Raw genomic sequence first — 144,179 nt, forward strand, 5'->3', positions numbered from 1 at the left:
ACTCAGGCAGGCATATATAGGGAAAGGCGCGCCCTCAAGTATCGAGGTCCCAAGCCATTTAGGGCTTGAAAAAACATCATTACTGACACCTTGAATTCTGACTGGAAGCATATTGGCAGCCAGTGCAATTCCTTTAAGACCAGTGTTATGTGGACTCTGTAAGATATTTATTTATGTATTTATTTATTTATTACATTTTTATACTGGTCAGCAATCTAGCTGCTGCATTTTGTACTAGCTGCAACTTGAGAGTTGTTTTCAAGGGCATCCCCACAAAGAGTGCATTGCGGTAGTCTAATCTGGAAGTTACTAGTGCGTGCACTACTGTAGCTAGGTTATCCCTGTCCAGGAAAGTCCATCGCTGGTGGATTAGCTGAAGATGACCGCAAGTACTCCAGGCCACAGATTCCATGTGGGCCTCCAGTGACAAGAATGGATATAGGAATGCTCCAAAACTAAGGACCTGCTCCTTCATCGGGAGTTCTTCCAGTCTCTCCTCATAGGGCTTTGTTTCCAGATCCCTGATCATCCTCGTTGCCCTCCTCTGAACCCCTTCCAGCTTGTCTGCATCCTTCTTGAAGTGCGGTGCCCAGAACTGGACACAATACCCAAGATGTGGCCTAACCAGTGCCAAATAGAATGGATCCAGTACCTCACATGATTTAGAAGCTATACTTCTATTAATGCATCCCAAAATAACATTTGCTTTTTTTGCAACCACATTACACTATTGGCTCGTATTCAGCTGACAGAGGCTTTAAGCCAGGATTGATACATGCATTAGTGCCTTGGTGTTCCCATTTTCTAAAATGGTGGATGATTCATTGAAAAGGGCCCTTCTCACACAAAGAACCACTCTAATAGAAACTGTGCCCATGTGGACTGGGATAACCTTGCATGCCCTCAACATTTCACAGAGGAAAATAGGTTGTAAGTCTCTTATTCTCATACCATACATTCTCTTCCCTCCACTATTGCACACATTGAAGGCCCTCCATTGACTGGTTTTGGATGAGACAGTTAAGTAGGAGTCTTCTACAAACCACATCTTCATAGTACGTTTAGGGTGACCACACATCCTACTGCACAGAGGACAGTCCTCTACTTGAAAGACTGTCCAGTCCAAGTCCCATTTCACGGTTAAGAATCAGAAGGGACAGCAGGAACTCTGATGTTGCCCATCAACACTGAGCCCCTTGACAGCAGACTAAGCAAGCACCCACATCACCTGGTCACCGTTTCCCCCACTATGGTGTGATGCATTGCATGTCTATTTAAATTATAATAATTATTTACAAATTTGAATCAATACATCTAAATTAGAATATGCAAATATTATGAAGATCTTTTGATCTCTCATATGTGTGTGTGTGTGTTTCCTCTTTTCTGGTGATGGGCAAATGGCCACCCCAGTTAAGATGCGATGATAAGATAAAGCTTCTATAACATAGCATCCTATATTTATTATATATTTGGCAGATTACTCCTTTCTTATTTCTTTATTAAAACATTTATATCCCACTCTACATCACAAGGATCTCAGGGCAGCATACAGATAAAATCATACATATAAAATAGAACAATAAATGTACTAAATGTTCTAAATGTTCTAAAACAAATTATACCATTAATTAAAACCAATATGAAATTTTAAAACAGTAAAATCCAATTAAAACACAGAACAATGCCTGTTTACTACCTAACAGTACAATCCTATGCATGTCCACTCAAAAGTCACTTCCGCTGAATATAATTAAACCTAACCCCAGGTAACTGTGCAGGATTGTAGCATAAATTGTTGTTTGTAGAAAACAAACTTTGCATCTTTGATAAGACAGCTCGAATCTTGTTAATCAATTTGATCAGGTGTCATTATGCTATACTACTAATCATGTTTACTTGGAAGGAAGCTTTATTTAATATTACTGTCCTTAAACTTCAACCTTAGTGACTACCCTATTGACAGACAAGAGCTTTGCTAGACTCCAAGCCCAATGAATAACTTTCTTTCACTAAAAAGAACAGGATTAAAACCAGGCTCGTAATTTAAATTGGATTTTAATAGAGAAGAGTATAGAAACATTGTTGTTTTGACAGATAACAAACAATCTGAAGTTTACAAGTACATACCCTGATTACCAGAGACAGCATCAAAGTCTGATGTATATACACACAAATCAGTACATTTCAAAGCTACTTCAATGAGCAATTGGAAGTGAGAAGTAAAATTTATTTATTACATTTTTATACTGCCCAATAGCTGAAGCTCTCTGGGCGGTTCACAAAAATTAAAACCATAATAAAACAACCAACAGGTTAAAAGCACAAATACAAAATACAGTATAAAAAGCACAACCAGGATAAGAACCATGCAGCAAAATTGATATAAAATTAAAATACAGAGTTAAAACAGTAAAATTTAAATTTAAGTTAAAATTAAGTATTAAAATACTGAGAGAATAAAAAGGTCTTCAGCTGGTGATGAAAGGAGTACAGTGTAGGCACCAGGCGGACCTATCTGGGGAGCTCATTCCACAACCGGGGTGCCACAGCGGAGAAAGCCCTCCTCCTAGTAGCCAAATTAAACAAGATAATGCATTAGTTCACCACTCCCTATTGTTTTCTATACTGTGTGTCCTTTTTCCTAGCAGAATTGCTCTCCCAGAACCTTCATGGAAATGAAATTTGGATTCCTTCTGGAATCTTCCCCTGCATCTTGTTTCCCAGCTAAATTGGCAAAAAATTTTCTGTCAGCACAACTCTTTATGAATATGATAGTAAAGGGTGCTGGATATTTTCGAGTTGTAAAGAAGTTGCATTGTGAGAGGTATATGATATTTGATATATTTATTTAAAGAAACTCTTATGGCCATAACCCCAAACCAATACTGTTTTTCAATCTAGCCACATCTACATTTGGTATCTTTTGATACCATGTTTCAGGGCCAAACTAAATGTTTGTCAAATCATGCAGAGCAGAGCTATGTGTGGCTGAATTATTTACACACAACCCCAATTTGAATCAGAACCATGGTGCTCCAATAGGAGGAATTTAAGCTTTCTCCTCCCATTTTCATCCCAAAATTCCACCCACCAAGTGGGGATGGGATTTAAAAGAAAAAATATGTATCCACATACCAATTGAGACTTTTTTTAAAAAAAAACCTCGTGTGTATGTGTGTGTGTGTATAGTTTGGGGTGAAAATGAAGGGGGAAGTTGAAACATCTCCCTCCCAGTGCACCATGAGCCCAATCTGAATTGGGACTGTGTATGCTTCCATTAAACTAAAGTAGAAAATACAACAATTAGTTTGTCCCTCAGAAGCCAGAGCAAGGCCAGCTATTGCAAAGGCAAAGAATATATAGTATAGATCAGGTGGAGAAAAGTCTTCAGCAGTGGATTCTGGCTGGGGGAGGCTAGCCATTCAGGCAGTAATCCTTAGTCTGTGAGTAATGATGTTATATATACACAGGAGTGTTTCTATTTTCATCTGTAAAATCCTGGAGGATATGCTGTCGTAAATATCCCAAAGATTCCATTTTGCAGGCACCTCTGGAATCCACTGCAGCAAGTTGCCATGATGCAAACCGTCATTGGCCATGCTTGCTGGGGTTGATGGGAGCTGCTGTTACAGTCCAACACAAAAGTCCAATATCAACTGTCTCTCAGAGAATGTCAATAGATATGTAGACAGGGGTGATCCACTGGACATTGTTTACTTGGATTTCCAAAAGGCTTTTGATAAAGTCCCCCACCAAAGACTCCTGAATAAACTTAGTAGACATGGAATAAGAGAAGAGGTCTTCTTATGGATCAGTAACTGGTTAGAGAACAGAAAGCAGAGAGTAGGAATAAATGGTAAATTCTGCCAATGAGGGGAAGTAAGTAGTGGGGTCCCACAGGGATTGGTATTGGGACCCATTCTTTTCAACTCGTTCATAAATAATCTGGAATTAGGAGTGAGCAATGAAGTGGCCAAGTTTGCCGATGACATCAGATTATTTAAGGTGGTTAAAACACAAAGAGATTGTGAGGAGCTCCAAAGGGATCTCTCCAAGCTGGGAGAGTGGACATCCAAATGGCAGACACAGTTCAATGTAAGTGTAAGGTGATGCACCTTGGGACAAAAAAACCTCCCAACTTCTTGAATAACCTAATAGGATCTGCACTGGCAGTTACTGACCAAGAAAGAGATCTTGGGGTTGTGGTGAATAGCTCAATGAAAATATCAACCCAGTGTGTGCAACTACTGTAAAGAAGGCAAATTCCATGTTAGGCATTATTTAAAAAGGAATTCAGAAAAAAACTGCCAGTACCATACTGCCTTTATATAAATCATTAGTGCGACCACAGTTAGAATACTGCATATGATATTGCAGAGCTGGAAAAAGTGCAGAAAAAGGCAATTAAAACAATCAAGGAACTGGAGCATCTCCCCTATGAAGGAAGGTTATAACAGCTGGGATTGTTTACCTTGGAAGAAAGAAGATGTAATATAGGTGTACAAAATTATGCATGGTGTGGTGAATGTGGATAGGGAGACATTTTTCTCCCTCTCACATAATACTAGAACCCGGGGTCATCCCATGAAGCTGATTGCTGGGAGGTTCAGGACAGATAAAAGGAAGGATTTCTTCACACATTGCATTGTTAAACTATGGCATTCACTACCACAAGATATGGTGATAGCCACCAATTTGGATGGCTTTAAAAAGGGATTGGATACATTCCTGGAGGGGAAGGCTATTAATGGCTACCAGCCCTGATAACAGCTCTGGGGGCAGTTGAACCCCCACTCCCCACATGCTGGAATCCTGATAACCACCCCTCCCCCATTTATTAAAACATTCACTTGCATGTTAAATGCAAAGATGCATTTGACGTCCCCTCTGCCTCCGGTCAGGTCTCTTCAACTTGTGAAACATCAAGGCAAAAGCAGCCCACCTGCCAGATATGGAAGCCCACTAGGGGCTTGTTACATCTTCTGTTTTGCTGCTTCTAAGAGAAGCCAGGGTGCAGGGGAGGGGGAATGCTGTGTGGACCTGACCTGGGCCTTGAGAACCAAATGGGCCTGTATGACCTGAGTTCCCATATGAAGTGTTCTTTATTTATTTATTTATTACATTTTTATACCGCCCAATAGCCGAAGCTCTCTGGGCGGTTCACAAAAATTAAAACCACAATAAAACAACCAACAGGTTAAAAGCACAATTACAAAACACAGTATAAAAAGCACAACCAGGATAAAACCACGCAGCAAAATTGATATAATATTAAAATACAGAGTTAAAACAGTAAAATTTAAATTTAAGTTAAAATTAAGTGTTAAAATACTGAGAGAATAAAAAGGTCTTCAGCTGGCGACGAAAGGAGTACAGTGCAGGCGCCAGGCGGACCTCTCTGGGGAGCTCATTCCACAACCGGGGTGCCACAGCGGAGAAAGCCCTCCTCCTAGTAGCCCTCCTCCTAGTAGCCACCTGCCTCACTTCCTTTGGCAGGGGCTCACGGAGAAGGGCTCCTGTAGATGATCTTAAGGTCCGGGCAGGTACATGTGGGAGGAGGCGTTCCTTCAAATAACCTGGCCTCTCAGCTGTGTTCCTTCATAGCTGCAGAGCTTTGAATCAACAGGTTTCCCCCACACCAACCTTGCATGCTCATAAAGTGAAATGGAAGAGTTACTTCTGAGTAAACATGCAAACATCTACCCTTGAAACCCCATCTCTCCCTGCAGTGAGAGGGGTGCCCCTAAGTGCACAACCGCAGTACAGAGTGGAAAGGCAGCGACTGAGCCCACGTTCACAACAGCACAGTTTCAAAGCAGCAGGGCTGGCTCCTCACCCCACTCCTGTACTCAGCAAAGATCTAGGAGAGACCAAATGAATTATGAATACCTAATGAAGAGAGTTCTAACACAAATTTCAGAAAGACTGGTCAAGCTATTTCAATTTTATAAAATTTAGAACAGAACAGCCCCCTGATTACCATTTAACATTCTGGAATGTTTTGTTGTTTTACTAGCGTGTGTCCTTTAATAATAAAAAAACCTTCTCTTAACATCCTTTTACATATCCAAGATGTGATTTCTTTCAATAAAGGATGATAAATTCATTACCTTGGCTGTGCTTTTGGTACACGTGGTCCTTCACCATCTCCAGTAAAAGTACACTTATTGGAGAAAGACAGGAAGCCAATAATTTTTCTTTGGATGTTTTAACTGGCTTGCTGAAGGGAACTCTACCTCCTGTGTCTCTTTTATAGGATGGGCAGCAAAATATTGTTAAGATGTAGGAAATTCTTTTTGGAGGTGGAGAAGGGATCTAAAGTTTTATTCTGTTAATACTGTACAGGCAAAATAATGATTTTTCAAGCAGAAATGTGAAAAGATAATATAGTGTCTTCTGAAGGTAAAGGCAACGAAATGATGAATGAAATGAACTGCATGGAGTGGAATGGGTTGTGAGAAGGAAATTATTTTCCCCTGTCGTACATTCTGCGTTTTGCTTCTTTTTTCTTCATAATGGTAATGCTTTATTAACTGTAGAAAAGGAATGCCTTAAATCACTGCTTTATAGACATGCATAATCACTGTAAAACAACAATAAAGCACCTTTACACCACCACATGTGAAAAATGCAGGATTGTTTATGTAGGGTGACCATATGAAAAGGAGGACAGGGAATTTCAGCAGGTGTCATTTGTATATATGGAGAACCTGGTGAAATTTCCTCTTCATCACAACAGTTAAAGCTGCAGGTGCCCTCTTTTAAATCTGGGCACTCTAGTATAGCTCCTGCACTTTAACTGTTGTGATGAAGAGGGAATTTCACCAGGTTCCCCATATATACAAATGACACCTGCTGAAATTCCCTTTTCTATGCAACTGTTAAAGATTCAGGAGCCCTGTCCTCCTTTTCATATGGTCACCCTAGTTTATGTCACTGCTGGATAAACCAAACTCTACACAATCACACACTTACTAAGCAACAACTGTGTACAAAGCCCCCAGATCTATGTTAAGAGAAATCCTGCTTCTTCTACCTGTGCAAAAATGTAAAATAGAGCAATACAAAACAACGCCAGTGTATTGGTTTAGCTACCCATCTAGCTCTGAAATTCCTCTCATACTGACCTCCTGACATAGCTCATTTTTGTGGAGAAAATTTCCCTGAATTGAACGCTTCTTTACTTTCCCAAAGCCTAGTGGGTTTCCTCCCGCTCTCAACTGTCCAGTAATAAATACATTTAAGGATTTCTACATTTACAATGTGGTCTACCCTGTCTGAAGATTGCCCCCATTAATCTCAATTTGAAGTCCCATTTTAGGACACAACTTCAGACTAATTTATTGCCATATTTGGCTTTTTTACTTTCAGAGATGTACATTTTCTTCCTAGTGAAACAAAACATGGTTACATCATCCACCAAGCAGTTGATTCAAAAAGCAACTGTACCCTGTGGCTAGTTGTTAGAAAAACTCAGTGCAGTAAACATCCCATTTATTGGAGTGATAGGCCTATATTGCACAGTTTCATATCAGATGTCATCTGCCCAACAACAATCCAGGAGCAACTGATAAAAAACCCACATAATTTCTTCTTACTTTCTGGACATCACAAAGAACAGAGAAGTTTCAAGAGGAAAACTCTGTCAAGAAGGAGTTAGACAGAGAGTTCTCCACCTCTCTCTCTCTCTCTCTTTTTTAAAAAAGTCAGTGTTTAGTTTCTTAATGAGTTGAAGAGGACTAGGTAATCTTAGGGCAAGTGTAGAATGACTGGGTTTGGATGACATGACAACCAATGGTGGGTTAAACAATCAACAGTGGGTTAAATAGTCAATTGTTGGTTATTGTTTTATCTGTCAGGACTTTTTCAAACCAGTCAAATAACCAATGCAAATAACTAGCATTGTGCAGACTTGATTATTTGAACAACAGTTTGTTATTATGTCATGTGTTGGGTACTGTTGACTATTTTGTCGCACACAGTTCATTCTTTTTGGCGACTACGGAGTCCCCTGGCAAGAGCAACCAAAGCAGCAGCTGTTGCTCTAGTCTAGCCAGCAGAACTCGCAATGGCTGATGGGATACCAGTGAGATGGCTGGGTGGGGGACAAAGGGTGGGCGATGTGTCAATCAAACACATCATTGACTAATAATCCACTCGATGCAGGTTGTAATCCACACTATGGTTGATTATAATCATGTTGCGTGGGGATAAAAAGCCATGTTTTAACTTGGCGCTGAAATGGAGCCAGTGTCAATGCCAGTCGGGCCTCCAAGGGGAGGGTATTCCATAAGTGGGGTGCCACAACAGAGAAAGCTCTCTCCCATGTCCCAGCACAATGTATGTCTCAAGTTGGTGGGATGCAGAGGAGGGCTCCTCCGAGACATCTCAAATCTCAGCCAGGCATAGGGAAAGGCGCTCCCTCAAGGATTGAAGTCCCAACCTATCTAGGGCTTTAAACCAACACCTTGCCGAAATCAGTTTCTTCCAAGAACATCTGAAGCTGCCAAGCCACCACACACTCTTGCACCTTGCCGAAAAAGGGGATATTAGTGATGAGGCATTAGTTCGCACATACGTCTGGGTCCAGGGAGGTCCCCTTCAGGAGAGGGTGCCCTAAAGCCTCTTTCGAGGCAGCAGGCACCACACCCTGGCAGAGTGAGGCATTTACCACTCCCTGGACCCACCCAATCAATCCACCTCTGCTGGATCAAATTAGCCAAGATGGGCAAAGGTCAAACTTACATGTGGTGGGGTGGACTGATTCAAGCATCTTGTCCACATCACCAGGCTGCAACAACTGGAACTGATCCAAGGAAACATGACCAGATGGGGGCACCGGGCACCTCCCTAGGCTCTGCACGGAATCAAGTTTTGAGTGAATACAAGCAACTTTCTCCTCAAAGCGCCTTGCGAATTTATTGCAGCAGATGACCAAGGGTTCCAATCCTGGTTTCCCTGAACCCGAGCCTGGTCCAAGAGGCTCTTACCCACTCAGAATAATTCTGCTGGGTGACGTCTCGAGGATGAGATAACGGAGGCCAAGAAAGGGGTGGTTTTTTTTGCCTTCACTGATGCATAATAGGCATACTGAAGAGTTTTTGCTGATCTTTGATCATACTCATTCCGAGACCTGCACCACCTGCACTCTAGCCATTGTCCAGCCTGTTTCATTGCTCATAAATCTTCTGTAAACCAACGGGAATTACGGGCTCCACAGCACCAGAGTGGGCACTCTGGAAGGATTGTATCAGTGGCCTTTCCCATCTCACCATTCCATAGTGAGACCAAGGGAGCAGCAGTCCGCCAGGCAGAAGTCCAAGGTCGTAGCGGCAGCTGTAGTCAATCCCTCTCTCTACTGGATGATTGTTCTCTTTCCCTGCAGGTACTGGCTCTCCATTTCCATTTCCACCTCCCTCCCATCCTTCCTCCATTGCTATTTCTCTCCCCCACACCTCTTGACTAGTGAGGCCCTCATAGGGAGAATGAACTACTGAACTGCCGCCACTTACCCACCCCTGCTCTGCTCCCTGGGTGAGCTGCTTGATGGCCCACAGGTGCCCAGCTCCATTTTGCATTAAAATGGTCGCTTGCTGTTTTCTGTAAAAGATGTCTTATGCAAAATGGCAGTTTGCAGAGGAGTCGGGTGCCTACCGCTTGCCTGACAAGCCAAGTAGGGCAGGTAAGGAGTCTGGGAAACCAGGCAGGGTGTGTGTGTGTCAGACGCCACCCCCCTCTTGGACTCCCCTGACATCCCTAGGCCCTCATGGTAGCCAAGACATGACTACATCCACTGTAGGACCCGTTTTGTGGTGGTGCCCACAAAAGTTTCTGAAATTCCCAAATGTGTGTTTCCCTTTTCCCCTCTAGTCCCTGGGAAAACACTGGCACCACTTTGATGGTGGTAATGGCAGTGTTAGTGTTGGTGGGGAACTAGGGTGCCCATAGGCACCGGATTACTCCGGTAACCACCGGGGAAACAGCACGATCCGGAGGATCCGGAGTGGGCCGTTGAAACACCGCGGCGGGGGGGGGGGGGGGGACTCGGCCGCGGCCACCCTTACTTGTCTGCAGCCTTTTTTTCGGGTGCAGCGGCGGCCATCTTTAGAATCAAACAACAGGCCCTGCCCTGGCAAGGCAAGCAAGCGAGGCAGAGGCGGGCGTAGGCCGCCGCCAAGAACACACAAGTGGCCGTAGCGGCAAGGACAAGCAACGAGGCGGGCGGCGCGGCCCGGCGCAGCCCGTCCCGGCGCTGCGCGGCCTGGCGCTGCCCATCCTGGCGCAGCCGCGGCAAGGACAAGCGAGGCGGGCGGCGCGGCGCAGCCCGGCGTGGCGCGGCCTGGCACGGCCCATCCCGGCGCGGCCGCAGCCGCAGCAAGGACAAGCGAGGCGGGTGGCGCGGCGCGGCGCGGCGCGGCCTGGCGCTGCCCATCCTGGCGCAGCCGCGGCAAGGACAAGCGAGGCGGGCGGCGCGGCGCAGCCCGGCGTGGCGCGGCCTGGCACGGCCCATCCCGGCGCGGCCGCAGCCGCAGCAAGGACAAGCGAGGCGGGTGGCGCGGCCCGGCGCGGCGCGGCCTGGCGTGGCCCATCCCGGCGCGGCCGCAGCCGCGGCAAGGACAAGCAATGAGGCCGGCGGCGCGGCCCGGCACAGCCCGGCGCGGCGCGGCCTGGCGCGTCCCATCCCGGCGCGGCCGCAGCCGCGGCAAGGACAAGCAATGAGGTGGGCGGCGCGTCCCATCCCGTCCCGTCCCGGCGCGGAGCAAGTCAGTGGAACAAAGGGGAGAAAATAATAAGGTTACATACATACATACCCCCTTTGCATCATTTCAACCTTGCTTTGCACACCCTCTTGTTTGTTTGGGGGGGGGAGAGAGAAATGTGCCTCCGGCCGCCACCAAGACAAATGGCAAGGCAAGGGGGGGGCAGAACAAGCAGTGGGGGGGGGAAGCAGCGTGGTGGAAGCGGAAGGAAGACGGAGGACATCCACCAGCCACGCACCAGGCAGCAGCAGGACACGAGGTGAGGAGGGAGGAGGCAACTCTGCAACGACAACTTGGGAAAAGGTAGGACAAGGCAAGGCCACCATCCTCCCTAATTTGGCATGGGGGGGTGATAATAATAATAATAATATAATATAATAATAATAAAATATAATAATAATAATAATAATAATAATAATAATAATAATGGTGAGGTGGAGGGGGGAGAGGCTGGGACGCAGGGCTAGGGAAAGGCGGGGGGGGAGGCTAGAGCTTGAGAGAGGGGCTTCATTGCTTCAGCCACTTTAAAATGGCTATTTTACAAGTTTTGTCCCTGAAAAATGGATAATGGTGATGTAATGTTAAAAATGCTCCTTCTCTTCCATTTGTCCATATTTTTAAAGTGCTAAATACAATGAAGTATATTAAAGCTCCTCTGAGCGTACACAGAGTGTGTTTCCATTATTATTATTATTATTATTATTATTATTGCAGGACTTTTCCCCATGCTAGATGGCTGGGCTCCCATGCTGGATGTGTGGGGAAACAGGTACATTTGACCAAGGCTTGGGGTCCAGGGAAACTAGTTGCAAGACCATGCAAACTTATTTCCCAGTATCTACGTGTCCAGATAATGGGTGGTGATGCTAATAAAACTCTTGCTGGTGATGTGATAATGGGTGGTGATAATGTTAAAAATGCTCCTTACAATCATTAGATTGTAAGCCTATGCGGCAGAGTCTTGCTATTTACTGTTTACTCTGTACAGCACCATGTACATTGATGGTGCTATATAAATAAACAATAATAATAATAATAATAATCTTGCTGTTGATAATGGGTGGTGATGCTATAATAAGGCTCCGTCTCTTGCTGGTGTGTAATGCATGGTGATTTTAATATTAATAAGGCTCCGTCTCTTGCTGTTGATGCTGATAATATGATATTAATAATGCCAGTTATCCTTTACTTTTCCACGCCCTAATATAATTCCTTGTGCCATGGAGATAATAGATTAGCATTGAACCTGCAAAAACCATTATCTTTAATGGAAACTGCTCTGGGCCTTTAAACCCAGTAGCTATGCATTGCATTGCAAATGCAAGATCAAAGTTATAAAGGTGGCCATTCATGACTTTAGACATATTCTAAACCTTATCATTTTCTTGCCAGTAATTTTACATGTTGTCTGAAAGTGTTTTCATGTGATAGACATCTTGATATCTAACAACTGCCCTGCATCTTCATTGCTACTCACTGTTTCTACATAGCTCTCCAGACAAGGAAATAACTTTGGGCCATTTCACTTGCATGTGATGCAGTTCTGCAAAATTTCCTTAGCATGTGAAACAGTTGTGTAAAATGTACTTGAGCCTTGAATCTTACCTGCTTCTGAAAAATGGATGCTTTAAATCCATATACTTATGCTATACTGTGTAGTGGCACGGTTTTTAGGGTGAGCTGAAATAAGTGACGTGTTTGAGATTGCATTTAAAAGGAATTTGCCTGTGAATTGTAGCTAACTGCTTTGAAGGTGGTATTGCTGAGATTTTGTGATTATATGTTTCTACAATTGTATATTGTTTTTCAAATGCCAAGCCATGGTGGACCTCCTGGGTGGGTTACGCAGACCACCAATTGGGAACCACTATTCTAATGTGTTCTATGACTGTTGTGGTTGTTTATTAAGTTATAAAAATAAAGAAATAGTTTTATATAAGTGTTAATTGTTTTTTTAGTATTTAATACATTATTATAGTAGTTGTGTGCCTTTGGCACTCATTGGTTGCTATCATTTACTTTTTGTGAACCACCCAGAGAGCTTCGGCTATTGGGCAGTATAAAAATGTAATAAATAAATAAATGTGACCGAGGCCACACCCCCTTGGGGGCCGGACATGTTGAGTTGGCTCCGCCTTGGGGGTGGGCATGTTGGGGTGGCCACGCCTCCTGAGGGCGGCCATTTTGTCCTCCTTTTTGGTTTCCAAAATATGGTCACCCTATGGGGAACAGGTACTGTTTCTGGCCTGTAAGACAACACATGACAAATTCATTGGTAGACTGGAGAGCCCATTGAATGTTCTAGCTGTGTGGAAACCACTTACTCATGAGCAGATCCAATGTGACTGGATGCTGCTGCTTCTGTGACCCTCTTTTTCTGAGGCCTTCAGAGGTTAGGCAGGTAGCTATCAGAGATAGGGGTTTTCCCCCCACTGTGGTTCATGGCTCTGAAATTCCCATCCCAGTGGCTAAAGTTTTAATTACTTTCACTGTTTTGTTGTAACAATGCTTCAGTCTCTCCCCTGTATGCAGGGATGTGTGCATGCATCCGTGTGTATGCATGCACAGCTATACGTCTGCTTTGAACGTGCAAGGGAGACATTAGGAGATCAGGGTTGAAGCTAGTATGGGAATCTTCCTTTGGGCACAAGGAGATGAATCTTGAGAGGGCCAAGGTCATCCCAAACAATGCACTTTTCTGTTAGCTTCAGGGAGATTGTAATTTTCCCCATGATCGGTACAGTCACAAATATCATCCCAAGGTCTTTTAAAGCAAAGCATAGTTGGCAGGATCTACCCAAGAATAACAAGGGAAAAAATATAACATTCATACAACATAAGCAGGAGAGACAGGTGCTCGAGGTAGAGTGAGTGGGTTGACGGCTAAATGCACACAGAAAAAACAAGAACCCAGTTATACAAGTGTTGACATCCCAACATGTTTTGAGAGAATAATTACTCTATCAAGGGATTTCCTTCTGTTCTTTTTGGAAGACATCTTTGGGGCAGTCTTGTGTCTCAGCAAACCATGACCATCCTAGCTGTTAGGCATGTAGTGAGTGACGCAGGAGAGGGTCAGGTTTCGCTCCACTCCCCCAAACATTCTCTTCTTTGTAAAGAGTATACACACCCTTGCTTTATATGTGAGTGTGATGTCCTGCACATCTGTGCTATCTTGCCTTCACCCACAAGCTATCTGACAGGACTATCCACGCCACTAGCACTCTCAGGACTTACTTCAATCCCCCCTGTGCTGTTGACATGTGTGAGGGTTTAGGCCTACTGCTGCTGCTCCTGTCTCACCTTTATTCTTTAGGCCCCACAGCTCCACAGCGCAGCAACCTAGCTCTCAGTTTCCCATTCTACTCCCACCATTAACTGTTATCTCCTCAGTCACTCCTCCACAGACCACACCAGTTGTTTGAAAGTAATTAGAATTTATTAATGTAAGTAAGTGCGTGTCCATAAGCTTATTGGTTTCCTCAGTTGAAATTGCATATGGTTACAAGGTTTTAAGCGTATTGGTGTCTATCAGTTCTTTCTCAAAAGGTTCCAATATATAACACTACTGTCTATATACTCAACTATCTTTAGTCTCCACTTCTCTCATATATCACTGTTTTCCTCACAGAATCATATATACATTCCTTAATCACTCCTTCACTCTCTCTACCCCACTTCTACCCTTCACTTAACAGAATCATAACCCTCACACACTGGCTTCCTGACACAGCTCAGACTACATAAAGAGCTACACATTTCTCTAGATCTTCCCACTCGCACACAGCCGACCCAAGAACTCCCCTTCCACCATCCAATCAGCACTCAGGCATTCAACCCCTTTACAAACCTAACCTGTGACTACAAATTGTAAGTACATTGAGTTACTTCCTGGAACTTCATGCCTAATATGCCTAATAATGTGACAAATATTTACATTTAATGCACAATGGGCAGCTGAACATCACAGTGAGCATGTCATAAGAAAATAAGAAGAGACTTGCTGAATCAGACCAAAGGCCTAGCTAGTCCATCATTATTTCCCCCCATAGCAGCAAACCAGGTGCTTAAGGGAAGTCCACAGACAGGACATTAAGTGCAATAGCACCCTCCCACTTGAGTTTCCCAGTAATTGAATATTGATAATAAATGTTATTGTGTGTTTAGTTTGATTTTAAATTGTGTGTGTGCGTGAGTATATCCTATATATCATATCATATGATATTGCAGTGTCCCCTGTTCTCCCTGAGGCAGCCCAACATGTGGATGGGACTTTGTGTCCACATTTCTCAGATGAATATCTGGGGTGAAGCATGCAAAAGCTATTTACAACTGTCCAATCCAATATGGCGTAGGCAAAAATCTCTTGGTGGATTCATCTCTGACCTAAACTGTGGAGAAAACTCTGCTTAGGGCGTTCCTAGACGAGGCCTTAGCGCACCTTGAGACCCGGTTTCCCTGCTGTGCATCGAGATGACGCACAGGGGAATCCGAGCCCAGGCCGCACTGAGGCCTCCTCTAACGCGCCATAAGTGAAGTCGCTTATGGCGCGCCTTTTTCGCAGCCCCGGCCTCAGGCCGGGGCTGCGAAACATCTAGGAAGGTCCGTGGCTTTTTTGCGGCTACTCGCTTACTCGTGAGTAGCCGCGAAAAGCCACGGACCTGGCACAGCACTCATACGAGCGCTGTGCCTATCGGCCCAGGGGGGGGGAAGAGAGGGGCAGGGGGAAGGATGGCAAGGGGGGATGGCAAGGGGGGAGGGTGGGTGAGAGAGAGAGCGCCGGGCGCCGCCGCCTAAGCAAGCAGGTGATCGGCGCTGCCAGGGCAAGGCCTGGCATGGGGGAGCTTTGTTTTTTTAAAAAAAACGGACTTACCTGGTCCAGAGTCTTCGGGCCGCACGTGGCCCCTTTAAACTAAAAAATAAATAAAAAAAATGGTGGACGCTGCAGGGATCCCGAAGTCCCTTCGCGTCCCGTGTCTGGAAGCCGAGGCGGCGCGAGCTAACGTCAGCGCGCCATCGCCCCGCCTCCCTGCCGGCTTATCCCGGCAGGTCTAGCAAAGCCCTTAGTGTCTCATCTGTGAAAGAAGTGGGAACAAGAGAAGGACAGAAGTTTCTCTGCAGCTACAGACTTCCTTCTGAAAAAGCATACAGTACTTTTACATTTCCATAAGCAGCTTAAGGCATATCTGTCCTAGGCATTTGAAGGTTCAGGTTTTATATGGCCCATGATTTATGCACTATGCTGGCTGATGTAACTGTTCATTTTTATAGCTGGATTATTGCTTTTAAGATTGTAAACATTATAGTAGTGTTTTGGACTATTAGCCATTCTGAGGTTGGTAAGATATGATAACATACCAAATAAGCACATTATCTGCCCCATTTTAACATCCTGGTTGTCCTAATGCCTTTTCTCCTGCATCCACAGTAGAGTTTGGATCTTATAGTCCCCCCTTCTCCCCGCCTGTTAGGCATATGCTTCACAGCAATGAAAGCAAAATGTCTCAGACTTATTTATGGTGGCAGCATTTACAGCCCTACCTGCTTAGACCAAGCTCTACTATCAACATATTAGTTTTAGTCCTGTCATTGGTTCTGCCAGGTTTCTCAGCACCTGAAACTGACTTATCTGTATAAGTAGAAAATGGAGAGGATCAAGGGAACTGTGGTAAATCAAAAAGCTTCTCCCTTTTCTTATATGAGATGGTTTCTAAGAAGGGCCAGTATAAGTGAATGTAAAAATGTTTGCAGAGAAAGTGCATTTTAGACGTTTTCTGTCGCTGTTACGAAGCCATGTGTATTCTGGCTGAATGTCTTTGCTTTGTTACTTTTTCCCCCCTACTAGCCTTCTTTGGTTTCTCAGGACAGATGGCATTTTCTATTACTTGAGCTGCTGCTGGAAGTTTGTATGTTCTTATCGGTGTTAAGAGACACAATAGCAGTAAGAGTGATTTTATCTGGTACTTAAAACTACTATGAAGCAGGCTAAATCTAAAAGGGAGGCCTTTCTTTATCAGCACAATTTCAAGTTTTACCAGGTTACATTAATATCACTCTGATATTAAATCACTTAAGTCTGCATTATGAGTAACTTTGAATTGCTGGCAACGTGCCAAGGGACTCTGAGGAAAAACCCTGCATGTCAAATTGGAGTCTGAATAGAGACTGATAAGAGAGAGGGAGAAATGGGAAGTTGTTTGGGCCTAGGAGTCAGTGGGGAAGAACTGTGATAGACGCAAAAGCTGAATCTTAATATGATGGTGATCATTATTAACTATGTGTAAAATGCCTCACGTTTTTGAGGTGCTAAACAGAGATATTTTTTTAAAAAAGAGGCAGGCTCACAGTCTAATAGGCACAATATGTGAGGGTGGTTCAGAAAACACTGTTTGTGCATTCAGTGAACAGGTGAGGGTTTTTTTGCACTGTATGGGTTAGCCCTGCTCACCACTGGAGCCATGTGCCCCCTTTCCTGTCAAACACCACTAAGATGTTTGTAAGAAAGAGCTCTCTGCACCTACAGATGTATGCTCTTACATTCAAGGAGAGATACTCATGGGGCAGTGTCTCTCCTTGGGTGTAGGAGCTCTCTATGTATACATCTCTAAGTTCAGAGAGCTCTTTTTCACAAATATCCAACTGGTGTTTGTCAGGGGTGTAGGGCAGAGTGACCCTCTAGTTTAGCACCTGCAGCATTAACTGTTGTGATGAAGAGGGAATTTCATCAGGTACTGCATGCATACAAATGACCCCTGCTGAAATTCCCTTTTCTATGCAACTGATACTGGAGACCTGTCCTCCTTTTCAGATGGTCACCCTAGGGCAACTGCACACAGTTCCAGTAGTGGGCAGGCCCCCGCAAAGCCTTCCACATCATCACTGAATGCATGAGAGGTTCATGTGAATCTCCCCAAGAGGAAAAAAGAACAGGAGGGAAGAGGAAAGCAAACAAATCCAGGAATCAATTATTTAATTTACAGGTACTCAAGCCTTAATAGAATATTAAAACTGGACTGGGATAAAAGGGTTCCATTTTAGCCTGAGAGAGAAGCCCCCTATTCCAGAGGTTCTAACTCGGCACATGCTTTCAAGATCTGTGTTTATGATAACCTCTGTCACATCCCTGCTTGAGTCTTTGCTTGCGTCCTTGAAGTAATCTCTGAGACCCTGTCTTTCTCTCTCTATGCCACCTGTTGAAAGTTATAGTATGATTCAAGCATCCAAAGTGTTTGTAGTATTCAATCACTACAGCAGGGATGCAGTAAAATGGATAGTGTTATATCCAATGTTAGTCTAACTTATGTCCCATTCATTTCAATGGGTCTACTTTAAGTCAGGCTAACATTGCATACACCCATTAATTTTGTAAACTTGGTAGTTTTGGCACATAAAACTTCCTTTAATGTAGTTACCGTTGGCGTAATGGATTTCCCATTTACCCCTGTTATCCCCAAATCTGCTTTGGAGGGCTGGGAAGCCCTCTGGAGCAGATTTGGTGTGCACAATGTGGGCTGCATAGAGGAGAGGATGAGGAAATCCCATTGCATGGGCAGAAGATTAGATCCAGCCCGAAGTAATTTTTCTAGCCATCACTCTGGTGTGGTGGTGGTAGGGTTTTGGTGCCATATCTAGATTATCTAGAAGATGCTCTTAGTAAAATTGAAGATGAAACCCAAGACATTGAAGATGGCCTTATATTATGCTGATGAAGGCTGCTACACAAACTTATCTGGGGAAGTAGCTGTAAGGAAAAGGTGGCAACTTGGCAAATATATGTGGTATACCTCTGGATAGCCTGACATAGACAGTTGTGCCTCGGAATGGCCCCAGAATGCTCACATCCAAGAAAACTTGGATGAGCCTTGACTCTGCTGTGGTATGCTCTGGACTGCTTGTATTAAATGCCAGATCAATTATCTTAAAAAGCAACATTGTAAAGTTAATCATAGTGCTTCATTCCTCCATATCTATGAGGGGAAGAACAACTTGCATGCTATGGTAACACACATGTACCAGTGCTCTCCATCTCATGATTGTATTACTTCATGTGTATACCATTAGGCATCAGATTGTTTGGATGTGCTCCATTTTGAATGGCTGGGATCAACCACATCTCTGATGAAAACAGAAAAATCCCGTCTCAATTTCTGTTCAGTTTAGAGCCATACAGTAATGTTCTCCAGATGCTTTGGGGAAGGCAAGTGCACTGGGTCATTAAATGTGCTCCACCCAGTACTTGAATGAATTAAAGGAAATATCCCAATGGGAGTGAGCAAAAGTTAGCAGAATAACCTCTTGCAGTGCCATGAAGGCGGACTGTAGCTTTAAAAGGCGGGAGGTCAAAAGTGCTTTATGATGATAAGGAGTGCATGCTAATTGCCATCATGTGAGATTGATGCAAAGCAACTGGGTCCCATAGCTTGTTAATTGTCTGCCTATATACACTGAAGACCAATCTGAGAAAGACATTCTGTTGATAAGAAGATTTTTGTAGACATCTTCCTACAAGTAAGATATGATATATGTTCTCTTGAGAAAAAAATATTTTATATGTATGTATTGAAATATTAATATACAAAGTATTTTGTCCTTATGCAATGAATTAAAAAATGTTCCAAACAATTTATATATGTACATAGGCTCCTGTGGCAATATGTCAAGTTAATTTTACAATAATAATATATTTTTACTACTTGTTGTCCCTACCAATTTTTACAGTATGTATTTTAAATGTTTACAGCCCCCTGAAGAAGGCCTTGAAAAGTTATAGGCCGAAACGCTTTGGGCTCTTTAACCTACAAATAAAAAGTTCAGCATCCTGAGAATTTGCTTCTCCCCTTTTTTTCACCTTTCACAGGGATGCAGGCCTGTCAAAGCACCATCGTCAGACTTTTGTAATCATGATTTTAAAAAGAAGAAAAACTACAGCTCACTTCCTAGATTCTTGGGGTGTTTTTCTAGATTATTTTGATATCCCTTTCAGCAATTCTTCAGGGAAGGTCAGTATTAGTATTGCCTGATTACAAATTGGGAAGTGAAGTTACAGCCACCTAATGAATTCATGGCTCTGCTGAGGTTTCAACTGGAGCCTTCCAGCTCATTGCTGCTGCTCTTAACTGACTTGATATAACGTGAATGGTGATAAAGTGAATTGTGGGATGGAGCACATTCCTGAGTTCTCCCTTTGCTGCCACAGCTGGAGAAACAACCACTTGTCCCATGTAATGAACATTTGATGATTCCCATTCTGGAGACCATAGCTTGTTCATCACGTTCTCATTCTTTTCTCAGCCACCATCCCAATGAAAATCACCCCATCCATGTATTAGCCTTAGGAAAACTAGTCCAATTGGTGCCAATGAAAGCTGTTTTCTAAGACCAATAACAGGATGGGATCCTTATGAAAATCCTCATTTCCTCTTGCTGTGTATATGAGCGTGCATGTGTGTTTATTTCTAAGTGCCAGGCTTTCTAATGACATGTTTACATTACCTTCACATCTTCTTTGGCCTAAAGATGTGAAAGAAATCTGAATAAGCCCAGAAAAGGACTGTTCTAAACCTGATTACAGTTATTCGCAAAAACAAAAACAAAAAACAAGTACAAGTTTTCTTATGCATTCTTTTTTTTAAATGCCCACATGTAGCATATTACATAGAAGATGGAAAACATGCAGCATTTATTTACATTTTTAGATTTGGGTATAAACGGTTGGGCATTCAAAGAAAACAAATGATTTCTAAACAAAGCTGATGAGATTGTTTCCTTGCCATCATTTAAAAAAGGTTTTTTAACCCACCCACCACACACACACATTTTATTTGCAAGGAAGCAATCCTATGTCCCCCTGACAACTGAACATAGGATTGTTCAGTTCCTGGGCTCCAAAGTTGGAAACAGGGCTTCGACCTTGGAGCCAGTACAGTTCTCGCTTTGTCTCCACACTCAGAGATGGAGTGTGGCGATGGGGAAAGGGGGCATTCCTAGGGGCAGGGAGGAGAGGCGACTGGGTCATTGGCCGTGGCTGCCCCAGCCTTCTTCCTTCCCCCTCCAGAGCTCCACTGCTAGACGGGTGAAATTGCCTAGGTAGCAGAAATGCAGGGAGGCTCAGAGACCAGAGGCAAAGACTGCCTCCATGCTACAGCCACCCTGCATCGGATCCTCAGCAGCCCAAGTTTGGAGGCTGCTTAGTACCTTCATAGGATTGCCCCCTAAATGTCTAGCCTTGGAAAAAATGGCTTCAAGAAATGCACATGTATTTTGAGATACGGTTGTGCATAGGGATGTATTTATTTATTACATTTATATACCGCCCCACAGCCGAAGCTCTCTGGGCGGTTTACAACAGTTAGAAATAGTAAACATTAAAAAGTAAACAAGATTTTAAAAACCATCAGAAACATAAAAACAGTATAAAAACAACAGTATTCATTCAAAAACAACAATTCTGGGGTCCATTAAAAACAAACTTAATGTTGTTAAATGCTGTTAAAATGCGTGGGAGAAGAGAAAAGTCTTGACCTAGCTCCAAAAAGATAACAATGTTGGCGCCAGGCAAGCCTCTTCAGGGAGATCATTCCACAGTCAGGGGGCCACCACTGAGAAGGCCCTCCCCCTTGTTGCCATCCTCTGAGCTTCCCTCAGAGTAGGCACTCGGAGGAGGGCTTTAGATGTTGAACGCAGTGTACGGGTAGGTTCATGTCGGGAGAGGCGTTCCATCAGGTACTGCGGTCCCAAGCCATGTAGGGCTTTATAGGTTAAACCAGCACCTTGAATTGGGCTCAGAAACATATAGGCAGCCAATGCAAGCGGGCCAGAATCGGTGTGTTATGCTCAAACCTCCCTGTTTCAGCTATCAATCTGGAACAGGTTTTGTACAATCTGTTCCATCTGTGTATCGCAGATTGGTGCTTTTCCTTCTGTTGTCCAGTGACTGGTGGCATTGGATTTCTCCCCCTTTTGCAAAATTTGTGCAAATGCAAATTTGTGGAATTTCACACTTGCCAAAATGTGCAAACCACCCCAAAAGGTACATTTTATGCTTTATGCTATAGTGAAAATGCGCTTTTTTGGCTGGTGTTTCCTTTTTAAAATATATTTTTCTAGGACTTAATTTGCATCAAATTCCAAACAGTAAAAATAAACAATCTCACAAGTTCATGGAAGCCAGTCTGCCTTGGAATCTCTAAGCCAGATTCATAAAAATCTGAACTCATTTGATTTCACTGTGGATTTCGCTGACATTTCTTGTGGGTTCTGTTCCTCAGCAAGGAATGAGAGTGCAGCAGTACGATACATCTAGCGTTTCCAACCCTTTTAATAGCAGACAGGGCTATGGTCAGGATTGGTACTGCAGCATATGGGCGAGGTGTTTCCCAATGAGCCTGACAACCCCTCGCCCTGAAGCTGCTATTTTGCCTGTGGAAGACATGGTATCAATAGCAGTTCCAGTTGGGAACTGTTTGTTATGACCGTGGCTTGTGCATTGTCAAAAAAGAGGAAACCATGGCTCACCCCATTTAGCAGGATCTCCTGAATGCATAACATTTGCACAGGACTGGAGGAGCTGTTGTGGGAAGCAGTGGCTGGGGAAATACACTTCCACCAATGGAGTTGATTCAATTTAAATCCAGATCCAGTCCCAGGATTATTATTAGATGACGATGTTCTGTAATCTCCCCTCCCAATGTGAGTAAAATGTGGCATGGTGATGAGAATATAAACCTTACCTGGAATCAGCTGTCGGCTGTAAGAACACAAAACCCTTTTGGTGCATTTTAACATTTCTTCTTAGAAAAAGATTTGGAAATAGAGAAAATTACTTTCATTGAAGTAAATTAATGTGCTTTCATGCTTTAGTAACTACAGACACTTAAATGACATTGTAGGTTCCAACATGAACTGTTAAATGATTCTATGGGGTGAAGAATGCTGCTGGTGGCATCTTCCCTCAGATCACAGCCTTCTCCAAGCATTTCTTATGTGTGTAGAATAAACATGGGAGGAGGGAGAATGTTCTAGCATTACCCACCCACCCCTCCACATGCATTGCCATTGCCCTCAAGTTATGGAAGGTGACTGTCTGAGAACTCCTGCAACTGTGAAGGCTCTCCACACAATTCAGAACATGGAGTGCCTACAAGGATACAGGAGGTCTCCTCTTCAGAAAGTTGCCCTCCACAAGTGGAGGGTAACAGAAACGGGCAAGGAGTCAATGGGGCTGGCTTCTACACACTTAATGAATGCCCCAATAGTGCCAAAATTAAACATTGGCGCAGCCCAATCAAAGTTAAGCCCTTTTAAGGCTCACTGATTTCAATGAGAGAACTAAACGTGCTTAATTTTTCAACTGAAAACTATGAGGTCTTAAAGTGTTTAACTTTAGCAGGATCGTTATTTATTTTAGTAACTAAAGTTAGAATCCATACCAAGATTATGTGACAGATTTCCAACAAAGTAGCACACATGTAGAGATAGTAGCCAAATGTAAGCAATTGTATGCCCTCTTTTAATCAATTGGCAGATAGATGCTTAAATGCCCATTTTCATCAGTGATAGAGAGAAAATAACGTTTGCTCTTTGTTTGATATGTAGCCACTTTTAAAACCAATTCCTGTTGTCGATCAGGTCAGGAAACTGGTCAGGATTCCAATTTGAAATCAGTCCCCTCTATGGTTACAGAAAGCAGGGTTGTTGTCAAGGGTAGGTATGGTTGAGTACTTGCCAGGGGCCCAAATCCCCACTGACAAATGCTCCCTGCCTGGAATTGCTCCTCCTCTTTACCATTACAACCTGCTTATGTACCTGCCTCTCTCTCTGGTCCAGACAATGGTGATGCTGAGAATGAGTAGCAGTAGATGCCTCTACCTATATCAATGGCCCTCTTCCTGTCAAGCAAACAAGATGAGAAAGAGGATGAGGAGTAATAGCAGATGGTGGCAAAGGGAGTGAGATGGTAGAGTCTCTGAGGGAGGGGGCAACTGAGGGTGTCTTGCACAAGGGCTGTCAGAAACCTGGAGCCAGCACTGATGGGAAGAATACAGATGTTTTATGGGAGTTGGTTGCACATATAGTTCTCACTTTAACCATGGCCTGCCACCAAAACTTAAAAAAGAAGGCAAGAGAGACATGCATAGCATTGGGTTGCATGCATACTGAAAAGTGCCATGGAATGTAATGGTTCTTACTCAAGAGTAAGTGCAGATAAGATTACAGCCTTAATGACTTGTCACTGATGAATTAAATGGAAAACATATTTTCCCTCCCAAGTTAGAACATCAATGTTCTAATAATATTTTTTGTTCTTGGAATCCACTTTAGAGATGTGGTTTCAAGTTATGGGATATGGAAAAAATAGCCATGGAAAAACTTCACTTGTTAGAACAGTGCTGCCTTAAAGGAGCAACTCATACAGCAGACCTATGAAATAAAGTTTTGTGAGGGCAAAAGGGTAAAAAATTTTTTAAAAAAGGCAAACAATTTCATTCCAATCAATGAGTTGTATGGTCTGATTTGAAGCAGAGAGCAGGGAATGTTGTACTTCAAAATTTAAAGTGACTATTTTCCAATGGCAAGTTTATTTGGAAGTATTCATCGTTGCAAAATAAACTTTTGTTAAGTTTTTTAGGAGTACTTTTTATTTCTAGCTAAGTTGCTGTAGACTAGCAATTTTGCTTGGCAACAGATTAAATCAATTAATGTATAACTGCTTCTCTTGTTTTCTGCAAACTGTGGCTGATAAGTATCTAGCTTTAGTATAATGCCAAGAAAAAAAATGGAAATAATTAGCTTGAACTCAAAGAATCAGTGATCAGATTTGTACATTTGCATATTTTAATGTAATATCACCCACTATGCATAGCATGCAGCACATCTTGTAGAATCCCATCTACACAAGAACATCTTTTTAGTGGTTCGGTTGGCATCTTTGTCATGTCGTCAGCAATGATCACCTGTCAAATCTGCGTAACGTGTGATAAGTGACGGGCTCAAGTTACAGGAAGCCAGATTCCGGCTGGACATCTGGAAAAACTTCCTGACTGTTAGAGCAGTACGACAATGGAACCAGTTACCTAGGGAGATTGTGGGCTCTCCCGCACTAGAGGCATTCAAGAGGCAGCTGGACAACCATCTGTCAAGCATGCTTAGGGTGGATTCCTGCACTGAGCAGGGGGTTGGACTCGATGGCCTCACAGGCCCCTTCCAACTCTACTATTCTAGGATTCTATGTCAAGGAATTATTTATTATTTTTTTTGCAAAACTCTGATGAGGTACATGCACATGCAAATTCACCTTAAGGGAAAATAAAATTATACATAGATACAAAGCCATGTTGGAATGGAAGTTCTTGAGACAGGCACTTTTGAGAGATGTGTTCATGCCACTGATTCAGTAGAACTATCCTTAATATGAAGCTGCCATATTTTTGGTGAAACCATTGATCCATTTAGCACAGGTGTAAGGGTGCTTCCAGATGACTTTCATTGCCTTGGCCTGTACATATACCAGAGGAGGTTTGGCAAGACGTATTCTTTGTTGAGTTTTTAATTTTTAATTCATATTTTAATATATATCTAAGTACTAGCTTTTAATTTTTTTAAAAAAATCAAATACAATATTGCTTTTATATTCACAGATTTCACCATCGCAGTGTCTAATGTTAGTATTTGTGAGGAATCTATAGTATGCAATGTGTTTGCATACACATGTTTGTTCAATCTTTGACATACCCTTTATATACTAGACCATGTCCTTTGTACTAGCCCACTGAAGAAGACTGTATGTTGAAACACATTTGGTTCATTGGGTATTGGGTATTTTTTGGTATGGCTAGGTTGTTTCAGTACAATAGAATCATAGAATAGTAGAGTTGGAAGGGGCCTATAAGGCCATCGAGTCCAACCCCCTGCTTAATGCAGGAATCCACATTGTATTCTCTTCTATTGTTTAGATGTTTGCTTTTAAACTACGATCATAAAAATAATTATCATTAGATTTTGTCATATATATTTATTATCACCAGTAAGCCCAACCTAGTTGTCTCTCTGTTCTATTGCTTAGGGTTGTGGGGTACCTCCTGTTTTGCTTGGAAAGCTTTCATTGTGCCATTGTCCCACTTCATTCAAAGAATTTTTACAGGGGGTTCAGATGTCGTCATCTTCAACTCGTAACGCTTCATTTTTCCTTTTCTTCCTTAATCTTTTTTTTTAATTATTATTATTTTTACCACACAAATTACGTTAAAGAGAAAATGATGGAATAACTGCACAACGTCTTCTAGTTGGTTGCACTAGGAGCCCTCCATCTAGAAGCACCCTGACTCTAGATGTGGTTCTCTATGATCTTAAGAAGAGATTTTTCTTACCCTGCTTCTTGAAACTCTTTAACTGAACATGCCAAGGATAGAAGATTGTACCTTATGCAAGGAAAGCAGTTGCTATCATTAAACTATTTCCATAGCTTTCTATTAATACCAGGTGAGTTTATGCATATGGAATAGCTATTTTGCATGTGCAACAGACCACCCACTGCATAGACATTCCTAGACTGGGCAATTTTCTCTACCTCATCTTACAAAACCATTACCACCATTGGTGACCTCCAGATTAGGGTGACCATATTTGGGAAACCAAAAAAGAGGACACCTAGTGTGTGTGTGGGGAAGCAGCTTTCTGAGTCCTGCAAAAAGTACGTTATTCCCCCGCCACCTTAAAGAACCCGATTGGAGTGGAGGAGGGGAAAGGATTTCATTCTGCACCACCACCATCCACTCCAATTGGGGCCTTTTCTATAATGTCCACGAATGACCCACTTTCCCCTTTAAGACCTCAATTGGAGCTCGGGGTGGGGGAATGATGTGCCTCAAGAAAGCATGTCATTCCCTCCTGCCATGCTAATGGCAGCCTTAAAGGGGAAAGTGTGTCATTCCAGGACATTATTGAAAATTATAGAAAATCCCCCCTGACACCATGGAAAGAACAAAAACCAGGACAAATCCAGGGAAATCCTGACAGTTGGTCACCCTACTCCAGATGATCCCCTAAGGAGACACCACACATATGGTTGCATTTAATTTAAAACAATTTATATTTACAATATAGATTATAAATTTATAATCTACCATTTTTAAAAGGTTCTTAAAGTGGTTTACATGGTCAAAGGGGGCAATAATTAAAACATTAGGAAAGATCTGAATTCTAAAGTTTACACTAGTGTTTCATCTGCACTCTTCTTTGAGTCTAGCAGACTTCCCCAGGCAGAAAATATCAGCAGCTCCTCCTTGCTTTTGGAAGTTTCTTTGGGAGACTTTTGTTTGAAGTAAGGACAGATGAGAAATTAGTTTGATTTGCATTTCAATGCAAAGTTACTAAATTCACACTTCCTGAACCTAAAACACAAACCAAAATGCAGTTTGCTGTCAACATCTGAACATTTCAAAGATTGTGGTGCAGTTTGCCAAAAAACAAAACAACAAACCTTTAAAATGCACATTAAAAGGGGCACAAAATACATATAGTTTTAGATGCATCTATAAAACTGCTATATTCAATGAAAAAAGTACTTGAAGAAAATGCAAATATTTGAAAAGCCATGACTCAAAATGCATACAATTGGAAAAAAAGTTACACAATGCATAGTTTTTTAAAAATGTGCAGGGGGATATGCACACATTTTCATGTGGACTGAAATAAATTGCAGTCAAATGAGGAACTGGGGTGAACTGAACCTTGCACTGGAAAAATGAAATTGAACTCAAGAGATTTGTCCATCTGAAACTGGAAGTGTTGAGAGTATAGTGATGTAAGATGTTCTTCTCATCTCCAGCCGTTTTGGTGCTGTTGCCATCTGCCAGGCCCAGAATTCCCCTTGTCCCCTTGTAGAGTAGCAATACTTGAATGGCTTTAAAAGGGGGTTGGATAAATTCCTGAAGGAGAAGGCTGTCAATGGCTACTAGTCCTGATGGTTGTGTACTCTCTCAGGTATCCAAGGCAGTAAGCGTATATACACCAGTTGCTGGGAAATATAGGCAATAGGGTGCTGTTGCACCCGTGTCCTGCTTGTGGGTTCCTGGTTGATGTTTCTGATGGTTTTTAAATTTTGTATACTTTTTAATGTTTACAGTTTTAAACTTTTGTGAACCGCTCAGAGAGCTTCAGCTGTGGGGCGGTATATAAATGTAATAAATAAATAAATAAATAAATAAATATGTGAACAGAATGCTGGACTAGATGGGCCCTTGGTCTGATCCGTATTGGCTCTTTTTATGTTCTTATGTAATATTTCCATGCCTATCATTAATTGCTTTCTTAAATAAATCAGAAACCACACTTTCCTACTGTATCCTTTTCTTTGCTCACTTCTCTGGCACTTTTGTTTTACATTCCAAACAGTCATTTACAAAATCAACCACTGATATTTTGAGACAACTGTGTTTTACAGAGGATTTGCTCTGACTGAGAGACCCTTTAAATGCCAGGACTCCCAGATACATGGTTAAACAACATAGCTCAGCGCAATAAATCATTCTCTGTAAAAACCCATAAGGTGGAAAACTTAGCGCTGTTCTGTTGCTTAATAAAACAGTTTTTTTAAAAATAAAATACTTCTAGGTTTTCTCTTAATACCTCCTTGTTTCCCCACATTTTAATTACTAGCCCTTTCTAAATCAGTCAATTCTTCTCACTGTGCAATGAATCTGTCTCACACAGCATCAGGGGGAAAAAAAGGGTCTGGTTATAATTCCAGCCTGCAGTGGCCAATATGAAACAGATGAGGGTATTACATTTCTATCCTTTGATTAATTTAACTATGCCAGTTAGTTTAGGTTTTTTGGTTTTGGCCAAATCACATTTTGCCCCAGAGGCTACCGTACTACTGAATAAATCTGCTGTTTGGGTCAGCATGTTTATTTAGTGCTGTCCTTTGACAGTATGCAAAATTGAACTTAGCAATGCCAAGTCCACAATCAAAATTCAACTAAAATAACCCAAGTGTATAATAGCAGTCTGCTTTGGACTTTTGTGCATTGAAATACAGGCACAAGGCTTGACCTAGAATTTAAAGCTTGGCAAATCTCTGAAGGTCCTAGATATCTGTACACTAAAGTATGGAAACTCTCTAAAGTAAAGACTAGATAAAGAGCTATCTGCAGAGGTCATGGTCTGCACTACCTGGAAATGTAATGGAATGTGTGAGAGAGGGACGGGGAGAAAGCAAACTTTTCTATATAAGGCATTTACTGTACACTTGTTTACAGGTTCCTTATATGATGTCGTAGCCTTCCAGTTTTGCTTCTGTTTTTAAACAGCACTTTTCGGCAAGTTTTGTTTTTTTTAGAGCAGGGAAAATGCGGTATTTTGCATAAAATTGAAAGAAAATGCCTTTTCCACTTGTGTGATTGCATTATTCTGCTATACCACAGTGTCACCTAGACATTATCTAGCAGAAAATCAGGAATGGAAGCTCTCTTGGTGTAATGCTCAGGTTTCAGTTCTGTGATGAAACTGTAAGTAGATACGGGAGATTGACAGCCTCGTGTACAAAAGCTCAGAGAGAGACAGATTAACACAACTCTTTGAAACCACTTTCTTTCCATGACATGTGATGTTTTTGATAAATACTTTGGTTTGTATCCAGTGGTATCCATCCGCTGGTGGACTGGACACTGCTACAAGATAGAATTTCCTAGGAACATAGGAAGTGGAAGTCTGCTCATGTAACATTGTATTTAGCCCTTTCTGCATTTGAGTAACCCTGCTGGATCAAAAAAAAAAGGCCCATCTAGTCAAGCATCCTATTTCTCATAGTGGTCAACCAGAAGTTTACAAACAGGATGTGAGAGCAGTAGCTCTCTTTTGCTGTTGTCCCCCAGTAAATGGTATTCAGAGGCATTATGGCTCTGATCCATCTTGAGTAATAGCCATTGATGCTGCCTATCCTATAGAAAAGACAAAAAGCGGAGAGATTCCTATAAACTGCTGAGATAATCCTTAGGCCACCAATCTATCTGCTAAAATCCCATTGTTTCTAGATTCGTTTATTTCTTGATTATTAAAATATTTCGATGCTGTTCTTCAGGCACAAAGACCTTCCAAAGTGCCATAAAATCAAAAGACTATCCCCATTAAACTATCATACATTTAAAAACTTCAGTATTAAAGTATAAACCAATTAAAAGTTATACACAACTCTAATTGTATTTATTTATTTATTTATTACATTTTTATACCGCCCAATAGCCGAAGCTCTATTGTTGTGCTGCTATTTAGTGCTGTTAGCTAAAATAGCAGTGTAACAGCAAATCGTGAGACCAATAGTAAAAATAAACATAAATACAAAATTAAGGAAGAGCGATAATTAAACCATAAGTGGTCTGAAACAAAAATGTCTTCATGGCTTTCTCCCTGGAGAAGAAAAGAATAGTGTAATTTCATGTCTGAAGGGGAAAACAGGTTTGGCAGATTGAAACCACGGTTGAATTTAATTTGGTTCCCACATATAGTGCCTTTTCCTTCTACCTTGTCAGTTTAAAGAACACTTGTTCTGCCTGTCTCTTGAGACATAGTTGGCAATATATCAATATTTGCATTTTATAAGGAGAGCTTTATTCAATGAGCTGAAGCTGTGCTCAGGACAAGTTGGCTATGTTCTCTCTTTCTCTCTGTCACACACACACACACACACACACACACACACACACACACACACACACACACACACACACCCCACTCCCCCATCTGTTTCTAAAGACTTCTTTGCTAATCCAGGAATAGAGGAGCAACCATACTGGTACAACTAGCTGTCATCTAAAACAGGGTTAAACTGAGAACTGATTTGTATATTCTATCAGCAGTCAGCAATTCTTTGATGAGGTAGCAAAAAGCCCAGTCTGATTTGACCAGAGCATTTCTTCCCATCCGCTTGTTCCATCTCATACCTTCAAAGGAGTGCACACAGTAACATACTATCATGCTAGTGCAACCAAATGCCACAGTTCTGAGCTTGTGCCACTAATGTGTTCATTTCTCCACTCAAATTGGAGAGGTTAACATATACATTAAAAGGCTATACTCCAACTTTCTGCATCTGGAGGACAAGCATTTCTAGGATTATGCTGTCATTATTGTCTCATTGGCCTCAGCTTCAGAGTAGCCCTTACTGGGAAAGAAGAAGAAAAAGTACGGTGACCATATGAAAAGGAGGACAGGGCTCCTGTAACTTTAACAGTTGCATAGAAAAGGGAATTTCAGCAGGTGTTAATTGTATGCATGCAGCACCTGGTGAAATTCCCTCTTCATCACAGTAAAGCTGCAGGAGCTATACTGAAGTGACCAGATTCAAAAGAGGGCGAGGCACCTGCAGCTTTAACTGTTGTGATGAAGAGGAAATGTCACCAGGTTCCCCATATATACAAATGACACCTGCTGAATTTTCCTTTTCAATACAACTGTTAAAGATACAGGAGCCCTGTCCTCCTTTTCGTATGGTCACCCTAAGAAAAAGTCCCCCCAAAAATGGCTGTTAGGAAGTGGTAAATATTTGCTTTGTATTGTATGCTTCTGCCTATTTGATAAGAGAATCTCAGATTTTTCAGTATAAGAACATTAATTTAGCTGAGGGGTGGACAACTTGTGGCCCTCCAAATGTTTTGGCCTACAACTCTGATGATCCCTCAGCATTGGCTACGCTGATGGGAATTGATTTGGCCTACAAGTAGCCTTGCCCCTGCTATTTAGCTGGTGGGGTAAAAACTCATGCCATCTCCCTTAGTTCATGGGATACAATCTTGCCGAGGATTGTATATACATGATGTAATAAAAGACTTTGGACTCATCCCCATCTCCCTACCAGGTCCTTTTCAGGACAAATGTCTAGATAACTGCACTGATTAACTGGCAAGGTACAACAGGGACAAACAGATTTGGAAAGGCTTTCACTTTTTAATATTTTATTTATTGAATACTTTAAGCATTTAGAAACATTTCAATGTCAGGTCAAGTTCACTTTGGGTGGGGGAAGTGTTAGCTATGTTAAGCTTTATAACTTAAACAGCTTGACTGTTACTCAGTGTGTGTGTGTGTGTGTGTGTGTGTGTGTGTGTGTTTGTAGTAGGGGTGTGATCCACTTCTCTTGGGATCGGAGAAGCAACAGCGAATTGGGCTGATCCGCCTTCGCCTGAGACGGAGGAGAAGCGAGTCGGGGGCTGGAGGAGCATGGCGAAGAGAAGCGACCATAGGCAGAGCGCTCCTCTTTTCGCGGAGCGATCTGCCCGCCATTTTGGATTTTTTCACCCATAGGATTGCATTGCGGAAAAGATTAGGGGATAACTTTTTTGTTTTTCAAGCTATTTGAAACTTGGTGTGCTTAGAGAGTCGTGGGTGGGGGTCATTTTGAGCCTACTCTCAGCTCTCTGCGTGGTGCGGTCACCTGATGAAGCATCCTCCAATCCCAAAGTTGGAGGGGGGGATAGGCAAAACGGGATACTTAGTAACTTGGGATACTGGGAAACTTCTCTTTCTTAGTCTCTGAACGGACTTTCCCAGTGTTTTTTTAAACAGTAGCCCCACCAAATGCACAAACACAACCTAAAATCATACACTAAGCAAATAAATAACAGATAGGAAACACAGCACTACTACCCACCCTAACCTTGGTGAACAACTGAATAGATGTGGTGCAAGGGGATGAGGTCCCCTAGGGCATGTGGACGTGCCCAGTGCACACACTGTCCTGCCCTTGGAGAGTCATCCAAACACTCCAAAGCTTAAACAAACAGTCTAGAACTTCTAGAAGCTAACGCCTGTCATGAGTTGAAGTGACAGGTAGCTTCTTAAAGACTGGTACTTAGGGCCAGTCAAATTGGCATATCCCCTTCTCCCTGGGCATGTCCACTTTCCTCTTACTGGTAAAAGACAGACATAGCCTTTTTTAAAAAAAATTCTTCTTGTTGTTTTAATTCCACCCCTCCTTTGTTTATTTATTTATTACATTTTATATTTATACACCCCATAGCCCAAGCTCTCCTGGCTTTTCCTCTTCAGTGAAGTCAGGCAGGCTTTCATTGTGGTTCAACTCCTTATTGTTGTTGTTATTATTGCTAATAATATTTAGTACTGCTATTAACGTAATTATTTTGTTGTTGTTTAATAATGGCTGTGATCACAATGCAGTCAATAAACTCTGAAGCAAGGATCACAAAGCTTTACTCTTATCTTCCTAGCCTTATGGGATGCAAAAGAAAAGGCATCTCTCTGTGCTGCTCCTACCTCACAGGGTTGGTTTGCAATGCATTACTGCTGACTTTGAAACAAACAATCCTTGGCTCACTTCCTTGTGTCCCCAGAAATGTCTGCTGCCTGCTTGCCTGCCAAAAAGTTGTAGGCTTTTTTGGATTTCAATGCAAGCCTATGGGGAAAAAAAAGCAGAGCTCTGATCCTGATCCGGAGCTTCGCAGCGGAACGGACCCGATCCGGAAGTTGCGAATCTGGAAGAGAAGCGGATCGGGGGGTCCGTGCACACCCCTAGTTTGTAGTGATTGGCTTAATCCTATACATGTTATGTCACCTGCAGTTCCCATTGGAAGGAAAAGGTGGAGGGGTTATATGGATGCAGGGTTTGGTGAATTGTGCCCATTCAAACTGATAATTAAAATTCCATCAGTAACATTTTCTAAAGCACCAGAATGTCCAGTGAATTTGAACTTTTGTAAAACACCGAGAGACTTGGCTATGTAGCAGTATAGAAATATAATAATAAATTATCATTATCATTATTATGTGATTTGTCTTATGAGGACAACATATCACCCTGTCAAAAACATGCAATAGATTATTTCTTCCGGCACTGTGGTAACATTCTCTGGAAACAAACACAGACATAGAGCCAGCATTGCTCAAGTGGAATTCTCCTTGCTGTTGTCCTCCCTATGTATCGTCCAAATCTTCTCTGGAGCATCCCCCACCCCTCTGGAACAATTTTTTTTGGGGGGGGAGGAATACACAGGAGGGAGAGGAAAGTGTTCTGCCCATGGTTTCCATTCTGTTGGTGGACGGTCAGGTTGGGATTCAACCCAGTATGCCATAGGCTGCAATGCTGCACATCATTAGGCTGCTTAAATCCCACCAACTTCACAGACTGTGTTTGGGATTGCACCCAGGGCAATCTTTATGATCCATCTTGAGGTGCTATAGGGATGTACAGCATATCATAGCTGAGGCTAATCCTGACATAACATATAAAACTGTAGGGCAGGATCCATCCTTAAGTAGAGACTAGCACAAGCTCTTAATGTAGTCGCTTTGGCGTGTGTACAGACACAGCAGTATGGTTGTCAATGCACAGACTGGTGGGGTCATGTGTGTCTTTGTGTCCTCATCCAGCCCTGTAGGCTTGAGTTATCTTTGTCCTGGAAAGAACAATAGCTGGACAAGTATAGCAACTGAGCAGGAATGCAAGTGCAAGTCAACAGATGGTTTGGGAGGAAGGGGGCTCCATTGAGCAGACGTTGTTCCCTGTCCATGCAGACATGAATCATGGCTGTAATTTCTAACCTTTGGTAGAATAAACGTGTACTCTTCCAAGCAAGGACAGCTACAAAGGTTCTCTCACCAAATTTACTGCTGAGAATACTTAATTTTTTGAAAATTTATTACAGCTCTCAAATCTCACCGACGTAGAAAAGCTATTAGGCAGAATCATCCCACGGAAATAAAACCAAACCCACACGCTTAATTTTGCATTCCCCAGCAGCCCCACTGACAGCCAGATTAAAAAACAAAAACCAAACCCTTCAGAGTTTACAAAATGCAGGAAATTTGGGAGGAGATTGCCTGGTGCTATTTGTCACAAAACAGGGGTGGGTAACCTGTGGCTCTACAGATGATGCTGGACTTCACTTCCATCAGCTCCAGCCAACATGGTCAATGGTCAAGGATGATGGGAGTTGTAGTCCAACAGCATCTGGGAAGACCACAGTTTCCCCACCTCTGTCTTATAATTAAAATTGGCTCATGCAGAGCCATTGAATAAAATGAAAATAAGGCAGGGGGAGGGGAACATAAGGGGAAATGTTTTACCAGCCATTAAATGTTTTACCAGTCATTAATGATGTTCCATTACAAATAGCATCCAAAAGTCAGGACATTAGAGCAAGCACATTCAAGATATGCCAGCCACAATAGCATCAGATACACTGACAGTGTATCTGATGCATATTTTCCAAAGTACAGAATCTACTACCTTTGGCAAACTGAAACTGTCATGGGCATCACCACAAAATGGCTGCCATGGGAGGCATGGCAACAGACAAGTAGCCTTTCCAAAAGCCTGAGTACAAGGCAGCAGTGGGGCTAAGTGTTCTTTATCCTGTGATCTCTTCTATTAGTGCCATGAAGAAAAACGAAGCATCAATGTATCTTGAAATCATTCCTACACAAACTCACATGGGAGAAAGCATCATTGAAGCTCGAGAATTATTTTCAACAGGCAAAAAACCCGGCAGCATGAATTAAAATCAATCTGGTATTAATCTATAAGGGCAGATTCCAATGAAAATACGATGGACAAAGAAGCAGGGTACCTTTGATGGTATTATATCCTGTATTATATCATAGTATTATATCCTGCTTGGTGTAGATATGTCATGGGCCCCAACAGTTGTCAGTGCACTTCAGTACCACTATAAAGCAGTAGTGTGGCTCCTGCCTTTTATATACCGCTTTCATAGTGGAATATCCTGCTTGGTGTAGATGAGCCCTGAGTCGTAGAATTCTAAGTGGTAGAATTCTGATGTGCTACTTTTTACATGCAGAGGGAACCACTCAGAAATATCATTTCCCACTGGCAGTGTAAAGCTTTCGACCACCTCCTGCTCCTTTTGCAGAGTGTGCAGATTGGAGCCAAGCCAGAACTCTGAAAAAAATAAAACTAAAGTACCCCCCCTCCCCTGACACACACAAAGAATATTTTATTGGGAAAGAGTCTATAAACATGCCTAAATTAGAGTTGCTTTAATATATTTTAATAACTGGCTTTTAACATTTCAAAAATATCAGTGCTATATTGATTTTACAATAATTATCCTCTTTACATCATTAAAGGACTTTATTATAATAAAACATCATTTTATACAGAGTTTAACAGTGACTACATGCTAAGAAGTGCTATTTACATACCAATTTCTTTTAAAACAATTTTCATATCAACTACCATTGACAAGGCAAGTTATGCATTTTTGCTCCAGTCTTTTAACACATATTTGTAAATAGCTTCAGCAGGGGGGTGGGGGGAGAAAAGAAATTAAATAGATTCTTAACCACATGTAGTGTTTCAGCCTCATAGCAGAATCCACAAAGAAATTATCACGTGCAAGTACGACTGAATGCAGCTTAATTACATTCACAGGTACACAAGTCAATGGGTTTTGCACAGATGTTCCTGTTATATTAACTCCCATCTCTGATGTACTGCATGGTAGGAGTGTAAAATATAGATCTAAGCATCAGTGAGGTGCATTTCTCTGTCATCACTGATGGTGAGATGCCTGCTAATTGTATCAATGGATTGCAGAGCCTAACCTTCAATCCAGAGATCCGTTGCACATATGCTTAAGGTCCATTGTGCCTATGAAACTTCCCTGTGTATGAGAACTTATCCATATTAAAATCTGAGATAGTTCTTCCATCTCTGCAAAAAGTTGTCTCCAACATTGGATTTATTGGAGATGCTTGTACTAGGCAAATACTCAAATGCAACATGGGTCTCCTACATGGCACAAGCTTCCACAAATTCTATAAGCTCTTACAATGCTCAACACACCTGAAAGTAAAATACATGTGTCTAGTAGGTGTTACGTCTAAAACCAGAAGGATCAAAGTTTTCCAGTTCTCCATCTTAATTTCTACTCCTATTGCATCACTAAAAATGCCTATATCCCTATGGGTTATTATTGCTAGTTGACCAAGCCAAATATTGTTTTGAGGACTAGTAACAATATGTTTTTCCGTTAACTTATGAAGAATTTTAAGTTATTATAAATGGACTTAATTTATGTTAATTAAAATAGCACCTGCAAAACCAATGCAAGACTTGCTGCTAACCCCTCCCCTACCCCACCTCCAAAAAAAGAAAGAAAGAAAGAAAGAACATGAACTGGTTAGACTTTAAATGTTTCAAAGTATCATTATCATGATGGCCAGTGCCCACCTGTCGATATGTTATGGATGCACCTAAGATGAAGTTAACATAGTTCATTTCCACTGGGTGATTCTTTAAAAGCTCCTACAGTTTAGACTGACAAGAGCCCCATCACAAATGCTGGGCAAAATTTTGTAATTAAACAAAGAAACCAGAAGGATATGAAGGTCTCCACCTCTCTGTTGAGATCCATTTTTTGAGACTAAAATAATAATGGACTAGATCTGGGGTGAGTAGCCTGTTGCCCTCCAGATGTTATTTGACTATTGGAAGGGTCCCAGTTTACCCACTCCTGGACTAGGCCAAGTGGTGGTTCATATGTTTATAAATTACCCGCATGAACTTGCCCTGCTCCCACAGCTACATTGCAGGGTGTGGTAACATATAAGCCAAGGTGTTAATGTTGGTACTTGATCTCACATGATTTTTTCCTCATATTCTGAAGGAGAGAAATTGAGTGGAGCTTCCAGAGGATGAAGGCATTGGTGTGCACAGAGCCACTATCCATTACTTCCTCTATGTGACTGTTGATAATAGGACTGCTCTACATGGGAGATTTTTACATTTATGAAAGTGGAGCATTATGCTCTACTAGGTGCCAGAAATGAAAGGATTGGGGCAGACAAACATCATAATCCAAACTATTTATCTATCTCAAGAAAGCCTCTTAAACACACATATTGCTTTAACTAGAGCTAGAATTTTTTGAATGCCAGTTGCAATATCCATCAATTCCAATTGTCTTGCACAAGCCATTCTGTCTTCATGTGCTTAAGGTGTCTGTTAGTATAGGGGTCTAACTGTATTCAAACTGTAATGATTTAATGGGGAAAAAACAACTTCTGTTATTACCTTACATCTGAGGAGTGAGTCCTTACAACCAACAGAAGCAGGCATGGTGGGACCCCTCTCGTGAATGTAATGGTTATATATGTTTTCCCACCTATATCATTCCTAAAACAATAGCTCCGTTAAAGCCAGTAATTTGGCTGTACTTAGTGTGTGATGGTTTAACAAATGTAGCACCTTTGTAACAAAAAAAAGTAGCAAGACCTAACAGCAAAAGGAAGAATACTGCATGTTTCTAGACATCCTGAATTAGTTGTTTTTGCAATTTGCTGCTGCTGAATAACTGACCATGGAGCCCGGTTTCCAGTACATTTAGTGATATTGAACGTCTCTAAAAGAGCTAGAACATTTCCAATTCTCTACACTTCACCCCAATGTGTTTCCTACCATGTTACCATTTCCAATCTCATTTCCTATAATTGATTGTGAATAACCAGGGTTCTCGGAATCCAACATGAAGTGACTTTCTTTGCTTAATGCCCCCCTCCCCACCCCTTTTGTCCCACTGATTAAAATCTGGGCTGAGTCAGAAAACAAAACTTTGGGCTGTGAAATATGCAGTTTAAGGATTCTTGTTTTTACTGCAAGTTGTACACAGCAGATTGGTTGCCTCCAGAATGAATGGCTTGCCAGTCAGCAAGGTCTCGCAGCCCAGGCAGGTGAAGTGTTGTTTGTGCCAGGTGAGGCCTTCCACTTGCTGGTAATCCTCAGAAAATATTATCTGTGGAAATAAACAACTCCATTTATTATGTCAGTCTCTTCCTAGAGCTAGCCAAGTCCTATAACTCCTTCATTATGAAACTCACACGCACACATACACACACATGAGTTGACAAGCCAAACCACATATTAAAAACAGAGTAATGAACACATCTATTTAGCACTGCACAAAAAGGCTGTTCCTTAGGGATCATGTAAACAAATGCTACAGGAGCACTTGGGCCTGGCTCATCCAAAACTGCAGAGTTAAGTTATATTTAGATTCAAGTTTTACAGAACGTCTATTTATTTTAATATTTTTGATTAAAAAATTGCAATATTAGTGATTTAAATATTCAATATTAAATGATTTCAAATTCATTGTTATATAGTGGGTTCTCTATACATTTATGTAGCTTCACCAAGGATTCCCTTGAGTAGTTCAGATCCCATGAAAACCATTCTCATTAACCTTTTTTCCTATTTTTATTGCTCAGCTCCACTGAGTTTCCCATTTTTACATGATGGTTCCTTGGGACTGCAGAATCTGGCTTCACCCTTTAGCTAAGGGCCACTGGGAGGCTGCCTCCCAGGAAGAGGATTGCGGCAAGGGGGAGATCAACCTAGCCCCATACCTACCTTTGCTACAGCATGCTGGTAGCACTTGAGGTGGGGGGGGGGAGGGGCCCTAAGTTGGGAATACACTTCCCACAGAATAGGGTGTTTTCTAAATGTTGCTGTAGTAACTCCCCATAGTTACATTTAGACAAAGGGAAAAAATGGTCAACTCAGCTGACAGAACCCACTCTGGTCCCTGGGAAATTGGCAATTAAAAAACATAAGCATAATCTTGGTACGACGGCTGATGCTGGTAACGCCACAGAAAAACAACACGTTGTTCTACCTGCTACCCCTTGCAAGAACACAGAGCAGATTCAAAATCCCATTCCAGTCACACAGCATGTACTATGCTGAGGAGACAGGAGAAAGAGAAGCCTTTGGGATAATCACATGCTTCTCCTTGAAACTGTTTCGTCCATTCTACAGCTTAAGCAAAGCCATGGGGGTGGCGGGTGGGAGAGTCTGCCATTTCCCCCAGTAATCATACCTCATCACAGGCTGCACAACGTGGCCTGATGCTCTCACAGTAATGGCGTCCACAGCAGATGTCCCTGTTATTCCAGAAGTAGATCAGATCAACGAGTGGTTCGGAGCACTTGGAGCACACAAAGCAGGCAGGATGCCACTGGTGATCATAGCTGGCTCTGTCTGCGTAGACCACGGGGCAGTCTATGGGGAGGACATGCTTGCAGAGCTCACAGAACTAGGGAAGAGATCAAATCCAGAAGGAATGAACAACAAGGTACCACACAGCCAGTCCCTAGTCAAACATAATCACCATTTGCTCAATGCCTGGCATTGCCCAGTTTAGGCCTGCTTGTAGGTTATAACATATTAATCCTCCAAGTGGGAGCATTTAAAACAGCCTCCGTGTGCAGATGTATTCTGTACTGTAGCTGAATTTATTGATCAGCACCATTCCATAGAGATCCTCCATGGCTCTGTCAACAGTGGGCAGGAATATCCAGCATGAGAATGAGATACTGGGCAGGTTTGGATGATCGCAGTGAGAGAAGCAACCAACATGGCTGCTCCCCCCGCTCCCAGGTACCATTTTACCTGTCACATCCATGTCCACCATTTACATTATTCCCCTCGCTGCAGCACGGGTTGGCTTATCATCTGAACCCAGCGGTGGGGGTGGAATGGGTGGCAAACTTACCTTACAACCTCTACGGTATGCCATAGGTTCTAGAGTGGGTATGGCTTCCTCTGCTGTGTTGTGCATAGGGTTCAGACAATGCACCTACTCCCACTGCAGTGCAAGGAATAATGCAAATAACGGCTGTGAATGGTGCAGCTGTGTGTGTGGGAAGCAACCTCACTGTGATCGTCCGAACCCAGTCACTTTCTCATGAGAATGAGATACTATTGGTGATCTATGGTTCACAGCAGAGCAGACACCTTATAGAGACTTTGAAGGCACGGGACAGAATGTTGACTTGAACTAAGGGTAGTTCAACAAGTGAACAGTTGGGAAAAATATATTTTCTTGGACTAAGAACTCAAGCTTAAGAATATATTTTGACCAGAACCTATTTAAATATTTCTCTTGTCTGCTCTCATTAAAGAATCACAGAAATGCATTTCTACAAAGCATTAACAACGTTCAGAAATAAGGCTTTCGGGATAAAAACTTTACTTGTGAAATCACCCCAGGGTAATACTGGACTTAGCCATAGCGGGGTGCAAATTGCTGGCGATTGTTAAACTACCTGCTTGTGAACAGTACTGGAGTCTGAACAAACAGACAGAATATCATGCAAAGTCAGATGCTGTCATAAAAATAAAATGGAATTCTAGTAGAAAGTATTTCTCCTGCAAACAAAATAAACTCTTCAGTTCTGCCTCTTTGAAGATGGCAGGATCTTTTCCAGTTCTTTCCAGGGTGCTTTTTGGATATTTGTACTTAGGGAGGTGTAAAGAGGTCATATATAGAAGAGCCCTGATTAAAAAAAAAGACTGGGCAGCTAATGGGAAGCACACATTTCTTCCAATGATTACAGCAACATTTGTTTCAGTCTACCCACACCCCATACATTGAGATGAGATCTTGCTAGAGGATGTAGCAGTTTATAATATGTATAGATATGCCTGAAATGGAATATAAAGTCGAATTATAGAGGCTGTGCCATTCAATAAACTGATTAAAAATAATAGGAGCCTGAATTAAAAACAGTGGCAGAAATAACAACAATATTAGGAATTTCTATCCTGCTTCCTAGTAAATGCTTTCAAATAATTTATTAACACATTTCACAGGGAAGTGAAGTTTATGCAGCTTCTGTTCATTTCAAGGCTTGTGCAACGTGACCTTCCCAATAGGTTGCACCATACACCTTTTGTGTATGCATTTCAGATACATCTCAACTTTGTAGCAGTAATTATTCTATAACTTAGCTAGCTCGAGGAGACAGATCCAGAGAAATATCAAGTTAGCATTCAAATTTAGGTTATATCATTATAAATACTAATTTCAGCCCCCCACAGGAAGAGTAATGGACTGCCTGTCCTCTCAACCATACAAAAAATGTAGAGTCCTTTTCAAAAAGATTCTCAAGTGTTTAATTTCTCACTTCAGCTCTTTCCTTGTGGAGCAGCTACCAAAAATGGAAAGCCATGGCTCTAAAGAGACAAACATGGGGCAAAAGTGATAATAAGATTGATCTTGGGCCTGTTCAGACAACACGCTAATCCTTTTGCAGCAACTGCTTAGTGAGTGTGTTTAAATCATTGTTATATAGCCGCCACAGTTAGGAATGTTTCACGTGACATGCTAAGCCATGGTTCGCACAACACACTAAGCCATAATGTTTAGCTCAAAATGCTTAACCACCGTGGCTTAGTGTATCATCTGAAGAGGGTCAATGTGAAGGAACATAGAAAAAGGAGGCATCACCTTCATTGACATAAGACCAATTCAAAGGAAGGTGTCCACTATTAGAATTGGACAGAAAAGCTGTGCTTGGACCCTACACATACACTGTTGAAATATATTTTCAGCATGTAGTTTAGCACATGCCAATGAACCGTTCCTTAGATAATATTTTCAAGATATTTTTTCTTATTTCAGTGGAAATGAAAATAAATAGATTCCCCACAGCCATCTCTCTTTCCTGCAAGCATACACAAACCACCCTTTTCCTGTGAAGCTAAACTTGGGCAAAAGTGGATTTTTTGTGTGGAATATTTCTGTTAAAACCTAAGTCAACTCTCAATCTCTCTAACATGCAATTGCGGAAACCCAGCCAATTTCTCAACACGTCCTCTTGTTAGCCAGGATCAGAATTTGGAAATATTGAAAGCAGAATTGACCAACCTGACTTTCCAAGAAATTGATTAGCCCACCAACTCCCCATTCAGGTCCCTACTTTTGTCAATTAAAACATTTAGAACAATGTCTTGGTATGTTTGAGTAGCTTTCATCAGATAAAGGAATACTTATAGCAATTTTTCCATTCAACAATACTAATTCACCTTTATCTCAGACTATCATGTTTTTAATCTTTATTCAGCTGGCTACCCAAAATGATAGCAAAGGGATTTAGATTGCAATCCTATACACACTTCCCTGGCAGCAAGACCCAATGAGGCTTACTTCTGAGTAAACACATATAGGCCTGCAGCTCTAGTCGGTTTTCCCCCAACCCAAATGTTTCACAATTTAGCACTAGTATCAGCCTTCTTTTTGTTATGCTTGTGGTTGAACAAGTGTTGGTACTTTACAGCTATTATTTATTGGGCTACTGTTGGCTTAGAGAAATGCATTGGAATGGAAATTTATTCCGATTAGTTGCTTAGCTCTGGATGGAAAGCCAGTAAGTTTTTATGACTGCCTCCTTTTTGTACAGCTAATTTTTCCTTTAAAGAGAGCCAGACTTATTTCGACCAGAAGGTCCTTTTCAGTGGCCCAAAATCTAGGCTTGTATGTGCAAAAAACGTTTATCAAGGTGGTCTAACTAGGTTTTTTTTTTATCATTCCCAAATAGAATAAATAGTGTACACAAGTGAAATGTTTCAGTCAAGCCTCAACTGTAGCATATCACACCACAAGCCAAGGGATATGTTACAGCTGAGGCTTGACCGAAACGTTTCACTTGTGTACACTATTGATTCTATTTGGGAATGATAAAAAAAAGTCAGCCCACCTTGATAAGCGTTTTTTGCACATACAAGCCTATGGAGAGGACCCTCTGGTCGAAACGCGCCTCGCCATTAGGAAAAGAGCACTTTTTATCAAATCATTGGATGTTCAATTTAGAAATACAAGTGCTCTTAGGTGAAAATATTCTCAGTTTTAATTCATTTGCTTTGTATTAAATTTTGTACTTTTTATGGTCCTTAACTTTGTTTTTATCAACCATTTGCATGTTGAGGCTAGTACCTTTTTGTGTGTGTGTTCAAGAACAGATATGTAACAGAAAGGCTTTTTAAATGGGGAGGGGACTTTGTGGCATGCAAAAAGTAACAGCAGCTTCACCACAGGTCTTTAGGTTGTCATAAGACTTAAAACACCTTCTGTCAAAAAATCCCAACTCTGCTCTGTGGCTTTGCAGATTTCTACTTATTGCTTCTTAATGTGGATGTTGATGACAGTCCTGTAAAACATCACATCTCACAAAATCTCAGTTTTTCCCCAGGAGTAATAAAGAATATCGCAACTGCAATTGCAAACTAGTGTGACTGGATGTTTCCTGCCAGGTATCAAAACATGCTCTAAATAATTAGAAAATGCAAGTGTTCCTGTAAGAACTAGATTTATGTTTTAAAAAAAAACAACTCATGGGAATTAGGAACTGAAGTACGTTTGGAGACAGTCACTTTATTTGGTAAATTGTTATAAATGCATGCTTGTGGAATTGCACCCAGGCCACTATAGCTACCACTTCATTATAGCAAACAAGCAAAACACTCCACGGTTGCTATACTGCTAGTCCACAAAAATGTAATGTTATTCTTTAGAAGGCAAACACCTCCTGTGGAATTTTGCAGAGCAGCCTCAGAGTTTAGCTGCCTGCAACATTTGCACAAACGGAGCTTTTGTAATTATTTTGCAAAGAATTCAACTTTTCCATCGGTGCCTGGAGAAAAAAATAAAGCTTTAAATCCTTCTGGAGAATAAACACCACAGATATGTATTTACTTGGAGGGATGAACTTGCAGTCAAAATAAACCTTCCATGCCAAGATGGTTTTCATAAATGCTTTGAGCGGAAGCCTTTGCCTTCAGTTAGTAAGTTGTTTCTCGCCAGGAGAAGGAATAAAAAGATCTTTGCCCAGACCGAACCACTGCTATATTCAACAATACATAATGTAGGAAAAGAGGAGGAATATTGCTTCTCCTCTATACTTTCCTAGCTCCATAGACCTTGGTCTAGAAATAGCTGCATCAGCAACTAATTTGAACAGAGGGACACAGTCAGATTTGGGGGGCAAGGGGACCTTCCAAGGCCAATCTGATCTTTCCACTGCTGCCTTTTAAATACAAGGGAGGATCCTCTTAAAGATGAAAGGAACTGGTCTTGGAGCTCACACCTTCTGTAGCTCCCACCCCTTGAATGTTCACCTTTTCTCAGTCCTCTCCTCTGGTATCCCCTCTCCTATTCAGCATCCCCACATCTAATGCAGATAACTATTATATATATAATTTTTATTTTTCTAAACTTCCAAACAATACAATATAAAACACTACCCCATAATACATAATAATACATACTAAAATTAATAAACATATATTTTAAATTAATTCCATTTAATATAATCATTGATTAACATTAACGTGCTCCCCCCAACCCCGGGATCTTATTCTGATTTCCAAAATCTCATTAATTCCTCTGGAGGTGTTTTCCCTCTCCCCTTTAATAATACAAATTACTTCAAAATCATTCGTTTTTGTCATTCCTCTTCTGATTCTCATGTTACATGTTAATTTATCATTAATAGCAATATCCCATATTTCTTTGTACCAATCTTCTATATGATAAACCCCTTGAACCTTCCCGTTCCTGGATATCATTAATCTTGCAGATAACTATTTTTAATGCAGTGACACCATTGCATTTTTTTAAAAAAAAACGTCCCGTCCCCCCTGCCAACGTTCAGGGAGCTGTAAATTGATGAACAGGATGGCAATGCTGAGTTCAATGTCCCAGCCTCACGGATCCAAGGTCTACAATTTGCAGGATTACTTGGGAGTTTGTACCGAACATATATTTGAGGGATTTCAAGCACTTGTGGTCAAGAGTTACCTAGGGAGGTTGTTGGCTCTCCCACACTAGAGGCCTTCAAGGGGCAGGTGGACAACCATCTGTCAGGGATGCTTTAAGGTGGATCCCTGGATTGAGAAGGGGGTTGGACTCGATGGCCTTATAGGCCCCTTCCAACTCGACTATTCTATGATTCTATGAGTTCATTTATTTCATTAAAAGTGCAATCCTATGCATGTTTACACAGAAAAAAATAATAATCTCACAACTCCCTATGCTGGCTGGGAAAAGCTGGGAGTTGTAGGTCTTTTTTTCAGTCTAAACAAGGATAGGATCACTCCCTAAATCAAATTTAGCCAAACACAGGAATGTCTTAAAACCCCCAGAAGTGTACAATTTCCCACCTATGTAACTCCCCATCATCTTACATTTTTAAGCCTCTAGGAAGGCTGCTCAGCACTTACCAATTCGTGTTCTTTTGGTACATCACCCAGAGTTCCATTGGTTGAAACGGCTTCCTTACTTGCAGGAACGTTTTTGTCAGGTTGCTTCCCTTCCACTTTGGTGATGCCCCCTTGGCCTGGCAGGGCAACTTCTCCAACACCAAGAGCTTCATTTTTATATTTCTTTACAAAGTCTTCCATGAACTTTATTTCACTTTCCAGAAGACCCCGGCAGTGGGAAGGGTCCTGGTCATAAATAGGGAGCTGTCTCATCAACCTCCTGCGACGATAATAAGCACCTTCTGTACCAGCCACTGGCTGCATTTCTTTTGAAATCAGTTCCATGTACTGAGTAGCCTGGTTTATGGAGAAGTAATGAACAAACAAACAAGAAATCATGTGCAAAATGGCACACAGTCGCCATAAGGAAAAAGCATACCAATTCTTTCAAAAGCTCATTTAACTCCAGAGGTCTACGCATCTCCATGGTTCAATTTATGATTTTGTTTGAGAAATCCAACAGACCAGGTGACTCAGGTCTTTAGCTCTCATCCCCATATTCCAACCCAAAGATACTGAAATGACTAGCAATAAGAACACTGCCATTAATTATCCCCCCCCTCCACAAATACAGCTGGATACACAAATAAGAATGTTACAGGAAGCCAGATTCCAGCTGGACCTCAGGAAAACCTTCCTGACTGTTAGAGCAGTACGACAATGGAACCAATTACCTAGGGAGGTAGTGGGCTCTCTCACACTAGAGGCATTCAAGAGGCATCTGAAAAGCCATCTGTCAGGGTTGCTTTAAGGTAGATTCCTGCACTGAGCAGGGGGTTGGACTTGATGGCCTTATAGGCCCCTTCCAACTCTATTATTCTATGATTCTAAGTCTGAGCACATATCAGGTGCCACCAATACTAACGGCTTGAGTCAAAACTTCAATCTCTCATACCTTTTAGGCATCCTTTATGTCTAGCAAATATTAAATATGTGCCTTGAGACATGCTTCCTATTTATGAAAGATTACATTCAAGTGGTTGCCAACATTTAGCTGGCTAAAAGCCATTAAAAGGCAAACTTGCTGTAACAGTGAACCACCAGCTGCTATGCCTTATAAATCCCCCATGTAGTGCACCAACAGCACTTGGGTGAGATGTTAATGATTCTCATGTAATACTTAAGCGGAAATAGAAAGAAAAATTACTCAGGTCTTAGCTAGACCTAAGGTTTATCCCGGGATCATCTTGGGTCATCCCTGTTCATGTAAATGACACACAGGGGATCCCGGGAGCAGGTTGGGACGACCATGGGATGATCCCGGTATAAACCTTAGGTCTAGCTAAGGCCATAGTGTTGGAAAAGCATTTCTCACCACCACTGCTGCCTGACTATCCATGGACAGCATAGGATCCAGGAGCACTTCCAAACTATGAACCTGATTCTTTTCAGGGATGGGGAGTGTGACCCCATTCAGAACAGGTTGAACCTCAACCAGCTATCAGCTGGTAATCAAGTATCATTTGGGTTTTAATTCATAGTTGGGATACAACAAGCTGGTCTTGGGCCTTTGCAAGAGGATGTTGTCAGCAGTTAAATTCTTTATGGAACCGGACTGAAAAGAGAGGAACCTTTCCCCAATTATACTATGAGTTGTTCATAGGCAGCCAGTTGGCCATTCATTTTTAAAAGACTGGCTTCCAGCTGTATTCAATTTATTTCCATCTTGGTCAGCAGTTGCCTAATGAACTGTACAAGTTAGGCATTATTTATTTATTTATTTATTTTTACATGAAGGAGGCTAAATTAGTTGAATGAAATATGCAGCACAAGCATTGGACCTTAAATAGACGATCTGTTCCCTGAGCATTTTAACAACACGTATGGTACAGTTGCACCAGCAAAATAAGTCAGGGTTCAATTTAAAGTGAGCCTCTTGGGACAGATTAGGTGCAGTGTTTATTCACTACAACTATTCAGTGTTATACAGATGAAGAGTGGTCTAATTCATTGTATAAAATTGGGCCTTTGCAAGTGCAGGGTTTCCAGCTGGAACCTTTCTCCAGTCCTATCTAGACCTGCCAGGATTGAAGCTGGGTTTTTATATTGTTGTTTTTATGTTTCTGATGATTCTTTAATTTTGTATACTTTTTTAATGTTTACTGTTTTAACTTTTGTAAACCACCCAGAGAGCTTCGGCAATGGGGTAGTATATAAATGTAATAAATAAAATAAATAAATAAACTTTCCACATGCATAGAATGTGCTTTACCACTATGGATGCTCCCCTATAACCTAAACATTAAAAACCATTGGGGCTAGATTTTGTTTTTAAACTGTGTTTTGGGGAACCCTTAGAGATACTCAGAACCACATCAGCAGCTCCTCAGCAAGAAGATGAGTAATGGTGGACAAACCCCCTTGGAAGACTATTTGCCAGTCACTACTAATCTTCACCTGCAATGTACCCCTGCTGCAAAGTGTTTTGTGTGTTTTAAGATGTGCTGCAGGTCATGCAGGTTAACAGCAAGACACAGAAGGCCTTTACAATGTTGTGCTTGATGCCAGGGATGGAATGACCCAGAATCTTCTACAATGCACAGAAGATCCCCAGCAGTCACGTCAATATGGAAAAGGCCATGAACACTTTTTATGCTAGGAATAGAGCTCAGTCCCTCATGGCATGTCTCACTAAAGGGTTATTTAGGATGTATTCTTCCTCCCAAAGTATATGGTATTATGTGCTCGCTAAGCCTGCTACATAGCAATGTAGTCTTTGACCAATTACTTGACACGAACACAAAACATTTGCTATCCAGAAAAAACGACACTTGTTTAGATGATTGCTGAAGCCCCATGGAGCTCAATGTGGCTTGGGTACACTAAACTGTATATGGTTTGAGCCTTACTTTTACTACACCAGATAAGGAACATAATGCATGGAAACAACTTCCATTTCTCTCTTCAGATTTCAGGCTTTTTTGTTTGTTTGTTTCCTTATACATCAACAAATAGTTCTCTAGCTTGATTTATGGACATTTCCCCCCTTTTCTTCTGTAACTGCTGGAAACAAATCATTTGTTTTGCAACATAGTTCCATGCAGAAAAGAACTTCATCTTTCTTCCATTCCCATCTCTTCCACTTTTGAACAATGTACAGCAATCCCAAAGCCATTCCCCCCTCCCCCCACCACTCTATTTAGCTGTGGGAACTCACTCTCATCCCAAATGCTATATGGCATACACTGCGTTGGAGATGGCGGTCTTGGTGATTATACCCAGAATTATACAAGGGCACAAAATATGCAAAATATTATGACCCTGTTAAAAACCGCTTCCTTTTATCTAGCGCTGGGCTGAATCCTGCCTCCTGTTTTCTGGAACTTTCTCTCTCACTGCCAATGAGGTATTATTTTTTCTGCCTCCTTCACAGGGAGGGGGATAAATTCATAGAATTTTCTCATTGGGGAGAGGGCCAGGGGTTTCCACATACCATTTTTAAGTGTAGCTCATTGCTGAGGGGGCTGCTTCTTCTTCTTTTTTTTTTTTTTTTAAAAAACCCACCCCCACTTCCCTCAGCATTTGGAGGAGCCCAGCAGTTCTAAGGGAATGCTATTAGAGACCCTGTGACCTCTCCCTCTCCAATATGCACCCAGAAAGAAATGCCGAGGCTTTTTTGAAAAATAAATAAAAACCAAGAAGACCCCTTAACAACTGGCTACATTTAAAAAGGTATGTGGAGACCCTGTCCCCTCCCCAAGGACAAAATTCTCCAAAACTCACCTCTCCTAGCCTCTTGCTCCTCAGTTTCCCCACCCCCACCCACACCCACACCTCCACGAAATGCCAAAAATGGAATGGTCAACATTTTCGGCCCAGCACTACTTTTATCACTTGTTTTGTATACCGCTGCCATATGTTTTGATATTGCATTCACAAGTGCGTAATACCAAATCAATGTATTATATTCATATATATTTGCAATTTTATATATTTGTGTGTTCTGGTCTGTCGAATAAAATAAACCGATTGATTTACGTCACAAGTGAAACCTTAGCTTTGTGCATTATTTACCTCAGCCATCCCCAGATGCATTGGACCACATGGCTGATAGGGGGGCTAGGAGTGGTGGTCCAACTCCCAGGGTGGGAATGGCTGATGTACCCTCCTGTCTTTCCTCTATTTCCTTTTATACCTTTATCTCAACATCTCCAGTACTGGAAAATGTTCATCCAATCAGAATATGGTCATGACATTCTATTTCCTTATTCATGTATAACAGTTGTCTAGGGCAACCCCTGGCCTTCTTTATCATTAAAACTGTATTTCTCCCAAATTGACTGTGGCAATGTTTATTCCATCAGATTACATTGACAACTGTCCTTATAGTTCACCGTATCAACATGTTTCCTAGCTCTCTGAAAACTATGAAAGAAAACTCTGATTTTATAAACATTTCACTTGTGTTCATGCTTATGAAAATAAAAAGGGGACACAAAGCTATTATTTACAGCTTCAGGCTACAATATCCATAAATACCAAGTGAGTCCTTTTGTACCAGGTATAATACTTTTATTATGAGCATGGCTTAGTTAAGTTCTTTAACTAGTCATGCAAACATAAGCACATCTCCTCTCCCCAAAGACATGAATGACAATATAGTTTTGAATATGAAATCTGTGTGCTTTTTTTCTTTTTGCTTCCAAATCCCTCTCTTGGCATGCAGTTTTGGGAATCAGCTTAGAAGTCATTGTAACTCAGTTTGAAGATGAAAAAATATTGTATTAAAAATATGCATGACAGTGTAGACATCACAGGACATAGCTAAATCAATTCAAGTAGTTGAATTCCTTCTCCCAAAAGTACCTTTGTTGGTTAAATGTATTCCAGATATCTTAAATGTATTCTCATGTGTTCTCATAATTGCGCTCGCCAAGTCCAAATACCGGGCATGGAAAGGAATGCTTGACCTGATTTTGGGTTAAACTCCAGTCTGGTGGCACTGAAGATAGACAATGGCTTAGCCTGTATTTCAAAGTTACAGAAGATGCTTTATGCTTTTCTTTTCTTGCCCTAGCAGCAATCCTAGCATAGGGTACTTGGCTAGATCTGCACTCTGCTTATGAAGCACTATACTTTGGATTACATGAGCTAATCAGTCAGAAATGCTAGATATGAAAGCTTCCATCACCCTGCATGAGGACATACTTGACTGAATAAACGAGTCATGCATTTTGTGTCAGCAATTATTCCCTTACATGAGGGGATGGTAAGTATCAAGCTCAATATGAACCCAAAATATTAAAGGTTGTAAGATATAAAGAAGGTCAAAATGAAATTGTTGACTACAGTACAGATTGAATCTGAAACAAAACATGTAAACTACATGCACTAAATTTGCACATAAGTAAAAAGGCTACATGCATTTTAACAGAGATAGTTTGTAGGGTGACCAACTGTCAGGATTTCCCCGGATTTGTCCTGGTTTTTGTTCTTTCCATGGTGTCAGGGGGGATTTTCTATAATTTTCAATAATGTCCTGGAATGACACACCTTCCCCTTTAAGGCTGCCATTAGCATGGCAGGAGGGAGTGACATGCTTTCTTGAGGCACATCATTCCCCCACCCTGAGCTCCAATTGAGGTCTTAAAGGGGAAAGTGGGTCATTCGTGGACATTATAGAAAAGGCCCCAATTGGAGTGGATGGTGGTGGTGCAGAATGAAATCCTTTCCCCTCCTCCACTCCAATCGGGTTCTTTAAGGTGGCGGGGGAATAACGTACTTTCTGCAGGACTCAGAATGCTGCTTCTCCACACACACACTAGGTGTCCTCTTTTTTGGTCACCCTAATAGTTTGTCCTTTCTGTGATTACCAAGTTACGTATAAAAATACATTATAAAAGGCACAGAAACTTTGGTGAGGTTTCAACTCCTCTTCCTATCACAAGTGGAGCTGGAAATAACCTATTTCTATTGTCAAGAAATAGCCCAAGCACTTGGCCACCTTTCCCCTCCCTAACACACACCTACACCAAGGGCTGTAGCTCTGGCTTAAAATCTGTAAGTCCCAAGCTGCCTACCTGCAGCAGACCTAGAAAATGTCCAAGGGAAGGAAAGGGGATGGAGTCATAATTGAACAGTGGCAGTTCAGTGCGTTTTGGAGCCATCCAGGATTTAGTGGCAATAAAAGCCTGAAGAAAGCCACACAGTGGAGAGGACAACACTTCAATACAAACAACACATCACTGTGAAATGGCATAGTCCTTATAGCCTTTTCTCAATATACAGACAATTCCCAAATAAAATTTTAAGTATTTACTAATGATTACAAAAGGAAGTTTAGAGATCAATCCTATGGCCCCTGGACATCGCCTGAGGATAGTTTATTATTTTATTTATTATTTATTTTATTTATTACATTTCTATACTGCCCAATAGCCGGAGCTCTCTGGGCGGTTCCTGGATTCCTGGATCTGAGAAAAAGCAACCCTCTCGCCCATGTTCCCCAGCAACTCTTATATATAGACTTACTGCCTCTGATACTGGATGCATCAGAGGCAAGGGTTATATCAGTCCATGTCCTGAGTTTGCAAACTAACAGAAGCAGAACTCTTATATTAAATTCCTTAATAGCAGTCTATCCAATTGTCCTACAGCTATTCTAGGTTATAAGTAAACTCAAATTCGATATTCACACATCCGAATACATTGGCGTACTCATCCATTTAAATAACACTGAGATAAGTCAAAACCAAAGGGCTTTTACTTTGAGGGATATGGAACAGTGATCTAGTACTTTTCACCTCATAGAACAAGCCACTAATTACCCCATCCAGGAGTTGTAGATATCCTCATGACATGCAATTGAATGTTCCAGATTCCTGGGCTATGCACTCAGCTACCATATCTACTGAGTGATTTTACACATTAGAGTGTCAGTCCCAGAGCACCATATTTATTTCTGAGAGTACTGGGACAATCCTGGACCAATCTGGCAATACTACCCTGGATGTATTTCGGATTAGGATATACAACAGGAGGCTGATGGATGTCCCAAGAAGAATCCCAGTTTAATTCCTTTCAAGTGACAATGAACTTTTGCAAACATGCAGATTTGAGTTGAACTGTAACTTTAGAAGGTCATCTAAAGAAACCCTAGGATGGTACTTCCTTATATAAGGTGCCTCTTATTGACCTTTTCTGTCTCTGTACCTAGGCATCATCATGCCTTGATGTTAGACAAGGACAAACAAGAGCACCAGGCCATGGTTAGTGAGTCAGTTCCCTGAACACAAGTTAATTCATGTGGGAAGTATAGTGGAGAAGGAAGCAGTGATTAGAAATTATTAGATCTAAACAAGTTTTATAAGCATCTTCTCCAAGCCTGTGTTACAGGTAGGGTGGGGGGATCCTGTTAACAATTAGACAGAAGATTAAGCTTTTAGCATCATGTGCAGCAGCAATATAAAAGCAATCAATAGTTTCATTTTCAGCTGGAACAAAGTGTTGTGTCATTTAAAGTTGGCCCAGGTTATTTTATATACAAAATGCAGAATTTCAAAGTTAAGATGCCAGGGGCTTTAAGAAACAGGTAGCATAATCTGGTGGGGAGGTAGAATCCATAGCGGATAAACAGCATGTTTTTTGTTTTGTTTTAAAAAACATATTTCCCCTCCTATTGGTTCCAAAGGGAGGGAAAAGTAGTATGCCAGGTCCAGGCACTGTTGCAGGGGCATTTTGAGGGAACAGGAAGGCTTTGAAACTGTTGGGTTCAAATCCTCCTCTGATCCATCCCAATATACTTCTAGAACCCCTCCTTTTGCCTTCTCTACCAGAGCCTAAAAGCCTAAAAATATAGTTCCTAAATAAAATAAATAAATAAATAAATTATCTCATTGGTAAAATATATGGATTTTGCTCCTCAAGTTGAATCCACAAGAGCACAATGGTCTTAATTACATTACTTTTTAGAATGCAATGCCTTGCAAATCATCCTTTAATTCAAAGGATTTTCAAAAATATTACAAGTTTACTAAATCTAAATTTCTTGCTCTCTATATATTTGTGATGTTTTTTTTTAAATTGCCAATATTTAAACACAAGGCTCTCTCCAGGCCTTGATTTTCAGAGTTTGACATATCGTCCAATTTCACACAGGATGTCCTTCACACAATTCTTATTACACAGGTGTAGAAAACATGTTGTACATTATTGTGTTACCTCCTGCTTTCTGGATAGCTGTGGTCAGCAGTGTCCCTGTATCACCATGCACTACACAGATGATGGTATCAACTTTTCAAGATGGGCATCATCATATGACTCTGAACCATTCATAGAATCATAGAATAGCAGAGTTGGAAGGGGCCTACAAGGCCATCGAGTCCAACCCCCTGCTCAATGCAGGAATCCACCCTAAAGCATCCCTGACAGATGCTTGTCCAGCTGCCTCTTGAAGGCCTCTAGTGTGGGAGAGCCCACAACCTCCCTAGGTAACTGATTCCATTGTCCTTCTGCTCTAAAATTCAGGAAGTTTTTCCTGATGTCCAGCTGGAATCTGGCTTCCTTTAACTTGAGCCCGTTATTCTGTGTCCTGCACTCTGGGAGGATCGAGAAGAGATCCTGGCCCTCCTCTGTGTGACAACCTTTTAAGTATTTGAAGAGTGCTATCATGTCTCCCCTCAATCTTCTCTTCTTCAGGCTAAACATGCCCAGTTCTTTCAGTCTCTCTTCATAAGAAGAGAGATCCTAGACCATTAGAAGTCCTAATGGTCTAGCATCCCTGCTTTCATATGGCACTGTCTGCTCCTCTCCACCAGCAGGTCTTTGACATCATTCGACTTGGCTTTAAAAGGGGTAAAGTTGTTAGGGAAATACTACAAATTCATTGGAATACAACACTCAGAGGCCTCAGGCATTTGGGTACCAAATTAGTTCTACAGGGTAATACTGTGCCTCCAGAACAATAGCTAGGGGGAAGCAAGAATCAACCTTTATCTTTGATTCATTTGCTGTCCCATAGTTATATCCAGCAGTGGTATGCAAAGAGACTACCAACAAGTGGATAGTGCACATATAATTGCATTTATATCCCACTTTTTTTCCTCCAAGGAACCCATGGCGGCGTACATAATCCTCCTCCTCTCTATTTTTATCCTCTATTTTTATCCTGTGAGGTAGGTTGGGCTGAGAGTCTGTGACTGGCCCAAAGTCACCCAGTGGGTTTTCATGGCCGAGTGGAGACTAGAACCCAGATCTCCCAACTCCCAGTCTTATACTCTAACCACTACACCACACATATGCTGGGCACTACTACGCTTCGTTCTTTTCTTATTCTTACCACCAAACTTTTATTCAATATATTACAGTCTGTAATCTGAGCTTAATGTGTTGACTTACTTGGCCACTGCTACTCACTGTGGGCACAATTAGCTTTGAAAACAAGAGCCAAATACTGCCATTTTTGAGTAATTCATTCTAGTCAACAATGTAGCCTGTTACTGAACTTGTAATGTGGAAATAGGACCAGCTTCTAGTTTCTTGACCCTGTTCTTCCAAGACGGGCATGTTCAGGACTTCATTTGCTTCAGCACAGAGATCATATCCTAAAACCTATGATGCGAAGTTATACAGGTGTGTGTGTGTGTGTGTGTAGCCCACAAGTGCAGCAGGTCACAAGGCATTACAAAGAAAAGACACATCTGTCTCTCATGAGCCAATTAGAAAAAGGGGAAAAAGTTCAAGTTCTCAGGTAATATTAACTCTTTCAAATAAACCAACAACTTGTATTGGCTAATGTTTTCAATAGAAAACTATTTTTGCAGCATTTTTATTCTTCATTTTTCAGTAATAATCCTGAATAAGAAAGAAGCCAGCTTTATATGCAATTTCTGTTTCGGTTTAGAAAAGACTGTATGATCCACTTTAGATTTTCCAAAGACATATTCACCAATAATTTATCCTTTATTTTTGTTACTAGTAACATGGATGCTCATGCTCTAGGTATGAAATATATTTCTTTGGAAAGGACATAGCCAACATGGGAAAGGACGTAACCCATAGTGTTAGCTGACACGTATTTTTTATCATTACTCACCTACCTCAAAATGCTAAGCACTATTTTTGTTCCATCTATAGAAGTATAGGTCTAACTACTCATGCGAGACATACAGCCATCTCACTCTTCTCTTTTTTTGTTAAGACTTTGTGACATGCTCAGTTCTGGCCACTGACCACCTAAGAGGTGAAGCACATAATTGTCTTGCTGTTATTTAAGAAGGTTTATGAGAAACAGAAGGTGGAAGACATACAGAGTGGTGGCGATGGAAACTCCATCTCACAGCATCTTGTTAGACCTGTGTGCTTTGGAATGTTTCAATAATCTGATTTCCATGGGGCCCATATGTAAATTTTGATAAGTGATCTTACCAGCTTCTGAGTCAATCCAGGTGGAGCCCATTCATATGTAATAGTGTCAAAAGTTGGATCTTTCCGAGACACTATAGGATTAGTGATTATCATGCGGTTCCTTTTATAGATGCGAACTCCATCGCTTCCTTTCACCCGGGCAGTTAGAGAAGAATATTTCGAATCAGAGAGCAAGCGGCCAATTTTCCGATCGTCTTCTGCATCAGAGCTCAGGCTGTGATCTTCCTGGCTGCATTTGCATGACTTGCATATTTTCCTGCGGGAGACAAATGAGGTCATCCTTTGATATAAGCTGGACCCCAATAGGTATGTGCTCTTTTGGAGGCTCAAGGGTGAACTTTAGAAAACACACTGAAGGTTAAATATCAAAATGAATCATGACATAGGACAAAAGACTTCTGATGGCAAGAAGTCTGTCTGGAAAGAAAAGTTTGTAAGCTATGGATTAATGGAATTTGCAAATGCTGGGCAATATCAAACTACACACTGCAGAGGTTGTGATGGACGGACACACCTGTGTTCATGGTGAATGTCATTTGCAACCCTCCCCCACCTGCCTGCCTGTCCCTGACCAGCTCCCTGGAAGAGCAGCTGCACGGTCTGTGGGGGCCTGGTGAGTGGCAGGTAGTAGCCAGCTGCCTGATCCCTTGCTGAGCCACCATTTTGCATAAAATTCTGCAACATTACAAGGGTAAATGGACTGTTTACATCTGTAGTCTTGTCTAAATGGCCACTTTACAACCACTTTTTGCATAAATGGGCATTTATGATAAACAATGAGCCACCATTTGTGTGCAAAACTGCAGGTCACTGAGTGGGTCGGGCAGCTACAGACTGTTTGCTGGGTGCCCACAGACCATATGGTAGCTCATCCAAGAACTGAACAGGGGTGGATAAGTGGTCGGACTGGAGGCCAAGCAGGGTGGCGGGGCGGGGGGGAGTTCATCAGACTCCAACCCCCACTCAGACTCCCACAACATCCCTGGAGAAAAAGCCACAGGTCACAATGACCAAATGTACCTTCTAAGCTCATGTGAACACAGCTACTCAGTTACATGAGCTTGTAAAGGGGCATCTTGTCTGATGATGATTTGGAGACCACAGAGTCCAACAACCTTGTGCATCATCCTGACAATGGCATTCCTAACACCACCAAGGAAGCTTCACCAGGTCCTCTGGTACAGGTAGACCCTGAGGAAACCCTAAACAGGGACCCTGAGGACCATATACTCCCCATAGAATCAGAGGAATAGGACAAGCATCCTCCTAGCCCTAGAATGCATCAGAAGGCAGAGGCACAGGCCACCACCAAGAGGTGAAGCACATACCTCAAGAACCACAGTAACTCGGTTCCTCATGAGTAGGGCCTTCCTACTGAGGGGGCCTTTGTTACACAAGGTTGTGATGAACTTCAGCTGAGCCCTGGGTGGGGCTCTGAAAGCTCTGGCAATATCAGCTGTCAGTTTGAACTTGAGAGCTGTTAGTGCTATTTCTAATGCAGCTTCCAGTGCTTTGTACTCTTGTTTCATTGACCTTACCTTGTGATTGAACCTTCATGCTGCTGACCTCTGGTCTCCTGCTTGTCTCGGCTTTTGGACTATATTTCTAAGTAATTGTTTTCACAGGTTTTGACCTTGGCTGCACCTCAGATTTCTCTTCTGAAAACTACCTACTTGCCTAGCAAAACTGTGCCTTTGACCTTTCTCTGTTTATTGATTTGCCTTTAGATTTGCCCCACAATTACCTTAATGTTGAGTCTGATCCAGTTTAAGTGGGATAAATAAGACTATGATCCCAATACAGATTTCAGGCAAGATATTCAGTGCTAACAAAAATAGCTTAAGCTATTGGATAAGGAGATGACTAATTTACTGATACAAGTACTTGGAAGAGCCTTTTCATAGCCACATTAGCTTCCAATTGCCTCACTCTGCTAAAGAGCAACAAAAAAGTGAATGGAATATATTTAAAGATTTATTTTGCTAAATAGCTCTAAACCTGATAGCAAATACAGCAAATAATTCTTATTAACCAGCTTTGAAATAATCATATCTGGGAGCCAGCGGTTCATAGATGCAGAGAAAGGCATTTCAGTGTATAAACCCACATGCTGTGTATTAGGATGCTGGGTGGTAAGTGGAGTATAATTATTTTGGCATCGTGCCCTCTTCCCTCTGTTGTGCAAACAAAGATCAATCATGTGGCCGTTCTTCTCCAATTGGCTGATGCCACAGAAAAATGTTTGTTTTCAACTGGCCTTGCCAAAGTTCAATTCAGAAAGAGTACTAGTATTACAGAACAAGGGCAAATGCCTTCTCTTTAGGATTCCCAATTCCCTTCCCCTTCCAAGGTACATCAAGTCAGTATGATTACATTTCATTTGTGAAGTAAAAATAGCATGTAGAGGCTTCAGGAAAAAACATTGTAGGGAAACAAGAAACCATTTCAGCGTCTGTCCGCAAATTCCATTCTACAAAAGCAATTCTTTGTCCTAAATAGGTTCTTAAAGGCATAGAACAAAAGTGTAAGAAAAATTGGAGGCATAAGACTATTTAAACTACTGTGGAAGTAAATGTGACTCATAGCTATGAATGACTACTAGTCTCGATGATTATATGCTACCGCCAGTAACAGAGGCAGTATACCTATGTACACTAGTTGCTGGGGAACATGAGTGGGAGGGTAGTATTGCACTCATGTCCTACTTGCTGGTCTCCCACAGGCAGCTGGTTGGCCACTGTGTGAACATAATGCTGGACTAGATGGACCCTTGGTCTGATCCAGCATGGCTCTTATGTGTTAAGGTTTTGGGATTGCCTTTCTTTAAGGTTCAACATCTTCACCAAAGTCTCTAGAAGTTAAAACCTGTGTAGGAAATGGAAATTAGAGACCTCTCTAATGCACACGCATATAAATACACAGACCTGAATATATTATGGCACTCTCTAATACACAGCCTATCAGTTTAAATGCTAGTGAGAACTATTTCTTAATGTTTATCTTCTTGGTGTTTAAATCAGTGCAGTAGCAGATATTGCAGAGGAAATGAATACGGAATATTGCAGAAGTAATGTTTAATTTGGCCGGGGTGAGAGGGAAATGATATTCAGGCAGCAACCCTTGGTAGAAGAATAGGGATATAACTACAAGCGTATCCCTATTATTTTCATCTGTGACATGTTGAAGAACAGGCAAAGGCAATTTAGCATTTAGATGCTTTTATCAAGGCTAAATACCAGAGGGGAAAATTTGACAAGAACCTGCAGTCCTGTTAAAAGGATTGCATCAATCACACTCTTACACACACACACACACACAAACACACACACAGAGAAGATAGTTTTTTAGTGAGAGTAGGCCCACACAACTTGCAAGGCAGAAAGCTGAATGGATACTTTGGATAGTCTTCATGGTTTTAGTTTTTGTGAACTGCCCAGAGAGCTTTGGCTATTGGGTGGAATAGAAATGCAATAAATAAATAAATAAATAGTTTGCCTAGAACGTAGGGTGGCCATTTATGAATCACCAAGCAAAGAGGACAAAAGGGATAGGAAGTTGCATAACATGTGCCTATGCAAATTGATATGTATAGATACAAATTTAGAAATAGTTATAATTTAAATAGAAATATGGTCCATCTCCCCATAGGGTGTAAGAAATTTGACCCATGTGCCTCCCTGTCCAGTCTGCTGTTCAGCTGCTAAATACTGATTAACATCAGTTCGTGTGGGTCTTTATTTAAACTAGACTGGGGCAGGACAGTCCTTCAATCAGGATGTCTTCAAATCAAGGGTAATTCTCTGGTAGCCCTTCAAACAGAGGACTGTCATCTAAAAAGAGCACCCCACTAGAACACAAATTGGAGGAGGCGTTACGTGGCATAACTCAATATATACATTTTGTGCGGCCCAAGGTCCATCTACTGATCCTTGCATTCCCTGAATATGCCAGATCTGGCCTGCCACCAAATTATGCAGAGATAGCTATGGTCTCTGAGAGGGTGTGTGGTTCCCATGGCCCTAAGGGAACAGTAGTTCATTTACTGTAAAATAAATAAATCACCCTGCATCTGGGTGATTTGAACAACTATCAGCCAGTATCCTGTTTGCCTCCCCCCTCCCTTTTCTTTTCTTTTTCTGCGCAAGGTGTTAAAGCATGTGGTGGCCTCTCAAGTCTAGGTAGTTTTGGGTTTAAATCCAGTCCATGTTCCATCCTGGTTTGGCGACAGAAACTAGCTTAGTTGCCCTAATGGGTGATCTCTTCCCCTCCCATATTTTATTACGAGTTTTATTCTAATTTTATGGCTTTGCTGGATTTTATTTATAACTTTATTGCTGTGTTAGGTGATTTTTTTTATCATTTTACATGGAGTTTGTACTGTATTTCATTTTAAGTGCTGTCCAAGAAGTCTTGTGCAGAAAGGCAGCTTGTACATTAAGTTCATGAAACTACCCCATGTTAGAATGAAAGCCTGAATTTTAGTGACTATCACAGGGCACGAACGCAAATCAGGTTATGTATCCAACATCACCACACACCAAGGAAGAACACCTTGCAAACCACATATCACAAAGGAATACATTGCTTGAAAAAGGAAAGTATTTAAATATTTGCAGTAGAGGTGATATCTGTAAAGCACCTGGATTAAAACTAGCTCCTAGAGAAATGGCTTCCGACTCCCAACCCAGAGGTGTAGAGAAAGCAACGTCTGTGGTAACAGAACTTCCTGGTAGGACACTTTAGGATGGGATGATTGTCACTCAGGTCCAGCATGCCTTGTTTGCTTCCTAAATTGACCCTCTAGCAAAATTAGTGGCCAACTAAGGAATTACACCAACCCCAGAATGAGAGAAACAATATTTCTTTTCTCAAAAGCTTATAATCCGTAGTGTAACGATACTAGTTTTTATTATTTGTTTTATTGTCCCCCATGCTGGTTGGCCTTTCCCCTCCCTGTTTGTTTGTTACTGTGATTTTAGAATGTAAGCCATAGGGCAGGGTGTTTTGTATTCTGTTTTATTTTGTTCTGTACAGCACCATGAACATTGATGGCACTATATAAATAAATAAATAAATAAAAATAATAATGCATCCAAAGTGATCTTATATTGAGTTGAGACCATTGGTTCTTCTCTGTTCTGACCATTAATGGTTCTATCAGGTCTCAGGCAGCAGGTTTCTTTTTTTCTTTTTGCCAGACCACAGATCTGATGTCCTTTTAAAGCTCGAGGTGCCAGGGGTCGAACTTGGACCTTGTGAATGTGTTCTACCACTGAGCAATGGTCTCTCGACTACAATTATCTCCAAGTAAAGTGTTTGGGAAGAAAAGAGAGTTGTGGCCAACAGCAGCAACTTTACAGGATGCTTGGCATGGGTTTGAGGAACTTGGATCCAAACAGTCTATGTTTTATATGCCTTTCCTTTGCAGATCATAAGCCAGAGAGTATATTCTTTCACATTTTATATATTGCAGTCGATTGCATTAACAGCAGGTAATACTATCATGGTTATTAAAAAGCATTTCCTGGCTTTAGAGTAGCCATAATGTAGGTGAAGCCAAGCATGTGTTTTTATGTGGGTAGGATGATGTATCGGCGCTATTGCTTGTAGCAAATGGAGTCAGTATCCCAATGACTCTAATCCAGATAGTTCCTTTTAAAAGCTTTTCTGAAACTACATCTCAAAGTGGTACACATAGTAAAAATGATTTTAAGTGAAATGAAGCCCATCTTTTTCCAATGATGGTATCACTTATAGGTAATGCAAGTATTAGGGCACTAGAATGTATGGTTTCTTGCTTGACATAGCCAAGTTTAGAGAAAGCTGTACCTAAACAACTTTCTGCTAAACAGAAAGAGAAGAACTCTGGTTTAAGCCTCTTTAACAAGCTACTGCATTCTCCATGCTATTGCATGTATCCAAAATTGATAACGCTTGCATTTACCCTTTGTAGCCCTAGCTTTTCTCATCAAAATTAACCCAGTCCCTGTCCACAGCTCCGAGTACTGTATACATACAGAGCCACTACAATAGGAATCTCACTGCATGTATGGACTTCTTCATATAAGATGGAGAGATAGAAACTGAATCAGTCCATTGGATGCTCTTCAGGGAATGCTCCTCAGTCCAGTGGCCTACGTTTTTGTCAATATGCCAATAGTAAACTCATTTTTCAGGAGGTGATCCTTATGCAGCCAAAAGAGCATCATCCAAATACACCGGCTTGGGGAAACTTCAAGATTTGTAGACGTACACAAAACTCTAATGGGACACACACACACACACACTCTTAAATGGCCCCATGAGGACTGATCACACGCAGTGGCCACAGAACTCTGATTCTCTGTGGTCTAGCATGGCAGGCATGGTAGAGGGGGAAAACAATGGAAAACCAAGGGAGCGGGGATTGGAATGGAGTATCCTGGAAAAGTATTTGGCTGATTGGCTGGAACCCTGAATTGGAGCACTCCACTCTGGAAGATTTTGTTGTAGGTCTCTCACTTACGTAATTCTATGAAGTACCATGTGTGTTGGTGGTGCTGTAAATAAATGCCCTCTCTCACACTTTATTTCTACTTCCATCTATATGTTAGTCAAGGCCAAGTAGTAATTACCCATTTAATTTTTTATCAAATTTTTATTGATAAAGTTTCAACAAAACAAAACAAACAAAAAATCCACAAGCGTAACTGTATACTTTAAAAGCCTCAGTTTCAAATATTACAACATTCTAAAAAAAAGAAAAAGGAGTAAATTACACAAAAACGGTATTTATTTAAACTGTTTTTACCCACTACAGATTTTTTAAAGCATTTTTACCCCATTTCATAATGACATGAGGTTACATTAAACAAAATAACAAATAAAACTATTTTGGGTAAGACACTTATTACCACTAGTAGTCCTATGCCTTTTGAAAAAGGAATGAGTTTTACATTCCTAAAGCTGCAAAAACTGCTTAGCTTTGGATCTCATTGGGGAGATCATTCCATAACCTCAGGAAAATTATAGCAATGGCCGGTCACAAATGGAAGTGATACTTTTGTTCACACATCCTTTACCTGCAATAGCTTCAAGGTAGCTCCCATTTTGGATGGATAAAGCTTTGTCCAAACCTGGGAACGTACCACTTGAAAATGCATACTGGAACCCACCTGTTTGTTAAGTCTTTCCGTCTATGTACAGCTAGCATGCCTGGGGAAAAATATTTCTCCCAACTTTTCTTTCACTTGTTAACTTGTTGAGCTTTTATGTTGTATTTTATATTATGGTTTTATACTGTTGTTTTATATTTTGAATGTTTTTAATTTTTGTGAACCGCCCAGAGAGCTCCGGCTATTGGGCAGTATAGAAATGTAATAAATAAATAAATAAATAAATACAGATAATTCCTATATCAAAAAGGCCCTGAATGTGGGATATTTTAATCAGCCTTAAGGTCATTAGCTACACCGTAGTATAGAATAGTCAGATCAACACCCCTCCCAACTCCAGAAGAGTGGAACATAGCTGGAGTAGTTTAAGGGTGCAATCCTATACAGGTTTAGATTGAAAAAAACTCCTACATCTCTGACCATGCCTCAGTGTGGCTGGCCAGGGCATGCTGGGAGTTTTAAGGTTTTTCCCTGTCTTTTAGATTGCACCCTAAAAGAACAAGTCTTGTCCCCCATGCTGTTTAACATGTACATGAAACCGCTGGGTGCGGTCATCCGGAGTTTTGGAGTGCGCTGCCATCAGTACGCTGATGACACACAGCTCTACTGCTCCTTTTCATTTTCAGCAGGAGAGGCTGTGGATGTGTTGAACCAGTGCCTGGCTGTGACAATGGACTGGATGAGGGCTAATAAACTGAAACTCAATCCAGACAAGACTGAGATGCTGCTGGTGGGTGGTTCCTCTGATTGGATGGGGGGTGTTCAACCAGTTCTGGATGGGGTTGCACTCCCCCTGAAGGAGCAGGTTTGTAGCTTGGGGGTTCTCCTACAACCATCTTTGTCACTTGAGGCTCAGGTGGTCTCGGTGGCACAGAGTGCTTTCTACCAACTCCGGTTGGTGGCCCAGCTATGCCCCTATCTGGAAAGGGATAACCTAGCTTCAGTTGTCCATACTTTGGTAACTTCCAAATTAGTTTACTGCAATGCCCTCTACATGGGGCAGCCTTTGAAGATGGTCCGGAAGCTGCAGCTTGTGCAAAATGCGGCGGCCAGATTGATAGCTGGAACAGGGAGGTTTAAGCATATAACACCGATTCTGGCCTGCTTGCATTGGCTGCCTATATGTTTCCGAGCCCAATTCAAGGTGCTGGTTTTAACCTATAAAGCCCTACATGACTTGGGACCACAATACCTGATGGAACGCCTCTCCCGACATGAACCTACCCGTACACTGCGCTCAACATCTAAGGTCCTCCTCCGAGTGCCTACTCCGAGGGAAGCTTGGAGGATGGCAACAAGGGAGAGGGCCTTTTCAGTGGTTGCCCCCCGACTGTGGAATGATCTTCCTGATGAGGCTCGCCTGGCACCAACATTGTTATATTTTCGGCGCCAGGTCAAGACTTTTCTCTTCTCCCAGGCATTTTAACAGCGTTTAACAACATTAAGTTTGTTTTTAATGGACCCCAGAATTGTTGTTTTTAAATGGATACTGTTGTTTTTATACTGTTTTTTATGTTTTTGATGGTTTTTAAATTTTGTATACTTTTAACGTTTACTATTTTTAATTGTTGTAAACCACCCAGAGAGCTTCGGCTGTGGGGCGGTATATAAATGTAATAAAATAAATAAATAAATAAATAAATATCCCTGATGTTTGGGATAGGCATGACAACATCCTTGAGAATGGGAGGAGGAACACTCTCCTAGATTGTCACCTAACTAGTAAATTGGAAATGTGATCCTGGTATTTCCTTTTAATCCTGGAGCCAAACATCTACCCAGAACACAATCATCAATCCAGAATGTAAGAAACAGTAAGGGATTGAGAAGGGGTGAGGGAGGCTGACTGGAATCCAGCAAGAACAGTGTATAAACAAGTAAAACAAGGCATCACAATGCACAGGCGGAAGGAGTCTTTAAGAAGTGCCAGCTCTGAGCAATCCTTTGCATTGCCAGCGTGCAACAAAGATGTCATTATTATGGGAGAAACTCCATCTGTGATTGTTCAAGATTAAACATAGGCAGAAAGGGGCTGCATTTTGGATCATTGGTCCAAAAAAATGTTTTCCCACTGCATCAAAATAGACCAAATTCACTACATGCCTGATCGTTTATGTGAATGCTGGCTGGATAGATATATCCAAAGATTCAAATAGATGCTTTCAAATTGGTTACTTAAGGCTTTCTAAACAGCTCCCTTGGGAGTGGAGACTTCAAGGAATGTGACATTTTTAAAGATGACATCACTGCTGAAAAGGCTGGTGTCCTTTGACTGGAATGTCTTAACTGCTACCCACTATCAGAAAGGCCAAAAAGTCACACACACACAATTACATTGGCTGACCTTTTGCCAAAGAACACTGTAACAACACAAAGGCAGAAAATGAAAGATTACTAGCACAAATGCTAAATCCTGCACCTCTGAAGAACTTGATAAAGAAAAGGAAGGATGCAATTGCCTTTCAGCACTGGAGTGACGTTCACATACAATGCACTCAGCTGAATGAGTTAATCTGGTCAATGGCCTACTGAGGTCATTTTCCTATAAGTCAGAATGGCTAAGTAAACGGGGATTTTCTTTGCAAGTTGAATGGTGCCTGTCAATCATTGATATGCATTAGAGTTCAAGACTCGTGGTTGGTTAGCATCACAGGTGCATAAGACAACTGGAAGACCCACTTCCTTATGTAGGATGCCCACTGAAAGAGGCTCATCTCTACAGTCCTGCTCTCAGAGTAGTGGAAACCACCCAAGGTTGAAGATTGGCACTGTATGGTGGAAATAAGTGCTATGCCAAATTTTCAGTTCATGTAGTTATTAGATGTAGTTGTAGTCATTATGCTGGACTGAATATGTGACCAGGCTTGATCTGTTCAATGTAGCATAAATGTGTAATATAATGTTAACTCAAGTCACGAGTTCAAATTTTTCAGATCAGCTATGGATTCATTCGTTGGACTTAAGACACCATTTTAATAACTCCATCAATAGTTACAGTATTGTTGTAAAAATTACTGAGAAAATCTGTAAACTGTCCAGAGAGCTTTGGCTATGGGGTGATATATAAATGTAAATAGTAATAATAATAATAAAAATTATTATTAATAATAATACATTGAGCTGGATCCAAATTTAAGCTGGATCAACTGTACTTGCAGAAGTGGATTTCCCCATCTCCTCCTTCCCATGGCAGCCTTTCCAGCTCCCTGAAAATGTGACACAGAGGGTCTGGGGACACTGCTGAATGGGGTGAACTGTGGTGTAGGGTGAGGTGGGATCGCACAAAATTGGGTGCAGGGACCTTTGGCAACTGGAGCCCTTCCTCACCAGGAAGGCAGATCCTGGATCCCACCCACCAAGCACTTAGGAAAAGTACAATAGTACGGCTATATTTAGTACAAGCCAAGAGCACTAAGGCAGTGTTGTTATCCTTTTCAGGTCTACAGTGACCTCAATGCTAATATAATTGCACAAATCACACTGCAAATCTGTAACAAGACTTCCATTAATCTTAATGGATTCAGACAGTACCCCTTCTTTTCTATAGCACAACTTTGGCCATTCATTTGACTATTCATAGTTGCATTAAACACAAGCCAAGCCAGAAGATAAACTAAAGGGGGGGGAAGCAAAGCAGAATCCACATAGTGATAAATACATTACCTCCAAGAATGTGGCTCAAAGCCAGTGCACATCCCTCTGCATTTTAAACAAGGCACACCCTTTCCAGATGGTTGCTGGCTAATTGACACCTGAAAAGAGAGGAAAATATTATTTAAAAATGTTCTAGACTGCCCTTCAGCATTAATTACAGGAAGACTTACAAATACAACAAATCAAGCACCATAAACAATGGAAAGAATAGCATGAAGTCAGTCAATCCCATCTGCTAGATGTAATTGGCCCAGGAAGGGCAAACATGAAGTAGGCCATTTTCCTCCAAGCACCCTGCCAGCATACTTGAGTTGCAGCAACTGGAAGTCATTCCGTAGAACCAGACCAGCCATTGCTTTGGATACATCCTCAGGCTGACCTACCATACTTGTGGCATCTAGACTGAGCCAGACATGAACAACTTCACCCTCAAACTGTTTAGCAAGCATGGCCTTCAAAGATTTTTGAAACCAATTTTATGAGTCGCGCTACAGCAGGCCTCAAGCCATTTGGAAAAGCTCTACTGGATGTCACTCCGAGGAGGCAGTGGTAGAAGAGAAAAATGGTGCCGAGGGGGTTTTGAAGGAGGGAAAAAAATCCTGTATCTGTACAGGATTTAAAGCCCTCTTATTGTACATAATTCTTCCGAAATCCTGACTTCTTTACAACTACCATATCTCATGCGGAGAATTTGAAGGCTTAATATTTTGAAAGCTATATATCCATGATTCAATCCAGTCATAAATATTTCTGGTGATAGAGGCGCAAGGCTTCTGTATGGGCTTTCCAAGTGCTGATTCTCAATCATCTCCATTCCAAATAAAACTGTACTGTGTAGATATGCTTGCTCAAGTGAGAGGCTTCCAGTTCTTCTGGGAGGAAGCTTTTATTCCTTATACTACCTGTACAGAGATATTTGTTTAAAAGCAGCCACGTGTAGACAGTTGCGTTTCCAGCAGGGGTAGGCAGGATTTCAGGTTTGTCAGATCTACTTTTTTAGTAGAATCCAAGATCTACCAACCAGATCCAGGTTCAGAAGAAATACACTTATCATTAAAGAACAGGGTGTGTGTCTGAGCATACTTTGAGCCTAGGCATTTTTCAATACCAGAACTGAATAGAGCTCACAGTCCTCTCTCACGACAGTTTCTTCAGTTCAGCAGGCTCATGTTATTTTCTTGCTGCTATTATTAAATCAATTAGGAGTTGAAAACTCTTGCTGATCTATGGCAAAAAAATATCATCCCATGATCTCCTGGTAGGTCCTGAACTACCTTCTGCCCACTGCTGGTTTGCAAGCTACATATGAAAAGAGGGGGAAAGATGAGATATACTCCAGCATGTTTTCCTGCAGTCCTTGCCAAATTGGATGAGGAGACATGGAGGCATAAGGAATGCAGAGTCTTGAATGACAGTTGTCATATCAGCTCCTAACTGTTCATGCTGCAAGTCTGCTTATGATGAGTGTGCAGGCTCAATTCTTAGAAGTTGTGTTTTGTGATTTGGGCAGTGGGCACACTTCCACCATATTTCTAGATATGCAGTCATGCTTTGGTTAACTCTGTGAAAAAGGAAAGACACTTACTATTGTAACCCGTTTCAAGCACGAAAATAGGTTCCAGGGACTTCATATTAAACTCTATTAAAATGCTATGAACTTGTTATCTTGACAGGCCAGTGACAAAAGATTCACAAAATAAGAAGCAACTAAACCTCTATAGAGGCCTTTATCCTGCACAAGCAAGGGTTACAAGTGAGGTGGGTCAAGGGAGTGTGCACAACAGGATGAGCGCCAGAGGGAGGCATTTTTGGGCAGCGGCCAAGGCTCATACCCTAGCAGGGGCCGCGTGATCAACCCTCAGACCCTCCTGGCCATGCTCCTCCTCCTCATTGTCACTGATTATTTACATGCCCTTTATTTGCCTTGTGCTCTTCTCTCTGGGCAGTTGTACACATTGGTTCCAGAAAGAGAAGGCAAGTGAATGGGCAGGAGGTGGACCCACTTAGGTAGGGGACCCATTTGGGCATCTTGCCCAAGGGCCTCCCAAAACCAGGAGCAGGCACTGCGTGCCAGCCCCAATGTCCCAGCATGTCTGGCTCCGTAGATCATCAAGTGTTGAACGTGAAGGTCTGCAAGGGGGTTCCAAGCGCATCCTGCTGAATGCACTTACAAAACTTCCCTGCAGGCAGGAACCCTGACAAGACAAGTTCCCAATTATAGGGAGGCTTGTAAGCATGTTCAAACCTTAGTGCTAAACATGCAAAGGTCTTTAGAGATAACTGCACAACCAGGAACATTGGGGGCAGGACTTGTGTGCGCATCCTGAACCTCACTGTACTGTCAGATCTCACATATGTAGGCTGACCAACCACCTAGGAGCAAACTGGCTATGATAATAGCACTCACACACTCATTGGATCCCCAAAAGCACTGATAGGGCACAATCCTGTGAGATGCGCCCAGGCTGCACATAAGCCTCCGAACGTGGAGGCTTACATGTATCTAATGCAGAACATGAGGCACCTCACACACCTCCTGCTCTGCATTTTAGCTAGCGGAGGCGATTTCACCTGCCTAGCGGAGGCTTCGGGGAGGAGGAGAAAAAGAGGCTTGTAGCCCCATGCCCCCAGTCTCTTCCCCTACCTGCTCCTGTGAATGCCTTCCTCACATCTCCACACTCAGTTTTTTAAACACGGCGCCTTCTCTCCGTGCTGGTTATGGGGGGAAGGCATGATGAGTGTGGTTTACTGGCCCCGAGCTCAGAGGCCTGTCTATAAGCACAGAGCCCGGAAATCGAACAATCCTGTGTCCCCAGGATTGCACCCTTAGTAAGGTGTTGTAAGCCAGTGTGGTATAGTGAGTATAATGTTGCACTGCAGTTTGGGAGATCTGGGTTCTAGTCCGCTCTTAGCATTGAGCAGGGGGTTGGACTCGATGGACTTATAGGCCCCTTCCAGCTCTATTCTATGAAGCTCACTGGGTGACTCTGGGCCAGTCACTGTCTGTCAGTCAAACCTACACCACAGGATTATTATGAGGATAATATAGAGAGAAGAATTATGGGGCTCTTTTTTTGGAGGAAAGGTAGGATATAAACATAATAAATAAATAAAAAATGTACTGAGAAAATTAGATCAAGTTAGCTAGGTGTTTGGAAGTGGGACTTTGCTATGCAGAGATACTCACTTAAAGCATATGGAGAAATTTATATCTAGCTATATACCTATATCTATATCTATCTAGCTAAATATATCTCAGACACATTCAAGGCTATAACATCCTGACAGAAGGCAAGTTAAAAACAGTGCAATGTTAGTTCTGTATACTCAAGAATTTGTTTTGCTACAATATCAACCAGGAAACATTACTGAGAAGTCAAGAGATCGCAGTCATTGCAATACACTGGCGACCCATTTTATTGGCCTTTAGACTCTTGGTAAACCCAACAAAGACCGAAAAGAGTTATTTTGAGAATGTGGCTAGTTTCCACATCTTTGCCGTTATGCTTTGTGGATGGTTTCCATGGTGAATGGGAAACATGGCAGGAGAAAAAATAATAAAAGATGTCCTAGGAGGAAAGCGGGGCGGGGAAGAGAACAGCGAAGTGTTGCAATATTGCTCTGTTCATTCATGAGAGGGTAGGTCAAGAATATAAATCAAGTGAGGACCTATGAAAACAATTCAAGTTGAAATCAGTCTTTAAAAGGTGAAGAACACCGGGTGCTTTGAATTTACTTGGAGCAAATATTCCGATAATTGTGCCTAACGTGTAATAAATTCCTGTCTTCAATCCTCAGAATATGATCAAGTGTGACTCTGTATTCAAAGAAGGAAAAATATGTACTGGGGGAGCCAAAAGTGAAGTTGTCCTAAAAGGAAATATTCTAGAGAAATGGATACCGTGGAATGCTGTCTTGCCCACTCCCAAGGAATTTTCCCAGACTCCAAAATCTGAAAGACGGTAGCTTCAGGCCTGGCTGCAATTCTGCTTGTTAAGGATTAGAGCCAGAAAGGTGCCAGTCCACACTTGAGACCTACACAGCCTTTTTACAGGAAAACTAGCGAGGTGCCATCCTGTATCTGTACAGGAGGCAGCAGGGCTTCCCTATTGCAAAGACTCCAGCCAGGTGTCGCACGTTGCTGACAATTACTAGCTAATGAGGAGTCAAATAATAGTAATCACATGGGGTTTGGGTAGTGGTGGTTCTAAATTGGGGAACCTGTTACACATCCAGCTTCCCTAGATGATTTACAACCTCGATTGTGCAGGGTTCTAAATCACAAGGGAAGACTTTCAATAGGAGACCAGGGTCCCCAGAACCTCAATGCATTGATGGGCAGAGGAGACACCATGATCGTGAAGGTGGTTTTCCCAGGGTGAGGCTCATCCATTGCACTCCGGGTGTGCTGACCCCTGCGATTTCCCCAAATGCGGGAAACTCGACTGCATAATTTGTGGTAAATACATTTTAACATGGTGTTTTAAATTTGTAATTTTGCATTGCTGCTGTTTTTATCTGGTTGAGCTTTTTTATTGTATTTTATATTATGGTTTTATACTGTTGTTTTATATTATGAATGGTTTGCTCCGGCTATTGGGCGGTATAGAAATGTAATAAATAAAATAATAAAATAAAATAAATAAATGGGGAGGACAGCCCCACTCTCTCCCCTCTTCCACAATGTTAATTGCATGAGCAAATCATGCCTGAACAAGGCTCCTGATGAATCCCATCCAGGCCTCCCAGTGTTTCAGTTTATGCTTTGATGCCACAGCAACGTACTGTATTTATGTTCTAGATTGCTTTGCAAAGTCTTTCATTCTCACCTCCTCCTTCACAATACTACTTTAGCACTTGTCACATGGAATAAATAGAGCCTTGTGCCATTGTAAACCAGCAAGTCTAAAAGGTGCAAAGGGACTGTCAAATTTCTCTGATTTGGGCTTGCGAAACCCAAACTGTTTTGGAAACACAAGGCTCATTAATATCTTTGGATTCAGCACCATTTCAGTGCTTTGAGGCATGGGCAGGGCAGCTCATCTATGAATTCTCATTTTATACAGCTTCAGCTTAATATTCTGCTTTCGCTACCTACATATATGCACACACATACACACACCTGTATACAAGTTGGTCCTGGTGAGACATTGTGGTGAACTCTTGAATATTAATCTAAGTGAGAATGTTTAATGTTTCACAGCTTATTACAATATGTATTGAACGTTTGTAATCCAGATGAAAATTACTTGACAAAAATCAGGTAAAGCCAGGAACAAACCTATCCTATTTTCAGATTCAGATTTAATCTTCTGGTATTAGAGATTTAAAAATTGTAACAATACCATTGTTTATGGAGTGTTTGTATTTCATTCACCAAACCTCTCTCTAAAGCAGGATGGGCAGAAAGTAGATCTCCAGATGTTTTGGACTTCAACTCCCAGCATTCCTAGCCATTGGCCATGGTGGCAGGGGCTTCTGGGAGTTGAAGTCTAGAATATCTGGAGATCTGTCTTCAGCCTATGCCTGTTCTACAGTGTGGATGGCGAATGTGTGGTTGTTGGGCTGCAACTTCCATCATACCTCACTATCAGCTATGCTGGCCAGGGCTGATGGGAGTTGCAGTCCAACAACATCTGGACAGCCACATGTTCCCCCACCCTCTACAGGTTAGGTGAAGTAAGCCTGAAGTCGGGAAGGGAGAGAAGTGTCTTACAATTTTTAATTAAAGGTCTTGCTGATCCCCTATGCCATGTTTCTATAAACATCCCAATATTTTATGGCTCACTAGCTTAGGGCTGCCAATGTGCCAGGGAAATAAAGAAAGTGGTTTGCTCTGTATCTTTAACAGCAGTTTCATTGGCTGAAACCAGAAAAAGCTTTTCAGAGATGAAGATAAATATTATCTCCTTTTAATGTCTACACATCAAGCATAAGCTAGAGGCTGGTTAAAAAAAAGTTGGCAACTATTACTAACCTTAGATGAAAGCACATCCCATGCAATAAAGGATACCTGCCAAAAACCAATTCTCTGTACAAGCAAGACTTTGCCTGTATCCAGGGTGTTTTATAAAGCCTTCCCATGCAGAAAGATCACTCTCTTTAGGTTGCGTTCCAAAGACTCATAATTGTTGCTGGCAAGCTTTGAGAAAATGAGGGAGTAACTGGAAAGATGAATTAGGCACAGGGAATACACATTTCAGATGATAAATAAGAAAGAAACCTGGATTGTTATCCTTCGAGTTTCTCCAGCTCCACCTATGTAAAAACGTTGCTCGCTGTCTCGCTTTGCAAGACTGATGGTAATTAAATATGAGGTGCCGTTTCACATGCAGATTGAGAATGAAAGATTCCTGTAGAAATTCTTAATCCCTGGAGATAAATTTAGATGTCTGGGTGACTGGAGGATAAGAGGAAGAAAAATAAGCCCTGCTTATCAAGACAAGAGATAGCATGTATTTTAAAAACCTTATTTTAGAAATTCATATTTAAAATGGTATTTCTGACAACAGAGTCGTGATTGGATTCAGAAGAGAGGAAAATCAAAGACTGTTTGATTTCCTTGAATCATCATTGCAGTCCTAAAGCTGGACAAAAAGGGAAGGGCCATAGCTCAGTTATAGACTATTTGCTTTGCAGATTCAGTCGCTGGGATATCCAGGTCACAGATTCAATCCTGGGCATATACATGTTCGGCTGGGAAACGCGACCATCTGAAACCCTTGAGAGCTGATGCAGAAAATACTTAGCTCAATGGACCAATGGTCCAACAAAGTATAAGGCAGCTTTGTATGTTCTCATGGTGTATATACACCTTGTTTCACTATTGCTTTTGGAAAAATGGGCTCCAAAACTCTGCAAAACCTGCCTAGGGGATTAAAGTGGAACAGATAAGACACATGCAGCCCTTGGTCAAAAGCTATCATCTACCTTGAGCCTAGCACAGCTGTCTTCTCTAAGTCTACAGTAATAATAAAGCAATTTTGAAGATGGTATGGCTAATCTTTGACAATGTTGTCAGGTAAAACATGCTAACCACCCAGTGTAGTTGTTGAACCGTGGGTTATTGGGTAGTACTCTGAACACAGCACGTTTTCCACAGGGTGGGTTATCACGTTGTCTGAACGAAACACATTTTCTGTGGGGCTGCTTGTTAACCACCCAGTGTGGCTTGCTAACCATCTTAAACAACACAACAAGCCATGGGTTCTCAAAGTGGGTTGTTTGTGGAACAATAAACTACACTGCACCGTGTCCTGTTTGTTCATCCCTGGCCGATGGCTGGTTGGCCACTGTGTGAACAGAGTGCTGGACTAGATGGACCCTTGGTCTGATCCAGCACATCTCTTCTTATGTTCTTATGTTAACAAGCCACCATACAGAAAATGTGCTGCAATTAAGCAACATGATAACTCATGGTGTGTTAGCATGTTGTGTGAACCCAGCCAATGTTTAAATTGAGCCTCAAATCCTAGGAAATAATTTAGGATTAGAGCCATAACCATACCAATGACATCAATTCTCTTACTGTCTCACACAAGAGAAGAATAATGCGGTACCCTAAAGATGAACTGGGGGAAACGGAATCTGTTAGGGACACTGTAGCCGCACCCTGCAGTGCAGACCAGCACTGAGCAACGGGTTGTCTCGATAATCTCCAGGGTACCTTCCAACTCTTTGATTCTACAAAAATGGCAAAATGTGATTCAATGTAAGGAAGTGTAAAGTGATACATGATGGGGCAAAAACTCCTAGCTTCACATATAAATTGCTGGGGTCTGAGCTAGGGATGACTGATCAGGAAAAGCTTTTGGGGGTTCTGGTTGGAAACCATGTTGGGAATCTTTAGGAAAGGCATTGAAAATAAAGCTCTAGTATCATACTGCCCTTACACAGATCAATGCTGCAACCACACCTGGAATACCGTGTATGGTTTTGCTCACCGTATCTCAAAAGGAATATTGTACAGTTGGAAAAGTTGCAGAAAATAGCAACCAAAATCATCAAGGAGCTGGAGCAATTCCCCTATGAGGAAAGGTTACAATGTTTGGGACTCCTTTGCTTAAAAAATAGCTGAGTAAGGAGGGACATAGCTGAGTAAGGAGGGACATGGCGGATTTGTATAAAATTATGTATGGTGTGGAGAAAGGGGATAGGGAGACATTTTTGTCCCTCTCTCAATACTAGAACCCGGGGTCATCCAATGAAGCTGAATGGTGGGAGATTCAGGACAAAAGGAAGAAGTTTTTCCACACAGTATGTGATTAACTATGGAATTTGCTGCCACAAGATGTAGTGATGGCTTACAATTAGGGTGACATAAGAAGGGAATTAGATAACTTCATGGAGGATAAAACTATTAAATGTCTAATCATGATGGATATATATAATATATATATATTACTTCCAGTATCATAGGCAGTATGTCTCTCAATACCAGTTGCTGAGGAACATGAGCAGGCGGGTTCTGTAATGCTCATGCTTCCTGTAGGTATCTAGGCTTCCCACAGGCATCTGGTTGGCCACTATGGGAACAGAATGGTAGGCTATGTGTGCCTTTTGTTTGATCCAGCAGGGCTCTTATGTGCATTTTTTTATTAGATGTACAGTCTTAATCAATGTAGGTTTTTCATTAACATGTGGGAAATGTGTGAGAGAAACTGATTTAAGTTTCATTTGTCAGGATAGTCTTAAAGTGAACGTGACCAGACTTGATATGCCTTTTGGCAAAGTTTTTGATCCCTGGGTGTAAACATCTTGGTTTGTGATGCTGTGTTGTGGTGCAGCTGTTAGTACTTTCAAACCTTAGTACTTAGTTGCTAGCACAGCAAATCCAGAATTGGCTGGTACTTTCAGAAACAGTTTAACAATAGAGGTCTCTGCAGAACAGAGTGATCTTGAAGGGGGGGGGGAGGAGAAGAAGGACAACAACAACAACAACAACAACAAATAGCCTAGTGGCTAGAGTTAGAGGCAGATCAGAGTTCTGTCACCTCCTGCCTTGTAATACAAGTATTACCTGGAGCCAACAAGGACCCCATCAGAAAAAAAAATACTCCACCCTTCTGGGTAATCTGAATGAACTGCTATATTCTTCCTAGTATTAAGCAGCTGGCTAGAAACAGCCTCAAAATTTGGTACTAGTCATGATCTTGTAGTATGCCTAAATCCAGTTGAGTATCCGGTTGATAAATGGCTTGAAGTCTCTGCCAGATACAATCACTAATCCTGCTGACTGCTAAGATCCCCAAAGCACATACCTCATGTAGATGATGGCTAGTGAGCTCCACAGATTGCATCATAAACCAAACATTTATTCCAGTGCTTGCTATTATACAGATGGATTCACCCCCTCCCCAAACATCCTGCATATATACTAAGAAGGCCCAGCATCAAATATAAGTCCTTCAAAGGAATTGGTGCTTATACTTCTTGCATGGCCAGTTTTTGTGCCCCAGCCTTTGGAGTAAAAGCGAAGCTTGGAAACACATTGTCTAAGTGGAGGATTTCCTTTACAATTGTACTGTGGCTGGGCCTTAAGGCCCTACAATAGCTTTCTCTTCATTTCTGAATCCAGCAACATCTCATCCATTTGTTAAAAGGGACCCCAGGGTCTACTGTGCCCCTTAAATTTAGGCTCACATGTCCCAATTAATTAAGATTTATATGCCACTTTATTTGCTAAAAACAACAACAAATCAAGGTGTTGCACAACCATTTAAAACAATAGAAAGTAAAATGGCATAATTTAAAAGGCTAAATTAAAAGAAGATACATCTTCACATCCTTTCTAGAAGCCAAGAAAATGGAGGCCACACATATGTCGTTCTTGAGGGTACACAATCCACAATTTTGGAGCCACACAGGAGAAAGTCCTTTCATACGTGCCTGAACAATGGGCCTTTGTGAACAATGGTGCCCCCAAGATGAAGTCTCCTGCAGATCTTTCTTTCTTTTGATCCACCATGCCCAGTCACCTAAAGATCTCCTGCCCCCCAACTACTTTGCCTCCCTTCCTGACTCTCATGTCTGAAGCCTGCCCCCACTTCCAGAATAATATCTTCATGATACCATCCCTAACTTTCTCTCCCTACCATGATTGCAACAGATGTCGTCTGTTCTTTGCATTTCAAGTGAAGCTCCGAGTGGAGCCACATAGCCCTGTGCAAATAGGGGGAATAATATGCATTCAGTTCAGGTCTGTGAATGTAGGCTTCTCTTCATTGTGTGATGAGGAATAGGAAATGAGTTAAAGGCTTCACAATAAAAAAAAAGGTAGGATTTGAAGAGATGGTATCATGAAGATATTGTTCTTCCCTCTCCACTGAGTAAAGTCTCCCATTGTTAGTAGATACAATGAATTCCTCTCCATTCCATTAAGTAACTCAGCGTACCCCTCAAGAAACCTTAATACCCACTGAATCCCATTTCATCTTTGGCTGCTAGACTTTCAGAATGCTCCAGTACCTTCACAAACTTGGATTCAACTATTCCACTTTGCCTTCTAACCAACCTAAGTTTCCATCGTGCAGTTTTTCTCTGAAGAAGCAGGCCTTTTGATCTTTAAAGGAAAAACATTATTAACTAGTAAAGATCATTTCCTGTGCTGCATGGAGCTCTCTTCCCCTCGGGGCAGGCCACACCGTGTCTTTTAACTAGCGAGTGTAACCAGTCTCAACCAGTTCCTTAACACCAACAGATACACAAGGCTTAAAGAAACTGTGCACTATTCCCACACCTATGATAGATGCAAAGTTTCCTGTTCATGATATGACCGAGTTCATATTTCAAGCCTTTCCCCTTCAACTCCAAGGCTGTCCTTAAAACCTGGCCAGGTCTATGCTATTGTCCTCCACCTATCAATTACTTGATTGGTTTGAAAAGTAATTCTACAGCATTAGAAAGTTGAAGTTATACAATTTACTCACTCTTATAAACCTTTTATGGTGCTTTAGAATTATGCCTGTAGTAGCTACCGTTACTATTTCTAAAACACACATTTACTATTTCTTCCAGGAAGTTATTTAATAGCTTCTAGAAATTGGATGGGTCTCGCCCCTTAGTATAAAATTCTCACCACATCATAGCAATCCCATATAGGCCAGAAATATTTTGTCTGGCAGTCATTAGAGCAGCTGGAGCTCGGGGTTTCTAGTGTTGCTAAAGGCAGCACATATGCATGAGATGGGTGAGGCAACTTCAGCTACAAAGCATTTTAAACCGTTCTAGTCCCCTGAATGTAAGGGGTTTCCAAAAATCATATTTATAATTGTTGTGTATCCCCACTTGTTAGCAATTGACAAATCAAATGACTTCTATTGTATTTTGGATGGACTTTGAATATATTTTTTAAGCTTTGTACTAAAGGCTTAGTTTTGTTAGAGAAGAAACTCTCATTAGAAAGCTTCAAGTTAGTGAAGAAACTCTCATTAGAAAGCTTCAAGTTGATATAGGATTGGGAAATTCAATGTAAAATAGGGACATGACAGACTGATCATATCACCCCAATACTGAAAGATCTGCACCGGTTGCCAGTTGTTTTCTGGGCTCAATTCAAGGTGTTAATGTCAATCTGGCGTAAAGTCTGGCTATTTGGGAAACCACCTGCTTTGTTACTAAGATAGCAAGAGAGGCCCATCTGAAAACACCCTAGCTTAAGAGGCCTGCTTGTTAGGAACACAGGAAAAGAGCTTTCTCCCGTGTTGCTCCTAAACTTTGGTCCTCACTCCCTTTCCATTCAGGAAGGAGGTTTGGACACATCTCTTTAACACGGCTTTTAAAAATGTACTTATGGTTTTTAATTTTATTTTTTACTGTTTTTCTTCGTTTTTATCCAATTACGGTTGGACCTTTTGTAAACTGCATTGATTGGCCTATTAGAATAGGAATATTACGAACAAATACATGTGAGAATAGAAGAAGCGAAATGAGAAAGAAAGATGAAAGCAAGTCAAGAAAGATGAAAGCAAGTCAAGAAATGCAGCTGCTTAAAAAATACCATAATGATTCAGAAAAATTAAAACTACCATAATCCCATATTGTGTCTGACACACTTGAGACAGTTGAGCAAGGCATATATGCAAAGTATGTACAGTTGACACCTTGGGCAATAGGGTTGGCAGACGTGTGACATGGAGAAATGTTTGGGCATTTAATTCAGCAGATGTGGCCAGGGCGGTATGGTGGGAGGTAATAGACAAGGCGAATGCTGAGCAGCTGCTCCCATGGGGAAGGCCATTCCACATCTTCATAGGTAAGCTTTGGACATCCCCAAGCTGATGGCCTGCAGATATTTTGGACTACAACTCTCAGCACTCCTGACCATTGGCCATGCTGGCTGGAAATGGCAGGAGTTGAAGTCCAAAATGTTTGGAGAGCACCAGATTGGGAAAAGCTGCTGTAGAGAAGGGGGAGACCAGACCAGCCTCAAATAGATGTACCAGCAATGTTGGCTCAGCATGCTGGCATCAGCACTCCGCCTGCATGCAGGATGATGTTATTTAGTAGGCAGTCTCCTGTATGGAACTGTCCCTGGCTCATTGGTGCCCAACAGCGAGGATGTGGGGTTTCTCCCCATAAGTGGAAGCGTCTCTCACCAGCCATGTCTCCCAAACTAATTTTTATAAATTAAATGTGTATACTGTTCAAGACAACGAATAAAATACGGACTAAATAACAGTTATGTTCAAATAAAAACACGGATAAAGTTGATGAAAGAGCAGCATCCACCAGATTAAAACTGATTTTAGATGGGAGGGGGGGATTCTCCTGATTGCCAACCTGGAAAGTGATGAATAATCCAGTGGGGCAAAATAACGAGGACCTTAAGCAGCTCATTACAATCACAGTATAATGACCAATACTTGAACATCAAAAGCTGGTTTAGTATCCATTTAGCAGTCAGCTCTGATGCTGGCCAATATGTGAACAAAACAGTATTTACAAGCCTCAAATAAGAATTATCTAGTATGGAATTATCCTGGGGCACTGATAATAAGCAAAGCCTTGCTTTCTGGGCATAGGTTGACATTGTGGGATAGGGTTCTTACGACTTGGGAGGTGGGAGGGGTGGGGCAGAGGGCAGAAAGCTTATTTCTGCAGATAGCTAGTTAGTGTTTACACACAAGTGTATACAAAGGAGCATCCTGATTGTAAAAGCCACATTAGATTGGATTTGGCAGTCATTTGTTTTCTCTAAACCATTTCACTAAGGATACTTAAGTGGATCAGTTACATTCATAAAAGCCGTGATGAGCTGGCAGGATTAGGAGACTTGCCAGACCAAATCTATTGTGCAAAAAAGAAGAAGGCAAAAAAGAAAAAAAGAAGAGCTTGGCTAGACTTGCCCTTAATGCAATGCAAGTCAGGACATTCCTGTTATGGCTGTATCTGCTGTCTTATACTAGCAACAGAAGAACCTTGTCTACAGTTTTTATCCTTGTTTGAACTTCTCAGTGTATTAATGAATGTACAGAGTATAGTGTTCTAAAGTTTACTTTGAGTCTAAGGTGAAAAGTATGGCAAAACAGTCTGGATAAAATAACCAAGAACTAGTTCAAGGCTTCACCCACTGCTAGGAAAAAAACCCAAAGCAAATATTTGATTTTCAAATAGTTTCAACATATAATAATCTCATTCACTCCTACATTTCCTCATTCTGGTTTAGCCTGTGGGGATATGTCGAGAATAGCTTAAAACGCTGTAAGAAAAATTTAAGTGAGATTAAGAGCTATTAAAAGTATTTCTCTCTTCCCCATTAACAACAAAGCCAATTATGTGAGACTTTCAAATAAAACACTGAACCACCAAATATATATATATATACACACACACACGGGATGATAATGTCAATGGGAAAGGATCAGATGTAGTATTAAAAGGGGACAGATCTTAAGCTATGAAGTGTCCTTCGGGATGCTTTGCACATGGCAATTAATAGCCAGGCAATTAATATATGGCCATCCGTGTGCAAGAGAACCTTGCCCCAAAGAGCTTAGAATCTAAAGTTGCCAACAGGTGACCTTGTTCTCTCTCCATGCTTCAGGGGTTATGTGAAAAGGAAGGAAGTGGTGGTACTGATAGGACTTTGTGACTCTTATCATGCAGAGTTGCTCTTTCAAAGCTTCTAGAATTTCCTGCAAAGTTATCCATGGCGTTCAACTCAATATATATTTATTGAGAAGTAGACTTATGAATCTCAAAGTCCCTTGTGGAAACACCGTATTTGCATGGTGTTTCACCATGGGAATGCTAGCCTGTCTTTGACAGATTGCTGCACAACCCTTAGTTCAGGGAGGATCAAATTTCGATAATTAAGTGACTGATTCTGCAAGAAACTCTTCAACAGTCATTTTGTAACTCACCAATTATTTATACAACAAAAAACATATTTTCCCCTTTAAAACATAGTAAAGAATGAGTATGTTGCACTATTGTATGAGATGTTGCAAAGAATGGATTGAAAACTCAATTAATTCATTAACAAAGTAGATTGACTTCTGACTAGTCTAATTTGTTCTAAGGAATTAATTATACAGCGATCAGAGGCTTCAACCCTCCCTGTTATCCTGTCATTTACTTACATTTATAAACTGAAATATATGCAACTTCAGAGACCTATAGGTCTAGAACTAGAATTGCAGATCATTTGAACAAATAGTATGTGAATACTAAATATTTCCGAAGCTAGACAGACCTAAGATAGATGCAATAGGAAAAAAATTCTCAGAACTTTACTTTGGATTTTGATTAATATCCTTTGTTTTGGTAAGTATTTGGTAAACATTCTGTCGTGTTTCTCAGAAAACTCCTGCTTTCGATGGGAGGTAAATGACGAGGCTTGCTAAGTAATCCACAAAGCTTTATTTAAGCAACAAATGTCTTTTTTACCTGAAGAGAGTCTAACCTCTCTTCTCCCAGGCATTTTAACAGCATTTAACAACGTCAAGTTTGTTTTTAATGGACACCAGAATTGTTGTTTTTAAATGAATGTTGTTGTTTTTATACTATTTTTTACGTTTTTGATGGTTTTTAAATTTTGTATACTTTTAATGTTTACCATATTTAATTGTTGTAAACCGCCCAGAGAGCTTCGGCTGTGGGGCGGTATATAAATGTAATAAAATAAATAAATAACCTCTTGGAAACGTCCCCCTAGGCAAAACTATGCAAACTAAGTCCACTCAAAAAGAATAGGAAGCCACTTAACGCCTGTAACTTCAGAGTGGCTCGTGCGGAGGCATATTCTGGAGTAATCGAACCGACTTTCTCACACCTTCCTTCCGTGCTGTGCATTTGAGCTTCCAGAGGACCCTAGCATCAGGTAGCTTGTCGGGACGCTCACCTCTGGAGGAAACCTCACTTCCCACTGAGTGTGTAGGATTTGGCCTTGAGGAGATAAGCTCTGGAGAGGGCTGACTCCCAGCTAGGGAATCCCCTGTGAGAGCTTCCTCCCCCACTGGTACAGGCTGGCTGAAGTCTGGCGCTGCGTCTTCTAGTTCTGAATCTGATTCTGATTGATTACCTGAAACATCTTCTCCCAAAACAGGGGCAGTAGGGTTAGACACGACACGTTCATTGAACATTAGATGTTCACCATACCTTGACTTTAATCAATAGAGTTCAACATTTTACAGTGTGCACCAGTTAGCATGCAGTAGTAGTCAAATATCTGACAGAATCCAGTATATTACTAACTTCTATACCAAGTTCATTTTGTGCTGACCGAATTTAACAAATCCAAAGCAGCTAAGATGTTGGTGGCTGTGAAGAAAGGCCATGTATGTAATTGCTGTTGTTCTGTAATGTTTACTTCGTATGGCCTCTGAGAGGCTACAATGTACAAAACTCAGTTACTACAAGCGGGCAATTTATTGTGAGTACACAGGGACCTTGGAAATGAAGTGAAAAGTGCCCTGCAAAGTGAGTTCAAAGTCTGAAAGATCTACAACTGTTTCTTACAGATTCTCAAGGCAAATCCCAGTAGATTTTAAACATGAACATGAAAATGCAAAAGCTAAATGTAGCATAGGTTTTCACGAGGTGTTCCCATAGTTTTCAAAAGAATACAAAGGAAACCCTAATAGACCACTGCGCTTTCTTGTATAGATTAGTTCTCTCTTTTCAAGAAATACCAGATTGTGCATCGGTTCTGTATTCACCATCAGGTCTTCCTTGCCACATTTACTTGAGAGTTAAATTCAGAATTGATTTCTTGATTCGCAGGAAATACCATTGGCTGTTCATTTATTACCCTGACCCAGCAAACACCAGCAAGACACTACTGAAAAACTAGAGAGCTAACATTTTTGATCATGGATTTAGACATAGAATCTCATAGCATGGTCCAACACAATTGGAATGATTTGAGAGCACTCGGTTTGACAACTGTTCCAGAAGGTAAATAAAATTTGCCATAGAAACACTTTATTTTTGCCACTTGCAGACAGAGACACCAATAGCTAAGGAAACTAATCCAAGAGTAGCTGCCAAATTTCAGCCTCCCTCCAATGTGACAAAGATATAACAGAGCAAGAGACTCTGCAAATATCATGCCCTTCCAAGTGCAAATACTTGGCTGGGTGCCTTCCCCCAGCAACAATGTGTGAATTCATGATAAGAAAAAAAAAAGATAGGCTTTTAAAAATAGAGCTGAAAGATTTTTTTCCAGTAACTGGATTTAAAATGGGTGTCTTAAAAACTGAACCTGGACTCTAAAAAGAAAAAGAAAAAAACACAAGGTGGTAACATGACTTAGGTGGCGATTTTCTTGCAGCAATAATCCAAACACATTCCGAACAGGAATCTCAGCATGCTCCAATATGTTTCTAGTCTTGCTTCTTAAAGGGAAATAAAATAAAATAAAATAAAGACACGCTGTTGCACTAGGAAAACTTGGGTTGAAAATCCTGCAGCCAACTATGATTTACTGGTCAGTATCTCTCTCAGCCCAACCTACAAATAACAGGAAACAGCAACAGGGGGAAACCTTTAATGTGAAATATCCTGAGATATTGAAATTTTAGAATGTTTTAAGGATGTTTTAATCATGTATGCTATGCTTTTAATCAGTTTTTAAATGTGTTTTATATTCACTGTTGTTCCTCGCTTCGATCCAAGTGGAGAGGTGGGTAAGAAATAAATTATTATTATTATTATTATTATTATTATTATTATTATTTATTATCTTTGTTAGAAGAAGTACATATGGAGTTCTACATATATGCAATGTGCATCATTCCCTGCTCCTGGGAAATCAACAGAAGCATGTGGGCAAATGATGGTCTGTTTGTCAGAGTATAAGTGCTCACTTCACAGGAAGAAGCAGACTGATCTGTTTAAAAGCTTCTCAGCAGATAACCAATTTCCATGTTCAAGAGTTAAGAGGGTGTCAAATAGCCCCAAAATAAGGTTAGAATTTAACCGATGGTCACTGGATTATCTGTATATGGGCTCACTTGAAGAACAAACACCAGACAGTGCAGAAATGGGATGGGATAGAATAGCTTTCTCAAACTAGTGATGTGGTTTTTCTGGCATTTTTTTTCTATGCATTTTAAGCTAATATAAGCTATTTGCATAAAGGTAATTTCCGTCAGATTTTTTTTTAAGCCCTAAAGAGTTATGTAATTTACCATGTTTATTTTACTATGTTTATTCTGAACCTCTGCCTGGACACGGTAATGGACTGGATGAGGGCTAATAAACTGAGACTCAATCCAGACAAGACGGAGGTACTGTTAGTGGGTGGTTCATCTGTCTGGCGAGGTGATGTTTGCCCTGTCCTGGATGGGGTCGCACTCTCCCTAAAGGATTGGGTCTGTAGTTTGGGGGTGCTCTTGGATCCAGAACTGTCACTTGAGGCACAGGTGAACTCAGTGGCAAAGAGCACCTTTTATCAGCTTAGGCTGATATACCAGCTGCGCCCTTATCTGGACAGAGATAGCTTAGCTACAGTTATCCATGCTCTGATAACCTCTTGTTTGGATTACTGCAATGCGTTATACGCGGGGCTGCCTTTGAAAATGGTCCGGAAACTTCAACTGGTACAAAACAGGGCAGCACGGTTACTAACAAGGATTGGCTGACGAGACCACATCATGCCAGTCCTTTTCCAGCTTCATTGGCTGCCAGTCCAGGTCCGGGCCCGATTCAAAGTCCTGGTATTAACATTTAAAGCCCTAAACGGCTTGGGGCAGGCTATCTGAAGGAATGCCTCCTCCCGTATGTACCTGCCCAGACCCTAAGGTCATCCTTAGGGGTCCTTCTCCGTGAGCCCCTGCCAAAGGAAGTGAGGCAGGTGGCTACCAGGAGGAGGGCCTTCTCTGCTGTGGCACCCCAGCTGTGGAATGAGCTCCCTAAGGAGGTTCGCTTGGCACCTACATTATATGCTTTTAGACGCCAGGTGAAGACCTTTTTATTCTCCCAGCATTTTAACAGTCTATAAATAAATTTTAACTTGGTGTTTTAAATTTGTAATTTTGCATTGCTGCTGTTTTTATCTGGTTGAGCTTTTATACTGTATTTTATATTATGGTTTTATACAGTTGTTTTATACTTTGAATGTTTTTAATTTTCGTGAACCGCCCAGAGAACTCCGGCTATTGGGCGGTATAGAAATGTAATTAATAAATAATAATTAATAAATAAAATACCTGTATTTAGTCAACAAAGCTAAATAAAATGTTCTCCATGTTGTTTTTAGTTCCAAAACAATGTGAAGATTTGACCTGAAATATTTGAGGAAAAACTTAAATCAGACAATAAAGATTAAAGTTTAAATAAAAATTAAAGCGGACAATATTAAATTAAATTAATTAATTTAATTTAAATTGATGTGTTTTAAATATTATATTAAGTAGCATATATATTTTTATTAGAATAGTTGCAACAATTTAAAGACAATGGCATGTACTTCCCTTACATTGTTTAGATTTAAGAAAAAGCAAAGGTACTGAAAATTTGACACACTAATTTTAGCAACCCAAAGAATTGTGCATGGTATGTTGACACCCACTCATTTATTTCAACAGAGTTCAACTCCCTTCTGTTGGGGTTGCTAGGGGACATTCAGTTTTGCTGTCAGACAAGACCGAGGTTCTGTTGGTCTGTCAGTTAATTGGCATTCAACATGCTCTAACTGGGTTTGCACTCCCCTGGAAGGAGCATGTTCATAGTCTGAGGGCACTCAGAGGTCCATGTTTGTCACTTGACGGCCAAGCGGACTCACCACACTGAAGAGCGTTTTAGCTTCCGAATTGCATGAACTACTGGTTCCTCTCTATTTGGCACTGGTTAGGCCTCATCTTGAGTATTGTATCCAGTTCTGGGCACCACACTTCAAGAAGGATGCAGACAAGGTGGTGGGGCAACGAGGATGAACAGGGGTCTGGAAACAAAGCCCTATGAAGAGAAACTGAAAGAACTGGGCATGTTTAGCCTGGAGAAGAGAAGACGGAGGGGAGACATGTTAGCACTCTGTCACACAGAGGAGGGCCAGGATCTGTTCTCTGTCATCCCAGAGTGCAGGACACAGACTAATGTGCTCAAGTTACAGGAAGCCAGATTCCAGCTGGACATCAGGAAAAACTTCCTGACTGTAAGAGCAGTACGACAATGGAGCCAATGACCAAGAGAGGTCGTGGACTCTCCCACACTAGAGGCATTCAAGAGGCAGCTGGACAGCCATCTGTCAGGAATGCTTTAAGGTGGATTCCTGCATTGAGCAGGGGGTTGGACTTGATGGCCTTATAGGCCCCTTCCAACTCTACTGTTCTTTGATTCTATGATCCCCATTGACGGATATACCAGCTACTGAGTCAGAAATAGCCTGGCTACAGATATCCATGCACTGGTAACCTCCCACCAGGATTATTGTAATGTGTTATATGTGGTCTGAAGGTGGTTTGAAAATTTCAGTTAGTATAGAATATAGCAGTGTGGTTGCTTACTGGGGCTGATCATTTTGAAAGTATTACTCCAGTGTTGCTTCAACTGTATTGGGTGCCAGTCAGTTTCCGGATCTGATTCAAAAGGTTGATACTGCCTTTTAAAGCCCTAAATGTTGAGGGCTTCTCTCACATGTTCCTACCGAATTACTAAGATCGTCTTCAGAGGCTCTTCTCTGGGTGCCACTGCCTATATAAGAAGAGCCATGCAGGACATGGGTGGAACAGCCCCCTTCTGCCCATGTTCCCCAGCAATTGGTGTATATAGGCTTACTGCCTCTGGTATGGAGGTATCATATAACCATCAGGAATACTAGCCATTGATAGCCTTCACCTCCAGGAATTCATCCAACCCCCTTTTAAAGCCATCCAAATTGGTGGCCATCACTACATCTTGTGGAAGTGAATTCCAAAGTTTAACTAGAGTATGCGCTTTTATATGTTTAATTGTTTTATACGTTATTGTAAAGCGCCTCGATGCCAGAAATTTATTTATTTATTACATTTTTATACCGCCCAATAGCCGAAGCTCTCTGGGCGGTTCACAATGGTGAGGCAGCGCTATAAAAATGCTTAAAATAAATAAAGAATAATAATTATCTGTCCCGAATCTCCCACCAAGTAGCTTCATGGGATGACCCCGCGTTCTAGTATTATGAGAGAGGAAGAAAAATGTCTCCCTATCCCATGCATAATTTTGTACACCACTTATCATGTGATAAGTCAAAAATCATTTAGACCTTCCGCTTCTGGGAGGCCTTGGAGCTTTAATTTGCTTTATTTGTTATCAGTTTTACTGCTGCCTATTTTTTTTTTTTAATATCCTCATATTTTGATAGTTTCATTTTCACAGGGAATGATGAAAGCTGCAGTCAAACATATCTGGAGGGCACCAGATTGGCAAAGGCTGGCTTTAGAATTTTACTGTACAAAACCAAAATTTGCTACAGAATTGTATAGCGTGCCCATAAGATCAGTCAGTGTTATTTGCAGCGACTGTACAGTCTATCTTTAATGTGCATAAAGCATAGCTCTCACACTGCTGGTGTATCTTCATCTAGCTTCAGGGGAAGACATGACTGCCCACTTTTTCTTTTACAGCATTCATACGCAGTAGGCGGGAGAGTTTATGCTCTTACAAAACTGCTGATGTCTCAGGCACATTAGAACTTTATTAGAAATCATAACTATTCCATACTACCAGCATGCAGATTCTAGCTTTTAATTAGATATCATTAAATCCAATTAAGTGACTATAAACTAATATTTTATGTAATGAGTTTCAGGCCAAGTTGAGCAGCAATGAAATAAAAAGGTGCAGCTGGTACACATCCCTGCATGAGCAAGGGGTGTGTGAGTCTTTAAAGATGTGCTAGATAACATATATGTCATTAGTTCCCTGATGTGGGACACAATGTCACATGAAGGCACATGGAAAAAATGAAATGACAAGGATTGCACCTGCTCAGCTTCCCTGTAGCCTCTCAAAACATCGTTGAAAGGATATGGATGGGATGATGGAGGTGGGCATAAAGACTATCTGACTGAGAACGTAGAATGTACCATCACTCCCTACAGAGCATTCGATCCAAGGAGGGTCAGCAGCCACCTAAACACCTAAAGAGCAAAGCAAGCACAAGGGTATTTGGAAAGACACATGTGATGAAACCCCCATCCCATTCTTCCTGGCTGAAGCAAGCATTGAAAATGCCAAATCCACCATGACTAGCGTTGCGACCTGCCCAGCCCAGGAAGAACAATATTGCAAGGGGAAGACCAACCTGGTCCCATAGAACAGCTGGAGAGGGTGCCCTTTCCTGCCAGAAAGAACAGCTATAAGCACTTTGAAACTATGTACTGGTGGCTAAGTTTTGCTTCCCCTTCCTCCTCCCTCCTAATCCCCTTTCTCTTGCATTGTTCCTTTCAGATAGGGCTGCCTTACTATTAATCTGGATAAGCTACTCTGGGACCCCTTTTTGGTTAAAGAGCAGGGGGGAAATGCTGAATAAATGAATAAATAAATCCAGATAAGATACTTCTGCCTTTAACATCTCTATGCCAGGTAGAAACTTTATTTATTTGCTTTAAAAAACAAAACAAAAAATGAATTTTGTTTTCTTCTGGGTTTGGCTGATTTTGTTTGGAAAACTGATAAAACCTTTATTAAAAAAATAAAAATAAGAAGAAATGTACTCTGACTGCACCACATTTCAGCTGTAGTTTGAGTAATTCTTCCTCTCAGTGCATGCTTACTGACCACAACAGGCTACAGCCACTGGATCCTTCCACAACCGCCTTCTCAGAAGCTGTGAAAACCTATTCCAAGATTTTAGCAGAATGGCACCAAGTTCCTGGGACATCACAGGATTGCCATTTGTTCACTATTACACATGACCATGAACCCCCACATATGTCTGAAATGGTCTGTAATCAAATGGTGGGCCATTTCCTGTTTTCTAGGTGAAAATTGCATCATAGCCATGTGGACAGATCAAGTATATCTCAACATATGCATTCGAGGTGGGTAGAATTGATAAGAATTTATTGTATCTTGTAGGTGTGAATAATTCTGTATGTATGTGTTGTAGGTGTGACTAGTTCTGTATGTATGTGTTATGAGATAACTGTGAGTAATGGAATATGTTCTTGGAAATGAAGGAAGGCTGCCATGAATGGGTCGGTCAAGTGCTGTAAACAGCACATAGCTTAGTTGGGATATCTTCATCTGGGTGTTACTGGTATCAGTGGCAGATAAGGGCCAGAACTACACCTTGTGTCAAATCATTATGCATGTGGATTAAAAGCAGGATATTATTATTATTACTATTATTACATTTCTATACTGCCCCAAAGCCAGTTTTACAAAAGGTATAACACTATGAAAGCGGTACATGGAAAATGGATTGTGCCCCAACAGTTATCCGTGCACTTCAATACTGCTTTAAAACAGTAGTGTAGATCCAGCCCTGGTTATATTGAGAAAAATGGGAACAGTGGTATGACCAGATCTGAAACTAAGGATGAAGTCATCAGCATCATTAGGGCTATACAAGGCCGGGTTTTGGTCAGTTTGGGAAGGAGCTCCTGAGGGAATGAGAAACCCTCCATATGTGCTTAAGCTCGATTCGCCCACCATGCTTTCCATTTAGGTAAATACAAAACTTTCTTATGTTATCAATATGCTTGCTGCCATCTTCATTATCCTTTTAGTGATTATAACTTGTGTGCTTATTTAAGGAATGTTTGTGATCTGCCTCATCTTAGCTAAAGCTTGTTACTCCATTAGACTATTTGAGCAATAAAAATGTATTCTTTGATACCATATTTGTGTAGTCTGGCTTGAGAGACATTAATTCTTGAAGCCCAAAACACTTGGTAAAGATTTGCAAGTCTATCACTGAGTGAGGCCTGTCCTTTAAAGACGTTGTCTTCTCCCTTGATCTGGTGAATCTCAGATACACTCATTCAAGTTTGGGAAACAAGCTAGTCGGATGGAGTGAAGATCAGTTACTCATCTCAAGTGGCGAGAGACCGACACATGAACAAAACACTACTTTCTCTCAGGGAACACCTACATGCTATAATTTTCAAAAATCAATGCATAAAGGCTCTTTCTCACAAGAAGCTGAACACATGTAGAGAAAACATGTACACGCATATGAAGAACCAGAGGGAAAGCTTGGAAAGGGAACAATTTTGAGGTGCAGACCAGGAGGAAATGGAGTGCATAAAACTAACCAAAATGCATTGGGAATCCACGGGGGGGGGGGAATTGGCTTGGAGGGGCAATCAACAGAAGAGTTAAGAGCTCCCCCCCCAGCCCTGCAGTTACTCCATTCAGACGTGTCATCCCAAATTGTTCCCCCTGCTCCAAGAAAATAGCCAGCTGACTTTTACCTATGCATGCAATGCAATTTCATGCAGTGTCAACATGCAACTGGGGACAGCATTTAGTCAGTCACATACCTCCCTAAATCTTGCAGGTGTTCATGGGGGGCTGCCAGGGTGGGTGGGTGGAGATACACAACAATCCACTGTTGCTTAAAAGGTGAAAGGCCACTGTATTGAAAGTCAGTCCCTTTTCCATCCATAGCTATGAGGGCCAGAATCCAGTCCAGAGGGATTGGATGCTGGATCCAAGTGCTTTTGTTTCTGTTCGGTTATGATTCTACTTCTGTCTTGGAACATAACTGTGTTCAAATGTGCTGGCCAACAACAACAGAAAAAGCTCAGAGGCAGCTGCTTTTATTTGTGTTTAGTCTTCTCCCAACCCCTATGCAACACTTTCAAAAAGGTCATAAGAGGAAATCTCCTTTCTCCGTGCAGCAAGAGGCATAAGGGCCTATACTGGAAACGTTATAAATTCATCTTGAATTTATAACCTTTCCAGTATAAGTTTGTGTAATACAACAGATCCGAAGTACATGGGAAAGAATAAAGAAGGCAGCTGGATGGGGTCCATGTTTTGGTGGGTGGTGGGGAGAAGCACACACTCTGGAACCTGGGCTGCGCAATTCAAAATGCACTGCACCAATCAACCATGGAGGTGCTAATGGTATTTATTTGGATGGTCTGTTCAGAATGGTAAGTGCCCCAGATTAAAAAATAGCAACTTGCTTTCTTGGAGGGCCACTTCGATGATGGAGTGAAGAATTCCGGGCCAGTTCCACTGAAGTGGCGTGACAGCAAGATCTGTTGCCACAAATGTCACTTTCACCTCCACGGTAGCAATTGGATCCCAGGTGGCACTTCTCTGGGTGCAGGGAGAGAGAGATTTGGTCTAGGAATGAGAAACTTGCTCACCTGTATCATAGAGAAAGGCTGTGGGTTGGAGGTTTTCATAGACTTAATTAGAGGTAGCATTGTGCTATCATTATCCATGGGTCACAAATTCAGATTTTATACCTGCCATGATCTGTGGCCAAATCTTGTTCTGCAGCATTTTAACTCTGTCCTACATCGGCAGCCTAACTCTGTGTAGAAGTATAGCCATACTGTTAAGTTTTTGAAGAAGCACAACAATTAAATCCCCCCCAAACTTCAGTTTTGAAACTGATGCTTTGAGGATTTTTTTTTAAAAAAAACATGTTTGTTTTGAAGAAATGGCTTAAATTCAGTAAGAATGGTATGTTCTTAGGTTACATCTCATATTAGTGCCCAAAAGTTTCCAATAATGCTCAGAGACAGAAGCCATCAAATCCTCTCAGTTTGTCTTAAGGCTCTTCATTTCAGTCCTTCCAGCTTGGAAACGTCTGCCTTACTCACTGCTTCTTTTTTACTCACAATATGCTGCCTAACAATAATTAAGACTAACAGTGAGCGAACAATAAACTTTTTAGGGTCTGCAATGAGCCTTAATGGATTCCAGACTGTATATTCACAGGCGTGTTCAAACTGGCTGTGTGACATTACCAAAAGAAACTCCGAATTGACACCCCATGCCCAGGAAGAAGAAGAAAACCTCTCTTCAAACCCCCCCCCCCCACAAATCCAAAAAATTAAACTGTCATCTACTGCAATTATGTTTGGTCTAGGCATGTGTTTGGCATTATAGAGCTATTGAGACACACACAGGCTGATCCAAGGTCTTCATTTTCTACATTTCTCTTCTGAAGTGTGGTCTAACATTTGGCTTCTTGTCAGTCAGAGCTGCACTTTGTTCTAATTCAGGTGACCAACAGCTTAGAATGTTATTCATTGCAGTACAGGCCATCTACAGTATTTCTTACGGAAAAAGCAGACCTCAGGCTCGAAAGAAGCCAATACACATGGGCTCTAGCCCCTTTCCCAGTGTCTTGATCCTCTGTCAATTCGGATTCTTCACAAGACTTAGGAAACCAAAGGACCCTAACAGCTACTCAGAATCACCTTCACTCCACTAAGAAAGGGTCAACAGAAAAGAGAAGGGGAAGCCTGCTTAGATATATGGGCTATGAGAAGTCTTCCATTACAGTGCCCTCGCAGGACCTCTCACAAGGGAAAGTTATAAACTTAACAAAGATAGTGCCACTCTGTTGTCACACTCAAGTGGAAGGGTGGGGTGTGGCATGGACAGTAGATTTTTCTTCCATGGTGTCAAGCAAAGAGCTAACATGAAATAAAAGATTATGTGTAGTCATCAGTGGCCACTTCACACATGACTTTTTTCCTTCACAGATTAAGTAAGTAGAACATCATGTTTGAATATGGTATCACTAGCTTATAGGTACATGTAGATGAAGAACAAGAATACATACAAAACCCTTTCAAACATGGCTATGTACATGGCTGCTCACTTGCCTCCCCAATATTCAGATTGTCTATACTGAGATACAGCATTACCAAGAGAGACTCTTAGGAATGGTAAACAAGTCACTAGTTGCAATCCTTGACTACTACTCCAATGGCTTCTTATGGCCCCAAGTCCAAGGCATGCAGAATCAGTTGTTTTGTGCATTTTTATTTCAGTCTCCTCCTATCAGACTAAAGTCAGATCTACACCAAGCAAGATATAATGCTTTGAAAGCAGTTTGAAAATGTATATGGAATGTGCTATGGGTCCCAACAGTTGTCAATACCATTATAAAACAGTAATGCCGATCCTTCCTAAATATATTTAAACTTTGTGGCGCAGAGCGGTAAAGCAGCAGTTTCTGCAGCTGAAACTCTCCCCATGGCCTGAGTTTGATCTCAGCAGAAGCTGGTTCTCAGGCAGCCAGCTGGGTCGACAGCCTTCCATCCTCCTGAGGTCGGTAAAATGAGTACCCAGTTAGCTGGGGGAAAGGTAGTCACGGCCGGGGAAGGCAATGGCAAACCACCCCACTATAAGGCCTGCCAAGAAAACGTCAGCAAAAGCTGGCGTCCCTCCAAGAGTCAGTAATGACTCAGTGCTTGCATGAGAGGTTCCTTTCCTTTCCTTCCTATGTAGTTTGGTGAGAGGGTTCCCAAAATGCTAAAAACACCCCCCCCCAAGGCTTGATTACACTATCTGCTGGATGATGGTAATCTATTTTAATCCATTATTCTGTTTTGAGATGGAGGGAGAGCTCACAAGTCTAGAACACGGGTCCTCAGGTAGTGCAGCAGCAAACACTCTTCTCCACAAACTCCTTCTGTCCATGTATTTGGTGCATCATGGGTTTACGATAGCTGCTAGTGAACTGGAGGAAGGTATGCAATGGGGCTAAGTGTTGTGAGAAGAAGCACCAGGCTTTGGCAACTGAGGACTAGCCAAATGAGAACTTTGCCCCATGGACATTGTAATAAAGCCTATGTTCCATGGCATCCATCACACAAACAACCCCATCATTAGCAGTTTAGTACTTCTCAGTTTCCTTTGCCTAAGTACATCACCAGAAGCTACCAATGATGGTATTCCTACATGGTTATTACTGATGTAGTGAGAATTTAAGAGGGAACTACTTAATTTCTAGTCATCTATATCTGTTTTGTCCTTGCACTGCTAAGGGGAAACATATGAAGATGAAAGCCATGTTATTTTCTAGCAAGACGGGCTACAGTAGCCAACATTAGAAAGTGTGAAACTAGAAGACTTAAGAGGGAGGATGAAGATTTCTGTTCTGACATACAAAAGTTACTGTAGTCACAGTTCAGGGTAGTGGCATGGGGCAACTCTCCCTGCATCAGATGCACACAGAAAGTCACAGAACAATATTTCCTCCATTGGATGAACCCATGAATTTATGCTGGCATGGGGAATAGCCACAAACATTAGCTTATTCACATGCTTATTCATATTTACATATATTATCAGAGCAGTGTGGAAGAGAGCCCTACCACACTACTCTTGGAATGAAAGAAAAGGCCCTAAGTTAAAGCTGGTGAGAAGACATCAGTCCTGCATGATCCACTCTCTGAAATACTTCAACACTGAACAGAGGTAAAGGCAAGAGTTTAAAGAAATTCAAATATTAACCTATTTTAAAGTAACTGATGAATAAAACCATGGGGATGCAGAAAAGAAGTCAACCCTGGGGTATACCAATGGAAAGAGCCAGTGAATATAGTTTGTATAGACAGAATCAGTCAGATACAAGAGCCAGCAGAAAACAACCTCAGAAATCTGAAGGAAGAGAGTTTATAAACCAGCCTCCCACAATCTGGTTCCCTCCAGATATGCTAAACTGCAACTCCCATAATTACGAGGCAGCATGCTGGCTGGGAAATATGGGAGTTGCAGTTCAACACATCTGGAGGGCACCAGGTTGGGGAAGACTGTTATAAGATGAGAAGTGACCAGCTGTGCCAAAAGTTGGGGGAGGCTGTTTGATGGAACATACAGATGTCATTGTTAGACCAGTTTGCTGGAGTAGAAAGACAAAGAAAAAATCAGATAGTTGAATGCTTCATGTTCAAGAACGTTGAAAACACAGACAATGAGGGATAATTAATGCTAGGCTAGAGGGGTCAAGAAGTTATCTAGTAAGAGCATCCATTGTTTTAAATTCACACAGTATTAAGCCTGTTGCTGGATTTGTGGGTCCAGGATATACATGCAATACTTACGCCAGTTGTGGAAGGTGTTTTGCAACACTAGCCTATTGAGGCTGACTGGTAAAGCATTGGTGTTAGAATTCTCTATGACTAGTTTATGGATCTGACTGTCTTCATGCTCCTCATACCGTTGTGGTGTAGTCCAGGTTATTTTGACCCTATGCAAATAGCATTCCCATCACTCTATTTTCTGACTATCCAACTGTTTAGGATGTCTTTCATTCTATTCAAATAAATGAGGCTGGACACCTATTATGTTACGGCTGAGACCTAGCATATTACAGCGTCATCACTGTCTCTTTGGAAAACAAGAGTGTCCAATACCATACTAATGACATTGAATTATCCCCTTCTAAATATCAAATCTATAGAGCTATTACCTTTCCACTTACCAAATGGCTTTTAAAATATGTAAACCCAGTCCTACCAAGGGAAGGAGGGAGTAGTGGGGAAAATGCATTATTATAATTAAGAATTCAGACTGTTTCTTAAAAATTCTCCCATAGTTATACTAAGCCAGGAAATAAAAACCCTTCAGAACCTCAATACTTGACTATGGGTTCTTTTGGAGACCAATAAAAAGTATGTTTCAATAATTGTTGGGTCTCCTCCCCATCATATACAAAGCAAAACTGCTGTATATCTTCTCGTCACTAGCCTGACCTTAACCATGTTTATTTGGCAAGAAAACCCAAGGATTTCAGTGGGATTGACTTCTAAATGAGTGTGTTTAGGACTGAAATGCTATGCTCACTTAACCTGGGAGCAAACCCCAATTCACATAGTAAGACCAACTCCTACAAGGGTAAGTTTTGGTAAGATATTTTCAGATCCGTTGTTCAAAAGATTCCTGGACTGATTTGCAAGAAATTATTAAATTACACTCACAGGGGGCTTTCCCCCCTTCATAAGGCATCCTTCATATGCTTTATGAAGGATAGTGATTTGCATTCAAGCTGCTAGAGAAATTGAAACTCATCTCCTTGTTGTTTAGCATGACCCGTAACACTGAAGACATTATACACAGACATACTGAGCCTGGGCACCAGGCCAAGCACACTAGATCTACAGAGTGAGACAGAGGTTAGCAAGCTAATGCTTAGCCTGTGGCTACTGCTTTATAGCACATAAAGAAACTAGGAAAAAAAGGTCCAATGGGAACAGGAAAAGAGTATGGAAGGGCAAGACAATCCACTAGGATGGCAACCATTAATTTCTCAGAATAAAATTCAGGACAGTAAAACACCATATGCAAAGATGGATTCTACGTAAGCACACTTTTAGAACTTGTTGCCCATAAGACATCACCACTGGAACATAGCATTGAAAAAAATCAAGGCAGCAGCATAACCCATGCACAGTCTTAACAGGACCAGCCTATGGATGTCTACTCAGAAATAACTCCCACTGAATTTAATTAGGTTGACCCTCAGGTGGGTGCAACAACATCTTGGGGCACCTCAAAGACCCAACACATTTATTACAGCATAAATGTCTACAGAGCATTTCATAAAATGCTTGAAATATTACCCTTCAACTTACAGGAATATATACAGATAGTTGTGTGACTTGGGGGGAGTGTGGATTGTAAGCAGTGAGCACAGAGGGAACTGAAATGCAGAAAGTACAGTGATCATTCAGAAGGAATTGAAACGCATCAAGGGCACATGTAGGACTGCAGCCTTATTTACTGTGATCAGCTGGAAAACTTCTGGAGCAGGCGAAGAGGGCGAAGCTATCTCGGCTAACCCTGAATAACAATTAAGGAAGGAAAGGGAAGGGGAAGAAGTGTGCTAACTCACCTTTTGAATTCCTGAACTCAGATCCATCCCTGAGCTTGCCTTTCTACCCACCCTTTTCCTATTTGAATCTGCCTGCAGTAAGCAAAGGCTTCTCGCTACAGCTGGTAGCTCTGACAACAGTCGCCGAGCGCCTTCTGTTCGCCAGCTGCCGCCGGTGCCCGAGGAGCCGCTCGCTCAAACGCCGCGTTCCCGTCCTGAGCTTTAGCTTGCCCGTGTCCCCGAACGAAGTCCCTTTAATTGGAGCCCGCAACTCCCTCTCAAACCCCGCCAGCCAATCCGAGACGGCACGCAAACTTTTTCAGCCAATGCGAAGGGAGGCTTTATTCTCAGGTTCTCAGGCTTGCTTTAACCCCCTGCGGGGAAGGATGGCGTTCTTCGCCGAGAGGAAGGCGGCGGGCTCCGTTCCAGCTGTGAAGGGCGGGGCTGCACATCTGTTTCGCGCGGGGCGAGCAAAAGGCGGCTGGAATGCCTGCGCTGAATCATACGTCGCCGTCTTTCCCTTTTAAAGGATGGCGGGGAAACCCAGCGCTAAAAGGCGGCGGATTCATTCACGTAAAGAGGAAGTGACTGCGTTGCGGGGTGGGTGGCTGGCTGGCTGGCTGTTATTTAGCCCTTGAAATCTAAAAATAAATTCTGAGCTAAACTGTGCTCCTTTGCCCCTCTTCTCCCTACCTCGACTGTACTGATGGTCATTACATTAAATAAACATCTTATTTAAGCCAGATAAATATTTTAAGCCATGGTAACGTTAATTTAAAAAAGAGGGGGGGAATAGAAGGGGGAATTGGAGGATATAACCGGTGCAAAGGCTTGTTTGAGTAAGAGATTATCTATGTTTTGGGGGAAACCGTTAAAATTAGGGTGACCATATGAAAAGGAGGACAGGGCTCCTGTATCTTTAACAGTTGCATAGAAAAGGGAATTTCAGCAGGTGTCATTTGTATATATGGGGAACCTGGTGAAATTCCCTCTTCATTACCACAGTTAAAGCTGCAGGAGCTATACTAGAGTGACCAGATTCAAAAGAGGGCAGGGCACCTGCAGCTTTAACTGTTGTGATGAAGAGGGAATTTCACCAGGTTCCCTATATATACAAATGACACCTGCTGAAGTTTCCTTTTCAATACAACTGTTAAAGATACAGGAGCCCTGTCCTCTTTTTCATATGGTCACCCTACGTTAAAATACTTGGCCAAAAAATAATAGCTGGAAGGGTAGCTTGGGTTAGTATGTTGCAGTGAAACCATCAAAGGGGTCTTGGGGCACCTGAAAGGCTAACAGATAGTGGCCCCGTTCAGACAACACGCTAAGCCATGGTGCTTAACCACAAAATGGTTAATGGTTGAGCAGCATGGTTTAGTGTGTTGTCTGAATGGGGCCATTGTGGGACAAGTATTACTGGGCTTTGGGTGCTGCCAGATGACACTTTTATTGTATGATTGCAACATTCATGGAATTTTATGGGGGGGTGTCTTAAATTTGTAGCCCTCCCATGTTTTCCCACCACCATTTCTTCCATTTTGAGAAAAAAGATGGAGTAGCTGCACAATGCCTTCTAATTGGTAACACTGGGAGCTCTGACTATGGAAGCATTCTATATACCGTAGTTCTTCGATTCTAAGCCACACTTTTCCACCATATAAACATCTCTAAAAATGGGGTGCATCTTAGAATCGCGGGTGCGATTATTATTCTTAGAACCAATGCTTTTTTCCGTTGATGGTACTGAAATTAGTGTGCGTCTTACAATCGAAGAACCACGGTAGTTAGTGCTATTTTTGGTTGGCAGATATGGGTAGAGAGGGGCAGAAAACCTGTAAATGGGTCCAAAACACCCTAACATGTAAGGGCTATGTTATGTCAATTATAGGCTCTTCATGAATCTGACAAAGTGGACTCTGGTCCATGGTCACATTAAATCTGCCAGTCTATAAAGTACTGAAAGTCTCCGCTATTTTGGCAAAGAATAGGCATTGTTCAGATAAATGCTTCTTCTGCAACTGTGTTGTTAATTCTACATACTGATTCCTAGGGGCGGTCTGAATGCTCAGAAAGCGCCAGGGTGGGTGTGAAGTGGCTGCAGAGAAAAAAAGTCGAGGGGGACTTACCTGACTTTTTCCTCTGGAGCGAGGTGAGGATGCGCAAGACAGTGTCAAGACAGCCTCTTGCCTCGCTCTGGAGTCACAGCGGAGGCGTGGCCAGGCAGTGCCTTGTAGAAGGTGACCTGTGATTGGTCACCTTCTACCAGGAAGAGGGTGGGGGCAGCTGTGGGAACTGGATGATCACCCAGAAACCCTGGGCCCCCTTCTCCGTGTTGGGATTACCTGATGCCACCTGGGGGAGGGAAAGTACAGGGTTTGAAAGGGAGGCAGCACCAACCTGGCATCATATTTAGTTAGTATAGAGAATGCAAGCTAACCCTGGGCTATATGGGCAAAATTGATCAATGTACTGCAGCAGACATAGGTAAAAAGAATGAGAAAGCACAAGGACCTAAGATGAGTCGTAGGACTCTTTAAACTTTTTAAAGTTTGCTATATCAGCCCCCTGGAGCAAGTTCACCCTGCTTCATGGGAGGGCTGGCCCTGTGTGCAGCATTATTATTATTATTATCATTATTATCATCACCATCATCATCTTTCTTGCTCAAAGTGTTTTTTCTAGATGGACATGATGGGCATTGCTAAGTCATGCTGTCTTTTACAGATTCAGGAATAATAATAATTTATTATTAGTGTTGTTGTTGTTGTTGTTGTTGTTGAAACAATTCCCCACTATCACTTGATTGTTTCTTAAAGTAAAAGAAACCCCTCCACCTGATTTCCTATAGGCAGGGCGAAATATCTTCAGTAACAACTTCTGTTTTAAAAAGACAAGTCCAAATGAATCTCACGTCTCTTTTATGTTCCCATTTTTGGCAATAGCCTTGAACTCAGCAAAGCACACACAAAACACTGAGAATATGGGAAATTCAATCCAAACAGTAAAGAGCAAGCTTCTCTGTTCTGAACTCAAAACATGGTTTTCAAAAGGTTTCAAAGGTGGGCCAAACCCTGATATTGAATTTGTTTTCCTCATCTCTAGCCTGCATACTAACTATGTTTCTACGAAAAGGTCCTAAATCAAATCTTCCACTTCCCGTTTTAATACACTGTTATGTGTTTCTCAAATTTCTTTCATATGTTCATAAGGGGGAAATATGAAAACAATTTTGTGGTTGGTTTCTTTGTTCGAAGAGAATAGCTTCTTAAAAGGTGCAGTTTTGTTCCTGAGGCTGCAATCCTAAACATATTAGCTAGGAATTAGGGCTACAATCCAAAATATACTTCCAAGAAAGGAAAAAAATATATTTATGAACGAATATAATTATGAACACACTGGGACTTTACTTTCAAGTAAATATGCATAGGATTATGCTATTGTCACACTGGGATTTACTGTTGGGTAATCATAATTAGGCTGTATTTAGTAATCCCCATTTACATGGGTGACTAAACCTCATTGAACATAATGTGACTTACTTCTGAGTAGACATAGGATTGAGCTGTCCAGAACCTCTTGTGAGAATGCATTCCTCAGACTGTTGAAGTCTTTTGGGACTGTTGTAGAGAAGAAAAGTTTGAGAAATTGTTCCATTTAACATTATCTAGGCTTTCCTGTCCTAGTTTATAGCCCATTCTAGATTTATTAAAGTCAGATAAGCTTAACATGGCTCTAAAACAATTGGCTCTGCCTCTTTTAAGAAGACATGAGCAGTTGATAGGAAACACTGAGTACTCATTCCTCCTTACAGTGCAATTCTAGACATGTCTACTCAGATGTATCCCCATTGAGTTCAGCGAGACGTACTCGCAAGTAAGCGTATATAGGACTGATTCATTGGTGTCTTTCAACACAGCTTTAGATAAATCTTAAATGGCTAAGAAAGCAAATTGCTCTCCCATTTATCTTTTTATATTTAGAGAAGAGGAAACAAGCTTTGAAACCCCATATTTTGATTGTTGCGTTGGGGGGCAAACGAGACTAAAACTATATGAGAAATTGTTAATGAACTGGAAGTACAAATAAGGGAGGAGTCTTTATTTGTTTTATAAACTTATATCCTACCTTTCAATGTAAAAGATTTCTAAGGCTGTTATCTTTTCGGCGCCAGGTCAAGACCTTTCTCTTTTCCCAGGCATTTAACAGCATATGCTGATTTTATCACTGACCCGAGAATAGTTGTTTTAAATGGATATTGTTGTTTTTATACTTTTAGTGGTTTTAAATTTTGTATATTTGTTTTAATGTTCATTGTTTTTAACTTTTGTAAACCGCCCAGAGAGCTTTGGCTATGGGGAGGTATATAAATGTAAATAAATAAGGTGGCTTACAATGAAGCTATGAAAACTAACAGCCATGAAATACTAACAAATAAAACATCAGAATAACAATGGCAGCATTATAGCAATTAATCAAGGATTAAAAGGTTGGGAAAATAAAAAGATCTCCTTGCCTAGCAACAAAAACAAAACAAGCCCATCGTAGTGGGCCTGCCTGGGGAGGGGTGTTCAGCAGGAGAGCATATTCCCAGTTGCCAGTAAGCTCCCTTCAGGCAGTGCGGGCACATGGATGACCTCTGAAGATGACCTGCAGCTTCTGAAGACACTAGTATATGCAGAATAAAATGCTGAACAATGGATCTTTAAAAAACTGTTTTATGATGAGCTTCAGGATAACTCCTGACTGCAGCTGCTTTGTGTTTATTAGGAGTAAACGTTTTAGACTCTACAGCTTTATATTTTGTATATAACCTCTAACATTGAGAGGATTTGAGCCTGTTAGGCCTTTTCTAAACTTTCCTTGCCCCATTATTGGTTTGGTAAGAGAAAAGTGCTTCTTCTTGTGAACAACTTTGTTAATGTCTTTGATTCAATTGAAAAGTCCCATTGAAAAATAAAACTAGGTGCTTGGAAAGTGAAGAAGGATGAATAGACAGCTATGACTGAAGACCAGAGTTATATTTTGAAATTGCATTTGAACAGCAATCAAGCTCAGTAATGAAAGCATTTTGGTTGAAAACGGGGGTAAAGTAAACAGAACGTTCTGAAGGACAGTGTCATGGAAGGCATAGAGATGGTTTGGCTGTGTGGTGGCCGGGCAGGAATCCAGAATATGTTTCCTCTGACTAATGAGACTTTGTTATGCCTGTGTGCATGCTAGGCAGAATCCAAATTATTTTCTGACTAAATGCAGATAAATCTCTGTAGCGGTCATTCTTTGGGAACTTACGTGACAGGCTGATGAAGGGAGAAAGGGTCAACAATCGGAAAGTGTGCAGCAGCAAGAGGGAGATCACCTACTTCCTGTGTATTTCGCAAGTCTGCTGCTCCCTGAAGACAGTATTCATGGGTTAGTAGTAGAACTGTACAGGAGCCTGCTATGACAAAAGGAAAAAATATGGAAGTACGTTGGTAAATCAGTAGTAAAAACCTGGAATTAGCAGTGACATCTCAACTAAACAGAATTCCTTTCTTATTCTGACAAGATGCTTGGGGGGGCGGGAACCTAGACTTTGTGTCTCCTTCACATCCTTTTACAGTTGTTTAAAATGGATGGCTGAAGTAAAATATAAAGTGAAAGATGTACCTGTGCCCAGTTCAGGTGTTCCTCCTCACTAAGAGTTTTATCACACCAGCGTTATACTGCGCAATCACTGCAAATTGCGTGCAAAGGACTCTGAAGTTTTCCATCTTATAATCTGCTTTTATTGTGAAGTGCTCCGAAGTTTTCCAGTTTATAATCTGCGTTGACTGTGAAGTACTCCCATGCATCCTGCTTTAATTGTGCTATAAAGCCAAAAGACCCAACCTATTTTGCTACTACTTTTGGAGCGAATTATTTGTTGTTTTCTGAGCGGCCACTGGGGGCTCAGGAGCAGGATTTGATACTTTTAAGCTTCAAATTAAATAAATGCATACATCTGCATAAGTTTTAAAGATAAAGACATCAAAATTGGCATAGTTATAGATATTAAGGAGAGCTTTAAGCATACCAAATTTGAATCGGATTGGGTCAACCATTGACTTTTAAATGATTTTTTTTTACATTTGCCCCCTTAAACCCTTATCCTGGTATGCAAAGGATCTTAGGAGCGCTGCTGCCCAGGGTGTGATTTAACTAGCAACAACAACGGCAGCTTTGCGCTGTAGGGGATAATTCGAGGGACACAGGTACGTGGTGTCAGGTTTTTAGCCTGTGTAAGTTTTTACTGGAACTAGGGACCTAAGAAGTGTTAATTGGGATACTCATCTCAAGGCTTTGGAAAGAAGCCAGGATACTCAGGTGGAGGGTATCTGGGCAGAACAGCAAACTAGCTGATGCAATCCAGTGTTCACATTGCATGAGAACACTGTGATTGATTCTCATCTGTATAAATATGTTATTGGTAATGAATCAGTGTGGAGAGTTTGCTGGAGCGTTATTCTGAATTGTTCTCTGTATATACTTGTACAGTAAGCTTAGATAAGTAGTTAAAAGCTACTGTGTCTGAGTCTTCCTTCTTCATTGGACTATTCTTTTGCTACCTGGATCCTCTGGTTCAGCTTGCGTTATTTGCACTCTGTGCATGCTCTGCTGGTGTGAAACACATCACCCTCTTGACACATGGGATGAAGCCTTAAGTCTGGCATTTGTGAGGTGGGATAGGAGGGATGCACTCGCTGGACCTGCCCATCTGCCATCATGTTGGGGATCTCTATGCAGTCTGTCTATCCCACAGGTGTGCACCCCTAATATCACTTTAATTTGACTTACTTCTGTCATCTGTTTTCATGCTGCTTTCCAGCCTTTCAGTTTCTGTTGTTTTAAATACCTTGCTGCATTGTAAATCTTTGCAGCTAGGTTTTATTTTGGGTTCCCACCCCCATGGTTGTTTTAAATTTTATATTGAATTTCTATATTTTATTTTATGCCTTTGGCTAGTGGGCATTATAGAAATGTAATACATAAATATGTTTTTCTATGTTTCGTTGTTTTTCTGTTTTAAACTTATTTTTTAATTTTGTTGTCAGCCACACTGACAACTAAGGTAGAAAGCAGCCTAGAACTCAGGTTCAGAGCAGTACACAAAATCAATCATCGCTCTTTGGCCATGTGGAATATTGGTTAGAGGCAGAGAAATCTGGGTTAAAGTCTCTCCATCCCCTGCAACACTCAGCCATGGTGGTTTTTTTTTCCTTTTTTTTACTGGATAGCCTTGTGCTACCACTCATTACCTCTCTGTAAGAATTCTTATGAAAAAAAAGAATGGGGTGGAAAGGAGATGTATATATACCACTCTGAGGAAGGATCGGGTTTTTTAAAGTAATGCAATTAATGAATAATATTATGTGAACCATGATTGTGCCAGAAATCTTCTCCATGCTGAAAACCTGGGTCTTAGACACTGAATTGTGCTTATATTGTCTCAAAGGAAATGAAATTTAGGAAGATGACATTGCTGCTAAGGAGATTGTTGTTTCATGCTATGGTTTGACTCATCAGGTTTTTGCTTGCTATTTGCTTGTCAGCTTTCGGGTTTTGTTTTAAGAAAGGGTTGTGTGTTGTTGTTGTTTTGTAATACCATTAACTAATCACTGGCAAGGGGAGTGGGGTGTGTGGAAACCCATCCTTAAATCATTTTTGCATGTATATGGTTTTTACATTACGTTTTATATTGTGTTTTAAGGTTGTATTCTTTTGTAAACTGCACAGATAGCTTTGACTATTGGGCAGTATAGAAATGTAATAAATAAATAAATACAGTAAGTCTTTCCACAGAGTTCAGTATTTTGATGCATTTTTCCTCATCTATTCTTTTGAAAAGAGGAATTACAATACCGAAAAGCATTGGCATGGGTCAATATTCTTTACAGATAATCTAATCCTTCAGACACTAAAATAAATGAATATGAACTTGAGCAATGGCTGAAAAAATACTATGAAATGAAAAACCAAAAACCCACCACACAATTAAATCCAGACATCATCTCTAGGCATATTGATTGCCAATAAAGCAAAGGAAGATTTTTTCATGTGTCAATTTTAGCTGTGATTATTTGTTCATAATTGTTTTCTTTGATAGAAAGGCAATATTACTACAGCTGGTATTCTGGGAACTATTTTGTGGCAATGCATTCTGGGATTTCCCCCCTCCCCCAGTGGATATTGCTAAGCAGTGAGCAAAAATAGACCCTATAATTTCAACATAAACTTTGTGCAGACAGTTCATCTTACATGTTTCCGTATACCTTATATACGAGGGAATTGGAATGTTATCTCTACTTGCACATGCAATTTGTACTCAAGAATCATTAAATCAGGTCACGTTGAAGCTTGTCTTTGTAGCAAAGTCCTGAACTTTCATAGACTTGTTGTAATGATTAGCAAATAAGCATGTACATTTCAACTCAGAGTGGAAATATTGCTACATTTATCTGTAAAAGTAGACAAACAAGTTTGGGGAGGAAGTGATGATGCTATGTACTTTCAGTTGTTGTTCCTGGCCCTTATCAACGGTAGGGTGACCACACTATTCCATCTTTATTGTGTTGCTTCAACCACCATCTTGCCTATGATGCTGCCATATTACATACACATAATGCTGCACACACACACACACGTGTGTGTGTTCATGACGTTTCATGCTCATGCACCATTGTGTCTTGCTCACATTTGAAATGATGTTTAATTAAATAATGCTATTCAGATGTGCTGTTACTCCTTATATATCTGGAGGGACGTAATGTCAACATGACCCAAAAGGTTGCAACGCCTTAAAAATTAGACCAAAGATGCTTGCAAATGATGATCCTTGTCTTTGCTGATTCAGCATTACATGTATGCAATTGTTGTCCCTGTACAGTTAAAAGTGTATTTTTTATCTGTATGTACATTTTCATTTTCTTTTTATAGAAATGTAAATGGTCTGTGGACTAATTTTAAATAATCTCTTATCTATCTCTATAACATTATATACCATCTGTTTTTGAGTAGGTAGCCTATAATGGTAGGCTGTTGGGTGCTGCTGTGAGAGGTATGTAGGCTACTGAAATATAGGGGGGGGATAATTAAAGTATATGTGAGGTGTATATAGGTGACTCAAGCCCAACAATCACCAGCTGTAAATGCCAGTTTCGTGCAATTGAGGAGAGGCCTGGTGCGGTCCCTATTTGGCTGTGCAGAGCTATTACTTTTACTTGGGAACTATGGGGTGTAAGTACAAGAGCCATGAACTCCAGCTGCAATGGATATTCTGCACAATTGAGGAATGCCCCTGAGTGCCCCTCCTTAGTTGCACAAAGCATATTCAAAAGCTTTCAAGCCCTGCAAGCTCTGGCTGCAAATGGATGACCTCTCTGCTGCAATAAGTGGGAGCTGATTTGAGTGCTTATCCATAGGAACCCTCTGATTTGCCAATTCATGTTTAGGCAGATGGAGAAGGCAACTTGCAAACCTAATAAGAAAACCAAAGCCATTCAGGAGTGAATCCAGAATGAGGAAACAAACCTGGTGTCTGTGGTGGGGGAGTCCATCGTTTCCAGCTGTGTCCATCTGGCTTCTTGATTCAGCAGCAGCGTAGACTTGATGGGCAAGGAAGAGGAGCAACTGTAGTCAGTCAGGATTCCATCTCCCTCACTTGGTACTCTGTTGGTCCTAGTTTTGAGTTTGTGCAACTGGAGTTGGGCCACCCACTCCATGACTTATCAATTTCCCTGCCTGAGCTGATGAAGGCGGTCTTGACAGGGGTGTTTTGTTTTAACCATGGATGGTAGGGCATACTCAATTTGGTATTTATTTGGTTCTGGACTGGTGGGGAATAACTTGTGCATAGAGAAGCTTTATAGAACCTTTTTGCCAGGTCATTGCAACTCCCAACATTCCTGATTATTAGCCATTCTAGCTGGGGTTAATGGGAGCTGACGTCCAAGACATCTGGAGGGCACCAGGTTGGGTAAAGTTGATGAGCAAGTATAACATATTCACTTTGGTTGTAAGCAGGACTGCTATTGGGCTCACAGCATATAAGTAACAAATGTGAATCAGTAACTTCAAACCGATAGTGTGTATGCGTAGCCCCACAGATTTCAGGCACTGTTTCAGGCCACCATCATCAAAGGAATTGCATCTTCAGAGTTTTGTGTACGTAATCCACATGGAAGCACAGTATACATAAATGTCAACATCACTTGATCCCAGTTCATAATGGCCTTACAGAGGGCCTCTTACACAGCCATGTTTATTCGGTTGTGAAGCACACATTTACTTGGGAACATGCACCATTTTGATGAAGAAACAGGACAATATATTTGTAAAGTACAATAATAAAAAATGAACGTATTGATGTGTGTTGCAGGTCCACTATAAAATGTTTTTAAAATAAAGGATTATGCAGTGAGCACCATCAGCCCTGGCACGCCCAGGCCAGTGCAGATGCTCGGCCTGTTTGCCACTGCCCCATCACTCATCACTCTCAGGGTATCATTTGTGGTCCTTTTGGGTTGTGGGGCCTAAGGTCTAGTCATAGCTGCATCACTGTCTCAGTCAGGCCAAGAGGACAGCGGTAGTCTGTCACTTTTGTGTGGGGACCACCATATCGCTACGAAGGTCAATTTCCATTTGAATGAGTCAGATTTCCCCACCACTCTTTTCCTAAAACAAGCCAGAGTGACTCGCCCCTCAAAAGCCTTCTTTAGAAGGCCTCAGAAAAGCCGACATTTGACAAGCAAACAAGTCAAAACTCATAAGTAGGCCCAAGCTCTGCCTTGTGACCAGTCGTCGATGGCCTGCATCCTACACACAGTGCAGTGTTGCAAACTATTTTGCAAGGAGCTGCTTATTGCCTCACCAACCAAATAACTTCTGTTCATTCTTTTTGCCTGAGCAGGTTTTCCGCCCAGTAATAAAGCTGTTATACTCAAATTGCTATGATAATGTTCCAACTTTTAAAAACTTTATCTTATTGCCTCAATTATTCATATGGCCCAGCTTATTGTTTGCTGACAGTAGGTATTTTTTTTCCTTTTTTGTAATTAATGATGTATTGCTTAAGTACTACCACTTAAATGGCCATTTGCTCCAGCAATAAATATTAATCAGCATCTATGAAAAGAAAAACGCCATTGTTGGAAATGTAAGCAAATTCCATGTTACCTACAGCCTCTTTGCTTCTTCAGAGAAGCGAGAACAAATGGTGTTTACATGCTGTGGTATTTCAAAAGACAAATACTCCAGGGTCTCAGTAAATCTTTTTCGCTTAAGTGCTTGCTTGTAAGATCAAGAAAACAATTACAGGTTTCGAAGAGAGTGGCTTCATCCTCGGAGTTTTGCAGTCGGTTAACAAAATAATCTTGGTTAAAGGGAAAACATGTCTCGCTTCAAAAAGATAAGCATTGGCCATGATACTCTGTCGTTGGTTTATGTTCAAGGCCGGATAAGATCAGAAAGGTATGCATTTTCTCAATAGGGAAGAAATAAGGAGAGAGGGAGACTGAGACTAATTCAGTTTAAAAGGACATTGAATTAAGACTGCAATTTCTAGGTGCTAAATTTGAGCCACAATTAAAACCACAAATTGCAAGAAAAGCAATGTTTATAGTAGGAGAATTGACAGGGCTGGTCAAGGGGGGATGGCAGCACTATAATCATGTTTAAACTGATTCATGCTTTTACAAGTTAATTACAGTGATCAGCTCAGAGCTGTAAAGCTACATTAACTAACAGAGGTTTTGAGCATGCAAGACGGGTGAGCTCTGTAGTTGCAGAACCTTCTGCACTTTTCTTACCATACTCTCCCCACCCACCCACCGCTCCCTTTTAGAGCATCTATACATAATTCACTATGACAACACCATCAGTTAGGGCATTCCGCTGCCCCTGCCAAATTAGGCTCTGGGAGTACTTAAGTAGTACATGCTGCTGCTGCTGATTATAATATCACTTTCTCGCTCGTGGCATTTTTCTAGACTGATATGACAGGCTTTGCCAAGTCATGCTGTCTTTTACAGATTCAGGAATTTTCCTGACAATTGAGCATGTTTTAATTATGACTGCTTTCTGGATGTTGGTGTGGATGTATTTTGCTAGGCCTAGTTTCTGAAGATTTTCTGTATAGTTTTTTGATGTGATACCAGTGACTGATGTGACTAACAGAATAATTGTGACCTTTTCCTGTTGCCAAAATTCTTTGACTTCCATGGCCAGTGGGGTATATTTCTCTCTCTTTTCCTCTTCCTTTTTTGTCATTAGCTATTGCTATGTCAATGAGGTACATGTGTTTTTCTCTTTTGTCTATGATTATGATGTCTGGTCAGTTACAAGGTATTGTCTTGTCTGTATGAATTGTTCTGTTCCAGTATACTTTATGACCTGACATTCCAAGATTGTTTCGGGTGAGTATGTATAATATGGTGTAGGTTGTTTGATGAGGTTGAATTTGATGGCCAGTTGTTGGTGAATTATTTTTACAGTTGTATTGTGTATGTTCGTGTAGTCCATTCCTGACAGAATTTTACATCCTGTTGTTACATGGTCTGTTGTTTCTTGGAATTGATGGCATTTCCTACATTAATATGTTGTTACTCTGCCGTCTTTTATGATGTATTTTTCGTACTTCTTGGTTGCTATTAGGAATACCTGTTAGGAATCCTTCTGTTTCTGGAAATAGTTCGCCCTTCCTGAGCCATTCGTATAATTGTTCTTTGTTTTGTTTTTTGTGGGTTCTGTATTATGTTGTAGTGCTTCCCATGTAGTGCTTTTTGTGCCCATTTTTTCCTTTTTTCTCTGTGAGTGTGAGTGGTCGTGTTTGGTCTTGTTTTGTAGTGCTAGGTTGAGTAGGGTGTAATTTTTATCTGCTTTTACTATGGCTTTATGAATGGGGGTGTTTTTAGTGTGGAAGAATTCTCTAAGTGATTTTATCTCTTTATCACAAATTGTGTTAATGTTCTGCAGATCTCTTCCTCCTCCTTTCCTGCTGATTGTTATTCGTTCAGTGCATGAATTGGGATGGAGCATGTGGTGTTTTGTGAGTTCGGTGCAATTGTGTTGATGGCTTTGAAAATGTTTTTAGAATTGAATTTGGATTTTAGGATTTGTAATAGCTGGGTTTTATATTTGATTCTTATTTCAGTTTTTACTGTGGAGTGGTTGTTTTTTGTGTTTTGTTGGGATCCTAAATAGTTGTACATTTCATTTTCTTCCATGTTATCTAAAATTTCGTTACTTGGTGTTTCTACTGTTTCTTCTTCTTTCCATTTTCCTCTTCCTATGTGTAACGTCTTGCATTTTCCTATCCCGAATTCCACTTTCATGTCTGACGTCAGTTCTTCATTGATTCGCAGGAGGCCTTTTATCTGCGTCAATGTCAAAGCATAGATTTTGATGTCATCCATGTACAGGAGATGATTGATTCTGTGCTTTGCTTGTTTGTTGGTGTTTTATGTCAATGTCGTAGGTGTTGTTGTTAAGGGTGTTGGATGGTGGATTGAGACACAGGCAAAACCATAGTGTGCTGAATGCCTCACCTTGAAATATGCCGTGTTTGATATTTATTTTTTCTGTCTGTATGTGATCCTTGTCTGTTTGGTGTGTTGTCATTCTCCATGTCACCACTATTGTTGTCAGAAAGTTTTGGATCGTTTTACATTTTTCAGCCAACTGTGTGGGACAGAGTCAAAAGCCTTTTTATAGTCTAGGTAGTAGGTGTGGAGGTTTCTTTTCAGTTTTCCTGTTTGCTTCATGATGACACTGTCCATTATTAACTGTTCTTTGCATCCTTTGCTGTTCTTTTTACATCCTTTTTGTTCTTCTGTGAATATATTATGTTGGGTGAGATGTGCTTCAATTTTCTGAGTGAATGTGGCAGTTATAATTTTGTAGAGTGTTGGAAGGCATGTTATGGGTCTGTAGTTAGCTGGGTTTTGGGTGTCCGGAGTTTTTAGTTTAATGTAGGTTTTGCCTTCACTTGTTAGATTTGTCTCAATTTCTTCTGTCAGTTGCTGTTTCATGTTGTTGTGTCATTGTGTGTTTCGGGTTGTGTTTTTATATGGGGATCCTCTGGTGGGGTTGTTGTGTCTAGAGTTGCTGTTTTTTCTGTGGATGTACATGTGGTGGTTGTTGGTGCATCTGTGCTTTTCATGTTGGTATTCTGTTGTGCTATTTCTTGTTTAATTTTTTGAATTTCATGTTCCATTAGCCTTTTGTTGTTGATTAGAACTCTTTTTTTATCTATTAGTCTTTGTTGTGTTACAGTGTCCATTAGGTGGGGGTAGATTTCCAGAAATAGTCTATGAAATTCTGTTTGGTATCCTGATCCAATTGTTTTGAGTTGTGTGCTTTTATAGGATAAAATCCTATCGAGGATAGAATAATATAAATAATAATAATAATAATATTATATTTATTTATTTGTTACCCACCTCTTCCTCTGGATCGAGGCAGGGTACAACTCAATTAAAAACACCAGAAAGTACATAAAACTAATTCAAACATTTAAAACCAGTGCATCATTAAGAGCAGCACACCATTAAAAAGGCATCTTAAAATTCAGCTGGGTAGGCCTGACGGAAGAGATCAGTCTTTATGGCTTTCTTAAATTCTGGAAGACTGTTAAGTTGACGAATCTCTCCCGGCAAGCTATTCCACAAAGTAGGAGCAGCAGAAGAAAATGTCCTCTGGGTAATAGTTGTGAGCCTTGTTTTTGTTGGCTGGAGTAAATTCTTCCCAGAGGACCTGAGTGTGCGGGGCGGATTGTACAGGAGAAGGCAATCCTGCAGGTAGCCTGGACCCAAACCTTGTAGGGCTTTAAAGGTGATAACCAACACTTTATACTTCACCCGGAAATTAATTGGCAGCCAGCGAAGAGATTTTAAGACTGGTGTGATGTGGTCACCCCTAGGTGTACTGGGGTGAATCGCTCGCCTTTGTGTTGACTTGAATGCTGCTATTGATTCAGAGTCTGATGAAGTGTCCAGTGCATTGTCTTATCCTGTTTTTGGGATCAGTTTCAGTTTTTGGAGCCTGAGGATGTGGACAAGACACTTGCATCTGTTTGACCCACCACATGCTCTCTTGACCCTTGCCTATCTTGGCTTGTTCAAGCTAGCCACGGGGGCGGGTGTGTGTGTCAGGGGAGTGGTGAATGCATCACTGTGAGGTCCCTGCTGCTTTCAAAGAGGCAGTGATGTGACCACTCCTGAAAAACCCCTCTCTTGACCCAGAGATTTATGCCAACTACCGTCGGGTCACAAATACCCCATTTTTGAGCAAGGTGCTCAAGAGAGTGGTGGCGTCTCAACTGCAGGCGCTCTTGGATGAAACTGATTATCTGGATTCATTCCAGTCTGGATTCAGGCCTGGCTTTGGGACGGAATCGGCCTTGGTCTCCCTGATGGGAGAAGAAGTAACAGGGGCAGTAACAGGTGGAGTGCAACACTGTTACTTCTTCTCGATCTCTCAGTGGCTTTTCATACCATTGACCAAAGTATTCTCCGGGACCTCCTTCATGAGTTGGGAGTTGGAGGCACTGTTCTACGCTTGTTCAATTCCTACTTGCAGGGTCAGCTCCAGAGAATAGTATTAGGTGACTATACTTCAGCTGCATGGCAGCTGAACTGTGGCATGCCACAGGGCACCAACATGTCCCAAATACTATTCAAGATCTATATAAGCTGTTGGGAGCAGTCATCAGGAGATTTGGGGCAAAGTGTCACCAGTACGCTGCTAACACCCAGCTCTGTTTCTCTGTAACATCTGAATCAGGAGAGGCCATGAATGTTCTGAACCGGTGCCTGGATGAGGGCCAGTAAACTGAGACTGAATTCTGATAAGACAGAGACCTTGTGGGTTGGTGGTTTCCAGGTCTGGTAATTGGGGTGTTTGCCTGTTCTGGATGGGGTTGCACTCCCTCTAAAGGAGCAGGTCTGTACTTTGGGGGTGCTCCTGGTTAGCAGCCTAACCACGGCTTAGCGTGTTGTCTGAATAGGCCCACTTGATCTCTATGAAAACATAGTGTAAGATAATTCCATAGGGAACGAATTTTTAATTAGTGTCTTAGTGGTCTATGATCTATAACCTCCAGGTTAGATTATTGCAACACACTCCATGTAAGGCTGCTTTTGAAGTACTTCATAACCTGCCACTAACTCAGTCTAATGACAGCAACCAGAAGGTCCAAGAATATGATTCTTCTGGCTTGCTTGCACTGGCTGCCTATATGTTTATGAGCCTAATTCCAGGTGCTGGTTTTGACCTATAAAGCCTTATATAACTCAAGACTACAATACCTGAAGGAGCGCCTCTCCTGGTATGAACCTACCCATACCTTGTGATAAACACCTCAGGCCCTCCTCAGAGTGCCTCATCCAATGGATGTTTGGAGGATGGTAACAAAGGACAGGGGCCTTTTCAGTAATGGCCCCCTGATTGTGAAATGCTTCCTCAGATTGCTCCCTACCCCTGGCTTCTCCCTTTTCCCATTACTGCTGCACCTTTGATGATTTCCCAGCTTGTGCAGTTTCCCCCATTTGAAAAGGTTGATATCGTTCTCCTCAGGCTTTGTTACTGGCTTTCAGCTAAAATAGGAAGGAATTTGAGGTATTTTGGCCCTACCCCTTTGGCTGTGCCCAACACTGGAATGTCCCCCCCCCCCAAGAGTTTTTCCAAAATTGAATTCCACCCTCAAGCTAAAAGAGAGTCAGCACCCACCTATATAAAATACAGGGCTGCCTTTGAAGACTGCGATTGGTGCAGAATGCAGCAATCAGGTTACTGATCCGAAAGGATTAGCTGGAGGAACATATCTTGCTCCTTTTAAAAACATCGTCACTGGCTTCCCATTTGTTTCCAAACCCAATGGGTTTTTCTTTTCTTTTCCAGCCTTCTGCTCCCTGCCCTTTTCTGCATGAACTTTCCCATGCGTTAAGACCTGCCTTGGAGGCCCTTCTCCAGGTGTCATCCTGATCATTCAAGATTAGGGAGGTGGTGACCAAGGAAGGCCTTTTCTGCCATGCATCTCCCAATTGTGCAATGCTTTCCCCCAGGGCTGCTTCCCTGGCACATAGCCTTACAGGCTATGTGAGAATTTTCACATAGAGAGAATTTTCCATTCTTTGCAGCGTTTTTGGTGGGATTTTGTGGGATCCCCTTTTTAACGGGATTGTTGTATTTTTGTAAGCTTGTTTGAAGATTTATGTTAAAAAACAGTGTAGCATTCTAATAAACAAACAAAATATACCATTATTGTAATGAGTGAATCCAGTAATAATTTAACTCAATCTGATGTGAAACATTTTTAGTACCATTGGATATTCTGGTTATGAATATAGTGCTGGTTATGACCTATAAAGCCCTATATGGCTCGGGTCCAGGTTATCTGATAGACCGTATTCTCCCTTATGAGGCTGCCCATGCTTTGAGATCTACTGGAGAAGCCCTTCTTTCAGTCCCACCATCTTCACAGGCGTGCTTGGTGGGAACATGGGAGAGGGCCTTCTCAGTGGCTGCTCCAGTGCTCTGGAACTCTCTTCCTGGGGAAGCTAGACTGGCTCCCTCCTTGATGGGCTTTCAGAGGCAGGCAAAAACTTCTTTGTTCCAGCAGGCCTTTGGAGAATAATCTGGTCCTCCATCTCTGTTAAGGACTTGTAAAATTGTTGTGTATTTTAAACATTTAATGTTTTAATATTGTAAAAATAATAAATTTAAAAAATTTTTTTTTGTACATTTCTTTTCCTAGGTTTAAAATGTATATGTTTTAAATTTTGTAAGGCCACCTTGAGGCCAAGTATTGGGCAAACGGTGGGATACTACTACTACTACTACTACTACTACTACTACTAATCTATCTGTATAGCCTATTTTTATTTGTTTGCCTACTGCCACTTGGGCAAAACATACCTAAATGTGTATCCCATGTTCATTGAATTCAACCTCTGTATTTCAGAGCTAGGAAGAAAACAAATTAGGTCACATTTTCACACACATAGCCATAATTTTATTACCTTGAACTTTGTCACTAGAAACAAGATCTTATTTCTTTTAATGATGTCTAAGTTTGTTGTCAATGATTTAATCCTAAGTATGTCATATTTTATTCTGTGCCGAGGTTTTTGCCAGAAGTCTGTTTTAAAAATCCCTGAGGAAATGGTATGGGTGAAGTCCTAACTGCAGTGGTAACAATGAAATGACTCTTGTAGGCTTCAATGGTTCCTGCATTTCACTGTGTGGATTTATCTCTGTTCATCCGTGTAGTTCAATGTTGAACTTGTTCATTACCTTGTTGTTACCCTTTAAAAATCAACACACACACACGACAGCCTATTAATCTTACAAAGGCACTTACTCACAGACTGTCTGCTAATTTGATTTAGGATACCATAACTCTTTAGACCTGTCACTTTAAAATATATCCTCTCTTAATCCAACAATGCTTAGAGAAGCACTCAGTCTGCACTGGCATTAGGGTGGAAGGGTTATTACAACGCATCCCTCTAAGGCTGGGAGACATTTCAAAATCACACTCTTCTTGCTAGCCTAAAGGGTTTGTGTACATGTGTTTAAATAGAGAGATTAGTCTCATGGTTTAACCGACTGACATGTAGACGTACCAAGCAGAAAGACACAATATATTAATGTCAGTCACATTCTTAGGACAAGCAAGTCCCTGGGATGAAGGTGGAATTAGAGTTTGTGTTCTGCCAGACTAATGCTGTCCAGGAAGGCTGTGAAGGTGTTTAACAACACAGAAACAGTTTTACCAGGCCAGGGAAACAGTCAATCGATCTCATTATTGCTTCTCCGAACAGCAGCTAGTCCCAGGTGCTGCAATGGGCTGCCCTGATTTCCTGAGGGTACTTTCCAAAGTGACACTGAGGGACAGAACACGTGTTATTGGTTGCCATGAGAATGTCAGCAAAAATAAGCGGTCCCTGCCTCGGCTGTGAGATCATTCCTGATAATACTGAACTGGTGTGTGTGTGTGTGTGTGTGGCATCTATTCAGTCTGGCAATAAAACAGGGTACTCCCAAAACAAGGTAGTTTCTGCGTGCTTGGGGGTGGAGGTGGAGAATCTCCAGGTATGTTGAAGCACATTAGTTTGCACATTAAACTAAACAGATTTAAATGAGCTTTAAAGAAACAAAAAGACCTAAGCTCAGAGGCTTTGGGACTCAATGGAATGTTGAAGGTGATAGTCATGGGGTAGGGGAGGAAAATGGATTGGGGGTGATTGAGGAACTTAGGGCCAAAGAAGACATGCAAGTTTCCTATGAAGTTCACAGCAGGAAAAGTTTCAGGAGGGTTGGAACGGAAACCTCCCAGCTACCTTTGTGAGTCTCCAAAAGCATCTACACAACTCCTGTTGCAGTTGGGAGTCCTAAACATGAGCATCCTTTTTAGGGATAGAGGCTACATTGCAACATTCTGTTGTAAGTCTTCACTTGTATAGAACCGTTTATTTTTTTTATTTAGACATATTTATTTAAGAGATTTATACCCCATCCTCACTTATTCGATCTGGAAATTCATAATCCACTTTGGAAGATGTCTAAGTGAGGAGGCATAACAAGGAACAGGTGAACAGAGCAATTTTAGTACCATGGCTAGCACCACAGGTACCAGCCCAGGACTGTGATTTCAGGACCACAGAGACCAGTCCAACAGCTATGCTACTCCAGTACTGGCTTAAAGCAACTGGCAGTGATTTAAAGGCAGGCCAAGAGAGTCCTTCTAGGATTTCCACTTCCTCAAGTGTTGCATCCTGGTTTTTTAAGGGGCCAGTGTCCTTTCCCATAGTTGCTGGTTTCTTCTATGGAGTGAGGAAATGGTTGGGAAATGCCACTCAGGGTGTCCTGCTCATGAGAAACTAAGGTCCATGCATCAGTGTCAGAGAGCTGCAATGCTTTACGTGGATTGAAAGGACAGGCTGTTGGGTTCAAGGTAGAGGGTTCCATTTGTGAAGGTCTGGGAACTGGTTCAGAGTCACTACTAGAAACCTCAGCCTCAAGTGCTCATAGTCCTGGGGCATAACACATCCTTTAACAGGTTCTCAGGGTGGATACTTATCATGTACCTCTCCACTATCTCATTGTGACCCTTAACACTCTGTTTAACTTCGGTTGTGGTGGTGTGAAGATTCACAATCAGATGGCAGAGCTCCGGTGGTAAGTAGTTCTAGATGTTTTCATCCAGAGTTGCTGCAGGAAGCTGTTTTTGTAGGTGTTCCTTTGGTAAGTCTTTTATCCCCCTCTGCCAGTATGGCATGAGGGGGAGAAACAGTAGTTGCGGTGGGGAGGATGGGAATAAAGGCCTCATGTGTTGCACATATGGGCCACATGAGGCAGGGGTGGAGTCAAGCCTTTAAAGGCTGGTCCCACCCCTTACTCGGCCTCTCTGTCTTTTCGGCTGATTTGTCTGAATCAGCTCCCTGTGAGCAGCCATGTGTGTCGACAAAAGAAGCACTCCAGTGGTGGTTTGAAAGAAACTTTACTTTAGGAATAAGCAACTTTCCATCCTAGGGTAGGATGGCTCAGTTCAGCCACGTGGTCAGCAACCCATGAGGCAGGGAACAACAAGAAGAAGGAAGTAGAGGGGAAGAGACAGGAAAGGGAAGAACAAACATCCTAGCTATCCCCTCCCACCTTGTTCAGGTACACATTAACCCTTTAGCTCCAGGTTCAGTGACCTGTAGCCTGAGTTCTGCTAACACAACAGCCTAGGAGAGCTTTTAGGCCTATTTGGCCTAGTTAGGAATGCTCACCTATCACGGTGGTGGCAGCGGCTGTTCCTGACCAACAAGAAGCCTCAGCTCTGGGCTTCAGCCTGGGTGGAAAGGCGTTCTCGGATCCCTCAGCAGCGATATCGGTGGAAGAGATATCAGCAGAGGTGAGGTGCATGTGGATCCGCCGCTGCTGGCGACCACACCCAGCCATTGTACCTTACAGAGTGGATCTTTATAGGGTGGGTGGGGTCCACCTCTCCGATGCAGGGAATGATATTTTCCTGCAGAATCTGCATGTGAGTTTGCTGGAATTTTTTCCCAGAATTGGTGGTGTTATGGCGCTTAAACCTAGGCTTGGCACCCTCTGGTGGCAGGATGTGTGGAATTTGCTATGCCAGAATAGGGACGGTGATCACTCTGGCACCTTTTGGGTGATTGGCATAGCCAAAACTCCTGCTCCTTGCAAATTTCACGGCTCACATGTCTGGATATGATATGCCTTTGGAGATCCTTTTGCCTCATCTACACAGAGTTTCATGGTTCTGCGTGGGGATGATGTGGGGCGGTCTCCCCACACTCTCGAAGTGTCGTATAAGAAAGGGGCGGGGTTACCCGACTCCTGGCTCAAGAGAGTGGCTTGCCCTTAAACCAGGCAAGTAGCCTGAGATTAGTACATATTGATTCCTGCACTTTTCACATGCAGGTCCAGGGAGGGGTTGAATCTCCTTTGTTGTTAAATAAAGAGGCCCTAGTTTATCCCAAGCTCTGGTGTCTTTTGTCTTTATTCCATGCTTCCTTCTCCACTTGCAACTGTGTAGCAAGGCCTTAACGGATATATTCAAGATCACCATCGAATCAAGGTTACTACCAAAGAAAAGTAATGCTGTTGAACATCATGGCTTCAATTAAAGTCAATGGGATTTAAGCAGCCTACATGCGGGATTTCAGCCAAAGTTGCAATTTTTTGTAGTTGCTATTTTATGAGTAGACAATTGTTTGAGTGAAACAGAAACATACTGTGTGTGTTAAGTTAGGGCTGCCTAGGGATTGAAGTCTGAGGTTTTATGGGCCCATTTCCTTCAAGCAGTCGATAAAAACAGCAATTCCTACTGAAACTTCCTCTTCATTACTTACAGAGACATAATGCACAATTTTAGACACTACTGCCAATTAGTGCTGTTGTTAGTTTGTTTTTTAAAGACACCATAATTTATCTGAAATCTCTTGATAAGCTTTCTATTAAATATAGGCCCTGAAATTCTGATCCGTAGAGCCGGTTTTTCTTCTTTGTGTGGGGAGATTGGGTAGGTCTTAAGTTTCTGCAATTCCTCTCTGCCCCACCCTCACTTTCTTCACCATGGGACATGGCATACCAGGTGAACCCATCTTTATTTGAATATGGAAGTGTGGGGAGGCTCTCCCTATCTGTGATATGGAATCCATTCAAATAAATGTAGGATTTCTTGTTATTCCATGAGGGTACTTGCTGGAATTAGTGGCTAACTATTTTTCTGGGTTAAGGTTGCCAAATTACTAGAAATTTTCTAGGTTAAGGTTGCCAATTTATCATAAACCTGGTCTTGCTATGTGTATTCTAATTATTATTACTAATATGTATTGTTGTTTTACTTATTGTTGTCATTATTTTGGCCATTTGCCAGAAAAACAAGTAGCAAAGCAGATATTTCTCCCCCACATAGCCAGTCTCTGATTGGTTCCTGCTTCAGAGTCTCAGGCAGGTATTTAACACCATCTGTTACCAATTACTTTTTAATTTTTAACTGGAAAAGCCCAGGGATTGAATCTGGAACTGTCTGCATGCAAACGCTGTACTCTAATAACACTGAGCACTGTTTCCTCTTTCAAGCTGCATTTGTCTCCCCACAAAAACATCCTGGGCCCAAAATCTGCCAAAACGCACTCTTGGAAGCATTCTCAGTTCTGCTGCTGACCCACAGGCCTCTGCCCAACCATTAGACTTTTCAAATGTCAAGACGTGGCAACACAATCTGTTGCTTTGTGTTTGCTTAAACTGGTAAAACCAATACCACTGATCTCAGCCCACTGATGCAACTATAATCCCGAACCATGAGCTCAAAATGCCAGTTTTTCTTCAAAGCCTCCGTGAACATCCTGTATTGATTGAACTGCTTTCTGCATGCCTTCATAACTCATTGCTGCAAAACAGAGTAATCCGAATGACATATTAAAATATAGCCATCTCTATTATATGGTATGTTGTGAATGTTTTGAAAAGCTATTTTTAAAATTAATAGTACTCTGTAAACTCACATTAGACTGGTTTCCAATTGAATATTTTTCATTTTAAAAAATGCAATGCGAAGTTTAGGAACATACCAGTTTAATGATGCAGTCCTTTAATGTGTACAGCGGGTAGGCTGTCATTTCAAGACCATAATGCTCTCGCCCACTAATTCATAGTGGTATATTGCATTATGACATTCACTCTCTTGGAAAATGATCATCTCTCTCTCTTTCTCTGAGTATGTGTTTAACAATGCAATCATATGCACATCTACTCAGAAGTAAGTCCCATTGAGTTCATGGGACTTACTCTCACATAAGTAGATATCGGTTTGCAGGATAAGAGTGCAATCATATAGATATTTAGGCAGAAAAAGTCCTATCATTCCAGGATGGCCCAGCCAGCTTTTCTTTCTAGCTGAAATCATTGCTCAGTGCTAAATGTTGAACTTCTAAATAAGGCACCCTAACCCTACCCCCGTCACCAATGACTCCTCAATAGACCAAATATTCAGAGAACCAGAAACCTAAATATATGGAAATGTTATTTATGTATAGCTAGCAAAGTGCCAGTCAGAATTACAGGTTACATTTATTTTCCCCATAGTATTGGATGGTTTTCATGGACTGATGTGAAAGGGCAGCAATTGAGAAAGGGGAAAGTAATTTCTACTCCATTTAGGGCACAACCCTATGCTGGCTGGGGAATGCTGGGAGTTGTAGGACTTTTTTTCTGTCTAAACATGCATAGGATTGTACCCTTACAGTAGTATTTCTGTATTCTTTAAATGCTTGTTCAAACAAGAGCAGATAATATTATACGGCTTCTTCCTTCCCGTTCTTTGTCTGTGTGAATATGTAAAGGTGCTTTTAGATAAGAAGTTGAAATCTCTTATAATCCAGTTTGCTAGTTCTCCATCAGTACAATCTTGCATCAGGAGTTACAAAAAGTTAAATGTGAACTAAATAATATTTTTTCTCAGCAAGCGGAATTTGCCTTAACTCATTTGAGACAGGTATACTGATGCTTATATTACAGTCATCCCTAATTCTGGCAAGGACCACACTAACTGTTGTAATTTTCGACCAATTTCATTAATAAACGTTGATATAAAAATATTAACAGCAATTTTAGCTGATAGATTGCAACAGGTTATTACATTGGTTGGTCCAGATCAAGTGGGATTTCTTAAAAACAGACGGGTGTGTGTGTGATAATTTGAGATTAGTGGTGGATCTGATAGCTTTAAATAGAGAAAGAACGGATCAGGCTGCCATTGTCTCTTTAGATGCTGAGAAGGCCTTTGACAAAATACATTGGAAGTTAATGCTTGTTACATTGAGTCATTTTGGCTTTCCAATAGAATTTTTGAACTGGGTTAGAATTCTATATTCGACCCCAAGAACAAGAGTTATGACCAGTGGTTGGTTGTTGGCATTTTTCATGCTTGAGTGAGGTACTAGACAAGGAGGTCCACTTTCCCCATTGACATTTGATCTATGTTTGGAACCCCTGGTTTGTGCAGTTAGACAGAATAGTAGTATTCACAGGTTTGTACAGGCTGACCTAGAATTTAAAATTATTCTTTATGCTGATGATCTTTTATTGTTTATTTCTAAACTCCAGGCATCTATTTCTGCTTTGATGAAATTGATTAACACCTTTGGTGATCTTTCTGGTTACTCAATTAATTGATCAAAGTCAGAGTTGATGCCAATTGGAGATAGCATATTTCCTAGTGTGTTGGGTAATGGCCAATTTCGGTGGTACCTCGATTACATTACCTATCTGGGAATGCTCATTCCAAGAGATATATCTCAATTGATCAAAATAAATTTAAATAAACTGTTTAGGGGAAACCCAGATTTAAAAATTGGAAGGAAAACATTTCTGTGGAGGACATGGACAAATAAGATGATTTTTACTTTGGATCAATTAATAGGCTCAGATGATAAGCTTTTGTCATTTTCAGATTTGTGTGTTAAATATAATTTACATGCTATGACTCAATGGCAATACTTGCAATTGCAGCACTTGCTAGAATCTGGGTTTGGCCCAGCTGCTTTTACAGCTTCAGAGCCTCCAGCATTGTTAGAAACACATAACAGCTGAACTGACATGTAGATCCACAACCCATATATGTATGTATTTAATAGCAGCAAGTAAATATGATACCCATAGTTTAAGACTAGATTGGAATAGAGAATTGGAGTGCCCTATCTTGTCTAACCAATGGACGGTTGCTCTAGCATCTGCATCTGAAGCTTGTATGGATCTTAGGTTACATCTTATTCAGCAAAAACTTTTGTTTCGGATCTATTGGACTCCACAATGCTTTTTCAATAAGGGTTTGTCTAACTTACATAATATGTAAGTTAGACAAATGTGTTTTGGCAATGCCCAGTAGTTGCCCCCTTTTGGAGGTTATAAAAAGGATGAACTTTGCACTGAAACAATCTATAATATGGAATAATGTACATCTCCACCTAAATTACATACTGGCTTCTTGGAAGTTAACACATGGTCAGCAGAGATGGATCTTCAGAGCCCTTATGACAGCCAAAAGACTTACATTATCACATTGGAAAGACAAATTCACACCTCTCATAATGCAAAGGATCAAGGACTTAATAACATTATCAACTTTTGAACAAATGTTATATAGATACAACTTGCAAGTGGATAAATATACGGATATTTGGTCTGCTTTTCTTGAAACCTTTGTATAACTCTCCCCCCTTTTTTTGAACTGTTCATATGATGGGAATGATGATAATTCTACATACACAATGTATGGGTCCCCCGTCCCCATTTCCATGATGTATTTTCTGTTTTGTTTGTTGATATTCACAATAAAAAGAGGGGGGGAATGAGACCAGTATGAGAAGTATCTTCTTTCACAGGAGTCCTGCCCTAACCTCTCCATCTGCCCACTCTCTTATTGAGATCTTCTAGGGAGGCCTTGCCCTAGTGTCTTCTGTAGAGGCCAGAGAATTAGCTACAAGAGACAGGGATTTTTCTGTGATAGCACTCTAATTTAAGAATGCCACCTTCCACAGAGGCCTACCGGCATCAGTTCCTTGGGTCCCTTTGATAGCTCATTGATATTTTGCAAATGCCTTTTGTATTATTATTATTATTATTATTATTATTATTATTATTATTATTATTATTTAGTTTTCGCTAACTAATGTTTAATTTATTATTACATGTCCTACTGTATTGTGAAAACTAGTGATTTCTATTTTAAATTAATGCTATTTATTGTAAGCTGTCAAAATGTAGAAAATGTGGGGCGTAGGTTTTCTTGTTGAGTAGGAGGAGAGGAAGAGGAAGAGGAAGTCAGGAAAGGTAGTGAGGCTTTCTGTAATGCAATACTAACTAAAAACTGGATCCATTCTACTGTAGTCTCATGGGTTAGGAGAGACGGAGATGCTCAAAAGGGTTAGGAGGGACAAAGGGTGGGGGAAATAGGGGCCTTGATAGGATGTCCACTTATGGATTGCAGAAAAGCATGTATCACACACACACGGCAAAAGAGGCCACAGATTTACATAAATGTTACATATGCTAATTTATATGTATATATGGAAGTGTAAAAATAATTATCGTAATTTAATTAGAAATCTGATACTTATCTCTGGAATGGGGAATCCTGCTCAGTCTGTTGTCCAGCTGCTCGCTGTGGATGGGCCACTTCAAGGTTCCTTCTTAATGTTTGGAAAAGCAGATGATACAGGCATTAAATACAAAAATAAATAAGCTTGATTATGCCCTTTCCCAGATTACTACTACTACTACTACTACTTCTTCTTCTTCTTCTTCTTCTTCTTCTTCTTCTTCTTCTTCTTCTTCTTCCTCCTCCTCCTCCTCCTCCTCCTCCTCCTCCAAGGTTCTACTTATCATACTTCCTCTTTTCCTTCAGGTTCCAGGGATGCCGTATTTACTCAGGCTTCCATGCCTCAATAAGTTCTACCATCAGGTCAGCACTTAGCAGACACAGGTAGGGTAACACCAGCTTTCTTTTTGTTAAGGAAACATGGAAACATAACAAAGAAATTTATGCCACCATTGAAAAGCTTTGTCTCAGATGACATGAAAACTCAGCCTATGCTGTGTGTTCTGGCCATTTCGCACGCAAGTCAAGTGGTGAACATGCAGGCACGTGTGAATTCACCAAGATGATGAATGGCAGACGTCACTAGTGTTGCCTGACTTCAACATTCAGCCTATCAACATTTGATGTTGAGCCTAGCCATCACAGTACTGGCTGCATATTAATTTTGCATGCTGAATATTTCATTTAAGGGTGTCTTCACATGACAGCGTTTGTCACTGCAGAAAACAAATCTAAACAAAACTAATGTGTTCCTGGCTATAGCAAAACAAGGGCTTTCAGAGAGAGAATCTGAATGATCTTGTCTTCATTCAGGAATATTGCTAATTTATGTGTTGGAAATAAATTCGTGAGTACTTCGTAGCTGTAAAGTTAGTTTATACAGGGAGATGCTTAAACCCAAATTGACTCCTTTAGCTGCCAGAAGGAAGGAATAAAAGTTTCTCAATGCTGCTTAACAAAGCCTGCAACATAAATATGCCCAAGAGAAACTATCAAAATTATTAATGGTGTTTTTCTAACCTGTGTAATGAGGAGATATTCACTTCAAACAACATCAGTATCCCTCAGTGGATGCATTTTTAAAAATGGTCTCTCCCCTCCTTTTAGATGATTTCATTGAACCTGTTATAAATAGCATATCAGTAAACAAGACCTTTTGGGCCTGTGAATCATGCCTAAAATATTTGTGAACCCTCCACAGTTTCTCTGCTGGTGAAGACTATGCTCATTAGTCCAGACCAGATGTATTCAGTGATCCAGGGAGAATCTAATCCCACCATCCGATAAATCATTGGAATAGTAATGCTCTTGCTTGTTGACAGCTAGCGCAACAAGAGTGGAACGGCAGCTCAATGAACTGTGGATTGTATGTCTCTGTTTAGCGCTGGGGTGATTCTGGAGCTTTAATCAAACTGGAGTCTTGACAAAAAGGAATACACAGTATAATTATTGGCTTTTTGGGAGGGCAATTTGTGCTTTAATTAGTACTACAGATTTCAAAGTACAAGGTGATCCAGGCAGCCTTCATCTGATTTTGTGTGTGTGCATGAATTTGATTAGACTTAGAAGTGGAGAAGAAAGATGTTCATCCTTCACCCTCCAGTTTGTATATTTCTCTCTGTACTGTGGAAAAATCTCAGGTCTTTTGCTTTCTGAGAAATGTTATTTATTAAATGCCTTGCTCAAGGTGGGAAGGATTCAAAATAGCATTTTTCGTCATTTTGGCCTCTTTTTTTAAAAAAACGTTAAACCTGCATGCAGAGTCACCAGCCATCTAAAACTTTCCTTTTGTGGAAAAGCTGTTGAGTGGCTTCCCAGCAGCCAAATTTCTCAGCAAGCCCTGAATATTTATTTAGCAGTTGACATCTGTGGGGATGAGCAGGCCGGGACAATGACCTTCAGGCTGCCAGTCAGTCAGGGCCATGTATTGCAGAGTTGGTAATGACATGATGGGAAAGGAAGAATGCCCATGAAAGAGCTACAATGTCATGAAATGGTGACAATGGTCAGAATTCTATTTTCTATAGCTGCCTCTCTTCACTTCTCCAGCCTTCCTTAAAGGAAAAACAAATCTCCTTTATTTCCTTACCTATTGTGAGCTCTACATTAGTATTGTCAAGTTATTAGTTTGGAAACCTAATCTCAGAGAATCACAATGCTCAGGTTTTGTTCAGGACATTTGTAGTGAATGGTGGAATGGGAGTAGCTCCAACCACAGCCTTCTCCTGTGTCCTTCCTTTTTCTTTCACAGGAGCACTTGGGAAGCGCCTGGCATCAATACAGCAGCAGTTACAGTACTCAGTGATGTTCTCTTTCTTATCCCAGACAGCAGCAAGCCCAAATGTATCAGCTGCCCTTTATACCCTTACAGGATAATATAAGAGGAAAGGGTCCTCTTGGTCCATTTGAGGTGTTAAAAGTGATGACATGCACTTTGAATTAAGCCCAGAAACAGTCTGGAAGTAAGTGAAGCTAACATGCTCCAAAAAACTGGTTCTAGTCAGAACTTGGCATGGAAGGGGGGGAGACCAGAAAAATATATATGCAGATTTGGGGCTAAATTGCATTTGCTTCACAAAACACACCACTTTATGTGTGGACTGTCCTACTGAAATGACTTGGCAACCCTAAATAAATAATATAATAGCTGCACTATTCTTGCAGGGGCTAGACAGAGCTTTCAGTTTAGGATGAAAGTTAATAAACATGTAGATAGTTAGAACATCCATTCTCCTTATCTCAAGCACCAGGAGACTGACCCATTGCAATAGGTAGAATGCTAAAAACTGCTGCCACCTAGAGCAATTAGCAAGAATTGCTGATATACACCCCCCTCTATACAAAAGATTTGTTCCGTTTTGTTGTTGTTAAATATGCTGCCCTAGCTTAATTGCTAAAGTTGTACTCATCCTGTTTATACAGAACTCCTTCAGATATCAATTATCATCATGCAAATATCACATTATCAAGGGTTGACCTGGGTTATTACATTTTTGGTTAATTTAATCACTGATGATGAAATATTGCAGGAATCCAAGAAGAATTTGTGTTAAAACTTAATTAACTGCTGCTTCTGGATCCAACTGTTGACTGTGGTACAGCAAGATGAAGTCTGTACATCCAAATGCATGTACATGAAAAGGTGTAACACAGGTAATGCTTCTTTTAAGCATATGTTTTGAGAATGCCAGTAGTTGCCTCTTTTTGGGACGAAGTCATTATATGGCTACATTTTGTATTGGAACACTCCTTAATATTTACTGATGTTCCTACACTATTTAATTACCTACCTGCTTCCTGGAAGTTAATCTATGGTAAGCACAAATAGATCTCCACAACCTTCTGACAGCTAAAGGACTGGTTTTGCAACGATGTTCACCCCCTACATTGCATTGGATAGAAGAACTTGCAATGCTTTCAACATTTGAATGGGTGGTATATAGACTCCACCTGCAAATGGATACTTATTTGGATATTTGGTCTGCTTTTGTTGAAATTTAGATATAGTTCTTAGAAACTAGGCATGTGCTCCACTCCGATTAGGAGCGGAGAAGCAGTAGCGGATTGGCCTGCTCCGCCTTACCCAGAGGAGGAGTAGAAGCGGGCCGCGGACCCCTAGAAGCAAGGCGAAGAGAAGCGGCCATTTTTCGGAGGTCCTAGTTCAGGCGGAGCGCTCCGATCGCCATCTTGAAACATTTCGCCCATAGGATTGCATTGCGGAAAACAATCGGGGATAACTGGGTTGATTTTTAAGCTATCGTTCTGAAAATTCTTGTGCACAGAGAGTCGTGGATGGGGGTCATTTTGAGTCTACTCTCACCTCTCTGTGTCATGTGGTTCGCATGCTATATTTTTTTAAAAATCGGGTCAACAAACATTACAAACAGGGACAGCGCGGGTCAAACGGAGGTTTTCGCCCATAGGATTGCATTGTGGAAAACAATCGGGGATAACTGGATTGATTTTTAAGCTATTGTTCTGAAAATTCTTGTGCACAGAGAGTCGTGGATGGGGGTCATTTTGAGACTACTCTCACCTCTCTGCGTGGTGCAGGTCGCGTGCTAGAATTTTTGGAAAAATCAGCGGGAAAAATACCTTTTTCAAAGGGCTGAGGGGCAGAGTCAGCTCCCGGTCATGATCACATGATCCCAAAGTTAGAGGAGGGCATAGGCAAAACGGGTAACTTGGGATTCTGGGAAACTTCTCTTTCTTCATCTGAACGGACTTTTCCCAGTGTTTTTTAACACAGTAGTTCCACCAAATGCACAAACACAACCTGAAATCATATACTAAGCCAAGAATAAGAGATAGAAACACAGCACTGCTCCCCACCCTAACTTTGGGGAACAACTGAAAAGATGTGGTGCAAGGGGATGAGCTCCCCTAGGGCATCTCATCGTGGACGTGCCCCCACTCTCTCCTGCACTGGAAGGCCATTAGAGCCTTCCAAAGAGAGTAAAACAGTGGAGCAATGCCTATCATGAGTCGAAGTGAGCGTTTACTTCTTAGTGGTGAAGCGATGCCTGTTATGAGTTGAAGTGAGCGTTTACTTCTCAATCTCAGAGCTGTTGGTGAAGCAATGGCTTTCTTGAGCTGAACTGGCAGCTGCTTCCCCCTCCCCCGGGCACGTCCCCCTATTGCTGGTAAAAGACAGATATAGCCTTTTTAAAAAAATTCTTCTTGCTGTTTATTGAGCAACACTGCTGCTTTTAATTCCACCCCTCCTTTGTTTATTTGTTTATTTATTCCATTTTATATGCATTACTGGCTTATTCTTGGCTCACTTCCTTATGCCCCCAGAAATGCCAGCTGCATGCCTGCCTGCCTTCCCTCCCTCCTCCCCTGCCCACCTCGCAGGGATGTTGTGTGTGTGTGGTTTTGACTCAGGGGAGAAGTCCTTCCTGCGCTCACTTGGAGTTTTGGAAGTTCCAAATTTTGCAGGTTTAAGCCCCGCCAAAAAACAGGGGATGATGGGACTGCCTTGAGTCTCGGCGTGCGTATGTATCCCTGGATAAGCTGTCATGGTGGTGAGTTTGAGGGGTTTTTTTAACGTGCAAAATTGACAGAGCTATGGAAAGGGGTGTTGGATTTTCATAAATTCCCCAAAAATCAGGGGATGATGGGACTGCCTTGAGTCTCGGCGTGCGTATGTATCCCTGGATAAGCTTTCATGGTGGTGAGTTTGAGGTTTCTAACGTGCAAATTGACGGAGCTATGGAAAGGGGTGTGAATGGGTGTTGGATTTTCAAAAATTCCCCAAAAATCAGGGGATGATGGGATTTGCTTGAGTCTCGGCATGCGTATGTATCCCTGGATAAGCTTTCATGGTGGCGAGTTTGAGGTTTCTAATGTGCAAATTGACAGAGCTATGGAAAGGGGTGTGAATGGGGTGCCCGATTTTCAAAAATTCCCCAAAAATCAGGGGATGATGGGATTGCTTTGAAACTTGGCGTGCGTGTGTATACCCCCATGAGGTGTCATGGTGCCAAACGTGAGGTTTCTAACTTGAACAGAAAAAAAGTTGTATAATTTTTTAGCTTTCAATGCAAGCCTACGGGGGGGAAAAAACGGAGCTCCAATCCGGATCCGGAGCTCCGAGCGGAGCAGAGCGGAAGTGGGCGGAGCGGGGGCGGGGCGAAGCGGCCCGCTCCGAAAATCGCGGATCTGCAAGTGAAGCGGAGCGGGGGGTCCGTGCACACCCCTATTAGAAACCTGTATTGTCCTACACACAGACACATACGCACACGCACACACACTTCATATGCATGCATTGAAATTGATATGTTCACTTCTATGTAGACACATTTCTTTCTTTGTTTTCTTTCTTTCTTTTCTTTTGTTGAAATTTTATAATAAAAAAGAAGTTTAAAAAAATGAAAGAAGAGAGAGTGGTTGTGGTTGCCAGTTTACTGCTTGACTGTTCTTGGGCTACCCTCCCTGATGAGAGAGTTTTAAAAGTTCAACACAAAGAAACTACTGAAGTGAAATTGACTAAAAACTCCAGTAGGTGCAGAGATTTGAGACAAAGACATCTCTGACCTGTGGCCATTGATGAGTGAATGAATTCAAACAATCACTTTGTGAGTGGTAACTTGCTACAGTATCTATGTAGCCACTTGGTAAACCAGTCCTTTCTTATAGGCTTTCTCTAAGCAGGCAGATTTTTCCTACACATAAGAACCTAAGAAGAGCCCTGCTGGATCAGAACAAGGGACCATCTAGTCCAGCACTCTGTTCACAGTGGCCAACCAGCTTTCGGCCAGGGATCAACAAAGCAGGACATGGTGCAACAGCACCCTCCTACCCATGTTCCCCAGCAACTGGTGCACACAGGCTTACTGCTTTGAATACTGGAGATAGTAGCCATTGATAGCCTTTGCCTCCAGGAATTTATCCATCACTACATCTTGTGGTAGTGAGTTCCATAATTTAACTATGCTCTGTGTGAATAAGTACTTTCTTTTATTTGTCCTGAATCTCCCACCAATCAGCTTCATGGGATGACCCCGGGTTCTAGTATTTTGAGAGAGGGAGAAAAATGTCTCCCTATTCTAGAAAGCAATAGAGTCTTAAGATTCTTTTCATCACTTGATGGAAGACAATAGAGATCACTGTTTTCCTGAATGGTTAGATGCACACTGTGGTAAGTTATCACATGGTAAGTTGCCATCTGTATTCATGTCTCATTAAAGTTCTACCCTCTAGGCTAAACAATTAGTATAATTTTGATATTGCCTAAATACAAAGATTAAAACCCACAGGAACTAATGGCCACAAGAATGTATCCTTCATTTTCCTTACGGCAGCTCATTAAGATCATAAATGATAATTTTCCATATCAGAATTAGGTATACCTAGTCTAATGTTCATTATCCAACAGGAGCTAGGCAGATGACTCTGGGTGGTTACAAAGTTAAGATGATGAACTTTCCCTAGTTTTTGCCTCTGTCATCAAAAGATGGGGGGCAATTTCATTCAGTTCGCATGTTGATATAACTTGACAAATTTGCATTCCTCAGATCAATATGAAAACTGGAACGCAATTGTCCATTGGAATTCTCATTTCTCTGTGTTTTTAATGATTTAGTACTCTGGACAAAAAATGCATTGATTAGAAGAAGATGTGCATAAAATATGTATATTGGTGAAAGAAACATACAAAAAATGCATACATATTTTTAAACAGACTTTTCAAGGTGTGTGGGGGGGAATGCTAACTGAAGTAGACATGAGTGGGAAAGGTTCAAAATGCCTTTTTGGCCCTCTACCGAGCTCTACAATTGGAGACAGAGCAACCAGAATGATACACACTGCCATTATGAATTTACAGTGCACATTTAGACTACAACCCTATGCACATTTCCTTGGGAGTTAGTCCCATTGCATTCAGTGGGACCTACTTCTGAATACACACCAAGAGCATCACACTGTTTGGTGTTTCAGTTTGCTATGATAACTGGGATACCTTCAGTAGAAATATAGGATAAAAGAAGGCATACATGAAGATTCCTGGTGTGTGACTTATAGCTCTTATGGGCTGAGACCAAAATCTTCTGAAGCTACATTTGTTTCATTCATGGCAGGGGTTATGATATCCATTGCTACCAAGCCATGCATAGTCATCAGAGTCTAATAGTTTGCATTTAAACAGTATAATTTGCCTTCAAAGGAACAGGTCACCTTTGAGATTACTATCAGCTTTGGTAGGGTTTGATGTGAAAAATCTTTTTGACTGCACTGTCTTTGATTTTGATCTCTCTGTTCCTCACATGTCCTAGAACACCAGGGAGATTTAAGTGATACATGACCCATCAACTTCCAGCCCCAGACCTTTGATGTTATTCTAATGTATTCAACTTTAAGGCTTTGTTCTGACCTTCTGTACTACTCAGTACTATGTATCTTTACATCTACTGAGAACACAAGACACACATTAACAGGTGCATCTTTGCTTTATGGTATTGCAACACTTGGGATTTTTGGGGAAATTATGTCTGTGTTTCATTCAGTACTGAACCAGGGCCTATGTACTGGCAAGCTTCAGTAGCCAGGAAATGTCAGGTGTGATTCACTAGTTTTGGCCATCATAATTCACACACAGTAGGGTCAAGTTGAAACAGCCTGAATTACAAGCTGCAAAGTAGGGCTATCCACTGCTTTGGATCCAGGTCCGAATCCTGAGCCTAAGTAGGGTGAAACTGACCAATCTAATCTAAATCTGGGTCAGGCCCAGATTGATCCTGATTGGTCTGAAGTGGGTCGAGATCAGTCCTGACTGGACCTCTAAATTGTCCATTCATGCCTGGTACTTACCAAACCAATCTTCTTGCGATCAGCAGCCACCTGTTTATCCACTGGAGATGCCATTTTTTTCCAAAGATGAGGGCTCCACCTTATTGTAAATCTATGTTGCACACAACAGCAGCCTTAAAGGGGCATTTCCAGAAGTGGAGGACAGCAGATCACCAAGAAAGGGCCTCATGCCCAGCTGATCTGGATCTAGAGCAGATTCGCCAGCCCTGAATGGCCTCCAAAATGAACAGGGAGATCTACACACAGCCCTACTGCAAAGTAACCCTTTATTATGGGGAACAGACTACAAATTTGGTTAAAAACTGCCCAGTGCATGGAAAAGGGGAAGGAAGTATTTTTCTGTGTTGCCTAGGTGACATGAAGATTTGTCCCTCTGTTCCTAGGCTGTGCTATAAGCGTGTCCTTGTGTTGCCTAGGAAACTGGGTAATGCTAGCTGACTTCTGGCAAGAGTGAGAGTTGCCCAGGTGCCTAGGCAATGCAGTGATGTAATGCCTGCCCTACTCAATGGGACCTGGAGCAGTGAGAGACAAATGGATGGTCATGGGTGTGAACAGCTACACAAGACACGGGGAAAGGATAGACTTTGTACCACCACCAATTTTGCACCAAGGTTTCTTCTGGACAATACGTTGGCCTAGCCTTAGCTCTTGATTGGGCTTTATTCTGGTAGTTGAGCCAAGGTTTTGTACTGTAGAAGCATGTTGAAACCAAGGTCACAAATGGAACATGAGAATTCCAGGGTGTGGGAGAAGTCCTGCAAGGTGATCTAGTACAAGAGGGAAGGGTGTTATATGAATATTTTCCTCCATGGCTCAGACTGTCCTTCTCCACCAACATATGGACTCTGTCTTCTTTATCTCCCTCAGCAGTTCAATTTGTGTGCTCTCTGCTACCCTTTCTTCTTCCTTCTCTCTATTTGCTACTCCGTCCATCCCTTTAGCACAGCTGGTATCACAAGTCTTACTATGAATCTCAACTATCGCATCACCGCCCCTTCAGCCATGCTAGCAAGCAGCTATTGCTAGAGTCTCATCTCATAAACCTGTTCCAGCTGTTGTAACCTTGGAAAAAGTTTTTTTGGAGGAAGGGGCATGCTGGTGGCCAGGAGAAGGTGTGGACCCTCTGGATTCACAAGCCACTCCATTTCCATCCCTGCCTTCAGGAAGGCAGGAGATCTAGTTGGACCTCTGAACATCTCTATCTCAAAATGCATGCAAGGAGGAACAGAAGGCTAAAAAGTCTACATTATTTCTCCTGCCCTGTCAGGCAGGGCTTAACATAGGCAGAGGGCTCCAAGATCTATTGAGCATCAATCATTTTGGATTGTGTTCTAAGTCAGATATCTATAACGGTGATTAGAAATGGTTCAGCAGAGTGAGTGAAGTAAATAACTGTTAAGAAAGATATTATGGCATCATGGTCTCCATTTATTTCCTACAGTGAAGCTCTTCAAAGTTTTGATCAAATTCCAATCAAGTACATTTGCCAATGTTTTTTTTTGACTAATACACACATGCCCACAAAGTAACAAATACCTTCACATACTCCTTTTATATCTTGTAAGAATTGTATTTTTATTCTTCCATTAGATATTGAGCTTTTACTTAGGTCCTTTTACTGTAGTTGTTCCATAAGCATTTTGGTTATAGTCTAAGAATTATAATCAGTTAATTGATTTGTTCCTTTTGTGAACTTGATTTATCATCTATATTCTTTTTGTTGTCTTTATTTTGCTATCTTTATTTCAAAATAAAATAAAATTTCAAGACGTAAATGATTGTTGCCATTGTTGGTTTGAATTGTTTGAATTTAGGGAGGAAGAAGTATAATTTAATTTAATTTTAATAATTTAATTTCAAATGTTCTACCATAAAGCATACATTCGGAGTTCATTTGATTTGCAACCAAGACTCTCATCTGGCTTTCACATGTGCTTTTGAAAATCCAGCTCTGTGTAGAAAGTGAATGTGAAACATTTTGAACATTGAGATTATGAACTATTTTTTCACTAACATTTGGAGAAAATATTAGGAGTAATCCATCCATTTCTAATCATAACATAGTCCTGAACTGTCACTCAAATATTCAAAATGTAGAAAAAGACTTAAAGCAGGTAAAATTCATGCTATTATAAATGCCATATACTATAAAACTATATCATAAATAGAAGATGTAATTTTAAATTCACTAGTTTGATCAAGTAAAGGGCATTGCACATAACTCTGTTTATGGTAATCAATTTATCTATTATTATTATTATTATAATACCACCCTATAGCTGAAGCTCTCTGGGCAGTTTGTGTAAGATTAAAACAATTAAAAAAGATATACAAAATTTTAAACCATAAAACCATAAACAATTTGTATAATTATTAAGAAGAGTTTTGAGGAGTGCTAAGTGGGTGTGCAAGTATCATGAAAGGGCCCAAGGCTCAGAGGTATAGCATATACTTTCTATGTGTATGTGGGCAGGTTCAATTTTGGGCATTTTCATTTAAAAACATTTTAGGTAATGGCCTTAGGAAAGATCTCTGCTTGACTTTGGTAAGCTGTTGTCAGTCAGAGTAGAAGTTACTGCACCAGATGGATCGATTATCTACTTATAAGACATCTAATATGCTCCATATATTTTTCTCTTCTCAACATTGCATCTCAAGGTTGCAGTGGAAGTGGAAATGTTAGAAATGTGAGGCATGTCCCTTGCCACTCATCAGTGCTCCTGGAAACCAGTGGTGCTGCCATCACTGGTTTGGTTGGGATCAATCCCAACCAAACTTCACATCATGATTCAGCACTGCAGCAAGCAGATTGTAATGACACAAAAATAACTATATCATTAATAGTAATTAGTAAACAAAAACTGGAATTGGCAGGAAAATAATATAAATAAAATACACAGGAAACTCCATGGGAGAAGTCATACTTAGGTGTCCAAGTAGGCATGGCTTCACGTACATGGGGCAGGCACAATGTCTCCAACTCTATCAGGTGTGTAAGGCTTTGTCATACCAAACAACCCATGTGATGCTGGGTACATTTACACATACACACACACACACACACAGAGTTTGTGTGTGTAAACTGCTTATAGAACTTATGATATCAAGTAGTCCATAAGTAGTATAAATACATGGTTAAAATAATCTAATTTGTAATTAGTGAGTAACAATAGAACTAGGGAGTTACTTTGGACTGATGATCACTAGGTATAACAGGGTAACATTGTGTATGTTGCTTTTAAGTAAAGAGTTTAAAATATTCAATAGATTATCAACCGGTACAACACAATCCTATGAATGTAATACATGCCCCATTTGTTTTCCTCAGTTTGTTTCAGATCCCCAGAGTATATTAATTAATTAGTACAGGCCACAGGTTCATTTCACATCTTGTTTTGGTTTCAGGGTAGTTAGCTGGATCTTATTCTATAGGTTTCCATTAGAGAGTAACCAGAATTTACATTTGGGAATAAAGCAATTCCATGGAATAATGAATCAGATCCAAAAGACACAGTCTGTCCCTGACACCCTGATGGGAGGCCATGACCCTTTCAGCGTATCGAAATATTTATGCAATGTGATATTAAGTGGCAGTCCTCTTTTCTCTACTTGCCTCACTCTGAGTAAAACTGCCAATAATTAAATTGTCACTGCTTTACAAATTGCACCAATTATATTTCCATTTCATTTTGCTGCTGCTGTTAAGACTGCCCCATTATTAATGATATCCCAAATGTTCTACTTCTAAATGGAGTAAAGAATATCTTTACAACTGAGGTCATTCCAATCTGTCAGATTTCATTAATTTTAATTAAATGTGCTTTGCTGGCAGGCCATGGTATTCCGAGTTTGGGGAATTTGTGTTGTGGCTGGAGATGCTACACCAGAATAATGAAGTCTTTGAAATGCTGAGATTGTACATGATATATCTCCTGGGAGACAATCCTGGATAAGCAGTGACTATGCCCATTACCGATCCTCTTCCTATATAATCACACTAGGCATTTGTTCTTAAGGAAACAATAGAAAGCTCAGGTTTCTTTGTTGCATCAAAGTTACACACAGATAGCCCCAAGCTTGCTGTATGTAAATTCAACATTTTTATTTCTAGGAAGCTGAAACTGGTTTGTGAAGAGGGGATAAGCTCCTTAGATCCAATTTGCTGATCACAAAAAAGGTGAAACCAGGAGACCCCATGCAGCAGGTGAAGTCACCTTGACCCAACAGCAGCCCCTGGGTTGTTTGAAGGTTGTTTTCCCCTCCAACAAGCCATGCCACCTGGGTTTGGAAGACATGACAAGCTTCCCCCAGGCAGGTGATTAGGCAAATGGCACCCAACATGTGTAACCTGCAGTGATGATATGAACTAGCCCGTTGACCATAGAATCAGTGGTGCCATCTAGGGATGGGAGAACCAGGGATGCTTGAGCTCACTGAGATTCTTCAAACGCCACTTTGAAGCTTAGTTCTCTTTGCTCCCATTTTCATTTACAAAATGTTTTTCTTCTCATTTGAATGAAGGAAAGTGCACATTTCCATGAGGACTTCTCAAAAGCGTGCACTTCCCTCCCCCCCATTCACTACAGCATAGAAATGCATATTTTTTTAAAAGAAATATGCATTTTAAATTGCCCACTAGAATGTGAACGGTACTGAGGTGTTTTAATAACACTGAGGGCTCTGGGTATCTTTGGTCACTTAAGAGTGGACTTGTAAGGTTCTGAGGCAGGTGGTTCTACACCATAGGATCCAAAGTGATGTTGGTATGAACTGGAACAGTGGCCTTCTGCTGATTTGGAACACATTAACCCTGTTCAGACGACACACTAAGCCATGGTGGTTAAGCATTTTGAACTAAACATTATGGCTTAGTGTGTCATGTGAACCATTCCTAACCATGGTGACTACATAACCATGGATAAACACGCTCACTAACCATTTGCTAAAAAAGGGTTAGTGGCCTAAGCATGGCTTAGCATCTTGTCTGAACAGGCCCTTAGATTTAATGAGATTTCTCAATTGATGACATTCAGCTCAAATTATATTTTAGACTACAATCATCTTTATTGGACAGATTAAAATGTCTTGCAATCTCCCTTTCTCTAGGGACAAAAATCTAAAGGTGGTTTCATCAGCAACTGATATTGTTGCTGAGGAGCCTTATGACGAAGGTGAAAGAAGAAAGTACAAAAGCTGGGTTGCAGTTAAACCTCAAAAAAACCAAGATTATGGCAACCAGCTTGATTGATAACTGGCAAATAGAGGGAGAAAACGTGGAGGCAGTGACAGACTTTGTATTTCTGGGCGCAAAGATTACTGCAGACGCTGACTGCAGACAGGAAATCAGAAGACGTTTACTTCTTGGGAGGAGAGCAATGACAAATCTTGATGTAATAGTTAAGAGCAGAGACACCACACTGACAACAAAGGTCCGCATAGTTAAAGCAATGGTATTCCCCGTAGTAACCTATGGCTGCGAGAGCTGGACCATAAGGAAAGCTGAGCGAAGGAAGATAGATGCTTTTGAACTGTGGTGTTGGAGGAAAATTCTGAGAGTGCCTTGGACTGCAAGAAGATCAAACCAGTCCATACTCCAGGAAACAAAGCCAGACTGCTCACTTGAGGGAATGGTATTAAAGGCAAAACTGAAGTACTTTGGCCACATAATGAGAAGACAGGATACCCTGGAGAAGAGGCTGATGCTAGGGAAAGTGGAAGGCAAAAGGAAGAGGGGCCGACCAAGGGCAAGATGGATGGATGATATTCTGGAGGTGACAGACTTGACCTTGGGGGAGCTAGGGGTGGCGACAGCTGACAGAAAGCTCTGGCGTGGGCTGGTCCATGAAGTCAGGAAGAGTCGGAAGCGACTGAACGAATAAACAACAACAATGCATTAGTTGTGTAGGGATCAGTTTTGAAGTGCAGGTACTCATCATGAAAGTCACACCCCCAGGGAGAGTCCAAAAAGTCAAGCACCTGTGTTGATCCATATCAATGTACCAGTTCTAGTGGTTTTCATCTCCATCTTTTGTAATGGTTAGTTGCTCATTCAAGGGCAAGCCAGCCCCAAAATCCTCTGCATTACAACAGGGAACAAAATATAATTACTGGGAACATTAACTCTCCCCCACCATGTACTGTGATGATTACAACTAAAATCAGAGGGGAAGCCTGAGGGGGTGGCAGATGATGTCAGCATCCTGCTAATGAAAAGGTGTTTGTGCTGTGTCCCTGGGAGCCCGGCACCAGTACACAACTGCTATACATACAGCTGTGTAACTGAGTGCCCCACAATCAATTGTGGCCCTGTGAATCAACACCTTCTGTGACAGGGGGATTTTGTGTCCCAGTCATATAGACACCTTGCTACCAGAAGAGTGTTGGAACAAATACAATGTTTGCGTCTTAAAATTCATGCAGTAGCCACGCCATTCAAATCTCCCTTGCACTCCATCTCCAATCCTATCTTCTTCTTTGAAACAGAAACCTCCCAAGATGAAATGCAGAATGTTTCTTTGGCTGAAATGTTGGAATCGACATTCTGGACAAGAGTGGATTGCTCCATACAGAGACACACAGGCTGAGGGTTGCCTTGGCTACAAACACTTTTTTAGCATGGGGTGCGCTAAGTGCAGTGTTCATGTCTCCGTGGCAGAGCTGCGTCCAGTTAAAAGGATCAAGTAGTGGATTATGGGAAAGACCTCTGCCCCGGCTGCCGGTTGCCTGTCAGAACAGACAATACAAGGCTAGACAGACAAATAATCTGTCCTGGTATGAAGGAGCTTCCTATTTTACGTATTTACACAATGATTTATCTTTCAACTTTCTGGTGCTAATGCAGCATTCAGGGTGGTTAATTAAAAACAAAACAACATAAAAATGCAGTAACACGCCCCACCCATACAATATAATAAAAACACAAATTGTCAGAAGTGGAATTTTATCAAACGGGCCAGATCTACACCAAGCAGGATATTCCACTATGAAAGCAGTATATAAGAGGCAGGAGCCACACCAAGCAGGATATAACAGTATGAAAGCGGTATATGGCATGTGTCAATGGGCCCCAACAGTTGTCAGTGCACTTCAATACTGCTATAAAGCAGTAGTGTGGCTCCTGCATCTTATAGACCGCTTTCTTATCACTTTCAAAGGCCTTTTCTACACCTGCCCTTTTCCCTGGGATCATCCCTGGATCATCCCTGTGCATGCAAATGACACACAGGGGATCCCAGGAGCAGGCAGGGATGATCCCTCCATTTGCCAGGGATAATCCTTAGGAGTAGAAAGGGCCATAGAGTTATATCCTGCCAGGTGTAGATCTGGCCACTGTGGGGTGGATCTTGTTCCTTTTCTACCATCAGGAGCATTCCTTGAATATCACTGTGCTCAGAGTGCTCTCCTGGCAAACAGAAGAGTGGGAGTCAATCTTTGCTGCTTATCCCCTCCCTCTGCAGCCTCCTGGCTACTTTAATGCTGAGGTATTTTCCCAAGGCCTCCTCCATTGTTCCAGGGGGGTCTGCTAACTGACTCGGAAGTTTCTCTGCATGGGATTGCAGCCTGCAGGGGAAGGAGGATTCAACGGAGTTCATCTCCTCCCCACATTCCACCAGTGAAGATGCTCCAGTGCATTGGAGGCCTTCAGTGAATGAAAGGAGCACTTCTGTCCATGGAATAAAACCCTGGATTCAATTCCATAGTTGCAGCCAGAAACACCAGGGCGTCATCTACACTATTCATTACACCGTTGTTTGAGTGCATTGTTGCGTCCTTCCTTGCTACGTTAGGAAATGCAACTTGAGCCCAGTCAACCGAAATACCTTTTCTTCTAACGTTTTACCCCGGGACACTCTTCTTTAGAACGTTCTTCATTATGCTCATACCGTGTCTGAAGTAAACCTCCTTCTTCCTGTGACTCTGAGCTTTGCTAGACCTGCCGGGATGGCAGGGAGGCGGGGCGACGCGTAGGGACGAGGGAAGCCCTGCAGCGTTTTAAAGGGGCCACGTGCACCCCGAAAGATAAGCATTTTTTTAAAAAATTAAGCCTCTGTCCCCTCTTTCACCGCCCTCCCTCCCCCTCCCCCTCGTCCGCGTTGTGCCAGCTCTCCCTCCCCTCATCTAGCAAAGCCCTCACTTGTGCGCCTCTGCCTTTGGCCGTTTGCATAGCCATTCATACATATTCCCCCCCCCCTCTCTCTCTCTCACACACACACAGGATCACTGGGGAGAGGCTTTAACCTCCCCACTCCAGTGATCTCAACACAGCCAAAATCACTGTTCCCAGACTGCTTGGGATCGCTGGGGGAGCAAGATTAAAGCCTCCCCAACACACAACACTCCCACTTCAGCCAAAATTGCTGTTCACAGGAAGCAAAAACCATGGTCACGAGACATGACTTTGAAACACGGCGTTGAAAACAATGAAAGGTTGGGGCACATTGTTAGTATTAAAACGATTTTAATGGAAAGTGGAACGGTTTTAAAAGTCAGAAGAAACGTAACAACAACAGCATCACGTGACTGCTGACGTCATCTCTGCCAACTTGTTACGTTTCATCTAGACAAGTGTAGATTGTCTCCAGCACAAGTATTTAGGATTCTGGTAGAAATTCATAGATGCAATTTTCTATCAATGAATTCCTATCATTGATGGAAAAAGTCAAGGAATGCTGGGTTCAGTTGAGGAGGAGGAGGAGGAGGAGGAGGTGGTGGTGGTGGTGGTGGTGGTGGTGGTGATGATGATGATGATGATGGTGAGGTAGCTGTCTAGATTCCCAATGGATGAAGTGATGCACAAACTACAGGGAACAGGAAGGCGCCCATGTCAAAGTACTTGAGGACAGTAATGTAGTCCTGATTCCCAGAGGCCTCAGGGATGTAGCTGTGATAAGAGCCATGTTTACACCAGTCATTTATTCCAGGATAATATTGAAGTCGTCCCCACTGGGCCACATGATGCACAGCTAATCCCGCTGTGATCTCAGGTCGACCCCTCACTTATTCAGGAATATCGGTGATTGCTTTTGTCAGGTTTTTTCGGCTCTCTTGCTACAATCCCAAAGTCCGTGGCTGGTGTCCCCCCTTCGCAAAGCTGTTGCTGTTTGGCGCAAGCTCCTGGCTCAGTGAACAGCCAACCCACTGTCTGGTGTGTGTGCATAGGCCTCAGCGTGTTTCTTTGCCAAGTGGTTTTTTTGTTTTTGTTTTTGTTTTTAAAAAAGCACCAAATATATCTCTGTGCAGCAGCGCATTTTTGACACAGTACCTATCCCCCCTTGTGTTGCTGTGTGTCTGTGCTGGTGCGCCTCTCTCAGGAGTTGTTAAAAAAAAAAAATCTGTGCCCCGTACCCATCTGCCTAGTCCCACCCACCTCTGCTGATACACATTCGGAACCACCGTCATGGGGCACACGTTCTCCCGCAATGGCTGTCCTTTACTTGTGGGAAGCTTCCCTCGTGGGTGCCCCGTGAGTGGCGATCACAGAAGCAGGGAACCATCGCAATCATCCCTCCTCCATTGCGAAAGGGCTGTAGCTGTAGATTAGCCCAAGGTTTAGTGTTGAGGTCTCTTGGGGCTTTGCATTTGAACATTTTGCAAGGGAGTCATTGGTGGAAATGAGTCTGTTCTTGCATTTTACTAGTACTGGTAAATAGGTTAACTGGGCTGCAAACATAGGCAAGACCACTACTGCTTTATAGCGGTATTGAAGTGCCCTGACAACTGTTGGGGCCCGTTGACACACTCCATATACCATTTTCAAACTGCTTTCATAGTGTTATATCCTGCTTAGTGCAGATCTGGCCCTAGCCTCACAGACGGTTTAAATGCATAACCATTCAAGAAGCTAGGTTTACAGCCCTGTTTGGAACCCAAATAGTATGACTGCAGAAAGACGGGGAGATTTGGCCCAGAATATGGAAACTTTGAGCAACTTTTGGCTGAATTGAACATCCTTAGATAATAACAAAACATCTTCCTTTAGTAAATGAGGACAATTCTTTGCATATTTTTAATATCTGTCCTTTAGAGGACAAGCCTGGTCCTGCATAGAAATGATAAAGTAGAAAAAAGAAGAAGAAAAGGAATGAAAAAAAGTGAAAAGCAGAAATATTCTCAGATTGCATGACCCAGCTGGAAAATGGGATCTGATAATTTCACACTCACGTTATTAGTCCAGGTTTAGGTGAAGAAAAGAACCAGAGGGGGAGACATTCTGTGATTGTTTGGGGAACAATGTAATTCATGTGAAGGGATTGAAGAACCAGCAGTTGTCACACTTGCCCAAATACCCTGAAATGCCATTTCAAGCTTGTTTTGACTCACTCCCATGTTCATCTTTGGTCTGTTCTTTTATGGCTTCTTTAAACAGGAAAAGTGCACATTTTGAACAGAAAAATAATGTATGTTTCTATGAAAATTCCCCCTCCCAAAAAGTTTGCACTTCACCCTATTGACTAAATTGTAAAAATGCATATTTTTGAAAAATGTGCATTGTTCAAGCACAATCACAGTTTTTGTTAGTTTCTACAACATTCTGCTGCTCCTACTTGTACTTGGAACTATAAGCATGGCATTTGGAACTAGGAACATAAACCAAATTATTCCCTAGAAGTGTATATGCCTTCATGCTATCAGTGAGAAGGTTGTGGAGGGACCCGTCTGCACATGTTTTATATTAATAAGGCTCCAGTTTCAGCCCTTGGTATCTCCTGTGGAAAAGGATCCCAGGCAATGTGGTTGAAATGACTGAGATCCCTTAGACTCTAAGGTGTAGAGTCACTGCCAGATGCAGTAGGTGGAACAATGGTTTGAGGATCTAAGGCAGCTTTATATGTCCACGCAGCACACTCACAACCAAAGTTCAGTAAGCTAGGTTATGATCTGGCAAAATTGCTTCATATGAGCTTCATACAGTTTCCCAAAAATCTCTGTTCATGTCTGAATGATTGTCTTAACAAATTGCTTTGCTGACTTATCGGCCAGTCACTCACTCAAAACCCAGGTCAACACCAGCTCTACTGGATAGCAAGCAGCAGTATCCATGGTTGCCTCCTCTTAAACTGTTCGTTGGTTATTGGTTGGATCTTAATTACAATGTTGCTTTGTAAAAGCACTCTTGAGATTTTAGCAATGGGTATGCTAACCCAAACTTCTCCACTGAATGCAGTGCAACAATGAAAACTGTGATCCACCCCGATAAAATCAACATTTTTTCCAGAATGAAGTCAACTATTTCCCACCATATTTAGTAGATAGTGACACAACCATTGAATAAGATAATGGACGGGAAGGTTCCAGATCCAGACGGCGCTTATACAAAGAGACCACTGCTTTTGTCTAGTATTCTGCTGACATCTTTCCCACTGTAATAACACAGGCAGGCCAAGACATTCAGAAATCTTTTACGGCTAACTGTGATGTTTTGCGTGTGTGTGTGTGTTTGTGGGAGGGGGGAAGCAAAGGTTGTCATGCCGGATTCTCATAGGAGATGAATGCCATGGTATTTGCAGCAGCAGGGGAGTTCAAGTGGATACAAGGAGTCTGATTCATTAAGTCTGCTTGCCAGGCAAGGCTGTTAAGTGCAGCTGAAATCTCTTTGTTGTCTGCTTCTCTGAAAAGTGACCTGTGGGACCCATAAAATCTCGCTGACACTGCAGACTCTGCTTAGCAATGCCATAGAACATACACACAGTGGCATGAGAATGCAAACAGCAGCCGAACCCTTCATATAAATAGTACACTGTGACCCATGGGTGCAACCTGTTGGAGAAGAGTTTGAGACATCAACTGGCTTAGGAATATAAAAGACCAGCAAAAATATAACTGCATTGTGGAGTTTTTTCAATAACTGCAATGGTTTAGAGGCAGGTTGCTAGGTTTTGCACAATTAACAGGAAAAAAATGCTTTGCTGGATCAGACTGAAGTCCATCTAGTCCGGCATTTTGTCTCCAAAAATGGTTCTCAGAAGGCTCTGGGAAGCTCAATATTATTTGTTTATTTGTT

At 41.5% G+C, this 144,179-nt stretch overlaps 1 protein-coding gene and 1 non-coding gene across 3 annotated transcripts; one reads left to right on the forward strand and one right to left on the reverse strand.

Annotated features, from left to right (window-relative positions):
- Window positions 1–36,886: 36,886 nt before the first annotated feature.
- Window positions 36,887–97,413, reverse strand: LMCD1 (LIM and cysteine rich domains 1). 2 transcript variants are annotated; one of them, XM_063121503.1, is made up of 6 exons: window positions 97,249–97,413; window positions 67,017–67,105; window positions 56,200–56,455; window positions 45,796–46,131; window positions 39,614–39,829; window positions 36,887–38,527 (listed from the first exon to the last, which is right to left on the reverse strand). In XM_063121503.1, the coding sequence occupies exons 1-6, from the start codon at window positions 97,273–97,275 to the stop codon at window positions 38,369–38,371; spliced, it is 1,083 nt and encodes a 360-aa protein (XP_062977573.1). In that variant the 5' UTR covers window positions 97,276–97,413; the 3' UTR covers window positions 36,887–38,368. The 2 variants fall into 2 exon arrangements, with proteins under 2 accessions (XP_062977573.1, XP_062977574.1); XM_063121504.1 differs by lacking the exon at window positions 97,249–97,413 and adding an exon at window positions 90,920–91,142.
- On the forward strand, window positions 71,334–71,492 carry LOC134397060 (U1 spliceosomal RNA). The gene has a single exon (XR_010025341.1). It is a non-coding gene; the product is annotated as a U1 spliceosomal RNA (small nuclear RNA).
- Window positions 97,414–144,179: the final 46,766 nt, after the last annotated feature.

This window comes from Elgaria multicarinata, chromosome 3 (assembly GCF_023053635.1).
Source record: "Elgaria multicarinata webbii isolate HBS135686 ecotype San Diego chromosome 3, rElgMul1.1.pri, whole genome shotgun sequence".
Classification (NCBI taxonomy): Eukaryota; Metazoa; Chordata; class Lepidosauria; order Squamata; family Anguidae; genus Elgaria; species Elgaria multicarinata.

What these genes read in the sequence shown, in the direction of transcription:
- LMCD1 (XM_063121503.1), bottom strand. Translation starts at nt 97,275, where the DNA reads ATGGATCTGAGTTCAGGAATTCAAAAG. An exon ending in TGAGTTCAGGAATTCAAAAG is followed by an intron (nt 67,106 to 97,248) that starts GTGAGTTAGCAC and finishes CTCTCTTTTCAG; the next exon opens with GTGTCAATTAGCCAGCAACC. An exon ending in TACCAAAAGAACACGAATTG is followed by an intron (nt 39,830 to 45,795) that starts GTAAGTGCTGAG and finishes TCTCTTCCCTAG; the next exon opens with TTCTGTGAGCTCTGCAAGCA.